Below are 121,913 nucleotides of genomic sequence, written 5' to 3'. Positions count from 1 at the left end.
CCATTCTATTGGCGAATGTGCAATCAGTGGAGAATAAACTGGACGACCTCGGTTCAAGACTATCCTATCAACGTGATTTGAAGAACTATAATATCCTATGTTTCTCCGAGACATGGCTGAACAAGGACATGGAAAACATAAACCGAGCTGGTTTTTCTATACAATCGGCAGGACAGAACGGAAGCGTTGGTTAAACTCAGGGGGGTGGTGTGTATCTCTGTTAACAGTTGCGCGATCTCGAATATTATGGAAGACTTGAGGTTCTGCTCGCCTGAGTTAGAATACCTTATGATCAGCTGTAGACCAGGAGTACTCAAATCCTACCCTACGAGGTCCGGAGCCTGCTGGTTTTCTGTTCTACCTGATAAATAATTGCACACACCTGGTGTCCCAGGTCTAAATCAGCCCCTGATTATAGGGGACCAATTTAAAAAATCAGTGGAACTGGCTTTGAGGTCTAGAGTTGAGTTTGAGGGCTGTAGACAATACTATTTACCAAGAGAGTTTATCTATATTTTTCGTAGCTTTCCATTTACCAACACAAAACGATGCTGGCACTAAGAACACACTCTGTACAGGGCCTTAAGCAAACAAGAAAATTCTCACCCGAAGGTGGTGCTCCTAGTGGCCGATGATTTTAATGCAGGATAACTGAAATCTGTGTTACCCAATTTCTATCAGCATGTCAACTGTGCAACTAGAGGCAATAAAACTCTAGATCACCTTTACTCAACACACAGAGACACATACAAAGCTCTCCCTCACCCTCCATTTGGCAAATCTGACCATAACTCTTATCCTCCTTACAAGCAAAAACTCAAACAGGAAGTAACAGTGCTGCGCTCAATACGGAACTGGTTCAATGAAGAGGATGCTAAACTACTGGATTGTTTTGCTTGCAAACTGGAATAAGTTCCGGGATTCACCCAATGACATTGAGGGGTTTACCACATCAGTCACCGGCTTCATTAATAAGTGCATCAACGACGATGTCGTCCCCACAGTGACCGTACATATCCCAACCAGAAGCCATGGATTACAGGCAACATCCGCAGGCTAGATCGGACGCTTTCAAGGAGCAGGACAATAATCCAGATGCTTATAAGAAATCACACTACGCCCTCCGACCAACCATCAAACAGGCAAATTATCCATACAGGACTAAATACCTTCTATGTTCGCTTCGAGGCAAGCAACACCATGCATGAGAGCACCAGCAGTTCCGGATGACTGTGTGATCACGCTCTCCGTAGCCGAAGTGACTAAGGCCTTTAAAACAGGTTAACATTCACAAGGCCACAGGGCCAGATGGATTACCAGGACGCTTACTCAGAGCATGCGCTGACCAGCTGGCAAGTGTCTTCACTAACATTTTCAGCCTCTCCCTGAACCAGTCTGTAATAGCTACATGTTTCAAGCAGACCACCATAGTCAATGTGCCCAAGAACGCCAAGGTAACCTGTCTAAATGACTATTGCCCCGTAGTAGAGTTATGCGCGGGACAGATTTCTTCATCCAGCTCCTGCCCGCAGGCGCAGATTTTCATACTGCACACCGCCCACACCAGTTGGCATTCTAGCCGACTTCCACCTGCTACCGCAAGAACTGGTCCCAAACCTAACCACCAACCGCAGTTCCCACAATGTTATTTTAGGTATATGTGACGCAGCTCACTTGCCAGCCATGGTCCCAGCAATTTTGCATCCTATTGGCAATATCAAATTTGCAAAAATAACTTAAGAAATAGGTTAAAATACCTATTATTCTCACAGTGGCCCATTATATTAGGCTATCAGTATTACTGGGCTATATCAGCCAATATGCTAGATGTAGTTTGAATAGAGCAGAGTCGGAGAGACTTGCCCTTTCTCTTGAGCTATTTTTATAGCCTACTATAAGGATTGGGAAGATTTTCAGACAGAAATATTGGTGATCGATATGTATTTCTAGGCAATATAATAAACTATAACTTAATCATATTTAGGAAGTAGATTTCCTTGGAAAGATACTGTATCTGCCCCGTGCTTCTCTGCCCATGTATAGGCTATAGCCTACTCTAATTACAAGCGCACCTGATCTCACACGTATGGCTACTGAACTTAAAGCAGCAAAAACAATGACAGTGACACTTGCTACATTTTGCATATAGGATATAGACTTCCTTGTAGGATGATTTGCAGGCAGACAAATAAATGGGTAATTAATACTTATTAAAAATAAAAAGGTGCAACGCTCACTCACCATAGTAGCCTAAACAATGTGCAGGTTGTGCCTTTTCCTTTTCAATTATAATAAAAATGTCATTGCACCTCAAATCATGTTGGTTGAGGGCCCTCCACTTCTTTCCATTAATCATATTTGTTTACAGACACTGTTGTAAACTACAGTCTAATCATATTTAGGTTAATTTCATATTTATGTTAACTGCCACGTAATTCTCCACCCATGTAGGCAGCCTACTGTATTTCAATGAGACCACACACACTAGTCGCACTTGAACTCGCACACCCAGCTAGGAGAGGTAGGCTACTGAAGTCGAAGCAGTGATTTCTGTGTGTTAATAATGCAAAAAGTTACTTTTACTATAATAGGTAGGCTTAGGTTAATGCATACAAAGCAGAAAGACAACCGTTTCCAAATAATCTGCAGGACAACAAAGTCGTCTGACCGCCTGCAGCAATAAAAAAATGCTGACCACGCCGCAAAGTTCTCTGTCAGGACCCGCAGGGGCAGCACTCTACCACGTAGAACTCACATTTGTAGCCATGAAAAGCTTTCAAAGGCTGGTCATGGCTCACATCAACACCATCATCCCACCCTGGACACACTCCAATTTGCTCATCGCCCCTACAGATCCACAGATGACGCTCTTTCTATTGCACTCCACACTGCCCTTTCCCACTTGGACAAAAGAAACACCTACTGTACATGAGAATGCTGTTCATTGACTACAGCTCAGCGTTAAACACCATAGCGCCCTCCAAGCCAAGCGCATCACTAAGTTAGACCCTGGGACTGAATACCTCCCCCTCTGCAACTGGATCTCCTGACGGGCCGCCCCCAGGTGGTGAGGGTAGGCAACAACACATCAGCCACATTGACCCTCAACACAGGGTGCATGCTTAATCCCCTCCTGTACTCCCTGTTCACCCATGACTGCGTGGCCGTGCACGACTCCAACACCATCATTAAGTTTGCCGACAACACGGAGGTAGGCCTGATAACCGATGACAATGAGACTGCCTATAGGGAGGAAGTCAGAGACCTGGCAGTGTGGTACCAGGACAACAACCTCTCCCTCAACATCAGAAAGACAAAGGTGCTGATCGTGGACTACAGGAAAAGGAGGGCCAAGCACACTTCCATTCACATCAACCGGGCTGTAGTGGAGCGGGTCGAGAGCTTCAAGTTCCTCGGTGTCCACATCACTAAGGACCTACCGTGGTCTAAACACACCAACACAGTCAGGAAGAGGGAATGATAGGATGTCACACCCCTCTTCAACGAGTCGGACGAGAAGGATTTACTCCAGACACCCGACAAGGTCCTCATCCCCGTCATTCGCAGGAGGAAAAGACAGAGTTATCGTGGACGACGGTCCGGGTGTCTTGTAAGGATCTGTCGCAGAGATGGTAAATTTACCTTTACCATTGGTCCTTTTAGCAAATGTACAATCAATTGAAAATAAAATAGACGAACTACGAGCACGTATATCCTACCAACGGGGCATTAAAAACTGTAATATCTTATGTTTCACCACTAAACACCTCCCTCTGCAACTGGATCCTGGACTTCCTGATGGGCCGCCCCCAGGTGGTAAGGGTAGGGAACAACACATCCGCCACGCTGATCCTCAACATTGGGGCCCCTCAGGGGTGCGTGCTTAGTCCCCTCCTGTACTCCCTGTTCACTCATGACTGCATGGCCAGGCACGACTCCAGCACCATCATCAAGTCAGCTGATGACACAATGGTGATAGGCCTGATCACCGACAACGATGAGACAGCCTATAGGGGGGAGGTCAGAGACCTGGCCATGTGGTGCCAGGACAACAACCTCTTCCTCCACATGATCAAAACAAAGGAGATGATTGTGGACTACAGGAAAAGGAGGCCCGAGCACACCCTCATTCTCATTGACGGGGCTGTAGTTGAACAGGTTGAGAACTTCAAGTTCCTTGGTGTCCACATCACCAACAAACTATCATGGTTCACACACACTAAGACAGTTGTGAAGAGGGCACGACAAAGCCTATACGCCCCCAGGAGACTGAAAAGATTTGGCATGGGTCCTCAGATCCTCAAAAGGTTCTACAGCTGCACCACTGAGAGCATCCTGACTGGTTGCATCACTGCCTGGTATAGCAACTGCTCTGCCTCCAACCACAAGGCACTACAGAGGGTAGTGCGTACGGCCCAGTACATCACTGGGGCCAAGCTTCCCTAAAGGCCCTAAAAATTGTTAAAGACTCCAGCCACCCTAGTCATAGACTGTTCTCTCTGCTACCGCACGGCAAGCGGTACCGGAGCGCCAAGTCTAGGTCCAAAAAGTGTCTGAACAGCTTCTACCCCCAAGCCATAAGACTCCTGAACAGCTAATCAAAGGTCACACAGACCCTCTTTTACACTGCTGCCACTCTCTTTTTATAATCTATGCATAGTCATTTTAACTCTACCTACATGTACATATTACCTCAATTACCTCGACTAACCGGTGCCCCGCACATTGACTCTGTACCGGTACCCCCTGTATACAGCCTCGCTTGTTATTTTACAGCTGCTGTTTAAGTATCTGTTACTTTTATTTTCTATTTTCTACTTACGAATTTTTTTAAACTTATTAACACTTTTTTTTTAAATTCTTAACTTAAAGCATTGTTGGTTAAGGGCTTGTAAGTAAGCATTTCACTGTCAGGTCAACCTGTTGTATTCGGGCGCATGTGACAAATACAATTTGATTTGATTTGCAGCTTCAAATAAAATAAAATGTTATTTATCACATGCGCCGAATACAACAGGTGTAGAACAGTGAAATGCTTACTTACAAGCCCTTAACCAACAATGCCGTTTTGCCTGCCAATGCATGTGTTGTCCCAATCAAGCACCCAAGCTAACTGGCTGAAGTTGACTAGCTTGCTAGCTACTTCCAGACACAAATGAGTGAACACCTCAATTACCCTTTTTCTCGCCCTAGCAGAGCTGGTTAGGCTGTATACATGTTTTATAGAGCATTCGTGACTAATTATTACTTTTTTTGCCTACATTTACTGACACCAGTCATATTCAGTGGATCTTGTGCGTTTGTAAATTCATCAGTTATTCTGCACTCTGGCACACTCAAACAAGAGTGCTCTGAAATCAAAGTAGATAGCTAGCCAGAGTGAATTTGAGAACACAAGAGATATGCTAACTGGATAACCGTCATTCAGCATAGCTAGCAAAGCGATTCACATTTCTTGCCACCAAACCTGATGACACGTGCATCTCTAGCTATGTAGCCACTGAAAGACGATACGAGGGGAAAAAGTCAGTCACTCACCCACTCATCCAATGACATGATGTCCTCCTAGCAGCTAGCTAGCTAACGTTAGGCTCTGGGTTTTTAGCTTGATCCATAAATAGGTACACTAGCATATTAGCAACGTTATGACTGACTTGTGATCATTGCCCTTGCTAGTTTGATTGTATTGACATTCCCAGCCTTAGTTACAATCGTCCATTTTTGTCGAACATATTGAGTCATTGAAACTGAAACAGTGCATCCCGAATGGAGACGGCAAACAATGTACCAGGCCAGCTGTGATTTACAACCTGATAGCAATATTTTTTGGACTACTAAGAAAAGTATTGGTGAATTATATTAATCATGCATTGAAATGCATCCATCTATTCAGTCGACAATGCCTTAGTGTATGTCATGGAATGTTGAGTCAAATATAAAGTTATAAAGTTTTATAAAGTTGGTTTTGCAGCATAAACTGTGAATTAGATTTTTTTATTGATATAATTATCTGTTTATTTCATATCTGCAAAGTATTTTAAACACTGTTAGTTCCACTTTAATTATATATTACAGCATACCAACTTATATTTGGTGTTTTTATATCGCTTGCATTTTAGGCCTTAACAAAGGCTTCTAAAATGACAGTGACTACATGGCAAAAGGATATGGCTAGCCACTCAAACACTAAAGGTTTGAGATTTCCTGCCACTTTGATGTGTCCCCTATAAATATAAATGTATTTGTTGGTGAAACACTCACATATCACTTACATCTGTACAGCACTCTCCCTTACCGCTGCAACACATATAGCCTCTTACAAGACACGCCTCAAAATATGCTAATGGATGAGAACCAATACCACACACACACTAATGTTCAAAAGGTTTTTAGCGCTCCAAAATGTATTCTGAATTACAGTAAATGACTGGCAGCAATTGGCCAGTAAGTCACTGTAGAGTATTAGGACAAGGCTTGTAGAATTTCTGAAATACACTATAATACCATATTCTGTGGGGGTACAGCATTCTCACTCAAGGGTGCAAAAAATATGAGAAGCCCCTGACTGCAGTGTGCAGTTCGGGGCCGGGCTCAATGTGGGCGGAGTCAAACGTCGGGCCGGGCTCAATGTGGGCGGAGTCAAATGCGTATAACCCGAACCCTTCCCGTCTCTGTCACGCACTGGCCATAGAGAGGCTTTTATTCTCTATTTTGGTTAGGCCAGGGTGTGACTAGGGTGGGCATTCTAGTTTCTTTATTTCTATGTTTTCTATTTCTTTGTGTTTGGCCGGGTCTGGTTGTCAATCAGAGGCAGCTGTCTATCGTTGTTTCTGATTGAGAACCATACTTAGGTATCCCTTTTTTCCACCTGTCTTTGTGGGAAGATTACTTTGTTTAGGGCACATAGCCTTTGAGCTTCACGGTTTGTTTTTGTAATGTTTATTGTTTTGTTCGGCATCATTTTGATTTATTAAAGAAAATGTACGCTCACAACACTGCACCTTGGTCCTCTTCTTTAAACGGCCATGACAGAACTTCCCACCACCAAAGGACCAAGCAGCGTGGTAAGAAGGAGGACTGGACATGGGAGGACATTTTAAATGGCAAGGGATCCTGGACGTGGGATGAGATCCTGGCCGGGAGGGATCGCCTGCCCTGGGAGCAGGTAGAAGTAGAGAGGAAGGCGAAGGCAGCAGCTAAAGCGGAGCGGCAACGTAATGAGGGAACACGGCTGGCAAGGAAGCCCGAGAGGCAGCCCCCCCAAAAAAATTGGCGGGGGCCCCCGGGGAGTGTGGCAGAGTCAGGTTGGAGACCTGAGCCAACTCCCCGTGCTTACCGTGGCGGGCGTCGTACTGGTCAGGCACCGTGTTATGCGGTGGAGCGCACAGTGTCTCCAGTACGCGTTCTTAGCCCGGTGCGCTACATCCCAGCTCCCCGCATCTGCCGGGCTAGGGTGAGCATCCATTCAGGACGGATTGTGCCAGCCCTGCTCTCCAGGCCTCCAGTCCGTCTCCTCGGGCCAGGATATCCTGCGCCGGCTCTGCGCACTGTGTCTCCAGTGCGTCTGCACAGCCCAGTGCGTCCTGTGCCTGCGCCCCGCACGTGCCGGGCCAAAGTCACCATCCAGCTAGGACGGGTTGTGCAGGTTCTTAGCTCAAGACCTCCAGTGCGCCTCCACGGCACAGTGTATCCGGTGCCTCGGCCAAGGACAAGGCCTCCTGTATGTCTCCCCAGCCTGGTGAGTCCTGTGCCTCGGCCAAGAACTAATCCTCCTGTATGTCTCCCCAGCCTGGTGAGTCCTGTGCCTGCTCCCAGAGCCAGGCCTCCTGTGTGTCTCTCCACTCCAGTGATGCTCCATGGCAAGAGCCCTCCAGTGATGATCCATGGCAAGAAGCCTCCAGTGATGATCCATGGCACGAAGCCTCCAGTGATGATCCATGGCAAGAAGCCTCCAGTGATGATCCATGGCACGAAGCCTCCAGTGATGATCCATGGCAAGAAGCCTCCAGTGATGATCCATGGCACGAAAGCCTCCAGTGATGATCCATGGCACGAAGCCTCCAATGATGATCCATGGCACGAAGCCTCCAGTGATGATCCATGGCACGAAGCCTCCAGTGATGATCCATGGCAAGAAGCCTCCAGTGATGATCCATGGCACGAAGCCTCCAGTGATGATCCATGGCAAGAAGCCTCCAATGATGATCCATGGCAAGAAGCCTCCAGTGATGATCCATGGCATGAAGCCTCCAGTGAGGAGTCATGGAACGAAGGCCTCCAGTCCGAAGCCTCCAGCGACAGCCTCCAGTCCGGAGCCTTCAGCGACGGCCTCCAGCCCGGAGCCTCCAGTGACGTTCTCCAGCCCGGAGCCTCCAGCGACGGCCTCCAGTCCGTAGCCTCCAGCGACGGCCTCCAGTCCGGAGCCTCCAGCGACGGCCTCCAGTCCGGAGCCTCCAGCGACGGGCTCCAGTCCGTAGCCTCCAGCGACATTCTCCAGTCCGGAGCCTCCAGCGACGGCCTCCAGTCCGGAGCCTCCACCGAGGGTGCCCAGTCCGGGGCCCGCAACGAGGGTGCCCAGTCCGGGGCCCGCAACGAGGGTGCCAAGTCCGGGGCCCGCAACGAGGGTCCCCAGTCCGGGGCCAGCTATGAGGGTCCCCAGTCCGGGGCCAGCTATGAGGGTCCCCAGTCCGAGGTCGGCGGCGAGGGTCCCTGCACCAGAGGCGCCACCAAAGTGGGGGGAGCCAGAGGCGGATCTACGTTCCACATCAGAGCCGCCGCCGTAAAGGAAGCCCACCCGGACCCTCCCCTTTAGAGTCAGGTTTTGCGGCCGGAGTCCGCACCTTTGGGGTGGGTACTGTCACACCCTGGCCATAGAGAGGCTTTTATTCTCTATTTTGGTTAGGCCAGGGTGTGACTAGGGTGGGCATTCTAGTTTCTTTATTTCTATGTTTTCTATTTCTTTGTGTTTGGCCGGGTGTGGTTCTCAATCAGAGGCAGCTTTCTATCGTTGTCTCTGATTGAGAACTATACTTAGGTAGCCCTTTTTTCCACCTGTCTTTGTGGGAAGATGACTTTGTTTAGGGCACATAGCCTGTGAGCTTCACGGTTTGTTTTTGTAATGTTTATTGTTTTGTTCGGTGTCATTTTGATTTATTAAAGAAAATGTACGCTCACCACGCTGCACCTTGGTCCTCTTCTTTAAACGGCCATGACAGTCTCCTTCAAGGTCACCCAAGTTGAGGTAAACGTCGAAGGTATCAATGTCAACAAAAGCGAATCTTAATCAAACCTAACCTACATGGATAAAAATATAAACCATGGAAGTAACTGAGACTGTCATTATGCGTAATATACTTTGTAATATTCATGTTATACCAGTGTAGTGGTATATTTTTATATGACCAAATACCGTACCGATGTTAGCATAGCGTTAATTAGCACCGATTTGCACGTGAGCTAGCTAATTGCTCACAATGAAGGAATCATATTTGGACAAATTTGCCTACTTGAGCAGTAAACCTAGGTTTACATGTACAGTTATGTTATTGATTTGATCGTTGATTTTCTGTTTCTTCAATGTATGCCTTGTTGTGTTTGGCTGGCTCTAAATGTTTATCGTTGATGCCATTCCCTTAGTTACACATAGCGAGTCAACACAGCCTACACATAGTATATACAATAATGAAATCACCTGGTCCCAACATACATGGCAAGTCAAGAAAAGTCATTGTAATTTGTCCACACTGCAAACTGAATTTAAATAAGAAAACTTAAAAACATATTTACGAAGAAAGCAAACACATTGCTTTGAAACAGTGTCCAATGAAATAATTTTGGCATGTATTGATGTGAGAAATGGTGTGTTTGCAGTAAAAAATAAATGTTCTGGTCCAGCAACATCCATACATGTTGTGATAAATATTCTTGGGCTAATTCAGTTCCAACCGTGTTCAAAACTGTTATGCATGCTGGAGTATAAAAAGCTGTTGAATTGTACTTTTTCTTTACTTTCACATACACTGTGTTCACAGAAACATTGCTCGGATCTTGTCCCCTGGACCTTGGAGGACTTTTGGTGTGGATGATGTTCAGGTTAGATATTCCTTTAAATTATTCCACTGAACTGTACCATTTGATTGTCATTCCTTTATTGAAAATTGTACCTTGTTGACACCACAGGGCCTACCAAAGCAAGGTTTCTCAGACAACTGTGGGGTGTTTGTTTTGATGGTAAGACGCCGGCTATTCAGTATATTATATTAGTCCTATTTTCTGTTATAACATATAAAAAGTTAATATTATTTCTGTGCTTGCAGCACGCAAAGCACACTATTGTTATTGCTCATTATTTTTCTTGTTTATTATTCTTGACACTTTTTGGGACCTATTTCCTACAGTTTTTTCACTACATACACAATTCATACATCAAACTCCTGCAGAGCTGGATGCTGATGTGACATGCTGTGACTTCTTGGGGGGATGTCTTCTACGTCCTGAAATATATTCCTGATATATTCACTGAGGTATGTATGAATTATGAAATTCTCATCACTAGTGGATATAATGGTTTTTGGGATACCCATCTGATTGTGTGATTTTCTTTTTCAAAGGAAAACATGCAGCAAATTAGGCGATGGTGGTGCCTAGTTCTCCTGCAGAACTTTCCCATGCCGCAAGTCTTGAACATTATAAAAACTTTTCATTTGCATCCTTAAAATCACTTGTTAAAATCACTGTTGAAATTACAGAAAGGTCTTACAGTGTTGCTGTAAAACAAATGTATGGTATTTTACTGTGCAATCTACGGTAATCTACTGTGTTCAGTTTATACAGTTGATTAATACAGTAAGCTACTGATAAAATTGCAAAAATGGCTAACAGTGTAGCTACGGGGAAGCAAGAGTCACCTGCACAATGTGTTTAGTCGGAGGCAGAGGTGGCACCTGTCTACTTGTCTGCCCACACTCATCGCTTGCTTCCCCGCAACTCACCAGCTGATGTAGGCTGTGTGTGCCGGGTGTGGCATGTCCTTCCCACTGCTGAACAAAGCTGCGCATCTGTACTGCTAATACTAATTGTGCTTATCACTGAAAGGCTCTTAATCTCTCCAAAAACTCTCTAGTCAGATTTTTGTCACAGAGGTAATTTCCTCTCATCTCGTTTTAGTCAACTGAAATGAAAACTATTTTTGTTTTGTTTTCTTTGGGCCTACATAGTCAGTTATAGTCTTCTCAATTGCCACAGAAAAATAGGTGTTTAACGAATATTTTTGCCACTATTGTCACGTTCCTGACCTTATTTCCTTTGTTTAGTCTTTGTTTAGTTGGTCAGGACGTGAGCTGGGTGGGTATATTCTATGTTATGTGTTTCATTGGTTTAGGGTTGTCTAATTGGTCTGATATGGTTCTCAATCAGAGGCAGGTGTTTTACGTTGTCTCTGATTGGGAACCATATTAAGGTAGGCTGTTCTCACTGTTTGTTTGTGGGTGATTGTTCCTGTTCGTGCGTTATTTGTGTTTTATATATTCTCAAGTTCAGGACTGTAGCGTCGTTGGGTTTCGTTTTGTTTATTGTTTTGTTCGTCTTAAAAGAAGTATTCAAATAAATATGGATACATACCACGCTGCGATTTGGTCCTCCTCTCCTTCAACCAACGACGAGAGTCGTTACAACTATTGTTGTTGACGAAATTAAACACTGCTTTGTAGAGCATGTCTTTGCGATGTGGGAGTTGGCCATATCCCCACATGTGAGATATCAAAACGAATAATTGAAAGAGAACTTAAGGTTACTTGCATAACCCCAGTTCTCTGATATTAGGGGTGAGATATCTCACCGTATTCCCCTGCTCACAAGAGCATGAGGAAGAGAAGCATGCTTGAGAGTAACCAGAAGGCGGGAAAATGCCTCCTTCTAAAGGATGTGTGGGACAACCTAATTCACCATTCTACCTGTCTGTCTCCAACAAATGCTTTTGAAAGGTTATTCCGAGAGTAGGTGATCCTAGCAAATCCCCACATGTGAGATATCGCACTCATAATTAAGTGATAATGCCAGAGAAGCCGGTCTTTGATGGATATACTGTAGTGGCACGTTTTGCCAGCCCTCGACTTCGTCTCGGGCCTAACAACACCCGTGCCGGTATACAGTATTTTCCAAACACTGACTTCGAGGGCATTATCACTTTTATACAACGGGTTACCAACATATTAAAATAATGATTTTCATTAAAATAAAATTGGGGATGAATTTATTCATACTATTTCATCCTTTCACAAGAAAAAGTCCCGACACAAATCTAGGGTTGCTACCCAAACCGGGTGGTCGTTCGTTTTCTATCCGTTTGCCAGAGACGCGAACCAGTAGACACCCATATGGTCACACCCATATTGATCAGGCCACACCCACCAAACGGGAGCAAACCGGAAACGTACCCGTGCACCGTTTTGGGGGAAATGTGTCGTTTAATACAAACGTAGCAAACGTTGGAGCGAACTGAACACACCCCTGCCTGCAGGTAGCTGTTCTGGCCCTGCCAATGTTTGGCTGCAGAGGGCGGGGTCACATATAGGTATTTCAGTCAACACAGACCAGAAATGTGTTAAAGAAAAGATAAACGTAGAACGTGAAGCAATTCTCAAATAGCTCCTTTCAACTAATCGAGAGAAACCCCAGAGTGCAAGACACAACAGAAAAGGATAACATCAAGAAGAAGAAAACAGAATGGGATTTATTAATTGGATGGTGCTTTTTGCCTTGATAGGCATAGGCTCTCAGGTAAGAAGGATGCTTTTTTTTTTTTTTACTGTGAAGCTATATACCTGTGCTATTTGTGTAGGACATAGCATATATTTCAAATACATTACTATTGCAATAACATCAGAAGAACATGAATAGTCTGTTGGAGGAAAAGGAATGAGCTATCTAGAGAGAACACTGCCTTATTGACTGGCATACCTGTCATCAGGTGTAAGATTAACCTTGAGTAGGGAACATTTTATAAAACTTCTCATGGTATGAACATTGTGTAATGTAATTTTTTTTACATTGCCTTAAATTATTATATATATTTTTTTCTGTTTTTACTTCCTTATCTGTTTTTACTTCCAGAGTTCAGCTTCATCAGGTAAAACATTTATATTTTTGTCACATTACATGTACATTCCTAAACAGTCTACATTTTTCAACTGCAGAAAATGATGGTCGGATGAAAGTGGATTAAAATAATCCTGATTATTACACTGGAATTATCATGTAATTGTAGTACATGTATGCAATAGTAGTGCTGTAATAGTTTCTAATTTGATCCAGACATTAACCCAGTATTTGACAGTGATTCTGTCTCTCACATCATATAGAAATCACAGTGTCGATATTCACCGTAACATCTAAGAGTATGACCGTGCAGTGGAGCAGATGCTCAGGAGCCAGTTCCTACAAGATCACAGCAACCTCCAAGAACTCCCTGGATGCCTCAGCCTTCGCCCAGTTCGGTGCCAACTCTGTGATGGGCTCCATCAACTCTCTAACCCCCAACAACATGTACATCATCAGGGCTGAGGCCATGGATAACAGCCTGAATGTTTTGAGCCAGGCTGAAGTAGAAGAGACCACCGGTAAATCAGTGTCTCCTATGTGACCCTAAGGAGATGATGGTGAAACAACAGGCTATACATTATGTTGTGATCTCGTAACATTCTGTTATTAATCTCCGCTCCAGGGCCAGTTCTGTTTTTCTCTCCCATCAGCGCTATAAGGGAATATAGAAAATCTGTCCTTAGAGCAATGTTAAGGGACAACCTCTCATAAGAAATCTGAAGTATATTATAACAGTTGGCTTATAGTGAAAATGAATACCAGTTATGATTATTGTGGTGTAACTGGTTACAATCCTTACATTTTCATGTGGGTATCTCCTTAAGTAAGTTTCAACAATTCCCTCTTCTTGTTTTTTTCTGTAGCTTCTGAGGTGCCCACCATCAACATGGCAACATCAAAACAGAGTGAGAGCATGACCGTGGAGTTCACTCAGGTGTCCGGTGCCACTTCCTACATCCTGCGTGCCGAGACCGCCGACATGTCCTTCTTCTGCGAAACCAAGGTGTCCTCTTCCCCTGGGACCGTGCTCAACCTTCAGGCCTACACCGACTACACTCTCAGTGTCATGTCCGTCAACAGCGGAGGCAGAAGCCAGCCTTCCCTCCCTGTGGTAGCAAAGACAGGTATTGTCCCTTGTACCTCACATTCACATTCACCGTCTGTTGGGGAAAGAAAAAAAACACAAGATTATGAAAGCCTAGTATAAAGAAATGAGTCATTGATAGGGAAAACAGTAACAACCTTTATCTCCAGTGCCCCCACCATAAGTCACTCGATCTCTTTGCTGAAGTAAATGAACCAAAGCCAGGAAGAGGATTGTAGCTACATACCTGACCTTAAAAACCTGATTTCAGATGAGGTATTGCAAATCCGGTACTTTCCTCTATTAGTGAGATGCTCTTGCTGCCCTGAGGAGGGACGTATCCGCTGTAATTATATCTGACCCCTCTCCATACACAAAGAATAAACCTAACTGGGTTGACAACTGAGAACACTGCGTTGGTTACCCTGGGAATAGGACCTGAGTTAGTCAGCCTATCGGATATCTTCATGTACCAAAACAAGCCACCAGCAGTTTCATCCTATTGTGTTGTGGTTTGACCTTCTTTAGAAGGCAGCGGAGAGGGAGAGAATTTTGATCGTCTCAAATCTCAGTCATATAGTACATTGTAAAGTGATCCCACAGAACAGAAAATACACTTTAGAGCTTTCTGAATGATATCACACAATTAAAAGGCAAACCATGAACACCACCAACACAGACAAACAAATACACTCTCTACATAACATGTCTCATTGCTGTCTCTCTCCTAAAGTGGTTGCTGCGCCCAAGCTCAACTCCACCTCTCCCAGCAATGACACCATTGTGGTGGGGTGGGAGCCTGTGGACCACGTTTTCCTATACACCATTAGCATCATCATGGAGGGCTCAGACAGCAGGGTGAAGCTCAACACCACTGACACCAGTGTGACCTTCTCTGGCCTGGAGGCTGGGACAACCTATTGCATCAAGGGCAACGCTTGGGACTCCGAGAAAAGACAGGGAGACGACTTCACCGTCTGCCAAATCACACGTAAGGAAGAGAGGGGGATTTTTGGTTAGCAAGTACACTCTTCAGTGTTAGACTGCACTGTTACATTTTCTTCAGAAAATTGACCTTATCTAGCTTTATTTAACTTTCAGTAAATGAGGCTTTTTCAAGACCTGATAGGGATAGGGTGGAGCAAATGGCAAGCAAGAGCACCAATTTGTGCAGTATATTTGTAAGCACGTTTAGGATTCATCTAGGTCTGTACCTAATTGTGTGTGTGCTCATGTTGTTTCTCTCTCCTCCCTCCAGGTCCATGCATCCCTGTGCTCACTGAGTTGGAGGTGAGGATGGTGGGCTCTGAGGCTGGTCTGTCTGTGTCCTGGGCTCCATCTCAGGGGGCAGGGGAGTACCTGGCCTTCAGCTCCGAGGGGCTGAACTGTACCTCTACCACCGGCGCCTGCACCCTGGCCCCCGTGGGGTGTGGCCAGAGACACACCGTCACCGTGACAGCCATCAACGAGGGAGGACCCAGCATCCCTTCTGCTCCTGAGGAGTTCATCACCTGTGAGTAGACATATCAATCAATCAGTCAATCAATCAATCAAACAAACAAATCGATTGTTTGTTTTACGGCAGGTTTGTGACATCTAGTAATAGAAGACACAAACCTGCTATGTAAAGCACAGCATATTGATACACTTCATCAACACGTGAGATGCATATGTAAGGTACTAACAACACAGGAATTCATTTCAAGTAACATGAATAACTTGACCTTTAGCCACTATTACAGACATGTACTAACCATATAATGAACATCTAATAACTGCACACCCTGCCGTGTGTTTCCCTTCAGTCCCCTGCCCACCAGAGCCTCTGCGTGTGGAGGAGACCAAGGCAGGTAATTGCTCTGTGTTGTGGGACGCCATTCCCTACACCGACACCTACGTGGCCTTCATCAAGAGGGATGATGGTCAGGAGGAGAGGTGCAACACCAGCTCCACCAGCTGTAACTATCACTGCCAGTGTGGATACACCTACCTGATGACTGTGTTCGCCTTCAGCCCGGCTGGATCCAGCCCACCGGGCCCCGTGCTCAACTACACCACCTGTACGTAGAAGCTTTACCTCTACAGTCTAGCGGTGTGCCGGTTCGAACCCGGTCATTCACATAACCACACACTCTGCCCAGAGACCCGGCACACATAATGTGCCTCTGAAATCACGCCATTAAAAAAAAACAACAGCTCACCCAAGTCTCATTCAGCTCATTGAATGGGGGATCTTAATAAATATGAATGCTGATCAATGTTCTTCAGATAGCCCACGTCAGTTCATATTGACAATGATATAAATACTGAAATAAATATATTCCATGTCTCTCTCTTTCTTTATCTCTTTCTTACTCTCTCCCCCTCTCTCTCTCTCTCTCTGTCCGTCCCCAGTACCCTGTTGTCCCGAGGATGTGTTCATCTCCCTGGCCTCCCCCGGCACCCTGGAGATCATGTGGTCAGCAGTGCGCGGGGCTGAGGTGTACGAGACGCGGGCGGTGGAAGGGTCAGAGGTCATCCTGTGTAACGACACGGCACCCGTGTGCGCTCTCTCCGACCTCACCTGTAACAGCCCCTACAGTGTGGTGGTGATCCCCTGTAATGAGATTAGAGGGTGCAACCACACCTGCAGATCACACACCAAGGAGACAGGTAACACAAACATATATTTTTTTAAATGCCACATAGACAAAGTGTCCGCTAACTAATCACATCATCAGTTTATTTGGATGAATGGGAAACATGATGTGTGTCATTACACCCACAGGTAAAAGATCACTATGACGCTAACCCTCCCCATGCCACTTCCTCTCTCCTTCACTTTCTCTTTCTCAGCTCCCTGTATGCCAGAGATCCTGAATGTGACCCAGATCAACACCACCAGTGTCAATGTCAGCTTTAGTGCTCCCAACAGAGCAGGTGCAACCTACAAAGTGAGCGTAGTGGCCCAGGACAACAGAAACACCTGCACTTCCAGAGGAACTTCCTGTGAGATACTTGACCTGCCCTGTGGCGAGGTCTATGAGGTCAGCGCCATAGCAACCACCACCGTGGGCGACAGTTTTCCCAGCTACAGTGTTCCACTGGAAACAGGTAGGGAACCATGGAAACCATATGAAGAAAGGGAAAGGTTTTGGTTAATTTGTTTGGACTACTGGTATCACTTGTTACTGGTGATGTTGTGGTGAACATTTTATAAAGTTGTTCATTCAGCTATCTGCAGATAGATTTAAAAAAATAAGTATACATTTCTCACAATTGTGCTTTCCATTCGTCCCCTAGCACCCTGTTGCCCGGCAACCCTTAACGTTGAACAGGTGACTCAGGCCATGACCAATGTCACCTGGTCGATGGCGAGAGGCACACACACCTACATGACCTCTCTGACCTCACCGAAAGGCAACGCCCGCTGCCACACCCTGGACACCCACTGCCTGATGGGATGCATCACCTGCGGAACAAACTACACCGTCAGCATGGAGGCCATCAGCCGCACTGGACACATGTCTGAGTGCACCTATCATGGCTTCTCATCCAGTGAGTGACAGATAGATTAATATATCCCAGCTTCTCATCCAATGAGTGAAAGACACAAGCACCTATCATAGCAACAATGGGACCACTGAGTCAGTGGAATGGAAAAATGGAAAACGTTCTAGGTGAATTACTGACTCTAGGTGAATTACTGACTCTAGGTGAATTACACTCTAGGTGAATTACTGACTCTAGGTGAATTACTGACTCTAGGTGAATTACTGACTCTAGATGAATTACACACAATTCATTTCTATAGCATTAAGTTACAGAAGAGTGTCAAAGTTTGATCATAGCCAAGTACATTTTAACATCCACATACCATTGCGCCCTGCACAGTTGCCACTCTAGTGCCTTACTGAACTATCTTTCCCTCCCAGGTGCTTGTTGTCCATCGGGCGTGAAGCTGTACAGGATGGCCAACAACACGCTGCGTGTATACTGGCGTTCCACTGGCGGTCTCCATAACTACACGGCCAAGATGGTTGGTAGCCAGTCCAACTACACCTGCACCCCTCCCCCCGGGGGCAACGCCTGTGAAGTGCCGGAGATCATGTGTGGGGACGTCTACAACGTAGTGGTGGCCCCTCTCACCCAGGACGGAGCCATGGTCCAGTTCTGCCCCCAGAGGATGTACTCAGGTAGGCTACTCAATACCACAATACCACTTGAAAGATCTACATAGATAATCTAAAAGGAAATTACATTTCAGTCAAGTTCATTTTTCTGTGTTTGTATAGCATGGTTTTACAAAGTCATTGGCATATACCAGATTATTATCCTCTCTAGGTTCCTTCCTAGGTTCTGGCCTTTCTAGGGAGTTTTTCCTAGCTACCATGCTTCTACACCTGCATTGCTTGCTGTTTGGGGTTTTAGGCTGGGTTTCTGTACAGCACTTTGTGACATCAGCTGATGTAAGAAGGGCTTTACAAATACATTTGATTGATTAACATATTCTTGTCTGATTTCAGTTTCCTGCTCGGGAAGCAATGTTGGAATGGGTATGTTTTTGAGTACTTTTTCATAAATGATCTGTAGCCTAGTATTGGTTTTTACAGACTCAAGCCTATGGTATTTTGTGGGATAAAATGGAGGGGAAATTATGCATCAGTGCAAAATGTATTCACTTCTCTAACATTTCTCAAATATATTCTTTCCCACAGTAATCTATCGAGGAAAGAGAAGTCTGGACTAGCAGATGGTATGTATCATGCAATTTCTCATCAGCTTGAATCAGAGCACCTCTAGTACACAATCCAAACATACACTCATAATACTATAACTACTGCATTTACCATTATCTCCCAAAGTAGCTCCCGTGTCATCCCAGCTGAACACACTCTAGGAATAAATAGCCTTTGAGTGGCGGATCGAATCACAGCAGAGCACAACAGGAAGCATTAAACTGAATTTATGGGTCAATAAAAAACGTCCCCACCATGTCAGAGTGAATAGGGTTTTCAGCCATAGACCTTTATATACAGTATTTATATGTTTTATTGTCACATACACATTTCACTGTACCTATCCAGTGTACCAGGTATGAAGGTAAAACCCAGATGAATTAACAACGGGTTAATAATCCAACAGGTGCAGGCAATAGACAGGTCAAGGCTGGCAGGGGTCAGTAAACCAGAGGTGGGGCAACGGTACCGGACGACAGGCAGGCAAAGGTCAATAATCCAGAGGTGGGGCAAAGGTACAGGTCGGCAGGCAGGCTCAGAGGCAGGCAGAGTGGTCAGGCAGGCGGGCTCAGAGTCAGGACAGGCAAGGGTCAAAACCAGGAGGGTGAGAAAAAGACAGACTGGGAAAAGCAGGAGCTGAGAACAAAAACACTGGTTGACTTGACAGACAGACAAACAGAGAACACAGGTATAAATACACAGGGGATAATGGGGAAGATGGGCGACACCTGGAGGGGGGTGCAGACAATCACAAAGACAGGTGCAACAGATCAGGGTGTGACAAGGTGTTATTTTACAGAGACCGCCATAGTACAGTTGAAGTAACATAATCGATACAGGGAAAATGAAACTTTCTATGAAATAGATAGTTGATATAAAACACTATTATGAGAATTACAAAAACTGACTCAGATAGCCACCTCCCTACTACAAGTCTCCACCTTACAACAGGAGCAGACTGGCCATCTGGCATTTCGTGCAAATGTTTTGCCCAATGGGCCTGTCTAACTTGTTTTTTTGGGGGGTTAAATTATAATTATCTGGCTAATAACACAGGCCTCAAGGGGAAAAAATGGTCCGGTGTGAGGGCCTCAAGATAAAAATGGGCTGGTATGTTAGAAATGCCATAGCCAATTTCTGGTCCTGCCTTACAATGACTAATGTGTGTAGGATGGGTGCCCAACAAATATACTCATATCTTTAGAGTGTAAATGTGAGTCCTATGGAGTGCATTGCTGTAATGGTTCTCTCGGGATTAAGAGCAGCAGTTTCCCTCTGCTGGTCATACACAGACATTGCAAGGAAGGCAACATTTTCACATTACATTTGAGTTCACAGTGAAATTTTCACTTGACTCTTTAAAAGTCAACTGCCCCTTAGAACAGCTCCGTGAAATCAGCAACATCATGCAAAAAGCTTCAAAATAAAATTCCTCCCTCTACTTGAACACAAGTTCACAAATCGTAGTATATTTTGCCTGTTTTAAAGGGCTAATCAGCAGCTGCTACATCCATTTTTGGACATATAAATGAATTGTATGTACCCATTGATACTTGAAGAATATAACTTATAAATGCCTCATAAGTTTAGTTCAAATGTCTTACCCCATCAGAACCCAAAATATAAGCTTTTTTTTACTCCAATGTTAGTAAACAAAGAAAATGTAAACAAATAAAATATAGCCTCAAAACATGGTTAAAACTATAACATTGATATCATTGATGGTCATTCCTTGCATCCATAGCTCTGTCTATGAATTTGAGTGACACAATTTCTCCAGCCCCATACCTCAGCTTTTTACTGAACCAGGGGCGGGGAAGCCGCTTTGCTGTTTCTACTGCTGATTGCTGCTTTAAGATGCGTCTGTTTCTCTAATCCTACCCTCTACCTTTCATGCTATTTCAGAGCTATTGAGGCTTATTGTTGAGTTCTAGTGGTTATTTGTAAATAGGCGCTCTGTCAAGGTGGGTAAATGAAATAAAATATGCAATCAGTACATGTTCAAAAACATAATTAACATTATGTAAATCAGGGGACAACAAAATGTGTATTAAAAAAGCAGTGCTAAATATGAATTAGTTGAAAAGGAATTAATGATTGGAAGTTCAATAATCTTCATGAAATAATATCTGAGTAATAGTTGAATTTTTATTCCGCTAGATGACACTGTCCCCCATGCTGCTCCCAGTCAGAGGTCTGAGGATTCAGAAACAAAATAGTTTATGCTCTTGAAACGCATCTGTGCATTGGTAGATCAGTTCTGTTACACTGCTATAAACTTATTATTACTGTTACAGAATGTTATAGACACTTTTAACATTATAAATTGTTATTACATTGTTAAAACGACAGACCTACACTGTGAAAGTCTTTAGATTCTTTCAAATTAATATTTGTTTGAAAAGTTTACATCAATTGGAAAGGCAGCACTTACACTACCGTTCAAAAGTTTGGGGTCACTTAGAAATGTCCTTGTTTTTGAAAGAAAAGCACATTTTTTTGTTCATTAAAATAACATCAAATTGATCAGAGATACAGTGTAAACATTGTTAATGTTGTAAATGACTATTGTAGCTGGAAACGGATGATTTTTAATGGAATATCTACATAGGTGTACAGAGGCCCATTATCAGCAACCATCACTGCTGTGTTCCAATGGCACGTTATGTTAGCTAATCCAAGTTTATCATTTTAAAAGGCTAATTGATCATCAGAAAACCCTTTTGCAATTATGTTAGCACAGCTGAAAACTGTAGTGCTGATTATAGAAGCAATAAAACTGGCCTTCTTTAGTTGAGTATCTGGAGCATCAGCATTTGTGGGTTCGATTACAGGCTCAAAATGGCCAGAACCAAAGCCCTTTCTTCTGAAACTCGTCAGTCTATTCTTGTTCTGAGAAATGAAGGCTATTCCATGCAAGAAATTGCCATGAAACTGAAGATCTCATATAACGCTGTGTACTACTCCCTTCATAGAACAGCGAAAAACTGCCTCTAACCAGAATAGAAAGAGGAGTGGGAGGCCCCAGTCGAAGGCCTTAAAGACAATTTCAGTATATTCAGAGACAATGATCAGCACTACAACGTTTTTATGGTTATTACTTGGCCTTGGTTATTACTTGACCTTACTGGTAATCTCTGAACATCTTGACTGACGATCTTGCCTTAATGGCCACGCGTACTCATGAAATCTTCACCCGGCAAAGCCAGAAGAGGACTTTGCCACCCCTCCAAGCCTGGTTCCTCTCTAGGTTTGTTCTTAGGTTCCTGCCTTCTGGGGAGATTTTCTTAGCCACTGTGCTTCTACATTGCTTGCTCTTTGGGGTTTTTGGCTGAGTATCTGTAAAGCACTGTAAAGATCTTTATAAAATACATTTGATTGATTGATCTACACGTTTGCTTCTGTACCATTTAAACTAAATAAGTTATAGCACTATACAGCTATTTGCTACTGTATTATTAATTATATACATTTGTTGCCACTAAAGGGGGCGATGTAGAATCCCCAGACACTCTGTTTACAGGATCTGGTGTCATACTATGAAGATTTATGTAATTCGATAGTTTTTTGGAGGAAAACCTATTGTCAACTGTTCCCAAAACATTTTCATTATAGCAAAATACAGCTATTTGCCACTGTATTGTTAATTCTATAGAAGTTGTCTCCTATAAAGGGGGGTGATTTGGAGTCCTCAGACACCCCGCTAATCAGATCTGGTGACAAACTATGAAGATTTGCAATCAGTGATTGATATGGAGGGGGACTGGAAGGCCTTCATGGCAAAATCACTGATATCAAATAATTTGACAAATGCTCCAACATCCTCTTCTATACACGTGAGAGCGAGAGAGAGCAAGAAAGAGAGAAAAGGTTGAAACAGCAGGTCCCAGACAAGGTATCCACTGGGCACAGACGTCAATTCAACGTCTATTCCACGTTGGTTCAACGTAATTTCATTGAAATGACATTGAAACAACGTTGATTCAGCTAGCGTGTGCCCAGTGGGTAGCATGCCCGGTGAAACAGGTCAGGGGTCCACAGCGGCAGGCAGAACAGCAGAACTGGATCCACAGATCACGTGAACATAATGTTGTTAGGTTCACAATGCCTCTTAGAACCAACTTCTCTTATTTTAAATGGTTATGAGTCAGAAACATGAATTCTGGTGTCAAAATGTACTACAAGGTGTTAATAGGATAATTTGGGTCATAAAGTCAGTCTTGTCCAAAACTGAGTTCTGTGAGTTCGTCACCACTTACTGGAGGGTTGGGTATGGATTATGATCATGTCCACTTGCCCAGTGTCCACTAACACAAGAGAAGCAGCTGTGCTGATTGCACTCCATCTAGCCTCTGCTGAGTCTCCAACAACCAGATGTTCCGGCTTTCAAAGGAAGTGGAAAGAGAGCCTGTGACTTGACTTCCGCTTTGGGTAGTGCTAAGCAATTAACCAAAATGTTGGTTATTTTAACTTTTTTAACCAATGTGCATAGGTGCTTGACTTGGACTGAAATAGTTGCCGGTACAATTGTTTGGTGCCAGTACCGTTTATATTAAAGTGCAGGAGCTCCTGCCCAAGTCAAGTACTGTGCTTAGGTAAAAAGACCAATAATGTCCATTTGGAACACAGACAAGTAGAGCAAAATCTGATTGGGTGCCCACGCCCCCTGATATTCACCTGCAATTCTACATCATGAGCATTGTAACTGTGGCAGCTACAACAGGGAGCTCCATAATCTTTCTGCCACCGCGGCAGAATGAAGTTTATGACTGGTTTAGTAAGGGACCGGGACCAAGGCGATTGGATGCGCTTTTGTAAAGAAACGCCCCTCATGATTAAAGGGGAGTGCAGCCACGGCACATTGGACAGGCACAGCATCATTTCTCAAAGTTTGTACAGACAGATTGAATATCATTATAGAAGAGGTGCATAAAATGCATCCTCCAATTGCAACATCTGCCTATACGCCCACAAATCTTGTTTCATTTTCCCCAAAATATTTGTAATACCTTCACACCAAGTTAGGCATACCTAATATCAAAATAGGCCATTATCACTGTAAATTGTGAATGATAATTCTTCACGTTTTACCGGTGAAATAGCCAAACTGCATGCCAATCATTTGATCTCAATCAGTTTAATGGGAATATGCATTTAGATCTTCTTGAATAACTGTTTCGTGAGCAAATTAAAGCGCGTGGAGTTAACAAACTATTACCATTTCTTGTAGGCCTATTTTGTTTCAATCAAAGCCTGCACGCGTTAAGTTTTGGCTGCGTGAGAAAAAAAATATAGAATATTCAGCTTCAGATAAGAAATGACTGAGGTGTTTTCGTAAACCACACCATTGCCTCGTTTTATATCACATTCCAATGATAAAACTGGGGGGGACAAATGCAATTTCAGAATGTGTGTGTGTGTGTGTGGGGGGGGGGGGCATGGCCCCGTCCCCAGTGAAAGTTGCGCCCCTGCTTATATGTTACTATATTCGGATCTGTTATGTAAAATACTAATGAATCATTATGTGATCTTGCGAGAATCTGATTCAGCTTTGATTTAACTTTACTAAATGAGCAGCGAGCACCATTGTGAGAAGTGATCATCTTTTTATTTGTAGTAATAATAATAAGTGATGAGTAAGACTAGTAGGCGTAGGCAACTTCTTGATGAGGGTTATTTTAAGCGATTTGAGCGCTCTTCGAATTGTGGTGCTGAAAGGCAGCAGTGGTCACGTATCGTTCTGGGTTCCACTGCGCAAGGGGTCCATTGAGTTTTAGGAACTTCATGGCAGACACGCGGTGAATTGGATCCTAGATCTCGTTGGTGTGATAATAAGGACAGTACTCGGACAGTAGGGCGAGTTCAAGTGCGTTGTAGAAGACTCTTTCGAGGACAGCCGTTTTAGAAACCGCTGGTGGAGTTTTCTGCTTGGGATTTGGTCCACTCAGTGGTCAAGGCCCCGATCGATGGGTCTTTGCACACACGCCTACAGTTCATCGTTCGTGCCACCGCCATAGAGAAAAAAATACAGGGAAGAAACCACCATTTACAACCTGGTCTCAGAGCATTTCATATTATTCTGTACATAAATTCGAGATGCTCATTAATTTTCAATAACGTACGATATGTTATGAATTCTAGCTAGGTGGCTAAAGTGAGCTAGCTGGCTAACATTAGCTAGGCTAGGGGTTAAGTATTATTATTTATTTTTTTCACCTTTATTTAACCAGGTAGGCCAGTTGAGAACAAGTTCTCATTTGCAACTGCGACCTGGCCAAGATAAAGCATAGCAGTTCGACATATACAACAACACAGAGATAAATAAATAAATTAAGTATGGGGATGAGGTAGTTGGATGGGCTATTTACAGACGGCTATGTACAGGTGCAGTGATCTGTGAGCTGCTCTGACAGCTGGTGCTTAAAGCTAGTGAGGGAGATATGAGTCTCCAGCTTCAGTGATTTTTGCAGTTCGTCCCAGTCATTGGCAGCAGAGAACTGGAATGAAAGGCGGCCAAAGGAAGAATTGGCTTTGGGGGTGACCAGTGAGATATACCTGCTGGAGCGCGTGCTACGAGTGGGTGCTGCTATGGTGACCAGTGAGCTGAGATAAGGTGGGGTTTTACCTAGCAGAGACTTGTAGATGACCTGGAGCCAGTGGGTTTGGCGACGAGTATGAAGCGAGGGCCAGCCAACGAGAGCATACAGGTCGCAGTGGTGGGTAGTATATGGGGCTTTGGTGACAAAACGGATGGCACTGTGATAGACTGCATCCAGTTTGCTGAGTAGAGTGTTGGAGGCTATTTTGTAAATGACATCGCCGAAGTCGAGGATCGGTAGGATGGTCAGTTTTACGAGGGTATGTTTGGCAGCATGAGTGAAGGATGCTTTGTTGCAAAATAGGTTACGGAAAGGGTTATCTAACATGCTAAGTAGTTGCAAAGTAGATAAAAAGTAATAAGTAGTTTAAAGGTGAATTAGCTAAAATACTAAAGTTGTCCATGATAAGATTCAATCTCATAAATTTATGGTTGCTAGACGTTCATTTTATACAACCACCTTCCACCCCGAGCAACCACCCTACTGTAACGGCGTTCCTCCTCCTCTTCATCCGAAGAGGAGGAGCAGGGATTGAACCAAACTGCAGCGTTGTGAAATGACATGATATTTATTCAAACAAGACGAAAAACGAACTATACTTGATAATAAACAAAATAACAAAACGAATGTAGACCAACCTGAACATACGAACTTACAAAAACACGAAGAACGCACAACAGGAAAAATGACTACATAAAACGATGAACGAACGAAACAGTCCCGTATGGTGCAACAAACACTGACACAGGAAACAACCACCCACCAACAAACAGTGTGAAAACACCTACCTTAATATGACTCTCAATCAGAGGAAATGAAAACCACCTGCCTCTAATTGAAAGCCATATTAGGTCACCCTTTAAACCAACATAGAAACAGAAAACATAGACTGCCCACCCAAACTCACGTCCTGACCAACTAACACATACAAAACTAACAGAAAACAGGTCAGGAACGTGACATAACCCCCCCCTCAAGGTGCGAACTCCGGGCGCACCAGCACAAAGTCTAGGGGAGGGTCTGGGTGGGCATCTGACCACGGTGGTGGCTCAGGCTCTGGGCGAGGTCCCCACCCCACCATAGTCAATCCCAGCTTACGTCTCCCCCTTAGAATGACCACCCTCATCTTACACCCACTTAATTTTAATGGTAACCTTAATATAAGGGGCAGCACCGGGACAAGGGGCAGCACCGGGATAAGGTAGCTCAGGACAGAGATATAGCACAGGACAGAGAGGTAGGTCAGGATAGAGAGGTAGCTCAGGATAGAGGGGCAACTCTGGACTGAAGGGCAGCTCCGGACAGAGAGACAGCTCTGGACTGAGGGGCAGTTCTGGATAAATGGCCGCTCTGGGCTGAGGGGCAGCTCATGACTGGCTGACGGCTCTGGACGCTCATGGCTGGCTGACGGCTCTGGACGCTCATGGCTGGCTGACGGCTCTGGACGCTCATGGCTGGCTGACGGCTCTGGACGCTCATGGCTGGCTGACGGCTCTGGACGCTCATGGCTGGCTGACGGCTCTGGACGCTCATGGCTGGCTGACGGCTCTGGACGCTCATGGCTGGCTGACGGCTCTGGACGCTCATGGCTCGCTGACGGCTCTGGCAGATCCTGTCTGGTTGGCGGCTCTGGCAGATCCTGTCTGGTTGGCGGCTCTGGCAGATCCTGTCTGGTTGGCGGCTCTGGCAGATCCTGTCTGGTTGGCGGCTCTGGCAGATCCTGTCTGGTTGGCGGCTCTGGCAGATCCTGACTGACGAATGGCTCTAGCGGCTCCTGACTGACTAACGGCTCTGACGGCTCGTGACAGACGGGCGGCTCTAATGGCTCGGGACAGACGGATGGCTCAGACGGCGCTGGGGAGACGGATGGCTCAGACGGCGCTGGGGAGACGGATGGCTCAGACGGCGCTGGGGAGACGGATGGCTCAGACGGCGCTGGGGAGACGGATGGCTCAGACGGCGCTGAGGAGACGGATGGCTCAGATGGCGCTGAGGAGACGGATGGCTCAGATGGCGCTGCGGAGACGGATGGCTCAGATGGCGCTGCGGAGACGGATGGCTCTGGCTGATCCTGTCTGGCGGAAGGCTTTGGCTGCTCCTGTCTGGCGGAAGGCTCTAGCGGCTCCTGTCTGGCGGAAGGCTCTAGCGGCTCCTGTCTGGCGGAAGGCTCTGTAGGCTCATGGCAGACGGGCGGCTTTGCAGGCTCATGGCAGACGGGCGGCTTTGAAGGCTCAATACAGACGGGCAGTTCATGCGGCGCTTGGCAGACGGACAGTTCAGGCGCCGTTGGGCAGACGGCAGACTCTGGCCGGCTGAGACGCACTGTAGGCCTGGTACGTGGTGCCGGAACTGGAGGCACCGGACTGGAGACACGCACTTCAAGCCTAGTGCGGGGAGCAGGGACAGGGCACACTGACCTCTCGAAGCGCACTATAGGCCTGGTGCGTGGTACCGGCACTGGTGGCACCGGGCTGAGTGCACGCACATCAGGACGAGTACGGGGAGAAGGAACAGTGTGTACAGGGCTCTGGAGACGCACAGGTGGCTTAGTGCGTGGTGCCGGAACTGGAGGCACTGGGCTGGAGACACGCACCATAGGAAGAGTGCGTGGAGGAGGAACAGGGCTCTGAAAACGCACTGGAAGCCTGGTGCGTGGTGTAGGCACTGGTGGTACTGGGCTGGGGCAGGGAGGTAGCGCCGGAAATACCGGACCGTGCAAGCGTACTGGCTCCCTTGAGCATTGAGCCTGCCCAACCTTACCTGGTTGAATGCTCCCCATCGCCCGACCAGTGCGGGGAGGTGGAATAACCCGCACCGGGCTATGTAGGCGAACCGGGGACACCATGCGTAAGGCTGGTGCCATGTAAGCCGGCCCAAGGAGACGTACTGGTGGCCAGATATGTAGAGCCGGCTTCATGGCACTTGGCTCAATGCTCAATCTAGCCCTACCAGTGCGGGGAGGTGGAATAACCCGCACCGGGCTATGCACACGTACAGGAGACACCGTGCGCTCTACTGCGTAACACGGTGTCTGCCCGTACTCCCGCTCTCCACGGTTAGCCTGGGAAGTGGGCGCAGGTCTCCTACCTGCCCTTGGCCCACTACCTCTTAGCCCCCCCCCCCCAATAAATTTTTGGGGTTTCTTCTCGGGCTTCCTTGCTAGCCGCGTACCTTCATATCTCCGGTCTTGAGCTTGATTCTCCGGCTTCCAGCCACGTCTCCTTGCTGCCTCCTCATACCACCGCTGTTGGGCTCTCGCTGCCTCCATCTCCTCACGAGCGCGGCGATATTCCCCAATGTGCGCCCAGTGTCCTTTTCCCTCCAATACTTCCTCCCAAGTCCATGAGTCCTGATTTCTTGGCCGCTGCTCAAACTTGTGCTGCTTGGTTCTGGATTGGTGGGTGGTTCTTTAACGGCGTTCCTCCTCCTCTTCATCCGAAGAGGAGGAGCAGGGATTGAACCAAACTGCAGCGTTGTGAAATGACATGATATTTATTCAAACAAGACGAAAAACGAACTATACTTGATAATAAACAAAATAACAAAACGAATGTAGACAAACCTGAACATACGAACTTACAAAAACACGAAGAACGCACAACAGGAAAAATGACTACATAAAACGATGAACGAACGAAACAGTCCCATATTGTGCAACAAACACTGACACAGGAAACAACCACCCACCAACAAACAGTGTGAAAACACCTACCTTAATATGACTCTCAATCAGAGGAAATGAAAACCACCTGCCTCTAATTGAAAGCCATATTAGGTCACCCTTTAAACCAACATAGAAACAGAAAACATAGACTGCCCACCCAAACTCACGTCCTGACCAACTAACACATACAAAACTAACAGAAAACAGGTCAGGAACGTGACACCTACTTTCGTTTTTGCCTTAAGTAACCATCTGTCTTATGTAACCATAGCAAACACAACATATCAAACTAATTTGAGTCTCCCGGATGTATGTTTACATCCAGTCTATGAGACCAGACTGCCATTTAGGCTAGCTACAGCCTACATAGGCTGCTATAGCCTACATATTTATTTAGTTTGGTGTTCTATTATTTTCATGGCATTTTAGTGGAAATTAGGCCTAAATATAATTTATTTAGAATTTATCAGAATGAATTTTCCATAAATTATTTTACCATGCAGCTCCGTGTATTCTCAAACTGAAAAAAGTGACGCCTCTTCCTCCCGCTATGGCAGCACTACATCCCTGCTTATGACAGTATGTGATAACAGGCTATAGCCTACTAGGCTTACTAGTGATTTAACCCACCACTTGCATTAGCCCAGATCCATAGGCTACATTATATTCACATCAATCCACCAGTTGCATTCATAACCGCGGGAAGTAGGGGTGCTGAGGGTAGGGGTGCTGACCCTCACCCCCCCGGCTAGGGGAGGAGCATTGACATTCAAGATAGCTTGGAGTGAAATTTCCTATCTTCAAAAGTCGGCAGCCCTATAATAGATAGTGTGAAAGTTATTTTTTTTTTAAACAGCACTAAAACACAGTCACCACTCGCCAGTGACTTAATAAGTTGATTGTGGCCTGGCTGCTCAATGTCCCTGCTCGCTACTACTTGCTAGCTTCATTGACAAACAGTTGGAACTTAGCTAGCTATTACGTGATTTTAGGCACTGATAAACAGTGTGTAGCTTGTGCTTTATTTATGATCGTTTTACTTGCCGATGATGAAGTTGTAGACATGTTATTGTTCTCAGAAATCAGTCCTGAGCACGCAGCCAGACTTTCCCGGCTAGATAGAATGCTAAGCAGTGCACTGACCAGTTTTTCATCCACATGTTTTAACTTCAGAAATACTGCACCAAAGACCTTCGCTCCATGTCAAATTGCACTACTAAGACCTCTAAAACGTCTAAATTAGTTACATATTTTTTGACTGATCTTAAATTAATTCGGACTATTTTAAGGAAATGGCTATGCTGTTGCTATCGTGACTCAGAAGGGACAAACAGAACCTGCCAGGGTACAATATCCAAACATAACACACCCACATCAAACCACACCACCAATCTCTCGTTTGGCTTCAGTCATGGCCGCCATCATTACTTAATGAGCAATCTTCAAAACCGGGCCAAATCAGGAAGCGCAGTCGCCCTTTTAACATGCATAATTCATTTGATTGTTTAAAATGTTATTCTTCTCTGCTTTCACAGTTCCCAGTCCCGTAGATATCAGGAGGAGCAGAGACAAGCTTCTCATCCTCATTCCCCCAACATGTCTTCCCAAGAGGAAGTGAACCTCTCTACAAAATATCCCAGCCTAAATTATAGCTTCGTTTAAGACCTGTTTTTTGGATGTGCAAAACATCTACAGTTACTGATCTGAACAAATATCCTGAATTTAACAACAAATTCATCCTGAATAAGTAGCTTTATTTTTATCTAACACTTTTTTTATTAAGTGTTTTCATCATTGTTTTTAATAAGAATGAGAAATTAAATGTTTTTATTTGGATATATGTCAGCAAAATGCAATAAAAAGTACCTACTATTACTGCTACTTAAAAGATAAGTAGTTACCAGACTAAATGTGGATTAAATTTATTAAAGTAGATGTGTATTCAGAATTAAGGAGGTGAAATGTTCCACATTTAAATCCATGTATTGATTGTACAAAGGTTTACAGAATTGTACATCATGCACAATAATTGAAATGTTTGTTATTAAAACTGAAACTCAAATGGCAACTATCGATCATTAATTGGAAATGTAAAAAACAAAGATGAACAACATTTAATAATTGAAGTAGAGTAGCCTTTCCTGCAGTCAAATGACCAAATCGTCCTCTAATGGCCTCATGGGTGGAATGTTATTAATATTTTTTATAAAGAAATTGAAGCCGAAAATCCAGTGTTTCTATGTCAAACAGTTTCGTTATATTTTTGTCTTCTGTGATGTACAGTGCATTCGGAAAGTATTCAGACCCCTTGACTTTTTCCACATTTTGTTACATTACAGTCTTTTTCTAAAGTGGATTAAATAAAATGTTCCTCATCAATCTACACACAATACTCCATAATGACAAAGCTAAAACAGGTTTTTAGGTAATGTTTGCAAATGTATTAAAAATAAAAAAGTATTTAGACCCTTTGCTACGAGACTCGAAATTGAGCTCAGGTACATCCTCCTTCCATTGATCAGCCTTGAGATGTTTCTACAACTTGGTTGGAGTCCATCTGTGGTAAATTAAATTGATTGGACATGATTTGGAAAGGCACACACCTGTCTATATAAGGTCACACAGTTGACAGTGCATGTCAGAGCAAAAACCAAGCCATGAGAAATTGTCCGTAGAGCTTTGAGACAGAATTGTGTAGAGGCACAGATCTGGGGAAGAGTACCAAAACATTTCTGCAGCATTGAATGTCCCCAAGAACACAGTGTTCCCATCATTCTTAAATGGAAGAAGTTTGGAACCACTCTTCCTAGAGCTGGCCGCCCAGCAAAACTGATCAATCGGGGGAGAAGGACCTTGATCAGGGAGGTGACCAAGAACCCAATGGTCACTGGTTTAGCTCCAGAGTTCCTCTGTGGAGATGGGAGAACCTTCCAGAAGGACAACCATCTCTGCAGCACTCCACCAATCAAGCCTTTATGGTAGAGTGGCCAGATGGAAGCTACTCCTCAGTAAAAGGCACATGACAGCCTGCTTGGAGTTTGCCAAAAGGCACCTAAAGGACTCTCCGACCATGAGATTTAACTCTTTGGCCTGAATGCCGAGCATCACATCTGGAGGAAACCTGGCACCATCCCTACGGTGAAGCATGGTGGTGGCAGCAGCATGCTGTGGGGATGTTTTTCAGCAGCAGGGTCTGGGAAGACTAATCAGGATTGAGGGAAATATGAACGGAGCAAAGTACAGAGATCCTTGATGAAAACCTGCTCCAGAGCGCTCAGGACCTCAGACTGGGGCTACGGTTCACCTTCCAACAGGACAACGACCCTAAGCACACAGCCAAGACAACGCAGGAGTGGCTTCGGGACAAGTCTCTGAATGTCCTTGAGTGGCCCAGCCATAGCTCGGACTTGAACCCGATCTAACATCGCTGGAGAGACCTGAAAATAGCTGTGCAGCGACGCTCCCCATCCAACCTGACAGAGCTTGAGAGGATCTACATAGAAGAATGGGAGAAACTCCCCAAATACAGGTGTGCCAAGCTTGTAGCATCATACCCATGAAGACTCTAGGCTGTAATCACCGCCAAAGGTGCTTCAACCAAGTACTGAGTAAAGGGTCTGAATACTTATGTAAATGTGATATTTCAGTTAAAATTGTTGTATACATTTTCAAAAATGTCTAAAAACAAGTTTTTGCTTTGTTATTATAGGGTAATGTGTGTAGATTGATGAGGGGAATTTAAAAAAAATCGATTTTAGAATAAGGCTGTAACGTAACAAAATGTGGAAAAAGTGAAGTGGTCTGAATACTTTCCGAATGTACTGTATATAAAATATAATATTGGGATGCAAACTCAAAATTGAATGCATTCCAACTCTTTTTATTATTTTTTTTATTATCCCATAACCATGTGAGGTGTATACTTTCGTTTCAAAGTAGATTTGTTTAAGACTACCAAGGAATACTCTGTGTGACCCTGATTTAGCCCACTGCAGTAAAAGATTACTCCCAAGTATTCTGCCTCCTGGGTGTATGTTATGGGTGTTGAATTGTGCAAATTAGACAAGAGGAGCAACCCAACAAACACACAACCACGACACAATGTTGCCATAACATTGCCTCCATGTTGTGTGGTGGTTGTACACTATTGCATGTTCCACCTGTCTGATTGTAAGCCCTCTCTGAGTTCTGTCATTTATTCCCAGGATGAACCATAAGAATAAAACTGTTTGGAGTATGTATTTTTGGGGTTGTATAAAACTGTTGCATATTCCTTTCAATAAAACACATTCCTTACATGAATTATTTGTTGTTTAGATATTTGTAATATAATTGGAGAGATTGATAAAAAGAGGTCAGGCTGTTATAGAAAATGACTTTCCAAACCCAACCCCATCATGCTTCACTTCCAGCACCACACTCCTTGATGGACTTGCAGACAATCCAATCACCACTCATTTCCCTTACACTCCCAATCAACCGTGGCTGGACTTCCTCTCACACTTCCTTCAATAAATGCACAGATTTCTGAAGGTCCTATGGGTACTCAACTTTGAAGCTCTCGAAACCACAACCTGGCTGCAACCAATTCCAATATGTTCTTGCTGTGTTGTTCTTCATACAGCGTGAAATCTATTTAATTACATAATCAAATTCATATTAGCATTTCATACAAACATTTATGCAATAACTCCTAAGAAAGCGTATTCTGAAGTGATGAAACCTTTTTAACAAATGAACAACGTAATGCATTCATCATCTCTAGGGCCAGTAACCGGAGGGTTGTCGGTTCAAATCCCAGGGCTGACGGGGAAATTTGGTGGGAGTGAGCTGGCAACCAGTGGGTTTCTGACATCGGAATCTCAGGTGCCACCTGCTGTCGTTAAGCCCTTGAGCAAGACACTTATAACCCTTAAACTGCTGCTCTGCCGCTGATTTTTTTACTGCCTCCAGGCCTGTTAAATTACAGTCCTGGAGGGCTGAAAACTCATCCGTTTTTTGTTTCTACCTCGTAGTTAATTACACTCACCTGGTGTCCCAGGTCTGAATTAGTCCCTTATTAGAAGGACAGGATGAAAACTCGAAGTGTGTCGGCCCTCCAGGACTGACATTGAACAGCCCTAGAGCTTCTTGTGTGTGCATGTGTGGTGCCTGGGGAATAGCATACATTTCCAATTCACATTGGACAATAAAGTTGTATTCTACATTGAAGTACGCTGGTCACAGAGGAATAGTCCTTTTGTCTTCCATTCCAGGAGGAACATGTGCTGCCTATTATCTTTTCAGGGAGTAAGTTTTGATTGGCATGGGTGGTTCCTGTTATGAACCTCATAACTAGCCTACATATATTGTTGCACTCGCTTTGTTTAGGGGTCCTAGGCCTAGTGACATGGTCTGTAACCTAAATGAATGTGTGCTTTTACAGTGAAGTGAAAAAGTATTTGCCCCATTTTTGATTTTCTCTATTTTTGCATATTTTTGATATTGAATGTTATCAGATCTTCAAGCAAAACCTAATATTAGATAAAGGGAACATGAGTTTTCAAATAACAAAAACAAAGTACACTTATTTTATTTAGTTAATTAACAATGTGATACCCCAATTATGTGGTATCCAATTGGTAGTAGTTACAGTCTTGTCTCATCGCTGCAACTCACGTACGGACTCGGGAGAGGTGAAGGTCGAGAGCCATGTGTCCTCAGAAACACAACCCAACCTAGCCGCACTGCTTCTTGACACAATGCTCATCCATCCCGGAAGCCAGCCGCACCAATGTGTCGGAGGAAACACCGTAAACCTGGTGACCTGGTCAGCGTGCACTGCGCTCGGCCCACCACGGGAGTCGCTAGTGCGCGATGAGACAAGGATATCCCTGCCGGCCAAAACCTCCCTACCCGGAAGACGCTGGGCCAACTGTGCGTCGCCCCATGGACCTCCCGGTCGCGGCTGGCTGCGACAGAGCCTGGGCTCGAACCCAGAATCTCTGGTGGCACAGCTAGCACTTCGATGCAGTGCCTTAGACCACTGCGCCACTCAGGAGGCCTCGCCCCCATTCTCGTCGACACAGCTGCAGTGGAGCAGGTTGAGAGCTTCAAGTTCCTTGGTGTCCACATCACCAACAAACTAACATGGTCCAAGCACACCAAGACAGTAGTGAAGAGGGCATGACAAAACCTATTCCCCCTCAAGAGACTGAAAAGATTTGGCATGGGTCCTCAGATCCTCAAAAGGTTCTTCAGCTGCACCATCGAGAGCATCCTGACTGGTTGCATCACTGCCTGGTATGGCAACTGCTCGGCCTCCGACCGCAAGGCACTACAGAGGGTAGTGCGTACTGCCCAGTACTTCACTGGGGCCAAGCTTCCCGCCATCCAGGACCTCTATACCAGGCGGTGTCAGAGGAAGGCCCTAAAAATTGTCAAAGACCCTAGCCACCCCAGTCATAGACTGTTCTCTCCGCTACCACACGGCAAGTGGTCCCGCAGGGCCAAGTCTAGGTCCAAAAGGGTTCTTAACAGCTTCTACCACCAAGCCATAAGACTCCTGAACATCTAATCAAATGGCTACCCAGACTATTTGCATTGCCCCCCCCCCCCCCCCCTTTTGCACTGCTGCAACTCTCTGTTATCTATTCATAGTCACAGCCACTTTAATAACTCTACCTACATGTACATATTACCTCAACTAACCAGTGCACCCGCATCATTGACTCTGTACCGGTACCCCCCTGTGCATAGTCTCGCTATTGCTATTTTACTGCCGCTCTTGAATTAATTGTTACTTTGATTTCTAATTCTCACTCATATTTTTTTTTTTAACTGCATTGTTGGTTAGGGGCTCGTAAGTAAGCATTTCACTGTAAAGTCTAAACCTGTTGTATTCAGTGCACGTGACTAATAAAATTTGATTTTGATTTGACATTCCTTACATTAAGCAAATAAGACGCCACAATTTTCTTGTTTTTAATTTACGGATAGCCAGGCCAGATCAGAGGCAGAATGGATGACCAGGGATTCTCTCTTGATAAGTGTGTGAATTTGACCATTTTCCTGTCCTGCTAAGCATTTGAAATGTAACAAGAATTTTTGGTGTCAGGGAAAATGTATGGAGTAAAAAGTACATTTATTTTCTTTATGAATGTAGTGGAGTAAAAGTTCTCAAATACAAATTACAGATACCCCCCAAAAAACTACTTAAGTAGTACTTTAAAGTATTTTTACTTAAAAAGTACTTTACACCACTGCGCCCAAGAGGCAGCCCTGTTCCAAAACGAATATAATCAACTTTCACCCGGTGCAAAACTGTCTGTGTTTTCTAGTTGAAGAGGAACAGGTTTGGCCAGAACGGTGTTCACCTAAAGCCTCTTCTCAAGGGCCTGCCCCTGCTGTTGTCCTTGAGAAACCCCTTAGAGTCTGAATTAGAAGAGGTTACAGAGACCGAGAGCACCAGTAGCAGCCAGACATCAGATGACGACACAGACACCTAACGTGGCTTGCACTCTTCTTGCTCATTCACAAGAGACTGGTCATACAGACACTGGTGTGACAGAGGGTTCAGAGGTGACGCCTTCCTGAGGGCTTTTCTTTCTTTCTGCTTTTTCTTTTCTTTCTTTCGATACGTTTTTGTCTTTTCCCAGGAGCTAAAATGTCAATTGAACACAAAACACATCAGAATTGTTATTTTGTTTTGGCAAATCAACAACGACGATTTAACTGGCAAATTACTTCATCAATCAATAGTTTATTTTGAAAAGTGGCTTTGACACCTGCTCTTGCTGAAACAATTTGTAGCATTTGTGTTGAGGAAACTATCATTGTGAGCGGTTGATATTGACTTTGCTTCCAGTCCCCTAAATAACCCTTCTATAAGGATTTAGGTTCGTTTTGGTCAATTTTTAAAGTTGACAAATGTTAATGTCTCAGTCTTATTTGAACAGTGTAAGGCATGCATTTGCTTATCATCATATTTCTTGTAAGCGGTAGAAAAACTGTAATTTGCAGTAATGGACCAACATTTTATTTTAATACCATACTGATTTGAATGTAGCCAGTTGGGGCATAAACAATAAAACACAATTTCAGAAGTAATGTCAGTTCCATGTTTAAGTCACACTTAATGTTGGTTATCTCATCGTAGCTGTTGTCTTTTTAATTTCCAGACATGCAAAATGAAAGTTCTTTGGTTGATAGACTGTAAACTTAGTCCCCCAAATCCCCGTACTGCTTGTATTAAGATACAACTTGTTTGCTTTCTTACATGAGGAACTGCTGTTGTAAAATGTATGTGTTTACAGTAGTAGATTTTGAAATTGAAACACTTTTCCTGGCTGGTAGAATGTTCAGACAGCTTTACCACAAATGTAAGGCTCTTTGTTTTATTTTCTAATTTGATACCGTTGTGTAAAACATTAATTGATTTTGTTTGCATATTGTTCTTGCAGCCTTTAAGGTGGATTGTAAAAAATATAAAGTGTGAGTTTTGAAAGATTTCAGATGATTTTGATAACATTATTTACAGATTTGGCGTCATGTACTGTACGAGAAAGAAACTACTGCATCTTGGAAAAATAAAATTGTAATAAACATTTTGCATCAGATTGCCAAAAAGTTGTCTGCTTCTCTGTATCAAATAATCAATCATACAGAAGTGATATGTTTAGTACTAGACTTATCCAGTGACACCTGTAAAAGCAATATGCGTAGTCAGAGACTATAGAGCTGATTTGAGAATTACGTGGTGTTGCCGTCCGTCCTCCACTCCCTCACAACACAGTCGTCGACATGGTGACAGGAACCAACAAACAGGGAAATCACCAGAAGCATATCCAGTCCTGTTACGCACATGAGAAAAGTAACCGCATACCTATCTATGTTTACTTGGTGAGGGGGAAGGGGTAAATAGTCTAATGATTATCTTTGAGCTCATTTAGGAGTACATGTAATGTTTCACTCTTGGGACATGTGGTGTTTGCCTTTTGTTGTTACCCTGCGAAATTGACTAAAACGGACGCAGTGATGGAGTCATTGGGAGAGTTCCGTTGTCGGGAGTGTAGTATGGCATTCCGCTCCCTTGGGCTTCTGGAGAAACATAAAGCATTATTCTGTATCGGGAGCAGCATTGGAGACCCTATGGTGCTGAGACAAGAGCAGCCTGAGCGAAAGGGACTCTATCCAAAGCCGGCACGCACCCCTGATCTTATAAGGGTAAGTGTGTTAGCTGTTATAGTGGCTCTTGCAGTGTGTCTGTCTAACATTGATTGTTCCTGGTAGCTGAGAGAGCAGCGGGGTACGCACCTACATAATATGCAGGCGAGGACCATTGACACAGAACGGAGAGCTGGGAAAGAAGATCAACTACGGGGCAGTGTGTCAGAGAGCCCAGCCTTGAGGAACCTTACTAATGAGGTGCCTACCAACGCTTAATCTGAACCATCTAGACATGCAATATAACCTATAGCCACCTTTGTAGTCCCTTTGATATTACATAATATTAATTAACAGACTCAGACAAATGTTATGCTTGAAATTATAGTTTCACAAGCTGAGGATGTCGATTGAGGGGAGTATGCCCAACCTGCCTACTGAGACCGAGGGTCTGGAGGACCAGGTCCAGGTGTTGGGGAGAAAGTGTGCCCACAGGGAGAGGCTGAGAGAGATGGCAGAGCAGCACGACAAGCAGCTGGCAGAGATACAGACCCACAACCACCTCCTGGAGCAACAGAGAGAGGGTATGGGGCCATAGAAAGAAGGGGCCACAAAAGGATATGGAGGAATGAATCTCTTATACAGTTTTTCATGTAGAAAAGGTTAAATTGGCTAATGTAATCAGTTACATGTAATCTGATTACAGATACAATAACAAAAAACTAGATTACTGCCTCCCGAGTGGCGTAGCCGGTCTAAGGCACTGCATTGCAGTGCTAAAGATGTAACCGATGTGAAATGGCTAGCTAGTTAGCGGTGGTGCGCGCTAATAGCGTTTCAATCGGTGACGTCACTCGCTTTGAGACCTTGAAGTAGCGGCTTTTGTGGAGCGATGGGTAACGATGCTTCGTGGGTGACTGTTGTTGATGTGTGCAGAGGGTCCCTGGTTCGCGCCCGGGTCGGGGCGAGGGGACGGACTAAAGTTAAACTGTTACAAAGGCGTCACTACAGACCTAGGTACGATCCAACTGGCTGTGATTGGGAGTCCCATAGGGCGGCGCACAATTGTCCGGGTTAAGGGAGGGTTTGGCCAGGGGGCTTTACTTGGCTCATCGCGCTCTAGCGACTCCTTGTACTGGGCCGGGCGCCTGCAGGCTGACCTCTGTCATCAGGTGAACGGTGTTCCACACATTGGTGCGGGCGGGTGTTAAGAAGCACGGTTTGGTCGGTCATGTTTCGGAGGACGCATGACACGACCTTCGCCTCTCGAGCCCGTTGGGGAGTTGCAGCGATGAGACAAGATTGAAATTGGGGAGGAAAAGGGGGGGGGATTTAAAAAAGAGATTACTTCTTGTATCATTTTTTTATTCAGAAAGGATATTTTCAAAAACAAAATACATTATGATACTTTTCTGTTTTCTCAATGACATTCAAGTGAAGTTTATTCCACCTGAGAAAGTCTGACCACGAGTCAGAGACCACTACACCAAATGTGCTTGATGGTAAATTTTTGTGTTTTTCTTAAGGGGAAAGTAATCCAAAAGTAACAGTATTCAGATTAAGTAACTGAGTTTGGGTAATCCCAAAATTAAGTTACAGATTACAATTTTGGACAGGTAACTAGTAACTGTAATAGATTACATTTAGTATGTGTATGTCAGACATTGCATGGCAGCTTGGGGCCCTGGCAGGGCAGGGCAGCACGGCCCACCTGGAGACTTTGCTGCTGGAGCTAAGGGATCGGGAGGAGAGAAACGAAGAGGCTCTACAGCAACTCAAAGACCACATCACTACCCTGCAGCCTGGGTGAGTCCACTAGATGGCAGCAAATGACCATCTCACACACTCACAGTACATACAGTCGTGGCCAAAAGTTTTGAGAATGACACAAATATTAATTTCCACAAAGTTTGCTGCTTCAGTGTCTTAAGATATTTTTGTCAGATGTTACTATGGAATACTGAAGTATAATTACAAGCATTTCATAAGTGTCAAAGGCTTTTATTGACAATTACATGAAGTTGATGCAAAGAGTCAATATTTGCAGTGTTGACCCTTCTTTTTCAAGACCTCTGCAATCCGCCCTGGCATGCTGTCAATTAACTTCTGGGCCACATCCTGACTGAAGGCAGCCTATTCTTGCATAATCAATGCTTGGAGTTTGTCAGAATGAGTGTTTTTGTTTGTCCACCCGCCTCTTGAGGAATGACCACAAGTTCTCAATGGGATCAAGGTCTGGGGAGTTTCCTGGCCATGGACCCAAAATATCAATGTTTTGTTCCCCGAGCCACTTAGTTATCACTTTTGCCTTATGGCAAGGTGCTCCATCATGCTGGAAAAAGCATTGTTCGTCACCAAACTGTTCCTGGATGGTTGGGAGAAGTTTCTCTCAGAGGATGTGTTGGTACGATTCTTTATTCATGGCTGTGTTCTTAGGCAAAATTGTGAGTGAGCCCACTCCCTTGGCTGAGAAGCAACCCCACACATGAATGGTCTCAGGATGCTTTACTGTTGGCATGACACAGGACTGATAGTAGCGCTCACCTTGTCTTCTCCGGACAAGCTTTTTTCCGGATGCCCCAAACAATCGGAAAGGGAATTCATCAGAGAAAATGACTTTACCCCAGTCCTCAGCAGTCCAATCCCTGTACCTTGTGCAGAATATCAGTCTGTCCCTGATGTTTTTCCTGGAGAGAAGTGGCTTCTTTGCTGCCTTTCTTGACACCAGGCCATCCTCCAAAAGTCTTTGCCTCACTGTGCGTGCAGATGCACTCACGCCTGCCTGCTGCCATTCCTGAGCAAGCTCTGTACTGGTGGTGCCCCGATCCCGCAGCTGAATCAACTTTAGGAGACGGTCCTGGCGCTTGCTGGACTTTCTTGGGCGCCCCGAAGCCTTCTTCACAACAATTGAACTGCTCTCCTTGAAGTTCTTGATTATCCGATAAATGGTTGATTTAGGTGCAATTTTACTAGCAGCAATATCCTTGCCTGTGAAGCCCTTTTTGTGCAAACCAAAGATGATGGCACGTGTTTCCTTGCAGGTAACCATGGTTGACAGAGGAAGAACAATGATTCCAAGCACCACCCTCCTTTTGAAACTTCCAGTCTGTTATTCGAACTCAATCAGCATGACAGAGTGATCTCCAGCCTTGTCCTCGTCAACACTCACAGCTGTGTTAATGAGAGAATCACTGACATGATGTCAGCTGGTCCTTTTGTGGCAGGGCTGAAATGCAGTGGAAATGTTTTTGGGGGATTCAGTTCATTTGCATGGCAAAGAGGGACTTAGCAATTCATCTGATCACTCTTCATAACATTCTGGAGTATATGCAAATTGCCATCATACAAACTGAGGCAGCAGACTGAAATGTATATTTGTGTCATTCTCAAAACTTTTGTCCACGACTGTACAGTTGAAGTCGGAAGTTTACATACACCTTAGCCAAATACATTTAAACTCAGTTTTTCACTTTTAATCCTAGTAAAAATGCCCTGTCTAAGGTCAGTTAGGATCACCACTTTATTTTAAGAATGTGAAATGTCAGAATAATAGCAGAGAGGATGAATTATTTCAGCTTTTATTTCTTTCATCACATTCCCAGTGGGTCAGAAGTTTACATACACTCAATTAGTATTTGGTAGCATTGCCTTTAAATTGTTTAACTTGGGTCAAATATTTCAGGTAGCCTTCCACAAGCTTCCCACAATAAGTTGGGTGAATTTTGGACCATTCCTCCTGACAGAGCTGGTGTAACTGAGTCAGGTTTGTAGGCCTCCTTACTCGCACACACTTTTTCAGTTCTGCCCACAAATTTTCTATAGGATTGAGGTCAGGGCTTTATGATGGCCACTCCAATACCTTGACTTTGTTGTCCTTAAGTCGTTTTGCCATAACTTTGGAAGTATCCTTGGGGTCAAAAAGTACGATCTTTGTCCCCATGTGCAGTTGCAAACCGTAGTCTGGCTTTTTTAATGGTGGCTTTTGGAGGGTTAGCTTCTTCCTTGCTGAGCAGCCTTTCAGGTTATGTCGATATAGAACTCGTTTTACTGTGGATATAGATAATTTTGTACCTGTTTCCTCCAGCATCTTCACATGGTCCTTTGCTGTTGTTTTGGGATTGATTTGCACTTTTCGCACCAAAGTACGTTCATCTCTAGGAGACAGAACGTGTCTCCTTTCTGAGTGGTAGGACGACTGCGTGGTCCCATGGTGTTTATATTTGCGTACTATTGTTTGTACAGATGAACGTGGTACCTTCAGGCGTTTGGAAATTGCTCCCAAGGATGAACCAATTTTTTTTCTGAGGTCTTGGTTGATTTCTTTTCATTTTCCCATGATGTCAAGCAAAGAGGCACTGAGTTTGAAGGTAGGCCTTGAAATAGATCCACAGTGACACCTCCAATTGACTCAAATGATGTCAATTAGCCTATCAGAAGATTCTAAAGCCATGACATAATTTTCTGGAATTTTCCAAGCAGTTTAAAGGCACAGTCAACTTACTGTAAGTAAACTTCTGACCCACTGGAATTGTGATACAGTGAATTATAAGTGAAATAATCTGTCTCTGTTAATAATTGTTGGAAAAAGTACTTGTGTCATGCACAAAGTAGATGTCCTAACCGACTTGCCAAAATGAGTTTGTTAACAAGAAATGTGTGGAGCGGTTGAAAAACAGGTATGTAAACTTCCGACTTCAACTGTAAGTGATGAGTTATAACAAGTTATAAATAGACATGGTTATAAACTAGAAGAAAAAAAGGAACATACAAACAAAGATGTTCTTCTGTGCTTTTCAAAGGGTCAAAGAGGTCACGTTTGACTCACCCAACCCTGACCACAGGAAGGGACATAATGTCAACTTTGACCTAATATCCTCTGTGGATGGACTCCTCTCCACCCAAATAAGGTAAGTAATATTTGTATGTCTTAGTGTAGCTACACCTCATAGAACAAAAAGTACACATTATTATTAGCACCATTGTTGGTGATATTAGAAGCTGTAATCATAGAGCAAGTAGCTGTCAGGTCATTATTCAAAAAGAAAATGTGTTCTCAATGACTTACCTGGTTAAATAGTTGCTGTAGTGTTAGTAGTAGCAATGTACGGTATTACTATCCTGCAGCATATCTGTATCTATGTCTGTGTTTGACTGTGTCTGTTGGTGTGACAGAGCTCTGAGGCTGGACTACATGCAGTCAGGTGGTTCTGATCCGGCTGTCCTGGCCCAGATGCATGACATGCAGGCAGAGGCCCACACTATGGAGCAACAGGCCCAATCTGGGGCTGACAACAATGGCAGGAGGAAGAGTGAGTGTCAATCCTGCATGGTCCTTCATTGGGGTATGGAGGATGTCACATTTGGTGCTTTGGTGCCACCTTGAGTGATTTGTTTCTACTGTGCATGTTTATGTCTGTGCCTGCACCTATTTGTCTTTCTGTTGTCTTTAAGAGACAAAGAACTGTATACCGTTTGTTTTTTAAAGAAGAAAGTACTGTATCCTCTTAACTTTGGTGCCTCTCTAACCACCCCTTCTCTCCCGCACTCTCTGCCCAGGGATGAAGCCTCCTCAGCGGGCTGGGAACTCAGAGGTCCTGGCTGTGGAGCAAGAGAACCAGAGACTGGAGGACGAGATCTTCAGAATCCAGTTGGCCAGAGACAAACACCGTCAGGAAGATGGTGGGTTGTCCTCTCCATCTCATCTCTGTGATTAACATGCACATAATTATAGACAAGCAACATTGCTGATAAACAATGGCAGTTAGGAGTAACCACATTTACAGTGACTACTATGGGATGTGTAGAATTAGAATCCATTCCAATGCTTCTAGAATCATTCTAATTCGATGGGATTCTATATTCCTCTGATCCAGTTGCAGTGGGGTCTGAGCTCCATCAGATCCAGAGAGAACACACCCACTACATGGCCAGCATTCAGGCTGAGCTCGAGAGCCTTCGCAGGGAAGTAGAGCGAGCCAGAGAGGGCCCTAGGGACAGGAGGCTGCCCCCACCACCTCCACCTCTGTTCCCTGCCCCACCAGCCATGCATCCCCTTGCCCAGATATATGCCCCTCCAGCCCTGGTAAAGCTATGATGTTAATATTGCTGTTTATATATCTGGTTTTCTCTGACGACATTAGGCCCATATTGTATATCCCCCATATGTTCTTGTTGCAGACCCAGCCCAGGCCCCATTCCTCGCTCAAGGAAAGGCATGTACTCGACTACCTTGGGCCTGCGCCCTATGACCCTGCGTGAGTCCATTATGACTAGCACATCTATGTTGGCTATTTCAGTTTTCTATATGATTAAAATTAAACATTACCTTCACATACATTATTAGAGACACATGTATGTAACTAACTCAGATGTGCAGGTATGAAGTACCTCTAAACTACTCTAAACCCTGTTGATTTGCAGGGCTGGTTTTGCTGTCTTTTATGACTTGATGCTTGGGGTAGATGCCACACTGAGGGTTCTGCGTCCGGTGGCTGGTCTCTACTCTGGAGGCCAGGAGGTGGGGCGGCCTACCTCATTGCCCCCTACACAGTGCCAGCCTGGAGGGGGTCAGCCCTACAGCCAAACTGTGCCCCCTGGGAACTATGCCCTCCTGGCAGTCAAACAGCCCATGCCCAGGTAAGCAATGCACCCGGAGAAGAAAAAGTACCTGTGAAACTCGTCCATAGCATGTTGGCTGGAGTCTATCGGTGACAGCCCACCTTCCCTGAGATCAAAAGGCAATTGTTGCTCACTGAGTGACAGACTTGTCTCGTGCTCTGTTAGCTAAGGTTTCCTTTGAGTTGTTTGTGGTATTGTTCAGAAGGTTGCATGTTCACTACAACTTAGGGTGGAATGAAAATGCACTTTTTTACATTTGTCTAAGACAAAACTCTGCCTCCCGAGTGGCGCAGAGGTCTAAGGCAGTGCATCGCAGTGCTAGAGGCGTCACTACAGACCCGGGTTTGATTCCGGGTCTGTAGCCAGCCGCGACCGGGAGACCCATGAGGCGGCCCACAATTGGCCCAGCGTCATCCGGGTTAGGGGAGGGTTTTGTCTGCCGGGATGGCCATGTCCCATCGCGCTCTAGTGACTCCTTGTGGCGGGCCGGGCACATGCATGCTGACTTTGGACACCAGCTGGACGGTGTTTCCTCTGACACATTGGTGCGGCTGGCTTCTGGGTTAAGCGAGCAGTGTGTCAAGAAGCAGTGCGGCTTGGCAGGGTCATGTTTCAGAGTACGCATGGCTCTCGACCTTCACCTTTCCGAGTCCGTACGGGAGTTGCAGCGATGGGAGAAGACTAACTACCAATTAGATATCACAAAATTGGGAAGAAAAAGGGGTAAAAAAATACAAATAAACATATATACACATACAGTGGCAAGAAAAAGTATGTGAACCCTCTGGATTTCTGCATAAATTGGTCCTAAAATCAGATCGATCTTCATCTAAGTCACAACAACGGACAAACACAGTCTGCTTAAACTAATAACACACAAATTATTGTATTTATCTTGTCTATATTGAATACATAATTTAAACACTGACAGTGTAGGTTGGAAAAAGCATGTGAACCCTTAGGCTAATGACTTCTCCAAAAGCTAATTGGAGTCAGGAGTCAGCTAACCTGGAGTACAACCATTGAGACGAGATTAGAGATGTTGGTTAGAGCTGCCCTGCCCTATAGAAAACACTCACAAAATTTGAGTTTGCTATTCACAAGAAGCATTGCCTGCCTTGAACTTTAGAGATCGAAGACTCAAGATTAAGAATTGTACAAAGCTGGAAAGGGTTACAAAAGTATCTCTAAAAGCCTTGATGTTCATCAGTGACCTCAAGAGAGCGGTTCCCACCAGACATCCCAAGAATATTGCTGAACTGAAACAGTTTTGTAAAGAGGAATGGTCCAAAATTCCTCCTCCTGACCTACAGAAAACGTTTGGTTGAGGTTATTGCTGCCAAAGGAGGGTAAACCAGTTACTGAATGAATGTTTCCACTGTGTGTTCAATAAAGACATGAAAACGTATAATTGTTTGTGTGTTATTAGTTTAAGCAGACTGTGTTTGTCTATTGTTGTGACTCAGATGAAGATCAGATCAAATTTGATGACCAATTTATGCAGAAGTCCAGGTAATTCCAAAGGGTTCACATACTTTTTCTTGCCACTATATGTACACACACTACCGTTCAAAAGTTTGGGGTCATTTAGAAATGTCCTTGTTTTTGAAAGATAAGCAAAAATGTTTGTCCATTAAAATAACATCAAATTGATCAGAAACAGTGTAGACATGGTTAATGTTGTAAATGACTATTGTAGCTGGAAACGGCTGATTTTTTATAGAATATCTACATATTCATATGTCTAGTTTGAGAAACAGATGCCTCAAGTCCTCAACTGGCAGCTTCATTAAATAGTATCTGCAAAACACCAGTCTCAACGTCAACAGTGAAGAGGCGACTCCGGGATGCTGTCCTTCTAGGCAGAGTTGCAAAGAAAAAGCCATATCTCAGACTGGCCAATAAAAATACAAGATTAAGATGGGCAAAAAAACACAGGACAGAGGAACTCTGCCTAGAAGGCCAGCATCCCGGAGTGGCCTCCTCACTGTTGACGTTGAGACTAGTGTTTTGCGGGTACTATTTAATGAAGCTGCCACTTGAGGACTTGTGAAGTGTCGTTTTCTCAAACTAGACACTCTAATGTACTTGTCCTCTTGCTCAGTTGTGCACCGGGGCCTCCCACTTCTCCTTCTATTCTGGTTAGAGCCAGTTTGCGCTGTTCTGTGAAGGGAGTAGTACACAGCATTGTACGAGATCTTCAGTTTCTTGGCAATTTCTCACATGGAATAGCCTTCATTTCTCAGAACAAGAATAGACTGATGAGTTTCAGAAGACAGGTCTATGTTTCTGGCCATTTTGAGCCTGTAATCGAACCCAGAAATGCTGATGCTCCAGATACTCAACTAGTCTAATGAAGGCCAGTTTTATTTCTTCTTTAAGCAGAAAAACAGTTTTCAGCTGTGCTAACATAATTGCAAAAGGTTTTTCTAATGATCAATTAGCCTTTTAAAATGATAAACTTGAATTAGCTAACACAACGTGCCATTGGAACACAGGAGTGATTGTTGCTGATAATGGGCCTCTGTAGATATTCCATAAAGAAATCATCCGTTTCCAGCTACAATAGTTATTTACAACATTAACAATGTCTCCACTGTATTTCTGATCAATTTGATGTTATTTTAAATGGAGAAAAAAAAAGTGCTTTTCTTTCAAAACAAGGAAATTTCTAAGTGACCCCAAACTTTTGAACGGTACTATATATATATATATATATAAATAATAATAATAATAAAAGACGAAACACTCTACCTTCAGGATGCAGCCGTCTCCCTCCCTGTCTCTGGTGGTTGAGCTTCAAGCTGCCGGAGGTCTGGACACCTACGGTCAGGAGGTCCAGAGGCTGGTGTCCCGGGGCTGGGCACGGCTGGAGCTCTTCGACCAGCACAACCAGCTCCAGAGCGGATACTGGAGAGTGCCAGTACGTGCCCTCCCCATCCGACCATCCCTCAGTCCAGTCCAGCTCAACTCAGTCCCCCAGGTGAGGGTAGACACCCGTCTGGCTGACTGCTAGTGGTTAGAATGAAGCTGGATTGAATATCCATTATACATAATGATGTCTTAAACATGACAATATCAGTTGAGGATGATATACATATACCATTTTTCCCAACAAATAAAATACTGTTATGTGTTAGGAAGTCATGAGGTGTGAAAGCCACGTGAGATGACATGACACATGATGAAACACACACTAAGGGGGTCAGACGTCTAAGTCGTGTGTCTGTGTTCTCTAGGTGGGCAACATGGAGCTGTGTTTACGGGTTGTCAATGCTCGGGACCGGGACGTGCAGTCCCTCGCTAAGATTGACCCAAGCAACACCAGCCACTATAAGTACCCCTCCATGGTACATTTCATTATGTTCTCCAAAAATCACCCTTCTCTGACCACATCATTGTACTGTTTCAACATGACTCTGTTTGCCAGTTGTGTGGTAACTTACAGCGTCTTCGGAAAGTATTCAGACCCCTTGACTTTTTCCACATTTTGTTAGGTTACAGCCATATTCTAAAATGTATTAAAATTATTTCCCCCCTCTCAATCTACACACAATACCCCATAATGACAAAGCAAAAACAGGTTTGTAAAAATAAAAAACGGAAATATCACATTTACATAAGTATTCAGACCCTTCACTCAGTACTTTGTTGAATCACCTTTGGCAGCGATTACAGCCTAGAGTCTTCGTGGGTATCACACTACAAGCTTGGCACACCTGTATTTGGGGAGTTTCTCCCAATCTTCTCTGCAGATCCTCTCAAGCTCTGTCAGATTAGATGGGGAGCATTGCAGCACAGCTATTTCCAGGTCTCTCCAGAGATGTTAGATCGGGTTCAAGTCCAGGCTTTGGCTGGGAGATCGGGTTCAAGTCCAGGCTTTGGCTGGGCCACTCAAGGACATTCAGAGACTTGTCCCGAAGCCACTCCTGCATTGTCTTGGCTGTGTGCTTAGGGTCGCTGTCCTGTTGGAAGGTGAACCGTCACCCCAGTCTGAGGTCCGGAGCAGTTTTTCATCTAGGATCTCTCTGTACTTTGCTCTGTTCATCTTTGCCTCAATCCTGACTAGTCTCCCAGTCCCTGCTGCCACCACGCTTCACCGTAGGGATGATGCCAGGTTTCCTCCAGAAGTGACACTCAGCATTTAGGCCAAAGAGTTCCATCTTGGTTTCATCACACCAGAGAATCTTGTTTCTCATGGTCTGAGAGTCCTTTAGGTGCCAAGCGGGCTGTCATGTGCCTTTTACCGAGGAGTGGCTTCCGTCTGGCCACTATACCATACAGGCCTGATTGGTGAAGTGCTGCAGAGATCTTTGTCCTTCTGGAAGGTTCTCCCATCTCCACAGTGGAACTCTAGAGTTCTGTCAGTGACCATCGGGTTCTTGGTCACCACCCCGACCAAGGCCCTTCTCCTCAGATTGCTCAGTTTGGCCAGGTGGATAGCTCTAGGAAGAGTCTTGGTGGTTCCAAACTTCTTCCATTTAAGAATGATGGCCACTGTGTTCTTGGAGACCTTCAATGCTGCAGAAATTTGTTGGTACCCTTCTCCAGATCGGTGCCTCGACACAATCCTGTCTCGGAGCTCTACAGACAATTCGTTCGACCTCATGGCTTGGTTTTTGCTCTGTCGTGCACTGTCAACTGTGTGACCTTATATAGACAGGTGTGTGCCTTTCCAAATCATGTCCAATCAATTGAATTTACCACAGGTGGACTCCAATCAAGATGTAGAAACATCTCAAGGATGATCAATGGAAACAGAATGCACCTGATCTCAATTTCGAGTCTCGTAGCAAAGGGTCTAAATACTTATGTGAATAAGGTTTTTATTTGCAAACATTTCTAAAAACACGTTTTTGCTTTGTCATTTTGGGGTAGATTGCTGAGGATTTTTTTTTGTTTAATACATTTTAGAATAAGGCTGTAACGTAACAAAATGTGGAACAAGTCAAGGGGTCTAAATACTTTCCGAAGGCACTGTATGCCTTAAAAAAATGCTGTAGATACTGACCTGGTGTGTTCAGTCCATCATAAAGCTTCAGAGTTTATTCTGTTGATAGTGGTTATTTTGTGTACTCTGTCATTACAGGTGTCCAATATCCCTGCAACTCTTCAAGGAAATAGGCCCCTTTCCATGTCAACATTACAGCCCTCCGCTGCCAATCACTTTCTCTCTCTCCTTCCCTACACTGATCACAAAGACCCTCCCCCCATGGAGGAACCCAATCAGAGGTGATTGATGATGATGCTGATGATTTTAGTGCATGGAAATCAATCAAATAATCACTGTGATTATTTAGGAGAGAGAGAGGTGTACATGTATGTTACTTCATTTGACCTTTTCCATTGATTGTTGTTAGTTGTCTGGATGTGTTGTTCATTTACAATGTGCAAATAAAGACACAAAAACCCATGACACATTTTTTCATTGTTTTCAATTATGGTATTATGACAAAGACCGTTAACATACACTACACAAAAGTATGCAGATTTGGCTATTTCAGCCACACCCGTTGCTGACAGGTGTATAAAATCGAGCACACAGCCATGCAATCTCCATAGAAACATTTGCTTTAGAATGGCCTTACTGAAGAGTTTCAACGTGGCACCGGCAAAGGATGCCACCTTTCCAAGTCAGTTTGTCAAAATTCTGCCCCGGTCAACTGTAAGTGCTGTTATTGTGAAGTGGAAACGTCTAGGCTGTGAAGTGGTAGACCACACAAGCTCACAGAACAAGACCGCCAAGTGCTGAAGCGCGGAAAAAATCGTCTGTCCTCAGTTTTAATACTCACTACTGAGTTCCAAACTGCCTCTGGGAGCAACGTCAGCACAAGAACTGTTCGTCGGGAGCTTCATTAAATGGATTTCCATGGCCGAGCAGCCACACACAAGCCTAAGATCAACATGCCCAAAGCCAAGCTTTGGCTGGAGTGGTGTAAAGCTCGCCGCCATTGGTCTCTGGAGTGATGAATCACCATCTGGCAGTCTGACGGACGAAAGTTTGGTGGAGGAGGAATAATGGTCTGGGGCTGTTTTTCATGGTTCAGGCAAGGCCCCTTAGTTCCAGTGAAGGGAACTTTTAATGCTGTAGCATACAATGACATTCCTGGTGGACATTCCTGCAGTCAGCATGCCAATCGCACGCTCCCTCAAAACTTGATACATCTGTGATATTGTGTTGTGACAAAACTGCACATTTTAGAGTGGCCTTTTATTGTCCTGTGCACCTGTGTTATGAACATTCTGTTTAATCAGCTTATTGATATGCCACACCTGTCAGGTGGATGGATTATCTTGGCAAAAGAGAAATGCTAACAGTGATCTAAACAAATTTCTGGTAGAATTTTTTTTTGTGCATATGGAACATTTCTGGGATCTTTTACTTCAGCTCATGAAACATGGGACCAACCCTTTACATATTGCGTTTATATATTTATTCAGTATAATTTAGCTGGAATCTAATATATTTCCACAATACACACCAACCAACCCTGCTCTGTTACTGCACGTGGGTTTCAGTGAGATTGATCCCCTGCTTTTTGGAGGACAAGGAGGTAGAGAAGGGTTGGGTATCCCCTCAGGGAGAAAGAAGCCTTTGACTGATGGGCTACAGCCAAAAGACTAGAAAGGTGAGCGAAGGTGTTTCTGTCTCTTCAGTCTACTAGTCAGACAGTATATCCATCTATCAGGCAGGCAGTTGTGACTTTCTCTTCCCTCCCTGTTGCCTCACAGATCTGTGGGCTCAGTATTCCACTGCTGCATTTTCACAGCACGCTCCTCCATCACTCATGGCGACTTCATTTTCAGCAATGTGCCAGTACCTACTTTGAATCGCGCTTGGTTGACTGTTTCATACAGAGCTCCTTTCTCCCCCCCCCCCCCCTCAGATTCATTTTGGTGGGCTCTCACCTGGCATGGGCATGGTTCTGAGCTTCTACCACTGGCCAGCAGGGAGCAGTGTTTCCTGGAGTGGGATGGTCAAACAAAGAGGCTCCTCCATGGGAGCAGGAGGTACTAGGTTCGGGTCAGGTTGGGGCACACCTAGTCAGTTGTACAACTGAATGCCTCTTGCATTTAACCCAGGGAACCTGGCCAAGAGGGGAGAGCTCCTAACAGTCTGGGGGGGGGGGGGGGGGGTCCAGTGTCCCCATGCCATGGCTCTCTCACTACTCTGGTAAACCTCTCTCACACATATTGCCCCAGTTAAATATTGTCTGTAAGATGGCCAACCATTCCATGCATAATATTCTAATATTTGGGTGTCTGCATCAGCTTGTTAGCCTGAGGACTGCCTGGGGAATCCCTTTGAGCCCTACAGTGATGCTGTGGCCAAACAGCACAGCTAGTAGAGATGAGGCACCCCCCTCATCCCCTCACCCCCCTAAGTGCTGCTTCCAGGTCAGCCTTCTCCACAGTTCCTTGTTTATTTCCATGGTTAATGTCACACTGAGAAGCGATCAATCTATAAATCATAACACAGAGTCTGGTAGACCATCGTTGGGGACTCTGTAGTAGTTGTTACTGTTTTGTGACAGGTGTCTGTGAATGGAGCCTTGAACCTACCATGATCAGGCTTCACCCTGGATCTCTGCTCCCTCAGCCCCCACTACCACAGGTCCCACTTGGTGGCCTGGGCCCCAGCCTGACTGCACCCCAATTGAGACTATTTGTTTGTGGTGGGTTATTCATTTCAGGTGAAGACAAACCTATATCCTCATGTAGAAACCTCTTAAGAATTCAGCCCTTAATATCCTGTGTTTAAGTCTCTACAGGTGCTTGTCCCACCAGCACCATACAGCCATCCAACAAATCCACGGTCTCCCCTTCCCCACAGGACCCCAGACTCCCAGAGCAAGGAAGGGCAGAGGGACTACATCTTCACCCTCTTGGGGAGCAGTGCTGGGCAGCAGCAGCACCAGTCCTTACTGAGGGGGCAGTGCCAGACTTCCTACTACCCCTCTACCAGGGCTGCCTCTTACAGGTCAGAGAAGAGGAACGTGCAAGATGGTGAAGATCAATCTACATATGAACATTTAAAGCTATAGCTGTGTACCTTGAATGCTGTTCTTATTGCATTAGAGAACCTACAACAAATCTGGTGTTTGTCAGAATGCATCAGCTATGGCAGTAAGTTGCAGAGCCACCACATTGTTTATTTACTTTAACCACATGATAGCAACCATATGCTTATCAGTGTTTTTCCTTGTTCCCATGACACCTCTATGGTAGGTGCAGCTCCTGACCTGTGAATCTGCATTTATGTGGGTGGCAGACCGGAACAAGGACCGGGAGATGGCACCGTTGTGAGGCGAAGATGCCAACTCCATACCCTTGACCAACACCTCTTCAAAAGTGATATGGTTAACCCCATAATATATACACATCATCTACAGTCAATGACAGGTTAATATTAGAGGTCGAACAATTATGATTTTTCAAAGGCGATACCGATTATTGGAGGACCAAAAAAAGCCAATACCGATTAGCATATAATAATGACAATTACAACACTGGTTGAACACTAACTTAATATAATAAATCAAAACCAATTTAGTCTCAAATAAATAATGAAACATGTTCAATTTGGTTTAAATAATGCAAAAAAAAAAAATGTGGGAGAAGTAAAAGCGCAATAGGTGCCATGTAAAAAAAAGCTAATGTTTAAGTTCCTTGCTCAGAACATGAGAACATATGAAAGCTGGTGGTTCCTTTTAACATGAGTCTTCAATATTCCCAGGTAAGAAGTTTTAGGTTGTAGTTATTATAGAACTATTTCTCTCTATACCATTTGTATTTCATATACCTTTGATTATTGGATGTTCTAATAGGTACTTTATTTAGTACTGCCAGCCTAATCTCGGGAGTTGATAGGCTAGAAGTCATAAACAGTGCAATGCTTGAAGCACAGCGAAGAACTGCTGGCAAATGCACGAAAGTGCAGTTTGAATGAATGCTTACGAACCTGCTGCTGTCTACCACCGCTCAGACTGCTCTATCAAATTAGACTTAATTATAATAACACAGAAATACGAGCCTTAGGTCATTAATATGGTCAAATCCAGAAACTATCATTTCGAAAACAAAACATTTATTATTTCAGTGAAATACAGAACTGTGCCGTATTTTATCTAACGGGTGGCATCCATAAGTCTAAATATTGCTGTTACATTGCACAACCTTCAATGGTATCTCATAATTATGTAAAATTCTGGCAAATTAATTACAGTCTTTGTTAGGAAGAAATGGTCTTCTCACAGTTCGCAACGAGCCAGGCGGCCCAAACTGCTGCATAGACCCTGACCCTGCTTGCACAGAACGCAAGAAAAGTGACACAATTTCCCTAGTTAAAAGAAATTCATGTTAGCAGGCAATATTAACTAAATATGCCTGTTTAAAAAATATATACTTGTGTATTGATTTTAAGAAAGGCATTGATGTTTATGTTTAGGTACATTGGTGCAACGACAGTGCTATTCTTTTGCAAATGTGCTTGTTAATCACCCGTTTGGCGAAGTAGGCTGTGATTCAATGACAAATTAACAGGCACCGCATCGATTATATGCAATGCAGGACAAGCTAGATAAACTAGTAATATCAACCATTATGTTAAGATTGATTGTTTTTTTATGATAAGTTTAATGCTAGCTAGCACCTTACCTTGGCTCCTTGCTGCACTCGCATAACTAGTAGTCAGACTGCCACGCAGTCTCCTCGTGGAGTGCAATGTAATCGGCCATAAATCGGTGTCCAAAAATGCCGATTACCAATTGTTATGAAAACTTGAAATCGGCCATTCCGATTAAAAATCGGTCAACCTCTAGTTAATATGAATCATTGGTTAACCTTTTCTTATCTACCTTACTGGAACGCAGACCAATTCTAGTTACCCATTGACTATCTGGACTGCTACAGCCCCAAGCTAGCTCGTGACAGCCCAGCTATTGGCTCGGCTAATACACACCACCACCTCAATGCAGTCTTTCAACCGGTCTCCTCACAGTACATACAGGAGTGTTTCATTTACAGCAAGTTCTGAATAAAAACTAAATGGATTGTTGAGCTAAAATAAATAAAATCACAGAAGCTCTGACAAAGGCCAATACGTAAGCTAAAGTGATACTGGCAAGAGCAGTGCACGAGTTTGTCTTGTGCTTTTTTAAATTAAGATCAGCAAGAACATTACTCTCTTCCCCCCAATAGGCAGTGCATCAGACCCTGGGAGAAACAGACTAAAACTGATGGGTACACCACAAATCAGTAGGCAATGTCACTTTAAAACTACCCAGACAAATTAGTAACCACTTTGTACTTAAACGGGTTCAAATTATACTGTAAGCGAAATAAAAGTGGTATGAATTACAAAGACAAGTGATTCACATTTGCAAATACTCTAATGAACTTTTATTACAACAAGTATACAAAAACTAGACAAACAAATGTGAAAAATTGTCATATTTACAGAAACAAAAGTGTAAATGGGCATAAGGGGCAGGCCTGCTCTGCTGGCTGGAAGATCAGGAAGAGGAAGCTTACATCACACCGAGGATTCCACAGAGGCGGACAGCTTGCCGGGCTATACAAATAAATAACGGGGGGAAAAGTCATCCAATCTGACAGCAGAAGTAGATCAGAATGTTAAATGCCTGGACTCTGCTTTAATCCACAGATACAAACCTGCCATTCTTATCAGGCGTCCATTAACACTGTAGAGATGAATCAGTTTGAGGACTTATGCCCCCTGTATGAGTCTTGGTCAAATATGTCATAGCACTCTAGTCTGTTCAAATTTTTTAAAAGGACACTATCCAAGGTGGGGGGGGGGGTCCCCTTTCACATGATGCCACCAATACCAACTTCCTCTGCTGCACCTAACCCTTCTGAGAATGAGTTATAAACCTATCAACTCGCCTCCTGTGCCCCTTTCTCCTGGACTCCATTGCTGCCAGAGCCGGAATCGCCGCTGCCATTAACTGTAGTTTCCTGCTTGGTCTTTTTAGCATCAGTGTCCTTTACGGGGCTCTCCTCAGTTTTCCTCTGTTCAGGAATAAAACCAAAGTCACTTCTCAACATGACCTCCCTCACCTCTACTGCAATCTACTCTAACATTACCACACAATCACAAAAGCCAAACGTCACCGCTACACAATCACAACTATACACACACAGCCATCAGAATTCAAGCCGATCAAAACACCTACTAAACATGCATAACGCTCAACCACAAAAGGGGAGATTGGAATGGAAGGCAAAGTAGTCAAACACCATTAAAAAGAGTCGTCACCCTCGCAACTAAGAACAAGCAAGAAATTCATGCAACATGAGCATACTAGGAATGGGGGCATGGACCAATTTGACAAAGGAGGGGTCTACTACAAGCAGAGCACAGTAATGTACAGCATGATGCATAGACCAGGGTATGAGCAGCCCCGCCACCTGTTGCCCCAGGCTGGGATTGGGTGTAGTAGCACGCAGCGGTGGTGAGGAGGGATCTCACCTTTTTCCTGACCAGGTGGGAAATGTCTGATGCAGATTTGGAGGAGGATGCGCCATCGGCTGCCGATCTGACAGGGATCTAAAACACAGGACAAGATAATTGGTCATTAGAGCCGCTGATTACTGAAGTTAATGACATCCAAGTCATTTGTTTGAATTAACACATGGTTTCATTCCAGGTGCAAGAAAAAAGTACAGCCTGTAGTTACCTGACTGGTTCCGAATGCTGATGAACAGGAAGATGAAGGTCCACCGCTTTCTGCAAACGCTGATGAGGAAGAGGATGGGAATGCTGACAAAGTAGAAGCTCCAGCCTGGAAGAGATCAGACATGATCAGTAGAAGACAGTACATCCACAGATCAATGGCATAAACAAGCTGACTAAATCCTCATGTCAACTTTCCTTCTCATTAGCAATTGAGAAGTGGACTGAACTTGTTCCTTGCTTGGTGATAAACATTTAGTAGACCTGCTATATTAAGTCATTCATTAGAACACGTATCAAAACACTTTACAACAGTAAATTAACCCTCCTGCTGTGTTCCGGTCAAATTGGACCGATTAACAAGTTCTCTGAAAAATGTAGTTCATTTAATCTGATTGTCATAAGGTTCAATGACTTTGTCCACACAGGGGCATCAACACACAAAATACATTTTGATGATTTATTACATTTTGGGTGTTTTATTTAACTTTTATACACCTGCGGTGTTCCCGGTCAAAAATGACCGGTCATTAGAAATTAATGGGTGAGACTACAATTAGAGTATAACATTGTGTTCAGGCACATTCCCATTCATCAGATGGACACACTTCCTATTCCAGACCCCTACATGCGTGTGTGTTTGAGCACACACACACACACAACGCACTCCCCTTCTTGGCTTCCATGGGAACCTATTGCCAATAGAATCTTTCCCACACGGGAACCACAACTGTTGGCAATCTCACAAACAATCGCAACATTATTGAAACAATATATAGAACTTTTCTCGCAGCTCTGGTATATAAAGCTTTTTTGAGGCCTTGCTCACAATTCATTCTGTGGCAGCACAATGACCAAACAATATATTGTATGTGAGGCTCTTGATCATGACACTGGTGAGGAGTCCTTGTCAAACTTTGACACAAAGTAGCCTGCGATAAATAGCAAAGGTTCATCTGAGTATTTGTTACAGTGAAAACAATCCATACACTATGCTTTCTTTAAACAAAAACGAGTTGTATGAGCTCAGGTCAATGAGGCCTAGAGGCCATAAATAGAAGTTCAAAACTCAATGTTCACAAGAACTTAAGTTGATAAAAAGACCTAACACAACATTAGGTGATAACATGTATTATTATGGATTTAGAATCAGCTATAATGGGGTGGTCATTTTGGACCGGGAACAAAGAATTAATTAACATGAAACGAACACAACAGGAGGGTTAAAAAGAGCATTTACTGGACAAGTTCCTGCCAGTTTCAGTCTGTTTGGTGACTAATGAACACAACCCTGAGACGAGCCAGTATCCCACAGGGACTCACCAGGGTCTGCTGTATGGCCACAGAGGCTGATCCTGCCATACTCTGGCTCTCCTTGGCATCCTCTACCTTCTCAGCGACGTCAGGCAGCAGCTGCTTCAGCTCCTCCAGCTCGGTCTTCTCTTTGGCTCCGTCTTCACCTTCCGCCTTGTCTATCACCTCCTGGAGCATGGCTAGAAACCAGAAACAAGGTCTGTAAGTGACAGGTCAGAGGTTGACAAGTCATACCTAGTGTAGTAGTGACTGCGCAGGTAGCTTCGAATCAAGTGCAAAACGTTTGTTCTTTCCCAAATTGTTGCTGATAAGCTACAAGAGATCTGAACAGCGGTAGTCTGTAAAAGATGCGTATGGCTCCTTTGTTGACCGACTCCGCTGAGAGAGTATGCCAAATTGGCTTCGATGAGGGCCGGTCAGTTCCTTAGAACTTAGGGAGAATCTCAATTGGATACTCGTCACGTCCTCTCTCCTCCTTAAAACCCATTGGAGAAGGTCAGAGGGGAGTCCCCTAGAACGCGCTCCCGCCATCCATCCTGTATGGCCAAATAGGTAATATGGCACTAGCAACGGCTAGGTTTGAGGTTAAAATACTAAAATGCATAGATATGTGGCACGTAACATATTTATCCACCTTACCCAGGCGGCTCTCGATGACTTTGACAGAGCTGCTGTAGTGCTGGATGGCCTGGCTGTATTGGCCTGTGATGCAGTAGGTCATGCCAAGTTGGTAGTGGGTCTCGGCCACCAGGCGGCTGTGGGGGGGCAAGTGCTTCAGCTGCAGGGACAGGCAGTCCTGGAAGTCCTCCACAGCTGCAGGGTAGTTACCTAGAAGAGGGAAGGCCACGTGAATATGAAACAAACATCTGGAGTATGTGGTGCAAGGGTCTAACACCTGAGGGAGGGGGAAGGGCAAGGTGATCAGAAATGGGATGGGGTATAAAATCAACATAACTACATGTGTGTTCAGTAAGGCAAGCCGTAGCAAAACATTTTGCATAGAGCAAAAAAAAAAAAAGTGCAAGAAACAGCACATGGCGATCCCAGATACCAGATCATACCAGATTCTGCTCCAACTTCTCCGAGCTTCAGATAGGCCTGAGCAGCCATCAACTGGTCCTCCTTGTTCTCCTTTCTGTTTGTATAAGGAGAGGGAAACAGGTGAAACGTAGTCCATTGGAATAATGTATACCCAAAACAAAATTTGTGATTGTAGCTTTCTACAGGGAGCGTTTACCTTTTGTAGATGACCTTGGCGACCTCCAGCATTTCCCAAGCCAGCTGCAGGTTACCCACTTCCTCCTCCTACACGAGATGGGAAGAAGCAAACAAAAGGTTAGAAGTGTGTGTAATATTTTCATACGAAATAAGTACATTGTGACAAAGGGACATTGTTTAAAGGACAACTTACTTTGTCTTCAGCAGTGCCTTCCCCTTCATCATCGTCGTCATCATCTAAGAGTGGAGGCCAAGAGAATACAGTAAGCCTAAGCTGCAGCAGTTCTACACTTCAGGAAAACCAATGACCAACTGTACAAAACCAGAGTATGATAGTTCACTAGGAAAGACAAGTGGAAGAGGAAGAGCTTGTGATTCCAGTAATAATGTGACAGCGGCCGTTCCCAACAGTGCAGCTTAAACTTCCATTAGCAAGAGAAGTGAGACTTCAGTTACAATCCCTTTACAGCCCCACTGCAGGTTCAACAACAATTTGTGTAACAGCCATTCTTATGGCCCTTTAGTCCCAATCCACTTGGTGCACCCGAACAGATTCCTACACAGGACATAAGTTTAACTTCACCCTCTTCCTCCATCTTCTCCTCCACAGTCTCCTCTTCATTCCCATTCTGCTCTTCAGAAGCCTTCATGACAATCTCCTTCACAGCTTCCTCTTGCCCAGCTTCCTTATCTTTTCTAGCTTCATCTTCAGGAGCAAAAAGAGTCTCCTCCACCCCATCCACAGGAGGCTTAGACTTCTCATCACGCCCGTTCTTGGCAGGAGACTTGGCAGCGCCCTCTTCCTTTGCTTCCATTTCCATGGTTTCTTTCTTCCCCTCTGCAACTGCCTCAGATTCACTTTTCCCTTCCTCCTTTGGCTCAGCTTTGCCGTCCTCCCCATTAGTTGTTTTGTTCTCTGCCATCGCATCATAAACCTGCTTTCGAAGCTCATCCCTTGTTTTGTCTACACCAGAGATACATGGGGCATGAAAACTTAAGTTATATTGTTCTCCCCCAAAAGAGTACATGTCAAAATAAATTCTCAATCTGTGACCATAGCATGAACTAGCCTTTTTCCTCACTGAACAGAGCTGACTGGGATGAATGTGTCATTCTCTCTTCCCCTGTCAGATAAGCCCATTGACAGGGGGCATGTCTTCAACATGATATCAAGAAATGACACCTACTACTAATGCCAATGAATAAAATAAACAATTGTTAGTTTTTGCTCCAGCACAAGTCAATTGTCCTAGCTAGCTAGGAGTTAAGTGTCAAGCAGCCATAAACAGTGATGGTCAGGTTAAGATGGGCTACTACTCACCTTCCAAGTTGTCAGCGCTCTCAAACTTTGAGTTGTCCGGCGTCTCTCCCTCTCCTTCCTCCTCAGACGACTCCTCAGGGACTCCCTCAAGAGCATTACCAAGGACAGTGTTCTCCACCCTGAAACACCACACTGCCATTAAATTCAAATATTCAAAACTCAGAGCTTGGTGCTGGCAAGGAGCAGGCTTGTAGGTTTGATTCCCACATGGTCTACAATTATTATTATTATTATTTTATTTAACTAGGCAAGTCAATTAATTAAAAACAAATTCTTATTTACAATGACGGCCTACACCGGCCAAACCCGGACATAGCCCATGTATACTGAATACACAAGTCACTTGTCTACACCTGCTTTGCTTGCTGTTTGGGGTTTTAGGCTGGGTTTCTGTACAGCACTTCGAGATATTAGCTGATGTACGAAGGGCTATATAAAATAAACTTGATTGATTGTCACTCATTCTCAACAGTTCTTCCAGTCCTTTTGGATAAAAGTCTGTTAAATGACCATACCATTATAAAAGCAATTATTCTAAAGTTTAACTGCAACCTGAACAGGTACAGAATGGGTCAAAAAAGACCCATACAGTAACAGTATCATACTTCCACTTACCTGGCAAGCTCCAGTAGAGACTTCCCACACAGGAAGAAGGCCTCTCCACACTCATCTGCAGTGTCCCCATACCGCGCAGCCCTGAAAGACAAGAGATGTCAGATTAGCAGTACTGGTGGAGGTCAGGTAAAGAATAAATGAAATGCTCCTTGTAACATCTGAAATCCACAATCAATACAATACATAACCCTCATAGCATGACAAATCCACAGTCAATCCGAGCATGGACGTCACCAGGACTTGGCTTTCGAGGGCATTAGCCCCGAATAATTTTGGGTCAGGCCCAAATCTTTAGCGCTGCTGCAATGGTGTAAATAAATTGTAGTCAACTGAATGTGCCACTTAGTTCATAGAGCTGTGGTTACGTGAAACTCCCGAAGTCATCCAACCATTATAATCAGGGGTGTAGTGCTGCCGGTGCACAGCGGAGCGATGCTTCGCCACGTCTCAGAATGGAGCCATGTCTCGCAAGATCACTTCATGATGAATTAGTATCCTACATAACAAACCGAATACAATAGCGTGATCGTGTCAGGCTACTGTTATACCAAAATCACCATGTAATTATTATGACAATATAGGATGATTGTGCTGAAATGTTGCATTTGTTCCCCATCATGATGTGGCTGTGATTAACTCCATCTGCTCTAAAAAGTGGATTAGTTCAGCTGGTTAGCCACCCTTATATCATTCAAGAAGATCGGAATGCATATTCCCATTGTTGGATTTGGGGTAAACTTTGAACATTGAGATATCAAAGACATGACAGATCAGACGCATAGTGTATAAGGAGCGAAAGAGACTGGGTTTTATGTCAGAAGGTAATGGGTCTCTGTAGAAAGACAGATGGCTTTGAAATGTGTTGGGTGGACAGGAGGAGGTCACAGGATTGCTATAGGGGAAGCGGATGGACATTTCAGTCAGTTAGCCTACTGATGCAAATACACATTTGTACACTTACCATAAGCTATTCAAGTCATTTGATATGTTTGCATTGTTCAAAAAGGCCTACATCGTTTCAATAACAATATAACTGAAACCACTATTGGCTTCATTGACTTACTGAATTAATTCTCATAATTGTAGGCTAGGCTACTTGCTGAAAGATTATTTTAACAGTAGGCCTACCTACACAATAACCTCATATGGGGTTAATGACCACAATCGATTGAATTAATAAGTGTTGATTAACTTATTTGGCCTTAATTCAAAACATGGAAGAAAACAGTGTTGCAGAAAGGGGTGCTGGAAGTGCTGGAGATAAATTGAAATACATTTGCAAAAATTATAAAATTAGGCTACTCCTGTCTATTAATAAATTAAATCATTGAAAATACTACACCAGCATAAGAGACACTGAGGATCAATAGCTTATTTTTTAAAAATTGCTGTAGATTGTGTTGTCACATTATGAGCACATAGGCCTAGTCTACAGTCAGGAATCCCGCAATTAGGCAGCCTGCGTGGGAAATATAAAACAGCTGATTGACAGCGGCAACTCAATGAACAGCAGGCAGTGGCTAGAAGCTGTTTGGCAATATTTCAAAATACAATTGTGGGAAAAATCTGTTTGAACAGGTGAGTGCCACTGGAAAGTTGGTGGACTATAATTTCCTCCTCATATTATAGGCCTAACATCAGTGTATCCACTATTTTCATTGGCCCATGCTATTGGCTACATTTAAGGCATGGGTCATTTATTGATCTCAGTATGCAAATGTCAGGAGGAGCTTGTCATTTTGATAATTTGCGTGGTATTTTACATTTACATTTAAGTCATTTAGCAGACGCTCTTATCCAGAGCGACTTACAAATTGGTGCATTCACCTTATGATATCCAGTGGAACAACCACTTTACAATAGTGCATCTAACTTACATTTACATTTAATTTATTGCTATTATTTAAATCAATACAGGAAGTACATGTGGTATAAAAACAAAATATATATATTGTAAAATGACAGATTGCAGGAAATTATTTTAGAAAAGGCAATTTTTTCCTCAGACCCACAAACCCCTGGTCTTCAGGACTGGCTTACGAATGTTATGAAACTTGAGTGACTGCCCTGGATCCAAGCCATTTGTTCTCAGTACTCACAGCATGCCACAAGCCTCCTGGAACACATGGACTGCAGAAACGACATCTCCCATCACCAGGTGCCTGTTCCCAGCGCCGATCAGCTTCTTTGCCTCCGCCATCACATCGACAGAGCTGTGGTACAGACAAGACAGCCACAATACATATGTTGTACTGCACACTAACAAACCTATTGCATGATAAAATCACTGTGGAGTTGAGACTAAAAACGGTACAAGAGGAACCCAGTCATAAAATCTGTATAAATTCAAACCAACAAAATCAAAAAGTGCAGTTCCTCACCTGTCTGACACCCCGCCCCCCGGTAATTTCAGTATGCCAGTGACTATTATTCTACCCTGTTTCGAACGGAAGTGTTGCTTCTAGGAGGTAGGAGCAATCCAGGTAACGTTAGTGTTCGGGGAAGAAAAAAGAAAAAAAACGTTTTGCAAGTTGACACAGGCATATCTTGACTTGAGACAACGTTGAATTGAACTGGTGAGCTGGATAGCTAGAAAAAAAAAAGGCGTTCGTTGTTCAGCTATAGAAAGCTTTGGGAAATGTTCCTCGTTAGCATCATAGCTATGTCACGCCAGCATGCACGTGCATTTCTTGAGTACCAGGCAGTAGGCGAATTGCTTCATGCTTTACTAGTTAGTTCACTGGCCAATTAGCTAACAATTTCGGGCTAACTAGTTAGCTCTAACTTGGCGAAGAAAATAAACATTAGCTAGCAAGTGCAACAGATCGTCACGTCCAATTCGAGGTAGCTAGCTAATAATAGTTAGCTAGAGGATAGTGTAACGCAGTTAACGACAATTAGCTAGCTAAGGTTAACCACCCACGAATAGCATCAATTGGGCTAACTAAGGGTATGTTCGTAAATTCAATCTGGAGTGCGCTGTGGGCGTTCGTAAATTCAGAGCATTGTCAGATTGTCCGTTCGTAAAATTCACAGCGTTTCGCTATTGGAGCGCACACTGGACGCTCTAGCCGAGGAGTAGGGGTTGATCCGAGCTTTTCTGACCTCAACGACAGTCAAGCTAACGTTGGCTCACTGACCGTCTTAACTCACCCTAGCAGAGCTGGTTCCATGTTATCCAGAGTGTTGGCGACTAACTGTGTTGCTGGCAGCAATTTAATTACGCTTTGACGACGTTTACTGACACCGGGTATATTCAACGGGTGTTGAGCGTTCGTAAATTCATCAGTTATTCGGCGCTCTGTCTGGCACTAACGAGACTGTTCCGAAATTGGAGTATAGCTAGAGCAAATTTACGAACGCACCTTAAGTAGATGGTTGGGTGTTGGAGCGGAACTTGTTAGCTTGCTATATATTGCATTATTGAATGGGAACATGAACAAGTTTCGGCTAACTAACTAGTACACAACGGCTTAAAGACACTGGTGATTAGCTAGATACTGTAGGTAGTTATCAAAACAAGTGAGCTAGCTTCTAGCTAACACACCAGAGGGATAGGCGAGACGTAGGCGAATGCACACAAACAAATGTCCTACAAAATGTCTCACCTTCCTGAGCTTGAAGCAACTGCTGTTTCCTCTGTCATGTTACGTGACTGACTCAGCATACAACGTAGTGTAAACTGTGTAGCTATCTAAATTAACAGATTCTCCAGGAAAATGTTAGGTTCTTTATTTCACTGACACTATTCTTTGTTGGCGCGTTTGCTGTCAACGTGCACACTTCCGCTGAACTTTCAACTTGATTAAACGCGGGAGAAAATATTAAAGGGAAAGTAACATGATACCATTTTTTATTTAACCAGGCAAGTCAGTTAAGAACACATTCTTATTTACAATGACTTTCCATGAACAGTGGGTTAACTGCCTTGTTCAGGGGCATAACGACAGATTTTTACCTTGTAAGCTCGGGCATTCGATCTAGCAACCTTTCGTTTTACTGGCCCAATGCTCTATCCACTAGGCTACCTGCGAATGTAACGTTCTTAAATTATCTGAAAGAATGCCGTTCAACTGGTGATTTAAAAAAAAATTGAAATCAATCCATTGCATTTAGAGGACTTTGTTTAAAAAGGGTGAATTTCTTCCCCTGTATGGGACTTTTACAGGGCTATGTGAAGGATATGTCATACATTGTAAGTTATTATAATCCATCCGCGGTATCATGTTGCACAGACGATGAGCAATAAGGATACGTAAGTATTCCTGAGGCCTCTAACCGTTTCCCCTGGAGAGTGGTGGTGTAGGTTATGGGGTCAGACTTTGTAACAGTATTGCTTCCGTCCCTCTCCTCGCTTGAACCAGGGACCCTCTAAACACATCGAAAAGTCACCCTAGAAGCATCGTTACCCATCGCTCCAGAAAAGACGCGGCCCTTGCAGAGTAGGGAAACACCTTTTTTTATTTTTTATTATTGCTATTATTTAAATCAATACAGGAAGTACATGTGGGAACACAAGTATATATGAATAATAGACAATGGACAATTGGGCTATGGGGTACAATATCACATTACACAAGGACCTTAAGGGACATACATACACTTACAATTCTAACAGCTTTTTTGTTAGTAGAGTATTTAATTGTCTTAAAATATATTTCAAATTTTTTTTGTAAGGTAAGAACATTTGTTTTTTGTTTGTAAATTTACATTTGTGAATATGAAATTTGGCCAAAAGAATAATGAAATTAATTACATCAAAATGTTTCATTGTATTTCTATCATAGGTCAAGATTCCAAACAGTACATCTCTCCACAATAGTGTAAGATCTTCATAAATGTGTTCAATTGTAAATCTACTGATGTCTTGCCACAGTTTTCTTACATGAATACAATGCCAAAAAAGATGCAACACTGTTTCTGGGTGGACATTACAAAAGGAGCAATTTGAGTTGATGTTTTCCTTAAACTTCTTCATATAGTGGTTGGCAGGATAATATTTATGAATACTTTTAAAGGAAACTTCCTTAATTTTGTTAACAAGTAGGTATGTGTGTGGCAACATCCAAACTTTTTCCCACCAGATATTATCAATAAATCCATTCCAATAAGGCATGATATAAGGTATAGATACAACATCCTGCTGAAACAAGGTTCGTATTGCTCTGTTGTTGAATGGACCAAAAAAGAAACAAATCTTTCCTACTGATGAGTCAACAGGGTCAATGGAAGGTAGGCTCTGAGGGTCGGGTCTTGACACGTTTCTGAATAATAAAGCAACACCTGAGGGAATGGCATCTAAAACAATTGCAAAATCTTTAGGTGTTACAGGGACCTTGTAAAGTGATAAGAATTCCGTATAACTGAGTAAAAGACCCTCTGCATTTACCAGTTGGCTCACCAATAGGATATTATTTCGGAACCAATATTCTAAAAACAAAGAAGAATTTTTATACAATATATCCCGATTATTTCATATATAATATCTGTGTGGAGAAAAATTATGCTTATAAATTAAGGACCATGACAAGAAAACCTGCCGATGAAAAGCAGAACGTTTCACTGGAACTTTGTCAATATTATAATTGCAAACCAACATGAAGTTAAGGCCACCAAAAGTAGAGAAGACATGATGAGGAATAGAATTCCACATAGAAGTGGGTCTTCTTAGGAATTGTTTTATCCAATTGATCTTAAAAGTAATTTTTAAGGTAGTAAAGTCCAGGAAATCCAGACCACCATTCTCATAAGTGTTCATTACAACAGTTTTCCTAATGTAATGGGTACGGTTTCTCCACAGAAAGTTGAAAAGCATCTGGTCTATCTCCTTGCTTATTTTACTGTCAAGATATAAAGGTAGATGTTAGTCTAGAGATACCTTCAGCCTTGGTTATTAGGACTCTTCCTTTTAAAGTCCCTCTGTAGCCATTGATTTAGCTTCTTCTGGGGTTTTTTAATAAGAGGGTTAAAATTGAGTAAGCCTCTAGACTTCTGATATTTTGTAATGGTTATGTTTAAATATGTAAGTTCTTCTTTTACTGGAATACCATAATATGAAGGTGTCACACAATCTTTGACAGCCTGAGTTCACATTTATTAATGTTAAGATATAGACCAGATGCTTTGGAAATGGATTCTATCACATTGATCAATATGGGAATTTGGTTAGCATCTTTCAGAAAAAGTATAGTATAGTCAGCCAGCTGGCTTATAATAATTTATTTACCAGCTATGGAAATACCTTGTACAGGACTATTTTTTAAAGAATTTGTAAGAAGTTGGGTGATTAATAAAAACAGGTACGGAGAGATAGGACAACCTTGCCTAATTCCTCTCTTTAACTCAAATCTAGGTGAGGTGCCATATTTCAATTTGATAGAGCTGTTACTATTTGCATAGAGTCTTAATAGCGTTACAGAAAAAATCCCTAAAGCCAAGTCTCTCAAGGGAGTGGAAGAGGAACTGATGCTCTACTGTGTCAAATGCTTTCTAAAAATCTAAAAATAATATGAAGCTATCCTCGGTTATTAGGTCTGAGTAGTCAAGTATGTCTAATACTAGTCTGACATTGTTAGAAATATGTATGTTCCTCATAAAGCCAGACTGTTTCATCAATGATTGCATCCAGGACTTCTTTAATTTTTTTTTGCAAGTAGTAAGGCTAATATCTTATAGTCATTATTAAGCAGACAAATTGTAAGGCAGTTATCGATGAGCAGCACTTCTTTTTTAGGCTTAGTTATCAGTGTTATTAACCCCTGACTCATTGTAGGAGGGAGAACATTGTTTTTAATACTCTCTAAAAAGACTTCAAATAGGAAGGGAGCTACTTGTTCAGAAAATAAAATGTCAAATTCTGATGTAATTCCATCAATACCTGGTGATTTATTGTTCTTTAGATGTTTGATAGACTCTATAATCTCTTCAACTTTGATGGGTTCATCACACTGTTTAGATTCTATATCACTGATAGGGTGAACATTATTCAGTGAATCAAAAAACATCTGTGGATTCCTGACAGTACGTAGAGCTATACAATTTTCTGTAAAAATTGCTAAAGTATTTAGCAATATATTTTTGGTCATCTGTAATAACACCATCAATGTTTAACTTCGTATGGCTGAAGGGGCAGTATTGAGTAGCTTGGATGAAAGGTGCCCAGAGTAAACGGCCTGCTCCTATGTCATAGTTGCTAATATATGCATATTATTAGTAGTATTGGATAGAAAACACTCTGAAGTTTCTAAAACTGTTTGAATTATGTCTGAGTATAACAGAATTCATATGGCAGGCAAAAACCTGAGAAGTTCCACTTCCTGTTTGGAATTTATCTGGGGGTGCCAGATTTTCAACCAAGCTCTCATTGAAAATACAGAGAGATATGGATGGGTTTTCACTTCCTATGGCTTCCACTAGATGTCAACAGTCAATAGAACTTCGTCTGATGACTAATGTGAAGGGGGCCGAAGGAGACAGGAATGAGTAATCACTTCCACGAGCTGATCACGCATTCACCATGCGCCTTCACATGACCAGAAGAGCTACCTTATTTTCTAAGGTATTTGGACACCTCAAATTTAAAGAGCTCCCAGTTCTTGCAATAAGATTTTTCTTCACAAGCCCTTTCCCAAAAGTGTGAAAGCAGATCTTTAACCTCAAACTTAACTATATCATTATTTAATAGTATGGAAACGCGTACTTCCAAGGGCTCAGAGCGAGTGACGTCACCGATTGAAACGCTATTGGCGCGCACAGCCAAGTACCCCTGACTGCAATGTGCAATTCACGCTGCGGTCGGGCATCTCCGCACTACTAGCTAGACATTTCACACCGGTTACACTCACCCCCTTCTTTCCGCAGCAACCAGTGATCCGGGTCAACAGCATCAACTTTTTTTTATACGACTACGCGTGAGAACCATTTTTTTAAACTACAAATCGCTTTCTACCGTGATAATTGTTTTCTATGTGTGAGAACTTCTGATCTAGGCGTTGTCTTTTTCTTGTCGTCAAATTCCTGCCAAAAGTTAGGTGACCTAAGCGCTTCCAAATATGGAGTTGCAGGTTTGCCATATGTCATGTTTGCACAGCTCTCGCCTATGTGCATATCTTTATGGCATTCATTTTACTTAAGGCCCTCGATATACAAATCAAAAGGTGTTTGTGGATAGTGAATTGCGTGTGGATAGCGATTTAACATTTGGCATGATATTGATCCAATATTGGCGCCCCCTGACAACGTAATTTTACACGGCTGACTACGGATCATTAGATTGTAGGTTCGACTCCTGGCTCTCATACATTTTTCACTTCAACTGGTCTTTAGTTAGATAGGAATAATCAAAATGTACTTTTGAACGTGCAACATTTATATAAAAAGCTCCCCACCTAGCACGATTAATAAAATAAACCAAAACAACTCAATCAGAATCATTCTTTCCGTCCGGGTTTGTGATGTGCAACAGGAAGTTCCCAACAGGATGTCTGTCTAGCTGGGATATCTTCTGTCTGGGTCAAGAGCATAAAACTGCTGCAGCTGTATACTAGTCTCTACATATACATTGTTATTTACATATGTTGAGTTGGTGGGATGTAGGTACTGGGCTTGGTGAAAGATGGGATAAATACATTACAAAACACAACTGTAAAATGGTTTATAACACTGCATTTCCATAATTTCCACTATTGTTTAGACTAGTTTTCCCTCCAAGTAAAGATACATTTTAATTACCAATCAGTCGAAGCAAATAATTCAAGGGCAGTAACAAAACATTTTTATTACGAAGAACACAGATGCTATGTCCTAATACACTCTAAAGCACTCTTTCCCCGCCACCATGACAACTGATCTGACAGGAGTTGGACTTTCTTTCTACCAACCTTCTTTCCCCTAAAAAAAATACTTCTCAAATCAGTTGTCACGCAGGAGGATTATGACGAAAGGAAGCCATTTAATTGAATTGGGACACAGCCTAGGATGGGGTTGAGGAAGGAGAGGGGGTTCCCAAGGCACAAGTGGGCAGCAGTTAGGGATTTACTCAGTATGGGTCAATGAAAGGGTAGTGTGGATGTCCTGCATCCCTGGGGACGGGCTTCCCATCAACCTGCAACAACAATTGGAAGAAGGTCACGAGCTAGCCAGGAGTCGGAAATAGAATCTTCTGATCCGTAGTCAGACGCGTAATCCATTGCCCCAATAGCCCACTGCTATGGTAGAATATCAACAGAGACACTACATTTTGGTTGCTTAATTCAACCAACTGATTACATACAGCATATATAGTATTAGCTCTCTATGAAACATTTAACCATTATGAGCTGGCTATCACATAACCCATAGAACTTCAATAACATTCTCTGGCCTCACATCCATTGTACACATATACCAGTAGAGGGAGCTCTAATGTCACTCACTGTGATGGTTGGTACAATGTAGCGCCAGCCTTTGTTCAATGCTGTTATACACTTCATCTCTTCTGCTTCAAGGGTAAAGTCAAACACCTGAGGATACACATGCATTTTAGATTACGAGTCCACTCAGTAGTCAATAATTACATGATGGGACATATGAAAACAGTTTTGATGGGTAGAAATAGTAGTAATAGAGCTTTGGTTTCTTGCAGTAGTAGACTGAATTGTGCAGCAATTTACAATTATCAAATCAAAGTTTGTCACGTGCGCCAAATACAACAGGTGTAGACCTTACAGTGAAATGCTTACTTACAGGCTCTAACCAATGGTGTGGGGGAAAAAGGTGTGTGTAGGTAAGTAAAGAAATAAAACAGTAAAAATACTTAAATTATAGATCGTCGAACAGAATAACCCACCTGGATATTCTCTTTGATCCGAGCCTCTGTCACACTTTTAGGGATCGTCACCACTCCTCGCTGCGTCTGCCATCTAGAAAAGAGACAAGATGTACATGGTTTGGTTTGAGAGACCAAATAGGTTACATGAAAAAGCAAGATCTGATCACTAGACTGAGTGTTTTCTAAATGTATTTTATGAATTATTGTGCTAAAATCAGGAGGTCTTGATATATCGTACTGATACATTTATCTTGCCTACCTAAAGAGAAATTGGGATATTATTGAAAAAAGTTACGATTTAAACAGGAGTCGAATCTATAATCTTCTGATCCGTAATCAGACACGTTGTTATCCATTGTGCCACTTGCCCGCAGATTGGGTCAAGGCAAGGTGTGTGTTTTTGTTTGTGTATTTATGTTACACCTGTTTCACTGTACAGACGCAAGAGGATGGGTTCATCACCTCTAAGTTGTGGAAAACATGGCATCACTATCCTGCTGATAGGCTCATGGCCTAATATCAGTTTATATTCCATACATAATCAATGTATTACTGGTGTCTTTATTTCTGGCATTTGTTATGACATGGGGATGCTGGGTTATTGAGTAGAGTACTAGGCTAGAACATTACTCACCTAATGATAATTTGTGCTGGGGACTTCTTGTACTTCTTGGCCAGGGTGCCGATGGCTGGTTCATCCAGGAGGACGGGCTCGTCAGGATGCTTCCATGCCCGATCCGGTGACCCCAGTGGGCTGTACGCTGTCATCACCAGGCCCCTGTTCCGGCAGTGTTGCAGCAACTCCACCTGAGCCAGATACGGATGGCTTTCCACCTGAATAACAGAAACAGAAACCACAACTGTCAGCGGGCTAGCAATGGATGACTACGGATCAGAATATTCTAGGTTTGACTCCTGTCTAGCTCTTAAACTTTTTCAATATTTTACCAACTGATCTTTAGGTAAGGAGGAATAATGTACACACAGCACATGCCACCATATCAAGACCTCCCTACCTAGCAAAACTCACACCAAACAAAAACAAACTAATATGTTCTGATATTTAACTGTCAACAAACACTTGCTGTATTTCTGACAGGGACACGAAGAGAGTAGGGGGAGGGTTGTATGCAAGGATATTGGAGGAGCGATGGACTGTGAGAAGACTGCTTGTGGTAGTGACAAACATACAAACACCACCCCCTTTCAGCGGGCTAGTGGCGCAATGGATAACGCGCCTGACTACGGATCAGAACATTCTAGGTTTGACTCCTTGCTCCCGAGTGACACAGCAGTCTAAGGCACTGCATCGCAGTGCTAGAGATGTCACTACAGACCCTGGTTAGATCCCGGGCTGTATCACAACTGGCCGTGATCGGGAGTCCCATAGGGCGGCACACAATTGGCCCAGCGTCGTCCGGGTGGGTTAGGGGAGGGTTTAGCCAGGTTAGGCCGTCATTGTAAATAAGAATTAGTTCTTAACTGAACTGAGTTGCCTAGTTAAATAAACATAAAAATAGTTTCTCAACTGATCTTCAGGTAGGTAGCTAGCAGGGTTTCCGTTAGCTAATAACAGCCGGCTTTTAGCCGTTTAATGCTTTTTAGCCTGTTCATTGATTGGAACACCAGTTGATGGAAATACATTTGACCGGTCATGCTTATCGGTCTATGGGTTAATTTGCACAATTTAGTGGAATGTTTATTCGTTATGTATCTTATTTATCTCATGCACAGCATACAGATACGGAGCCTTCAAGCAGAAAATCTGTCCGACATTGTTTTAAGCGCAACAATTCTAATTGCAATTGTGTGTTAAAAATAGTTAATATTTGTATTTCTCAACCGGTAATTGAGGCATTCTTCCCATTCGCCACTCAAATGCATAGTCAACGGAAGGCAGGCTTCATCAGCGCATCACACCTCTTTGGATGAGCTGGTGGCAGTATGCATTTTTAAAACATAGCTTACTAAATTGTTTGAAACCTGAACGTTTTACAAAATATTATGAGGCATGTTTTACCTTGCTTCAAAGTAGCCTAGGCAAAATCTTAACATATTCGTGGAGGCAATTATTTTATATAGACTTCCATATGCCATTGAAACCAGTAGCCTATTTCTCTCATGTTCTTTTGTTTTTAATTTCTCTTTCATTGTCCGGTAGCCAGACAGTTTGGAAAGTAAATGGCTATTGCTGTAAAGAGGAGACAATGAAAAGACATGTCTTTTAGTAATAAAAATTCTCAACTTAATTGAGCGAACAACAGTAGGCCTATAGCCCATCTTATTGGCACCAACTGAGAGCATTGGCTATATCCCCGGTGAGTGTGCACTGCGCATACTCACTCTTTATCATTGTTGGGTCAGTGCCACTTAAATTTTTGGACAATAATTTCCTCCTCCAGTTTAGATGGACGAAAAATTGCTTCCCCAAACTTGAAAGTTGTGCGCCGCCTATGCATACAGTAGGCTAGTGATTTTTCTGTTTGTTACTCATCTTGTTGGCTGAGGAAAAGTAAATATGGACAGTTATACTATCTTCAAAATGTGCAGTAAGGACACACCTCATTGCATCCTCGACTCGCATGTTCTGTTAAGATAAATTACCATATTATAAAACGTGATTTCTATCATTCTGAGCACCGTGGGTGGAAACTCTAATCAGGTTACGCACCCAATGTATATGGGTCTGGTACATTTCTCAACTGTCCGGTAAATTAAAATGCATTTTCATAACGGAAATCCTGGTAGCTAGGTATAATGTACGCACAGTCAACACATCTTCTTCTTACCTGAAGCACAGTGGGTTTGATGTTGGCTACAGACAGCACGTCGTCTATCTGTCTGCTGTTGAAGTTGGACAGGCCGATAGCCCTGATCATGCCCTTCCCCACCAGCTTCTCCATGGCAGCCCAAGTCAGCTTGTAGTCGATGTCGTCATACAGCAGGGTGCCGTCCTCTGACTTAGGGAAAGGAGCGTCACCTTGTCTGTGGGAAAGGTAAGGGGAAGTACGGGCACAATGTTACCACTGGACATTATAGGATGCCCATACAGTTTGTGTAGTTACACAACCCCTGTAATGTGAATTGATCATTGTAAAAAATTATAGCAAGTTTAATACCCAGATTGAAATTAATTTAAAAAGGAAATTATGCTAGTGTCTGGCAATCCTATAAATGTTTTGCTGTATCATGTTGAGTGAGGCTAGTGCCTCTCCAGAACCCATGATGGAGGCTACTCACTGGAAAGCGTAGGGCCAGTGGATGAGGTAGAGATCCAGGTACTCCAGCCTCAGCTCCTTCAGTGTCTTAAGCAGAGCGGGCTCAACATCCTCTGGGTGATGCTGTGTGTTCCACAGCTTAGAGGTGATAAACACATCCTCTCGCCTCAGGGCCTGTATACAGAGACAGGTGTAAACAGAAACACACACACCCTTTTACTTGACCCCATCATCGGGCTAGTGGCACAATGGATAACTTGTGTGACAAGTCCCAAAAAATAAATATACATATAGTTGAAGTCAGAAATGTACATACACTTAGGTTGGAGTCATTAAAACATTTTTCAACCACTCCACACATTTCTTGTTAACAAACTATAGTTTTGGCAAGTCAGTTAGGACATCTACTTTGAGCATGACAAGTACTTTTTCCAACAATTGTTTACAGACAGATTATTACACTTAATTCATTGTATCACAATTCCAGTGGGTCAGAAGTTTACATACACTAAGTTGACTGTGCTTTTAAACAGCTTGGAAAATTCCAGAAAATGATGTCATGGCTTTAGAAAATTTTGATATGCTAATTGACAATTTGAGTTCATTGGATGTGTACCTGTGGATGTATTTCAAGGCCTACCTTCAAACTCAGTGCCTCTTTGCTTGACATCATGGGAAAATCAAAAGAAATCAGCCAATACCTCAGAAAAAGAATTGTAGACCTCCACAAGTCTGGTTCATCCTTGGAAGCAATTTCCAAATGCCTGAAGGTACCATGTTCATCTGTACAAACAATAGTACGCAAGTATAAACACCATGGGACCACGCAGCCATCATACCGCTCAGGAAGGAGAGGTGTTCTGTCTCCTAGAGATGAACGTATTTTGGTGCGAAAAGTGCAAATCAATCCCAGAACAACAGCAAAGGACCTTGTGAAGATGCTGGAGGAAACAGGTACAAAAGTATCTCTATCCACAGTAAAACGAGTCCTATATCGACATAACCTGAAAGGCCGCTCAGCAAGGAAGAAGCCACTTCTCCAAAACCACCATAAAAAAGCCAGACTACGGTTTGCAACTGCACATGGGGACAAAGATCATACTTTTTGGAGAAATGTCCTCAAGTCTGATGAAACAACATTAGAACTGTTTGGCCATAATGATCATCGTTATGTTTGGAGGAAAAAGGGGGAGGCTTGCAAGCCGAAGAACACCATCCCAACCATGAAGCACGGGGGTGGCAGCATCATGTTGTGGGGGTGCTTTGCTGCAGGAGGGACTGGTGCACTTCACAAAATACATGGCATCATGAGGTTGGAGAATTGTGTGGATATATTGATGCAACATCTCAAGATATCAGTCAGGAAGTTAAAGCTTGGTCGCAAATGGGTCTTCCAAAATGGACAATGACCCAAATCATACTTCCAAAGTTGTGGCAAAATGGCTTAAGGACAACAAAGTCAAGGTATTGGAGTGGCCGTCACAAAGCCTTGACCTCAATCCTATAGAAAATTTGTGGGCAGAACAAAAGCACGTGCGAGCAAGTGTAACCGATGTGAAATGGCTAGCTAGTTAGCGGGGTGCGCGCTAATAGCGTTTCATTCGGTGACGTCACTCACTCCGAGACCTTGAAGGTGTTGTTCCCTTTGCTCTGCAAGGGCCGCGGCTTTTGTGGAGTGTAACGATGCTTCGAGGATGGCTGTTGTCGATGTGTGCAGAGGGTCCCTGGTTCGAGCCCAGGTAGGGGCGAGGGAAGGAAGCTATACTGTTACAGAAGGAGGCCTACAAACCTGACTCAGTTACACCAGCTCTGTCAGGAGGAATAGGCCAAAATTCCCCAAACTTAGTGGGAATCTTGTGGAAGGCTACCCGAAACGTTTGACCCAAGTTAAACAATTTAAAGGCAATGCTAGCAAATACTAATTGAGTGTATGTAAACTTCTGCCCCACTGGAATGTGATGAAAGAAATAAAAGCTGAAATAAATCACTCTACTATTATTCTGACATTTCACATTCTTAAAATAAAGTGGTGATCCTAACTGATCTAAGACAGGGAATTTTTACTAGGATTAAATGTCAGGAATTGTGAAAAACTGAGTTTAAATGTATTTGGCTAAGGTGTATGTAAACTTTGACTTCAACTGTACATACAAACATGTATATTTTAGTTATGTATGTAACATGTAAAAAAGTGTTGGTCCCATGTTTCATGAGCTGAAATAAGATCAGACATTTTCCATACGCACAAAAAAAATCTGTGGCATATCAAGAAACTGATAAAACAGCATGATCATTACACAAGTGCACCTTGTGCTGGGGACAATAAAAGGCCACTAAAATGTGCTGTTGTCACACAACAGTGCCACAGATGTCTCAAGTTAAGAGAGCGTGCAATTGTCATGCTGACGGCAGGAATATCCACCAGAGCACTTGCCAGAGAATTTAAATGTTAATTTCTCTACCACAAGCCGCCTTCAATGCCGTTTTAGAGAATTTGGCAGTACGTCCAAACGGCCTCAACTGCAGACCACGTGTCAGCATGCCAGCCCAAGACCTCCACATCTGGCTTCTTCACCTGTGGGATTGTCTAAGATCAACCACCTGGACAACTGATGAAACTGTGGGTTTGCACAAATGAAGAATTTCTGCACAAACTGTCAGAAACCATTTCAGGGAAGCTCATCTGCGTGCTCGTCGTCCTCCCCAGGGTCTTGAACTGACTGCAGTTGGTTTCGTAATCAACTTCCGTGGGCAAATGCTCACCTTCAATGGCCTCTGGCACGCATCTTCACGGATGAATCCCAGTTTCAACTGAACCGGGCAGACGGCGTGTAGGGAGTCCTGTGAGTAAGGGGTTTGCTGATGTCAACGATTTTTACACGCTTCAGAACTCGGCGTTCCAGTTCTGTGAGCTTGTGTGGCCTACCACTTTGTGGCTGAGCCGTTGTTGCTCCAAGACGTTTCCACTTCACAATAACAGCACTTACAGTTGCCCGGGGCAGCTCTAGCAGGGCACTACTTTGATGAACTGACTTGTTGGAAAGGTGGCATCCTATGACAGTGCCACGTTAAAAGTCACAACTCTATTTTATACACCTGTCAGCAACTGCAATAGCCGAATCAACACATTTTGAAGGGGTGTCCACATACTTCGGTACACACGTCTGTGTGTGTGTGTGTGGAAGCAGCAGCGCGCTGACTATATATATATATACACACACACACACACACACATATATATATATATATACATATACATACATACATACACAGTGGGGCAAAAAAGTATTTAGTCAGCCACCAATTGTGCAAGTTCTCCCACTTAGAAAGATGAGAGAGGCCTGTAATTTTCATCATAGGTACACTTCAACTATGACAGACAAAATGAGAAGAAAAAAAATCCAGAAAATCACATTGTAGGATTTTTAATGAATTTATTTGCAAATTATGGTGGAAAATAAGTATTTGGTCACCTACAAATAAGCAGGATTTCTGGCTCTCACAGACCTGTAACAACTTCTTTAAGAGGCTCCTCTGTCCTCCACTCGTTACCTGTATTAATGGCACCTGTTTGAACTTGTTATCAGTATAAAAGACACCTGTCCACAACCTAAAACAGTCACACTCCAAACTCCACTATGGCCAAGACCAAAGAGCTGTCAAAGGACACCAGAAACAAAATTGTAGACCTGCACCAGGCTGGGAAGACTGAATCTGCAATAGGTAAGCAGCTTGGTTTGAAGAAATCAACTGTCGGAGCAATTATTAGGAAATGGAAGTTATACAAGACCACTGATAATCTCCCTCGATCTGGGGCTCCACGCAAGATCTCACCCCGTGGGGTCAAAATGATCACAAGAACGGTGAGCAAAAATCCCAGAACCACACGGGGGGACCTAGTGAATGACCTGCAGAGAGCTGGGACCAAAGTAAGAAAGCCTACCATCAGTAACACACTACGCCGCCAGGGACTCAAATCCTGCAGTGCCAGACGTGTCCCCCTGCTTAAGCCAGTACATGTCGAGGCCCGTCTGAAGTTTGCTAGAGAGCATTTGGATGATCCAGAAGAAGATTGGGAGAATGTCATATGGTCAGATGAAACCAAAATATAACTTTTTGGTAAAAACTCAACTCGTCGTGTTTGGAGGACAAAGAATGCTGAGTTGCATCCAAAGAACACCATACCTACTGAAGCATGGGGGTGGAAACATCATGCTTTGGGGCTGTTTTTCTGCAAAGGGACCAGGACGACTGATCCGTGTAAAGGAAAGAATGGGGCCATGTATCGTGAGATTTTGAGTGAAAACCTCCATCAGCAAGGGCATTGAAGATGAAACGTGGCTGGGTCTTTCAGCATGACAATGATCCCAAACACACCGCCCGGGCAACAAAGGAGTGGCTTCGTAAGAAGCATTTCAAGGTCCTGGAGTGGCCTAGCCAGTCTCCAGATCTCAACCCCATAGAAAATCTTTGGAGGGAGTTGAAAGTTCGTGTTGCCCAGCAACAGCCCCAAAACATCACTGCTCTAGAGGAGATCTGCATGGAGGAATGGGCCAAAATACCAGCAACAGTGTGTGAAAACCTTGTGAAGACTTACAGAAAACATTTGACCTCTGTCATTGCCAACAAAGGGTATATAACAAAGTATTGAGATAAACTTTTGTTATTGACCAAATACTTATTTTCCACCATAATTTGCAAATAAATTCATTAAAAATCCTACAATGTGATTTTCTGGATTTTTTTTTCTCATTTTGTCTGACATAGTTGAAGTGTACCTATGATGAAAATTACAGGCCTCTCATCTTTTTAAGTGGGAGAACTTGCACAATTGGTGGCTGACTAAATACTTTTTTGCCCCACTGTATGTATGTATGTATGTATGTATATATATATGACTACAGCTCAGCGTTCAACACCATAGTGCCCTCAAAGCTCATCAATAAGCTAAGGAGTCTGGGACTAAACACCTCCCTCTGCAACTGGATCCTGGACTTCCTGACGGGCCGCCACCAGGTGGTAAGGTTAGGTAACAACACATCCACCACGCTGATCCTCAACACGGGTTCCTCAGGGGTACGTGCTCAGTCCCCTCCTGTACTCCCTGTTCATGCATGACTGCACGGCCAGGCACGACTCCAACACATCATTAAATTTGCCGATGACACAACAGTGGTAGGCCTGATCACTGACAACGATGAGACAGCCTATAGGGAGGAGGTCAGAGAACTGGCCGTGTGGTGCCAGGACAACAACCTCTCCCTCAACGTGATCAAGACAAAGGAGATAATTGTGGACGACAGGAAAAAGAGGACCGAGCACGCCCCCATTCTCATCGACAGGGCTGCAGTGGAGCAGGTTGAGAGCTTCAAGTTCCTTGGTGTCCACATTACCAACATGGGCCAAGCATACCAAGACAGCTGTGAAGAGGGCACGACAAAACCTATTCCCCCTCAGGAGACTGAAAAGATTTGGCATGGGTGCTCAGATCCTCAAAAGGTTCTACAGCTGCACCGTCAAGAGCACCCTGGCGGGTTGCATCACTGCCTGGTATGGCAACTGCTCGGCCTCCGACCGCAAGGCACTACAGAGGGTAATGTGAACGACCCAGTACATCACTGGGGCCAAGCTTCCTGCTATCCAGTACCTCTATACCAGGCGGTGTCAGAGGAAGGCCCTAAAAATTGACTCCAGACACCCTAGTCATAGACTGTTCTCTGCTACCACACAGCAAGCGGTACCGGAGTGCCAAGTCTAGGTCCAAGAGGCTTCTAAACAGCTTCTACCCCCAAGCCATAAGACTCCTGAACATCTAGTCAAATGGCTACCCAGACTATTTGCAGTGCCCCCCCTCACACCACTGCTACTCTCTGTTGTCATCTATGCAGTCACTTTAACAACATGTACATACTAACTCAAATAACCAGTGCCCCCGCACATTGACTCTATCGGTACACCCCTGTATATAATCTCGCTATTGTTATTTCACTGCTGCTCTTTAATTACTTGTAACTTTTCTCTTATTCTTATCTGTACTTTTTGAAACTGCATTGTTGGTTAGGGGCTCATAAGTAAGCATTTCACTGTAAGGTCTACACCTGTTGTATTCGGCACATGTGACTAATACAATTTGATATGTACAGTGCCTTCAGAAAGTATTTAGACCCCTTGACATTTCCAAATTTTGTTACATTACAGCCTTATTCTGAAATGGATTAAATAAATAAAAATCTCAGCAATATACACACAATACCCCATAATGACAAAGCAAAAACAAATTTGTGCAAATGTATAAAAAATAATAATATACCTTATTTACATAAGTATTCAGATCCTTTGCTTATGAGACTCAATTGAGCTAAGGTGCATCCTGGGAGAAAAAAACGAATCCATTTTAGAATAAGACTAACATAACAAAATGTGGAAAAAATCAAGGGGTCTGAATACTGTTCATTCTAAATAGTATAATCTAATCTGTTCAAAATAGTGGCTCTGGGCCAAGGTGTTAAGTGTTTGCTTGAGCCTTCAACGACCATTGAATAAGAAGACAACTCAAGCCGCATGTAACGCCCTGGATCAGAGCTACCATGTTCCTTGGTGTTGGCTTACTTTGTCAGGGCCAAGCGTCTCCTGCAGAGCCTCGCCAATCTCCACCTCGTTGCCATAGATGGCAGCACAGTCGATGTGACGGTAGCCAGCATGCAAAGCCCACACCACTGCCTGTTTCACCTGGAATACAGCACAACCCAAGAAGACAACCATTGTTACAAAGACCCCAGCTGCAAGCCCATATTGATAGTACACTCCATTTTGATACAAACCTAAATTAGTCGGGATAAATATTTGATCCAAAAGATGAATGGTTAATCAATCACGTGTGAGGCACCTACCTTGCCAGGTTCGCTCTTCCAAGTTCCTAGCCCGAGGAGAGGCATTTTCCGCCCGGTGTTGAGAACTGCAAAGTCATTTTTACCTGCCACTGCCATGTGTACCTGAAAGACAGGGCAGAAGACAGATGCCACAGCCGTTGGGATATTCACATTGAGCATCTCAATAGTGTTAAGTAGCTATTATTGTGTCCTCTCCATGATCATTTAGAAAACCTAACCAGTACCTTCACCTGCTGGTGGTAAAGAAAAGAAGACAATGAAAGGAACCAAATATCCTGCCCAGCACACCCCCTGGCCTGATCCTCCTGCCTCTGGTTCATATAACTTCTGACTGTCAGCTAATTTTGATTAACCAGAAATAAAGGCCTGCGTAATTGGCCAGCTGCTTAATTACAGTTCTATGGTACCAGTTATGTTTACATAGATCTGTCCACGAGCTGCTGTTTCCACAGATGCACAAGATTTAAGTCCACACCTGGACCGTCTCAGTCACTGGTCTAGAACTACTTCCTTCCCTATGCAGTTGAGTTTAGTCTGCTAGAATCACTGGCTACAATAGGCTAGCCTATTGCACCTTTTCTTAGCTAATACTCCATACTCGAAATAAGACCCGTTTCTAATAGATGGAACTAAAGTCACAGTGAAATTAGTCCAATAATCGCTCCACTTACCCAGCAGAAATGGTGACTTAAAAATCAAGGTGCGCAATCAGAAGCCAGCTGCAGTCAAACAAAGCCTGTTTGCAATCAACTTGCAATAAACGGGGTAGGGTGGACAACTGTTGCGGTCTGTCAGATTTACAATGCCAGTTATTAGGCAATCCTCCAACAAACGGACACGCAATGGCACTGCATCGTGCAATTATCATGAATACTGGAATAAGCAACCCAAATGTCAGTACATGATGATGTTTTCGATGTCATTTAAGTTCACTGACATTCCCTTCGCCTACATTACGTTTAACGTAATGTATCTCTTTAATCAGCTCACCTATTTCACATTACACGATTGTGAACAGAATCTATTCCAAGGATATTTTATTTGCTGATTTTTTGCGCAGTTCCACCTACAGTAATTTAAATCAAAACAACACACTGCCCTAACAAATCGACAAGCAGCTGTATTCAAACAGTTCCCACTTACTGTTACAGGTATCAATCTGCAAAACAACCTATATATTCTTCAACGGCCCGGTCACAAATATAAAATGATTAGCTGTTTAAAATATCCGAATTCATTTTGCTAAGATTTCCGTTTCCGGCGTTTGATCGCATTTTTCTACTGACGCTGAGTTATAATGCTGCGTTCAAAACAACTGGGAATTCGCAAAAAGCGAGCACTGACTGGGAAAATGTATTTGAACGGTCAACCAACTCGAGAACTCGGGCCTCTTTCTAGAGCTCCGATTTTCCAACCTGAAAATCACTGATTTGAACTCGGGAAAAACGAGGTCAAATCATGACGTCAGTGACCTTCAGGTCGGAAAGTTGGAGGTCTAGAAAGAGGCCAGAGTTCCCGACTTGGAATTCCGAGTTGTATGACCATTAAAACGATTTTACCAGTTTGAGTTAGTTTTTTTCACTTATTTCGAGTTCCCAGTTGATTTGAATGTGGCATAAAGAACGATCTTAGACGGTCCACAGATAGGGCTCATTTGTCTCCGCTGTGCAAGGAACAGGAAGTGGTCATGGGTAGACGGGATCCAACTTTTGTCTTGGCTAGAAGGGATCCACTATTTGTCAAATTAACGTCAGATTTGACTTTTCGTATTACGCTTCGAACACACCGGTTGTGTTATTGCGTTTCGATACACCAGAAGTCCATTCATTTCCAATGGAACGCTGCGTTTGCCTTGCAGCATTGCGTTGCAGAGGCAGTTGTAATGCGTTCTGTGTGGTGCATACGTTCGATTTATCGAGGTATGCATCAAATTGTATGCGTAGATTTACTTGACAGAAAGTAGCAAAATGTGAATGTTAAATTTTTGTTGCACACATATCCAGTAAAACAAATGTGGGATTACATAATAAAAACAGTTTGACTGGAGAATTTCTTTACATTTTTTATTAATTTATTTGCCAAGTATATTATTTATTCGATGACATCCACAAATTAATTGTGAGAGCCTATAATATAATTTCCCTCAAATGCAGTTTTGGAGCAAAATGCAATAATAAATAGTCAAGATAGCAGCGTAGGCTCTTTCAACAATGAGACCAACTTTGAGAAAGGTGGTCTTGGTCGCGCTGTTGGACCGGGACCAGCCCCGCCGTAAGCGCAGGTCTGTGTGGTTCCAGAGATGGTTCAAGTCCCGAAAGCAGGCAGGAAAGTTCCGCCGTCTCATTCAAGAGCTTCGAATGTTTGGAGAGGAATTCCGAAGCTACTTTCGTCTGGACCGAAGCCAGTTCGATCACCTGCTCCAGATGGTTGGAGCCATGATCGCCCGGATGGATGCCAACTACCGGGAGTCCATCAGCCCAGTTGAACGCCTGGCGATTTGTCTCCGGTAAACTACATTCGAGTACATTTTTAAAGCCTTTGATACCATAATTGATTGATACATTGTTTTTATGTGCAACCTAGCTAGCTAAAGGGCTCTCTAGTTAATAGTCCCTATTTGATATCAGATGTACTTTTACAGAATGTTCATTAGGACTCAAACTTTTCCCAAAGTTGGTTTATAATCCTTTTTTAATTATGCAATGTTACCAAATGAAAATAAAGTTGAGGTGCCTTCTGCCCTGATGAAGGTAGACTAGTCTTCTCCAGGACCCATTGTTGTTCAAGACAGTTACAGTCATTCATTACATTCTTATTGGATTCACATACACTTAGAGAAAAAGGTTCCAAAAGTGTCCTTCTGCTTTCCCCATAGGATAACCTTTTTTGGTTCCAGGTATAACCCTTTGGTGAAAATGTTATACATGGAACCCAATAGGGTTCTACATGGAACCAAAAGGGGTACTACCTGGAACCAAAAAAGGATCTCCTATGGGGACAGCCGGAGAACCCTTTTAAGTAGATAGTACCATTCTTTCTAAGAGTAGAGTTGGCCTGGGCTACAGTTTATTGATATAGTCATAGACTGAATTGTAGTGTTTCAAGGCATTGTTAATGATGGTTGATGAGTATTACAATATAATTAGTAGAGCATAATAAACTGTAATGAGGTAGATATATGAGTAGATATAATATGTGGGTGGAATTCAAATTACACGCAATATTGATAATTATTTTGAATTATATTTTAGATTCTTGGCGACAGGGGACTCCTACAGGACCATTGGATTCAGCTTCCGAGTTGGACGGTCCACGGTGGCAGGCATTTTCCCCTCTGTAGCACAAGCCATTTGGGACTGTGGTTGGTGAATACATGCCTGTCCCCAAGGAGGAAGACTGGAGGGCCATCGCTGCCGGGTTCCTGGAGAGGTGGAATTTCCCCAACTGTCTTGGCTCCATTGATGGGAAACATGTAGTAATCCAGGCTCCACCGTGCTCAGGTTCGCAATTCTACAACTACAAGGGTACATATTCAGTTGTACTCTTGGCTGTAGTAGATGCCATCTACTGTTTCCGTGTTGTCGATGTTGGTGCTTACGGCAAGGGAAGTGATGGCGGGACCCTCCGGGACTCTGCCTTCGGCCAGGCACTTCAGGACGGCACCCTGGAGATTCCACCACCTGCATCACTCCCTGGAGCTGAAGACCTGGGACCTGTTCCCCACATCTTCGTCGGCGACGAGGCCTTCACTTTAAGACCCAACCTCATGAGGCCCTACGCTGGACGCCAGCTGCCATTGCCAAAGCCTGTAAGGATCTTTAACAAACAATTGTCCAGGGCAAGGTTAGTTGTTGAATGCGCCTTTGGGATTCTGGCAGCCCGGTGGAGAATGTATTGGAGAGTGCTTGGTCTCAGCCCCTCAAATGTCGATGCCTGCGTGAAGGCCACATGTGTTCTCTATAACTACCTGCGGAGGTCATTCCAGGAGCCACTCCGGATGGAGATGGGCACGCCAAATGGTCACCTACCTGATGTCACCAGGGCAGGTGCCAACAACGCCCCCAGACAGGCACTCCAGGTGAGGGAGAAGCTGACCACCTACTTCTCATCGCCAGCAGGTGAAGTCCTATGGCAGTATGCCGTGAAGGGAAACTGCTCTTTTAAGAGCCCCCTAACACAAAGGTTATTTTAAGAACCATCAACCGTTGTCCATAAAATTGCATGTTACATTGGTGTCGGAATGCAATCATGGTTACATTGTGACACCGTGGAGCTGGCGCGAGATATTTGTCGGAAAACATACCTCAATGCAGGGATGGGATATGCCACTATACTCCAAATGTGATGGTGTCTTAATGTAACCATGATTGCGTTCCGACCCCAGTGCAGCTCAGTGTAAACAAGCATAACGGTAGAGTTGGTATCTTCTGGCAAGGCCAGTGGTTTCTATCTGTGGTGAAGTTTTCCATAAATCAATGCTTATGACAAATCCAGCTCTAGAGCCAGCCATAGATCAAGCTGGCTAATCTTTGGAATATGGTGTAGTAAAAGAAAACAAGCAACAACAGATAACTAGCTAGATAAGGTTAGCCAGATAACTAGCTAGATAAGGTTAGCAAGATACCTAACTAGATAAGGTTAATGCTAGCTCGCTACAGTGATAGCTGTCAGTGCCCTACTTGATGTTTATCAACTCAATGTGGAGATTCCCACACCCAATTAGTGAATATGTATAAGTAGCAGTGGAGGCTGCTGAGGGGAGGATGGCTCATAATAAAGGCTGGAACAGAGCAAATGGAATGGCATCAAACCATGTGCTTGATGTATTTGATACCATTCCACTAATTCCGCTCCAGTCAATACCACGAGCCTGCCTATACCAATTAAGATCCACAAACCTGTGAAGTAACCTTCATCATTCTTCCGAAGTCATAAAAAGTCAGTCATAAACCATAACCTTAAATTAAGACCAAAAAGCGAATTTTTGTTTGGATACATTTTGACGATATAGCCCATTTTTACTTCATGCTTCTGGTAACCTCATTCTTCGGAGGTGGAACCTAAACGTGCATTTCCTCTCTAGTACAGGAAACTACATCGAAATAGTGGCGGCAACTTACTCTGGTCATGGCTAGAAGGGATCCCGATTTTGCCTAATTAAAGATGCACTATGCAGAAATCGCTAATTTCCTGGTTGCTAAAATTCTAATAGTTCGCTTAATTTCAATTTATGTGACATAACAAGCATCGAGACTGTAGAGAATCATTGTACCATCTAAACCACTGTGAAATATACTTTCAATAAACCCCAAATATTGTATTTTCAGCTGTTTGAAGCTGGTGTCCAAAACTGAAAGTAAAAGATGCAAAAACGAAACGTAAGACTGGGAAGCAAAGAAATAGTGCACATAGAACATATCTACTGCTTCTTAGACTTGCTTTCAATGAGAATTACAGATTTATAACTCACATGTCTATGTGAATTTAGTCGGGTTGCTCAAAAAGTTACATATTGCAGATTTGAAGTCAAAAGTTGAAATGTTTTGCATTTTAGCAAACCTAACCATTTTCACAAGCCTAATTATTCTAACCTGCTACATGAATTATTTTAACCTGCTCCGTAAATTCTCCTAACACTTCGAACACACCGACTGCGTCATTGCATCACTGCTGCATAACATTTTGCACCTTCTTCACCACACTGTCTGTGTGGGTGGACCATTTCAGTTTGTCCGTGATGTGTACGCCGAGGAACTTAAATGTGGATGGGGGGTGCTCCCTCTGCTGTTTGCTGAAGTCCACGATCATCTCCTTTGTTTTGTTGACGTTGAGTGAGAGGTTGTTTTCCTGACACCACACTCCGAGTGCCCTCACCTCCTCCCTATAGACTGTCTCGACGTTGTTGGGGATCAAGCCTACTACTGTTGTGTTGTCTGCAAACTTGATAATTGAGTTGGAGGCGTGCATGGCCACGCAGTCATGGGTGAACAGGGAGTACAGGAGGGGGCTGAGCATGCACGCTTGTAGGGCCCCAGTGTTGAGCATCAGTTAAGTGGATATGTTGTTTCCTACCTTCACCACCTGTGGGCGGCCCGTCAGGAAGTCCAGGACCCAGTTGCACAGGGCGGGGTTCAGACCCAAGGCCTCGAGTTTAATGATGAGCTTGGAGGGTACATAGGTATTCCTCTTGTCCAGATGGGATGGGGCAGTGTGCAGTTAAATGGCGATTGCATCATCTGTGGATCTATTGGGGCGGTAAGCAAATTGAAGTGGGTCTAGGATGTCAGGTAAGGTAGAGGTGATATGATCCTTGACTAGTTTCTCAAAGCACTTCATGATGACAGAAGTGAGTGCAACGGGGCGATAGTCATTTAGTTCAGCTACTTTTGCTTTTTTGGGGTACATGAACAATGGTGGCCATCTTGAAGCATGTGGGGGCAGCAGACTGGAATAGGGAGAGATTGAATATGTCCGTAAACATACCAGCCAGCAGGTCTGTGCATATTCTGAGGACGCGGTTAGGGGTGCCGTCTGGGCTGGCAGCCTTGCGAGGGTTAACGCTTAAATGTCTTACTCACATCGGCCACAGAGAAAGAGAGCCCACAGTCCTTGGTAGCGGGCTGCGTCGGTGGCACTGTGTTATCCTCAAAGCGGACGAAGAAGGCGTTTAGCTTGTCCGGCAGCAAGACTTCAGTGTCCGCGAAGTGACTGGTTTTCCTTTGGTAGTCCACGATTGTCTGTAGACCCTGCCACATACATCTCGTGTCTGAGCCGTTGAATTTCGACTCCACTTTGTCTCTATAATGACATTTTGCCGGTTTGATTGCCTTACGGAGGGAATAACTACACTGTTTGTTTTCGGCCATATTCCCAGTCACCTTGCCATGGTTAAATGCGGTGGTTCGTCCTTTCAGTTTTGCGCAAATGCTGCCATCTATCCACGGTTTCTGTTTAGGGTAGGTTTTAATAGTCACAGTGCGTACAACATCTCCTATACACTTCCTGATAAACTCAGCCACCGTATCAATGTATTCGTCAATGTTATTCTGCATTGTTCAGGACCCCGGAGATATGTGCTGCTCTCAGCGATGCCAAGCGGGTCTGAGCCCACGGCAAGAGGTCTCGAGCCATCGGAGCAGGACATGCTGTCCTGCCAGGTAGGACTGGAACTGTTGAAGTGATAGGCGACCCACCCTGAGTTCCAGCACATTGTTGTGTTGATCACTCCATGGGGGGCTCCAGCGGTCGCTGCCCGCCATGCCTCTGAACATTGCACCTCAACCCGTCAGAGGGCTCACCCCCTTTAACAGGGAGTGGGATATCCACACCGATAGGGTCCTCAAACATGCACTCACCACCAACAGTTGACGGTTTCTGTTGTTTTGGGTGCCGATCGTGGGAGTTGAACCATCGCTGGAGTGGCCTGCGGGAGAATGCCCTGGGGCTGAGTAGCTGTTGGCACTCTAACACCGACATGGCTCATCCGAGCCAGAAACGGTTGAGGTAGGATAGGATTTTGTTACCTACCTTAGGGAGACGTGCCCTCATGAGAGTTGAGTCTATGGACATCCCAAGTTAGCTCACCTTCTGTGAGAGGGTCTCCTTGTTTAGGGTGAGGCCCAGAACTCGAATGTGGTTCAAGTGGGTCCTTGTGACCTTTGTGGCCTGTTCCCTGGATGGGGCAGACTGCTCTTAAACTGCTCTTAAATGCAAGTAAAACTAAATGCATGCTCTTCAACTGATCGCTGCCTGCACCTGCCTGCCCGTCCAGCATCACTACTCTGGACAGTTCTGACTTAGAATATGTGGACAACTATAAATACCTAGGTGTCTGGCTAGACTGTAAACTCTCCTTCCAGACTCACATTAAGCATCTCCAATCCAAAATTAAATCTAGAATCGGCTTCCTATTTCGCAACAAAGCATCCTTCACTCATGTTGCCAAACATACCCTCATAAAACTGACCATCCTACCGATCCACGACTTTGGAGATGTCATTTACAAAATAGCCTCCAACACTCTACTCAACAAATTGAAGCAGTCTATCACAGTGCCATCCGTTTTGTCACCAGTTAGCCCCCTAGTTCACCTACCCACCACTGCGACCTGTACGCTCTCGCTCTCGTCTCATTTGTTCCAAAGTATTCACACACATAATAGAGAGAACCATGTGATCGTATACAAATGTAAGCCAGGTTTGAAATTATTATGTTTTAGTCAGACATTATTGTGAGGACAGACGAGAAGCAAGTACAGGGAGTGAACATTTAATGAATAACGGACATGAAAAGAAACAAGGACAGCATCTGGACAGGGTGAACAAATCAACATTAACGCTTACATGGGGATCAAACTGAGGAATAGACAGATATAGAAGAGGCAATCAACAAAGTGACGGAGTCCAGGTGAGTCCAATGAAGCGCTGATCCACGTAATGATAGTGACAGGTGTGCGTAATGATGGGTCGTCTGGGACAGTACCCCCCCCCCCCCCCCCTCTAGGGGCATCACTTGGGCGAGCCTGATGGGCCGGCTGAGGCGTGGGAGCTCGACGAGCCGGCTGAGGCATGGGATGGGAGCATGATGAGCCAACCGAGGCAAAAAAAACAATTGAGCCAGCTAAGGCCTGGAAGCCTGACGAGCCAGCTGAGGCACCCCCGGTTCCTTCGGCAGCGGCACCTGTACCCGACGTCACCAACCGCCCAAAAAAAGAAAACTCCCTGATGCTTCCAATATTGGTGTCTGCATTCTGTGAGGACAGACGCTGGCATACAAGAAGCAAGTACAGGGAGTGAACATTTTAATGAATAACGGACATTAAACGAAACACGGACTGCGTCTGGACAGGGGGAACAAAACAATATTAATGCTGACACGGGGATCAAACTGAGGATAAGACAGATTTAGAGGAGGCAATCAACAAAGTGAAGGAGTCCAGGTGAGTCCAATGGAGAGCTGGTGCGCGTAATTATGGTAACAGGTGTGCGTAATGATGGCCCACCTGGTGCCCTCGAGCACCAGAGAGGGTGTGCTAGTTGTGGCGGTGCCCATGGGGCTGGAGATTGGAGGTGTCCGGTGAGAGAAAGGCAGACCGAGGTTGCCGGATTAGAGTAGTATAGAAAGTGTTGTATGCTGAAGCAGTGAAGAGAGTGGCAGAGGAAGGTGGGTACAGGGTGAGGGATCCTGAGAGGATTCCTGTGAGTAGGCAGAGACCAAGAAAGAGTGATGGGATGAATATGTGCTTCTGTAAGGTGGGCTTTTTAGCATTTATAGCCATGGTTGTCAATTGATCTGCAGAAATGGATCGAAAGTAACAGAAAATAGAGCTTGTAGTGGCAGAGAAGTACTTGGGATTGCAAGGATTTACAGCAGAACAGCTGCAGGAGGTGTTGAATGATAGTGTTATGTCCTCTCAGACCGTTGGTTAAATGGCGAAATGTGGTGTTAGTTTTTTTAGAGAGGGCTAATAGTTCTTAATTTTGAATTATTGTTTCAAATAATTTAATGTAGGTAGGCTGTGAATGGCCTCACACACCAGTATAGTAGGTGGCGATGTATGCACCTAAACTGATCTCAATACATTTTTATGTTCCCAAAACTAGAATATGTTACAAAGACAGTGCACTTAAATTAAATAAAGTCTTTATATAAAGACTTGATGCTTTGCCAAAGTTTCCTAGAAGGAGTGCAAGGTCGAATTGAATTTCTGCACACCCGCACTTCACAGATGAGGCGGTCCCTAACGGAAATATGCAAATAAAACATATGCACAAAACATACATTTAATTATTCAAATAATTGTAGCTGAGGCCGATTTGTTTTCCATCACTCACAGCTGAAGATATTAACATTTTATATTCATACAATGTCTGCCATGTTTTTGAATGACGTGTTGATGTCGCCGCTGCTCCCTGTGTGCTTGTGCGCATGTGATGTTGGGTCCATATAAACCAGATGTAACCCGGATTTAGACAGTCCGTGAATCGGCATATGTGAATGTTAGTAGATTACCTCGAAAACAATGGTCTGACATCTTGGACGCAGTCTCCAGTTTATATTATACCTCAGTGATGTTGACTGCATATTTCTTTACCTACCTATTGTTCACCTAATACCTTTTTTGCACTATTGGTTAGAGCCTGTAAGTAAGCATTTCACTGTAAGGTCTACACCTGTTGTATTCGGCGCACGTGACAAATAAACTTTGATTTGATTTGTATGACCAATGATCCAGGGTTCCGGTCTAGAAGCATGGTTTCGACTGCTCCTACAGTTTTGCTTCGGTACTCCAGTTTAACTGACACCTGGCCCAGAAAGACAATTTCCATACATGGCCACATAGAGAAGACAGATTTGAAACTTCATAATAAGACACTTTAGTCATTACCTTTATGCACAAAACATCCATCGAATTATTAAAATAATTGTCTCTAAGGCCAATTTGTTTTTCATCACTGACAGCTGAAGATATTACCATTTTAAATTCATCCGCCATGTTTTTGGATGACGTGATGAAGTCCTTAATGATTTTCTTAAATTGTATGTGGAGGCGTCACCAGCTGGAGCGCCATTATGTATTATAATTTATTTAATTGTCTAATCAATTCAATCAATACATTTTTATTAAAAAAACACCACTAATTTACAAAAAAAGTTAGATTTGTTCCGTATTTCAGTCAGGCTCGTGTCTGTTTTGCAGAGAGGATGAGGGGTGAAGCGAGAGGTTTCACTCGCCAAAATCTGTTCAAAATAAGCCCAATGCGTTTCTTTTAGCTGATTTTGGACCTAAAGTTTTCGCCTGCCTTCCCGCTTGTGGGATAACGACTCCCATTGTTAGAGCGGAGACATGAGCATTTCGTCATTTTATACAGATCTCCGTTTACGGTCACGATGCTCTTTTGAAAAGATATACATCATACGGATGTGGTACTGGTGATGTTAAACACTTACCCAATCGTTGTTGAGATCTGATATTCTGCCAAGCGATACAACCAAAACCAATCAACCAATCACATTTGTAAAATCTTTTCTGTCTAAATTCCAGCTAAACTTGGAGAGGACAGTTAAAAAAGCATGCTTCTGAGGAAGAGCTACAAAAGTAAATAAATAGCTGTATTAGACTGAAAAAATATATAATGTGATTAAACTGAAAAGATATGGTGGATTTCGTCAAACTTGTGAGGCTCTCCATGCTCATTCGTTGCTAATTTAACATATTTTCTGCTACTTCACTCAATCTGGTTTTCAAAGACTCCCTTCCTAACTGTTTTACATTCCCTGAGACCAACCAGAACTGTTTCCTTGGACAAGTATTACTCCTATATTTCCTGCATGACCGCATTTTTCGCGAGGCAAAGGAGTAGCCTGTAGGCGCGCTTCCATTAGCTTGTTCAGTGCAGTTTGTCTGTGTCTGGGATGGGGGGTGCTTCCCCCAAAAAAATATTAATGTAGGCTACACTGTCCAGTGAATGTCCCGCAAAATCATCCCGTTGTCCCGCATTTGGGTATTTTAAATGTTGTCACCCTCGATCAAAGGTCATGAAGTTTCGACTTTAGTCGACTGGAAATTTCTGCTGTTGCTCCTCACCAACTGCAACTTGAAGTCGGGGGCCAAAGCATTGTGGGAGACAACCTTATTCTGTTTTCTTGGAAGCAAAGGGCACTAACTACATGCTCATAAATGGTTGATGTGGCCACCTATCATTGGTTATTATCAATGCATGTTAACTGTTTTGGGTGGATGACTATTTAGAGCTTAAATACATATTTATCCTTACATCCTTATCTAATTACATAGGCCTACATGTGATCCACATTTCTAACATAAATAAATGAAATATCCTACTTTTGACAATATACTGTATCTAATGTATTTATCTAGATGTTACTGTAATGTTGTATCCCATGCTATAGTCTACAATTTGTCTTGTCTGTAATATTGCTGTCACAAAACAAATTCAAATTTGTTGGTTGTCTGTTACGTGTGAATAAAACTGAGTACTTATTGTAGGCACATGGATTATTGTTGGGTATTTCTATGCTAGCTAACTATAATCTATACACATTTGGGCTAGCTAACATTTGCTACCCAGCAAGCTAACCAGTACATTTAACAGAAAGGGTCTTGCTATATGGTAACATTTAGCTAACCAGAATTACCATAGCTGTATTATTTTCATGTGGTAGTTTTGGTTAGTTAGCTAGCTGCCACAGCATCAATGACTGTAGATAGCTAGCTAGCTATAGCCTATAGTTTTATTCTAGGGAAGCAATAGCTATTTCTGCTAAGTTTATTAGCTAGCCAACTTATACATGTGTTGTGTCATCCAATAATTTATTATCAACTCAAAACTTTAGCTAGCTAGTATTGGCTGGTTGAACTGCAGCCACAACATCAGATTGATTGGGAATTCACTGACTGGCTATAGCTAGCTAACTAGCCAGATCTCATTATCTGCATATGAGTGATCGTTGTTGACATACATGTATTTTCCCCAGATGTACAAGTGTCTTCTCACATCATGTCAGTATAATTTGTTTCATTTTTGATCCAGAAAAGGGCTCACAAAAGCTATGTCTGTAGCTTGTGTTGCTTGCAGTAAGGGCATTGTTCTTTCTTTTTGCCTAATAATGATGTCATCCTTGCATTTTATGCCCAGAAAATGACATCTTCACCAAAAACTAGAAATGAAAGCCAAAATGTTATGATACACAAAAATGCTGTTGAGGACTTTTTAATGAAGCCTACATGAGCATTGTTATTAAGTGTTAAGGTATTTATTATTAAGTGTTAAGGTATTTATGGAGACCTTTGCCTGTCACCTTTAAGATCCTGGAGTGCATCTTTAACGATAATTGAATTGCAATAACACATAACCTGATGTGAAGGTTCTGCATTTCAAGTAGTTTACAAAAGACCGGATTGATATCCAGGCATACTCATAGCATCAAAGCAAACGCACAACTGAAAAGAGGGGAGGAGCTCAATTGGAGCAAAACCACCTCGGTGCTTCTGTATGCGTTTATAGCAAGCATGGCAGGCGACAGCGAGACAAGGGTGGACAGTCAAGCCGAAAACGAGAATGCTATTCGGCAACCTTTCCTCATCGGGGTAGCCGGAGGGACTGCCAGCGGCAAGGTTGGCATTGTGATTTTTTATTAATTAGAAATGTCATGTTTTTATTTGAAACACTGAATTGTCAACGTGGTTGAAAGATGAGAACTCCCTGACCGCGTGGCTCCTGTCATGACAGACCAATGAATTAATTTGTTCCATTAAAGCTAGTTTGTTCTTTAATAATTTCTGGAAAAACATTGACATTTTTAAAGCGTGTATAGGAATAGGCCCTGTTTGGCAATAATTTAACCCACTTATGTGGCTGTAGAGAACTGACCTTAATCCAACTTGCATTCATGTCTTTGTCTATAACATCTATAGCCCTATCAATTCGTGTACAAATAATTAAATATTAACACAAACCTATATGAAACAAGGATTTTGAGAGGAATCTACTCCTGTGGTTTATTCAATTCAGAAAGGGCATTTATGACAATCGACAGAACCGAAAAGCAATACTTTGCTTAGCCAACTAAACTCAACGATTTACGATGGAGTTGAGCGGCGACTAGTGTGGGCGGACTGGAGCTAAAACAGCATATACAATTTTAGTTTATCAAAAACGACTGATTTCAGAACGGGTGCTGAAATCATTTGTTTTCTTATTCATTAAAAAAAAGTGGCGTTGAGCTCCAGTCCGCCCACTGTTAATATTCACTTTCTAATGCGTCGACAGGACCAGCTGATTACATCTGGCGAGCAGTGAAAACTGCCTATGCGCCATAATTCGCGGCACAGTAAAATAAATAAAAATTCTAAACCCAGAGGCGCAACATCGCGAGACTTCCGGGAACGCTTGCCAAACAGACTAGGTCAGGGTTTGGGGTTTGAAAAATCAATGAGAGAAGTAAAATAAAATCTTCCTTAGTAGTTCATTTTCTAGAAACCAAAAGGCACGAGGTAGATTCGAGGTAATGTCTTTAGTATTTGAACATGTTATTACTCCAAAGTGACAAACTGAAATGTTTCATTTTTGTCAAACCGCTTTAGTCCGGAGTGTCTGAGTTGATGGCTTGCACATGCGCGATACGACCGTTAGACCAGATGACGTGTTACTACGCATGAGTTTAGCTATCCAGCGTCGCCATGACATCGCCTATAAGTGTGATCTGGAATTTCGATTGGAAAAGCAGTTTTAGCCCATCTTCTCACTGTAGCCTACTGTCTTGCGTAATATGTGTCACATCTTACCTCATAACGTGTAAGGAGGTGAGCCTCAGTCTACGTCAATGTGTTGCGGCTTTTTCCATGTAGGCTACTGTTCATCATGGTACAGTAAATAATAAGTGTTCTTTACAGAATCAAGAATTCAACCACGCCAAAGTCATATTGTGAATAATACAGACGTCACTTTATAATCTAGCACACTTATATTTACAATTGTCTGTCTGGTTAGGTAAACAGGTAGTCTAAACATATGGCCTTTCAAATGCACCTCCCCCCACCCCTCTGAAGAAAGTGACTGTTATCTCTTGTTTTTCTGTTTTTGTTTTTCACTGTCTACCTGAGACAGTCCTAAACAGTCCCCTGAAATGGCTGATGGCCTTGCAGCTATGTCCTCTGCTGTATTGTGTAGTCTGCTGTCTCTCAAAGATTTGAATGAGTATCCTTCTATCTTTTTCGAAGGTTGCATATGTTATTTTTTTTTATCGTGTTTTGAATAGTATTTAATAAGACAAGGGAGGATTTATTATGGTCAAACCCATTTCTTGTCACGAGTCATATTGTGGAACTGTATACACTATAGGCCTACTGAGCCGGGGAGAGCTTCACTCTGCTAGCCTGGTTATGCATCCACCATATTTCCTGAAATATCCAAGCCAGCACAATAGCCTACGGTTCGGGTTAGCACAGTAGGCCTTAGGGCTGAGAATTGCCTGGGACCTCATCGCGATACTTAGGTGCCGATACATTATGTATTGCAATACCATATATAGCAATTAGATTCTGTAATTTTATTGCGATTCGATGTTCCAAACATATTGCTCACCATATGTCTACTGCAGAGTGACGAGAGAAATAAAAGTTCTGAAAACAAATGGGCTCCCTATTTAAAAATTAGATGGAGTACAATCTATGAAGGAGAAATACTGGAGTACAGTAAACCAACGCAAAAAATAATATTGCAATATGGTCAAAATGATACTTTATGTCATCAAAAATAATAATCCCCCATCACTAGTAGGCCTACTGTCAGTCAGGCACAATTTTACTGTTCCTTCCCAGCGATGTTTATTTGACCTTCAGCTGTGTTTTGTCATAACAGCCAGTGAGCTGACCATGTAAGAAAAAGAAAAAAATATGTTTTTCCTTTTACAGTACAGATTGCTATACCCACTGTAACTGATCATGACATAGCTTGTCAATTGTCTTTATGTACCTCTGATGTAGGATTGCAGGGTAAACTGCAGTTTAGCTTTTTTTGGAGACAATAGAATTTTGAACTGGGGCAGGGGAATGTTTAGTCAGCGTGGGCAATAGAAGAGGCAGACTTTGAAGGTATGTCTGACTGACCCATCCCTGGGTAAGAGACCTGGCCTGGTCTTTTGTGACCAAGAGCAGTTTCGGCAATCACTGTTTTATTAAGGGCTTGAAAGAAATGTGAAATGACAAAGGGGTCTGGTATTGGGAGAGTTGGAGCTCTCAGAAGCCTCACAAGCACTAACCTGACAATCATCTCCCTAACATTTGTTTGCTTTGTAATTTTTTGTAGATTCATTTCGTAGGTTTGTGAAGAAAATAAATGCAGATAAGAAATTGAGTAATTCACATCCTCTATGAAAGGCTGTTCTAGAGCATGAATTGTGGTCCACTTGACGTTCCTTTGCGTGTAATATTTCATGGTATCATACCCCACAACAAACGAAAGAGAGAAACGACCAGTAGAGCCACCTGTTTATCCAACAGTGTTTTTTTCTTCTTACAAACTTTTCTGGGAAGTCTGGAGAGACAATGCAGTTTCACTTTAGGTTGTGTGTATGAAGTCTGTAGGGCCCAGGCCCAACTTGCGGATTATTAGTTAAATGGATTGAGAGTGTGACCCGGACTGGTGACTAAGTACAGTGAGTCCCATCAAATAACATATTGTGGCTGCATGAATCTTGTAATGCCCCTTATTTGACATCCTTGAACTATTCCCTCTTAATGTAGACTCATTTATAAACGACTCATTTATAAATGTGGATTGACTCCAGACAAATATATTCTGCTTCATCATCTTGTATTATCTTTGCCCTGTCTGAGCTCTTTTCATGGAGACACTAATGTATTTTTCACTGATTGCTAGCATGCATTTTCCTCTTCTGCTGCAATACATTTTCCCTTCTCTAACAACAAGTTCAACTTGACCCTAATGTCTGTTGCCAGTCATCTCTTATTCTGTTCTCTATTAGGCCTGGAGCAAGCAGTTAGATTATCATGGCTGGTGACACGTGTAGGTGCAGTGGTCTAAGAATAGCACCTCGATATTGACTGACCGACATCCTGTCTACTGTGGTGTGCCACAGACTTGGTCTGTAGCAGCTTTACTGTTCTCAATGACACAAGTCTGGTTTGGACTTCATGTGTTAAATAATGTTACAAGACTTCATGTGTTGAATTTTTTTTTTGAAAGTGATTTCAGCCAAGTAATTTCTTCCAAGGTTCCATCCAACAGTGTTGTGATAATGTGAGATCCTCATTACTGATCTTATTATCCTATTTGCTGTTGGCCCACTCTCCTCTTCCTTGAATTGGCTAATGAACCACAGAGACATGTCCTTTGGGCTGTACTGCGAGATCAGTAGGGATGGGGTAGTGCCCTTTTGGAGTTATTAATATTAGTATATTTTCCCATGTAAAAGAATGCTGTCACTTCCTCCTTGTTCGTTTAGGAAGTGCAGAGGTTAGCCACGCGTGATGTAGTCAACTAGAAGCCAGCAAGGTGACCACACCCAGGGGCCCTAAGTCATAGAGAGGCCCTATGAGTGAATGAGGATTCTAGTTGTAAAATAGGTCAGAGAGTATTGCAAACATCTAAGAACATTTTAAATGAGAGCTATTGCACATTGCTGCAGATTTGGCTTCTTCTGTACTGTCTGTCTGTAAGTCTATGTAATAGTCTGGTACCAATATATTCAATATCTCCATGGCTCAGTGAACACAACTCCACTCTTACATCTTTATGGGTCACAATTTACTTCAGATAGTGTTATCTATCTGACAGACTTAACTGTCACTCTCGCTCCTCCCTCTGCCCATGGCCAGTCGTCTGTCTGCGGTAAGATCATGGAGCTGCTTGGCCAGAACAAGATTGACCATCACCAGCGCCAGGTGGCCATTCTCAGCCAAGACAGCTTCTACAGGGTCCTCACACCGGACCAGAAGGCCAAGGCACTGAAGGGACAGTTCAACTTCGACCACCCAGGTATTTATCTAATCTATTTATTTATCTGGATACGGTGTAAATCGCTAAATCGTAGTCGTATGGTATATGTTAACAACTGGCAACTGTAGCTTTATCCCTTGCTTGCTTTCCAGTGTAAAAAAAAATGTACGAATAGTTTCTCACATCCCTTTGCTCTCTCATTGAAGATAAATAGTTGCGTTGAGTTTATACTCAAAGGATACTTCTGTTGGGCTTTTCCCCCTAGTTCTTAGAAATAGAATTACCATAATTCCTGGAGAGAACTAAAGGTTTCTACATGTCCTGCCTTGGGGCCAATGACTGCTGTATTGAAAATCTGTCTCATTCAGAGTACATACTTAGCAGCGGTGCCCCTGGTAGAATGTGTAGCAGAGTCTGTCTCAGACAGTGTGGTAGATAATGTTTGGGCCCTGGTCAAAAGTAGTTCACTAAATAGGTTGCATATCAGCACAGATGCTATCCCCATAGCAACATGTCACCTTGTGGGATTAGATCTAGATCCTATGGCCTGGCACAGTGGCACCAGCAGAAACATAGACATTGTTCTGAGTGCCTTTGCTCTCTCTCTCTTCTCAGATGCATTTGACAATGAGCTCATCGTCAAAACGTTGTGGGACATTTTGGAGGGCCAAACAGTGCAGATCCCAGTGTATGACTTTGTCACCCATTCCAGGTCAGTGGTTAGGACACTCACTCCACTCACTCACTCATCTCATCTCATACACATTGTCCTCTCTCTGGTGTGTGTGTCAGGAAGGAAGAGGCGGTGACGGTGTACCCAGCAGATGTGGTGCTGTTCGAGGGCATCCTGATGTTCTACTCCCAGGAGATCCGGGACCTGTTCCAGATGAAGCTGTTTGTGGACACAGACGCAGACACACGGCTCTCACGCAGGGGTGAAACCTTAGACATATATATTCACTATTTCATTGGGTGAAACGCATCAAACTTGTGAGTTGTACAAAAACACCAGGGGGCTTCCAATACAGGGCCTGGAGGGCATGAACGGGAACCGGGTGTAGAAGTCTACTAGTTTTGTAAGAATCTTTTCTGTGAAATCATACTGAAAGCTCCACTCCTGTTCTGTGTTCCCTCCCCAGTGCTCCGAGACATCAGCGAGCGAGGAAGGGACCTGGAGCAGGTGCTAACGCAATACATAACCTTTGTTAAGCCAGCCTTTGAAGAGTTCTGTCTGCCAGTGAGTACCTAGCTATGATACTGCCACAACACGTATTCTAAGAGCCTTGGATCAATCAAATTATATCAATAGCTAGGTTTCCATCCACTTGTCGACAGATTTTCATGCGAATATTCTCAAATCTGCATTTTCCTGCAAGATATGTTTCCATTAAATTTACTTGTTGTGGATAAAGGCTGTGCGTGATGTAGTGCACATAAAAATTACTTTTGCGGTTAAATTCCCATGTACCAAATAAAAAATACAAGTTAAATGGGTTTCCATCGCATTTTCAACTCTACTGATGGTTTTGTCGCTACAAAACTTGTTATTTAGCGAATATACCCACTCTTGTCTTGGCACGTGCGCTTTAGCCAACAGCTCTCAGATACAGTGCAGGTATAGCCTACATGATGAGATTATTATGGATAAAAAAAGTAAGATTATTTTTATTTGTCAAACGGCAGCCAAGACTCGATCATGTCAGCAGAATAAGACGCTCGATATTTATTGGAAAGAAGCATCAAGCTGCATTTTCACCACCCTGTGACGTTCATCGTAGCTTATTTAATCTGTAGCCTAATAAACTGCAAGCTTTCCTGAGTCATAGTGGGAGGACCACACAACATATCATTGCGTGACTCCAAGTTTATCATATAAAATATGATGGTTATTATATCAATATTTGCTCAGTTTCCATCACCGTTTCTCACAATACATTTTACAGACATGAAAAGATCCCACCTTTTCAAGCGTATTTTATTTTGTTGACAGTTGGAAAGTTTACAGACATTTGTTGTTTCCATCTGGCCTGTAGTGACAATTTTTTTTTCTGACATGTACTATACTCGCATTAAAAGGTTGGCTAGAAACCTGGTTATTGTCAGTCGTCTCTGACCTCCTCTTGAATGGTATTGAACACCCTGGCCCTGATTCTTAAAAGAAATATATATATATATATATATATATATATATATATATATATTTCACCTTTATTTAACCAGTTAGGCCGGTTGAGAACAAGTTCTCATTTACAACTGCTACCTGGCCAAGATGAAGCAAAGCAGTGTGACAAAAACAACACAGTTACACATGGGATAACAAACGTACAGTCAACAACACGATAGAAAAATCTGTATACAGTGTGTGCAAATGAGGTAAGGCAATAAATAGGCCATAGTGGCGAAGTAGTTACAATTTAGCAATTAACACTGGAGTGATATGTGCAGATGAGGATGTGCAAGTAGAAATACTGGTGTGCAGAAAAACAAATATGGGGTAGGTGGTTGGTTGGATGGGCTATTTACAGATGGGCTGTGTACAGTTTCAGCGATCAGTAAGCTGCTCTGACAACTGATGCTTAAAGTTAGTGAGGGAGATAAGTCTCCAACTTCAGTGATTTTTTTTAATTTTTTTTATTATTAAAAAATATATATATAAAAAAAAATATATATATATATATATAATAAATATTTGTTATTATTTTTATTATTATATATTCTTTTGCAATTCGTTCCAGGCATTGGCAGCAAAGAACTGGAAGGAAAGGTGGCCAATGGAGGTGTTGGCTTTGTGGATGACCAGTGAAATATACTTGCTGGAGTGCGTGCTACGGGTGGGTGTTGCTATGGAGACCAGTGAGCTGAGATAAGGCGGCGCTTTACCTAGCAAAGACTTACAGATGACCTGGAGCCAGTGGGTTTGGTGACGAATATGTAGCGAGGACCAGCCAACGAGAGGATACAGGTCGCAGTGGTGTGTAGTATATGGGGCTTTGGTGACAAAACGGATGGCACTGTGATAGACTGCATCCAATTTGCAGAGTAGAGTGTTGGAGGCTATTTTGTAAATGACACAGCCGAAGTCGAGGATCGGTAGGATAGTCAGTTTTACGAGGGTATGTTTGGCAGCATGAGTGAAGGAAGCTTTGTTGTGAAATAGGAAGCCGATTCTAGATTTAATTTTGGATTGGAGATGCTTAATGTGAGTCTGGAAGGAGAGTTTACGGTCTAACCAGACACCTAGGTATTTGTAGTTGTCCACATATTCTAAGTCAGAACCGTCCAGAGTAGTGATGCTAGTTGTGCGGGCAGCGATCGGTTGAAGAGCATGCATTTAGTTTTACTAGCATTTAAAACAGTTGGAGGCCACGGAAGGAGTGTTGTATGGCATTGAGGCTCGTTTGGAGGTTTGTTAACAGTGTCCAAAGAAAGGTCAGAAGTATATAGAATGGTGTCGTCTGCGTAGAGGTGGATCAGAGAATCACCCGCAGCAACAGCGACATCACTGATATATACAGAGAAAAGAGTCGGCCCGAGAATTGAACCCTGTGGCACCCCATAGAGACTGCCAGAGGTCCGGACAATAGGCCCTCCGATTTGACACACTGAACTCTATCAGAGAAGTAGTTGGTGAACCAGGCGATGCAGTCATTTGAGAAACCAAGTCTGTCGATAAGAATACGGTGATTGACAGAGTCGAAAGCCTTGGCCATGTCGACGAATACAGCTGCACAGTACTGTCTTTTATCGATGGCGGTTATGATGTCGTTTAGGACCTTGAGCGTGGCTGAGGTGCACCCGTGACCAGCTCGGAAACCGGATTGCATAGCGGAAATGGTACGGTGGGATTCGAAATGGTCAGTGATCTGTTTATTGACTTGGCTTTCAAAGACTTTAGAAAGGCAGGGCAGGATGGATATAGATCTGTAACAGTTTGGGTCTAAAGTGTATCACCCTTTGAAGAGGGGGATGACCGCGGCCCCTTTCCAATCTTTAGGAATCTCAGAAGATACGAAAGCGGTTGAACAGACCAGTAATAGGGGTTGCAACAATGGCGGCAGATAATTTTAGGAAGAGAGGGTCCAGATTGGTTAGCCCAGCTGATTTGTAGGAATCCAGATTTTGCCGCTCTATCAGAACATCAGTTGTCTGGATTTGGGTGAAGGAGAATTGGGGGAGGCTTGGGCCAGTTGCTGCGGGGGGTGCAGAGCTGTTGGCCGGGGTTGGGGTAGCCAGGTGGAAAGCATGGCCAGCCGTAGAGAAATGCTTATTGAAATTCTCAATTGTTGTGGATTTATTGGTAGTGACAGTGTTTCCTAGCCTCGGTGCAGCTGGGAGGTGCTGCTCTTATTCTCCATGCTTTAGTGTCCCAAAACTTTTTGGAATTAGTACTGCAGGATGCAAATTTCTGTTAGGAAAGCAAAGGCTAGCTTTTTCAAACTAACTGAATATTGGTTCCTGACTTCCCTGAAAAGTTGCATATCGCGGGGACTATTCGATGCTAGTGCAGTACGCCACAGGATGTTTTTGTGCTGGTCAAGGGCAGTCAAGTCTGGAGTGAACCAAGGGCTTTATCTGTTCTTAGTTCTGCATTTTTTGAAAGGGGCATGCTTATTTAAGATGGTGAGGAAAGCCCTTTTAAAGAACAACCAGGCATCCTCTATTGACGGGATGAGGTCAGTTAGAAAGGCCTGCTCGCAGAAGTGTTTTAGGGATCGTTTGACAGTGATGAGGGGTGGTCGTTTGACCGCAGACCCATAACGGACGCAGGCAATGAGGCAGTGATCACTGAGATCCTGGTTGAAGACAGCAGAGGTGTGTTTAGAGGGCAGGTTGGTCAGGATGATACCTACGAGGGTGCCCATGTTTACGAATTTGGGGTTGTACCTGGTAGGTTCCTTGATCATTTGTGTGAGATTGAGGGCATCTAGCTTAGATTGTAGGACGGCCGGGGTGTTAAGCATATCCCAGTTTAGGTCGCCTACCAGTACGAACTCTGACGATAGATAGGGGGCAATCAATTCACTTATGGTGTCCAGGGCACAGCTGGGGGCTGAGGGGGGTCTATAACAAGCAGCAACAGTGAGGGACTTATTTCTGGAGAGAGAGATTTTTTAAAGTAGAAGCTCGAACTGTTTGAGCATAGACCTGGATAGTATGACAGAACTCTGCAGACTATCTCTGCAGTAGATTGCAACTCTGCCCCCTTTAGCAGTTCTATCTTGACGGAAAATGTTGTAATTGGGGATGAAAATTTCTGACTTTTCGGTGGCCTTCCTAAGCCAGGATTCAGTCACGGCTAGGACATCAGGGTTGGCGGAGTGTGCTAAAGTAGTGAATAAAGCAAACTTAGGGAGCAGGCTTCTGATGTTAACATGCATGAACCCAAGGCATTTACGGTTACAGAAGTCAACAAGTGAGAGCGCCTGGGAACACACAGGGCCTGGGTTAACCTCTACATCACCAGATGAGGAGGATGAGGGTACTGCTAAAGGCTATAAGAACTGGTCGTCTAGTGCATTGGGAACAGCGAAATAAAGTAGCTGATTTCTGGGCATAGTAGGATAGATTCAGGGCATAATGTACAGACAAGGGTATGGTAAGGTGTGAGTACAGTGGAGGTAAACCCAGGCATTGAGTGACAATGAGAGCGGTTGCATCCCTGGAGGCGCCAGTTAAGCTAGGTGTGGTCTCTGCGTGTGTGTGTGGGGTGGGGCAACGGAACTATCTGAGGCATGTTGAGCGGGACTAGGGGCTCCGCAGTAAAATAAAACAGTGAGAGCTACCCTAAACAACAGTATACAAGGCATATTGACATTCGAAAGAGTCATAAAGCAATCGCAGGTGTTGAGTGGGAGAGCTCAGACAATGGGTAATACAACAACAACTGGTAAATGGCGATGACTGGGCAGAGGGTCAGTTAGCTACACACGGGGCCTGAGTTCGAGGCTGGGGCCAACAGATAAACAAAATGAAGTACCGTGTTAATGAACAGTCCAGCAGGCATCAGCTATGTAGCCGAGTGATCATAGGGTCCAATGAGCAGCAATAGATGAAACGGGGAGCCGTTCGGTAGTCGTTACTACACTAGGCGAGCGGGAGACGCGGCGTTCAGGAAGCTAGCGGACCGGGGCTAGCAGAAAGGTCTTCACCGACATCCACGACGCAGAGGCCGGTTGAGAGCACATCAGCCGAAATACGTCAGCAGACCAGTCGTGATGGAACGGCAGGGCTCCGTGTCGACAAAGGGTCCAGGCCAATTGGCAAGAGTTATTGTAGTTGGTGTACTTCGTTTGCTAGCTGGGAGATGGGCCTAGCTCGAGGCTAACTGGTGCTTGCTTCTGGACAAGGGCATTAGCCACAATAACCACTCGGTAGGGTGATCCGGTGTAATGGTCCAGAGCTTGCGGCAGGAATCCGGTGATGTAGTAGAAAAAAGCAGTCCAATATTCTCAGGGCTGATATCGCGCTGTGCAGACTGGCAGGTGTTGCGGTGTGCAGACTGGCAGGGCTAAAGCGGCTGGTGTCTGCACTAAAGGCTAACAATGACTAAATAGCTAGTAGCTAATTAGCTGACTAGCCTCTGATGGAGGTTCCAGTTATAAGGTCTCAAAAATAGCAGATCCTTACCACATTGGGTGAGGCAGGAAGGTATATTTAATTCGAAAATGGAAAAAGAGATTGAATGTGTACAAAAAAAATGAAAAAATAGGAATATTTACACGGGACAAAAACAAACACGTCTTACTGCTACGCCATCTTGGTTAAGATGTGATTCAGATCGTATTGCTAAACATGTTTATTTCTTCACCCCCTGTAGACCAAGAAGTGTGCTGACGTGATCATTCCCAGAGGAGCAGATAATCTTGGTGAGTTTCTGGCCGTTTGTTTCTCAAGATTGCTGCCTTATGTAAGCAAGCAGGTTGTTATGTGACTAACTTCACTGACTCATTCTTGGACACATCTCCCCATAGAGAGTCTGTCATTGACATTGTTAATCAGTCCAGTCTCTTACCCTGCGATGGTAAACTTACTAAAGGCGGATGTGAATGTGATGGCTGTTTTGTTTATTCTACTGTCTTGAGATAGCTGTTGTGATTGGTGAGACCTATACATGGGAAGCAGACTAGATTAGCTGTTTTGTCCTGGGAATGTTTCAGACTCTCTGTTTTGGAATGGCAAGGTCAATTGTAGATTTTTCAAAACAACATGTGGTGTTATTAAACTCTGGAACTTGTTCTGCTTAAATTTTATCTGAATAAAAGAGGAATGGAACACCGTTACAGATTATCCTTCAATGTCCTCTGAATGTGCCCCCTCTCTCTCCTTAACAGTTGCCATAAACCTTATAGTTCAGCACATCCAGGACATTCTGAACGGTGGTCTGACCAAACGCCTGAACGGCAGCCTTAACGGTTACGGAACTCCCCGGAAACGGCAGGTGTCAGAGTCCAGCAGTCGGCCCCACTAACCGCACCGGCCCTCTCTGAACACCAGGGAGCTAGGGATCGATGGAGGAGGGCTCCTCTGTACATACCTACCACCTGTCTGCTACACTGTATTAAAAAAAAAAAAACTTTCTCTAGCAAGAATATGCAAGGCCTTCATTTGATTATTTTTTTTTGACTGGATGATGAAATGTTTTGTAAGGGAGGAAGGAACTGTTTCAGTTCAAAGGTGAAGCAGTTATTTTATTTATGTATTTTTATTTGATATTCTGGCCCCTTTTTGAGCTTGCAGATGTTAATAAATGAGGATGAAGTTGGGTTGAGCTTGAGCCCTTGCTCTGCGTTCAGTGGTCAGTGCATTTTGATTGGTCATGTTGTCTGTCTTTCTGTACTGTTGGTTTGGAATGGAAGGAAGGACGTGTGACAGATTTTATTTGTTACTGAGGGAACTCCGAGACAAACACACACTACATGATCTTGGAAACTATCCAAGAACCGAGATGCAAAACTGGATGCAATTCGCCTCTGTAGATTCCAAATGAGCAATTATTTGATTAACTGACGTACATGTACCTTAGAGCACTAATCATGTTTGACATGGTATAGGATACCACTTCTCACATTCCTTTACTCTGCTACCACCCTTTATCCTTTGCCTCAGTGTTACAAGCCTACTCTTGAGCTAGTGAAAGGGAAAATTCTCAGGCCCTACACAGATTATCTGCCTTTGCTCACCGATTCAATGGGTCAAAGCAACTTAATGTTTTCTCCATCTGGGAAAAAAAACGGAACTACTTGACTTCACAAATCAAAGCAGTGTTCTTAGTTTGTACATAGTGTAGTATTATTTACCCTCTTGATGTTGCTCTTTTTCAATCATTTTTCAGTGTTCACGGTATTTGCTTGTTACTATGCATCTTGGAACAAACATCCTAAATTTGAGAACGTAACAGATTGATTTGTCTTTTTCAATCTTTACCTCGACCGGTTTTGTGTATGGTGGCTGACAACCCCACCAAATAAATAAACTGCCTGAAACCCTTACATGGTAGTTTGTAATGCCCACATGTCAATTGAATTCTTTCGGGGTTCCAACTTGTAACTTTTTAGTTTTTTGAAGCTCATGCTCTTGAAGGATGAGATCACTAGAACTGCCTCTGTGAACATCAGTGAAGTACATATTCTTTACATAATGTTCTTTCATTGCAAGGGTTAATTTGATAGTGGTGTTTTAAGCCTACAAATTTTGTAGGTTGTCTTGAACTGCAGGATCATTTGAGGTAAATTTGCACGAAAAAAGATGGAGATTGTCCACGTTAGTAACAATTGACTCAACAAGCATTAATATATTTAATTAACAGTGTATTTCATCAATGTACAACTGTGCTTTGTTTTTTTTTCCTATTATTTTGTACAATTTTGCATCACAAACATTTTCCTTTAGGTGGAGGCTCTCGAGTCATTAATATACTTTAATTCCACGTCAAATTGCCCACCATATATTGTTTAATTTATCAGTGATGTATTCAAATCAATCAAAAATACTGCAATATTCCCAGACTGATATAAAAAGTGAGATTATGGTCTTGTTAACATTCACTCACTGAATTGTGCTAGTAGTGTTATACTAAAGATTGTACTGTATTGAAAGTGGTAGTCTACGATTACAATAGATTGTTTTGCTTTCAGAAATATAGATATTTTTTTAAAAAGTCCTGACTGCTGTGATGTTTCCTACCTCAAAATATTTGATACCTGTATGCAAAGTGTATACTGTGTTTTTTTTTCTCACATTTCCAGGGCCAATGATGGGCATGTCACAATGTTGTTGTCCATCAGTGCATCATCAATACTTTTATTATTAGCTTCAAATTGATTGATCATTGAAATGAGAAATGGTTTCTAAAGTACTGTGTTTACTCCATGATTTAGCTATCTAATTTGTGAGATGTAGAACTAGAGAAAGTGAACTTATTGATTCACATTCACACAGCACAGGAACTTGAGATTTTGCCTTTGAAGAAAAAGAGAAGACTATGAATATAACCTTAAACACTAGTAATACGATGCCTCACTTAAGTGTGGAGGAAATGGCCTAACTTTAATTTGATGTACATTACCTTTAATTTCAAAGGCCTTCAAAAAGTCAGTCAAGTAGTATCTATCATAGGCAGCCATCTTGCAGACGTTCAGTAACAAATTAATTCCCTTGCTCAAATATATTATGGTCCGAAAGGCTGTGGATGTAGATTGTCTGTATTTATGTCAATCATTCAAATGTTGGTTTGTGTATTATTGCATACATTTAGCTTCAATGCTGGTGATGAAATCTGCTGTAAATGTCTGCTCATTTAACTCAATGACATGATACCATATGTGCTACTTGCTTGCAAGAGCTAGTTAGCTATTGTACTGTATTTGTTCCATGATCAGGGTGTAACAGTGAATCAATGAGACAGTAATGTCACCTGCCCCAGTGTGAACACTAACTGTATGTATGTTAGAATCAAACACATTGAAAATATTAATGTGCTATACAGCAGTGGTGGAAAAAGTACCCCATCCCTTCTGCCTCTGATCTGGTGCACACTACTGACACTCAGACATAATTTACAAAAGATGCATTTGTGTTTAGTGAGTCCCCCAGATCAGAGGCAGATCTTGATAATTGTGTGAATTGGACCATTTTTCTGTCCTGCTGAGCATTTAAAATGTAATGAGTACTTCTGGGTGTTAGGTATGGTATGGAGTAAAAGGTACATTATTTTCTTTAGGAATGTAGTGAAGTAAAAGTTGTCAAAAATATAAATAGTAAAGTACAGATACCTCAAAAAACGACTTAAGTAATACTTTAAAGTAGTTTTACTTAAGTACTTTACACCACTGCTATACAGTATGTGAAGAATGAGGCCTTTGACACATAGCTCAGGCATTGTTGTACATGGCTCTAGCATGGAAGAGACCTGTGAGAGGAATAAATAGTATGACTATAACCAAAACTGTTACCAGACCAACAAGTAAAACAGAAAAACAGGTTACCTATCAAGTTGGGATGACCATGACTTAACTGGTTTACCTGAAAGTTGGAATTATTCAACAGTAAAAAGTAGAGATAGATTTTCTGATTGACACACCTGGATATGACTACATGAATACAAGAGCATTCATAACTGTATTATAATGTATTATAAAACAGGTTGTGTATCAAGAAACTGCAATCAAATAATGAAATAAAGTTTTTGTACTATGTATGCTATGTTTATGTGCTTTCTTTACAAGATTCAGAGATGGAGAAAACAATAGAATTGGGTTGCCAGTAATATGGAATATGCAGAATAGAATAATATAAAAGATCAGTGAAACCCAATCTTTGGGACCCAATCATGAAATGACATGGTGTTTTAGTCATAGAAAGATCGATCTATTACTTTGGTTTAAGTGACATCCGCTGGTTAAAATCAGATCGTTTTGAGGAGATGGAGAAACTCCAAGTTGCCACGCGTCGTCAATGGGCTGCGCGCTGCATTCTGAGAGATTACGGGACAAGGAGTGGACTCCTTCAAGCAGTAAATGGGAGTCAATTAGGCGCTTGCGCAAAAACATAACATTAGCATGAATTACGTCAACAAGAAATACAATATTACGAATATTTTCCAAGATGTGAGATAATGAACTTGTTTTCTGTAAAATAATATAGCTTTAACATCGTGACATTGCGTACTTTCGAGGAAAATAGGCAGGTTTTCGACTCATACCCTGACTTTTAGAAGGAATTGCGTGACGATTCTCTTAGCAACCGCATGACACAGCATAACCACGTGAACGCGATTGGTTAACAGTCGGCTGGGTGGGGCGTAATACGTCTCAATTCATCGGCTGGTGGGATTCATATTTCCTCCTTTCAAAGTATCTCTGTTAAAATCCACATGCTGCGTTCAAAACAACTGGGAACTTGGAAATCTCTGACTTCCGACCTCAGTTCGTTCAAAACAACTGGGAACTTGGAATAAAACTAGCTCCGAGTCAGAAAATTTGTTTTAAACTCGGAATTCCAACTCGGGCATCTTTCTAGAGCTCGGACTTTCCGACCAGAAGATCACTGACGTCATGATTTGACCTCATATTTTTCCAAGTTCCCAGTTGTTTTGAACACGGCAACACTACAGCACACACGGCTGATCCTGACATCATTGCAGAAATATTGGAGGTGGTAGGTGTGGTGAAGTTCTCAGAGCTGGAGGCTTGCACCGAGGGTCAGGATAAAGATGAGTCTGTGGCAGTAGGAGTGACGTTTTTGGAAAAAGTGTACCCTTGCCTTTTGAATGATACATTCAGGTAAGTTACAGGTAAGTTGACTGAGAACACGTTCTCATTTACAGCAATGACCTGGGGAATAGTTACAGGGATGAATGAGCCAATTGTAAACTGGGGATGATTAGGTGACCATGATGGTATGAGGGACAGCATGGGAATTTAGCCAGGACACCAGGGTTAACACCCCTACAATAAGTGCCATGGGATCTTTAATCACCTCAGAGAGTCAGGACACCGTTTAACATCCCATCAGAAAGACAGCACCCTACACAGGGCAGTGTCCCCAATCACTGCCCTGGGGAATTGGGATATGTTTTAGACCAGAGGAAAGAGTGCCTCCTACTGGCCCTCCAACACCACTTCCAGCAGCATCTGGTCTTCCATCCAGGGACTGACCAGGACCAACCCTGCTTAGCTTCAGAAGCAAGCCAGCAGTGGGATGCAAGGTGGTATGCTGCTGGAATACCACCCTGTGGTTTCAGGGTGGGTGAAAACAGAGTTGAGTGCTGTGGAATCGGTGAAGGTAACCAGAAGTGGTGTTGTAATAATTGTTTGTGTTTTTGCTGGTCAGACGGAGCAGGCGCTCTGTGTTCAACGAATGGGGGCAAGAGATGTGAATTCTTTTGCTCTCAAGAAAAGTGCGCCATTGAAAGGAGTGATTACTGGGGTAGCGGTAAATGTGAAAGCTGACCAACTAAAGGGGAAGATTCCCAGTGTTTGTGATGCTCGTTGTTTGGTGCGACGCAGACAGTGTGGCATGAGTGGAGAAACAGAAGTCATTATCTAACACTCCAGTGTTAATGCTAAATTGTAATTATTTCGCCACTATGGCCTATTTATTGCATTACCTCCCTAATCTTACTACATTTACACATACTGTATATAGATTATTTTTATATTGTGTTATTGACTGTACATTTGTTTATCCCATGTGTAACTGTGTTGTTGTTTCTGTCAAACTGCTTTGCTTTATCTTGGCCAGGTCGCAGTTGTAAATGAGAACTTGTTCTCAACTGGCCTACCTGGTTAAATTAAGGTGAAATAAAAAAAATATTCTTTTGAGTTTTGATGTTGAATCTTTGCCCGACAAAGTGATGATAGGATATATAAGTTATCCTGTACGAGCTTTTGTGCCTAATACATTAGGTTGTTACAGTTGTCAAGCTTATGGGCATGTGGCAGCAGTGTGTAGGAGGGAGGTTCCTAGGTGTGAGAAGTGTGCAGAAGGTTATGAGACAAAGGAATGTATAGCATTGGGGAAATAAGTGGTATGTGTTAATTGTAGGGGTGCCCATGGGGCTGGGATTCAGAAATGTCCCGTGCGAGAGAGGCAGGCTGAGGTTTCCAGGGTTAGAGTAGTGCAGGAGTTGTCATATGCTGAGGTGGTGAAGAAAGTAGAGGAGGATGGGTTAAGGGGGAGTGATCCTGAGAAGGGTGGTGTGAGTAGTAGATCTGTACCTGTACAAAGGGATAAACCAACAAGTTATATATGTTTCAGTAAGATTGGATTTTTGGCATTTATAGCAATGGTTACCGGCTCCGACGCTCGTCGGATGTGGCAGGGCTTGCAAACTATTACAGACTACAAAGGGAAGCACAGCCGCGAGCTGCCCAGTGACATGAGCCTACCAGACGAGCTAAATCACTTCTATGCTTGCTTCGAGGCAAGCAACACTGAGGCATGAATGAGAGCATCAGCTGTTCCAGATGACTGTGTGATCACGCTCTCCGTAGCCAACGTGAGTAAGACCTTTAAACAGGTCAACATACACAAGGCTGCGGGGCCAGACGGATTACCAGGATGTGTGCTCCGGGCATGTGCTGACCAACTGGCAGGTGTCTTCACTGACATTTTCAACATGTCCCTGATTGAGTCTGTAATACCAACATGTTTCAAGCAGACCACCAAAGTCCCTGTGCCCAAGAACACAAAGGCAACCTGCCTAATTGACTACAGACCCGTAGCACTCACGTCCGTAGCCATGAAGAGCTTTGAAAGGCTGGTAATGGCTCACATCAACACCATCATCCCAGAAACCCTAGACCAACTACAATTTGCATACTGCCCAAACAGATCCACAGATGATGCAATCTCTATTGCACTCCACACTGCCCTTTCCCACCTGGACAAAAGGAACACCTATGTGAGAATGCTATTCATTGACTACAGCTCAGCGTTCAACACCATAGTACCCTCAAAGCTCATCACTAAGCTAAGGAACCTGGGAATGAACACCTCCCTCTGCAACTGAATCCTGGAATTCCTGACGGAACACATCTGCCATGCTGATCCTCAACACTGGAGCTCCCCAGGGGTGCGTGCTCAGTCCCCTCCTGTACTCCCTGTTCACCCACGACTGCATGGCCAGGCACGACTCCAACACCATCATTAAGTTTGCAGACGACACAACAGTGGTAGGCCTGATCACCGACAATGACGAGACAGCCTATAGGGAGGAGGTCAGAGACCTGGCCAGGTGGTGCCAGAATAACAACCTATCCCTCAACGTAACCAAGACTAAGGAGATGATTGTGGACTACAGAAAAAGGATCACCGAGCACGCCCCCATTCTCATCAACGGAGCTGTAGTGGAGCAGGTTGAGAGCTTCAAGTTCCTTGGTGTCCACATCAACAACAAACTAGAATGGTCCAAGCACACCAAGACAGTCGTGAAGAGGGCCCGACAAAGCCTATTCCCTCTCAGGAAACTAAAAAGATTTGGCATGGGTCCTGAGATGCTCAAAAGGTTCTACAGCTGCAACATCGAGAGCATCCTGACCGGATGCATCACTGCCTGGTACGGCAATTGCTCGGTCTCCGACCCCAAGGCACTTCAGATGGTAGTACATCACTGGGGCAAAGCTGCCTGCCATCCACGACCTCTACACCAGGCGGTGTCAGAGGAAGGCCCTAAAAATTGTTAAAGACCCCAGCCACCCCAGTCATAGACTGTTCTCTCTACTATCGCATGGAAAACGGTACCGGAGTGCCAAGTCTAGGACAAAAAGGCTTCTCAACAGTTTTTACCCCCAAGCCATAAGACTCCTGAACAGGTAACCAAATGGTTACCCGGACTATTTGCATTGTGAGCCCCCCACCCCTCTTTTTACGCTGCTGCTACTCTTTGTTTATCAAATATGCATAGTCACTTTAACTATACATTCATGTACATACTACCTCAATTGGCCCTACCAACCAGTGCTCCCGCACATTGGCTAACTGGGCTATCTGCATTGTGTCCCACCACCCGCCAGCCCCTCTTTTTACGCTACTGCTACTCTCTGTTCATGATATATGCATAGTCACTTTAACCATACCTACATGTACATACTACCTCAATAAACCTGACTAACCGTGTCTGTATATAGCCTTGCTACTGTTATTTTCAAATGTCTTTTTACTGTTGTTTTATTTCTTTACTTACCTACACACACACACACACACACCTTTTTTGTCTCACTATTGGTTAGTAAGTAAGCATTTCACTGTAAGGTCTACATCTGTTGTATTCGGTGCAGGTGACTAATAAACTTTGATTTGATTTATCAACTGTACTGCAGGGTTGTACCGTAAGTCACAGACAATAGAGGTTGTGGTGGCAGCTGCAGAGAGGTATTTGGGTGTGCAAGACTTGACATCAGAAGAGTTACAGGGTGTGTTAAGTGGTGGTCCCATCCTTTCAGGCTGTAGGCCTTAGATGGTAGGGTATTTGTTGTATTCATTCGTTTTTTTGTTCATTTTTTTTCAAACAAAGTATAAGGGAGTTATACTCCAGTCTAGTAGGTGGTGGTAATGCAACATTTATTGGATGCCAACCTCTGTTAAACCTCATGGAAGAAGATGACATCATTGCAATGCGACAACTCGTATGAGATCACAGAGAAGCGCCACAGCACGCATGCGTGTTCAGATTTTCTAAAATACCACTAAGAAAGCAGTGTGCTTTCGTTGATTCTCAAGGACCGCGCAAACTCTGAATTTGCTGTTTATAATGTCAACGAGTGACTTTTATTTGAGATATTATGTCGGGCACAAGGGGAAGTTTGGACACGAGTTCTTGGAATTTGAGTTTAGACCAGACGGTAAGTTAAGCGGCAATTTGACTAATTAGCAACATTAGCCAGCTAACGTTAGCTAAGCATGCAAACGACTGCTTGCTAGCGGCATTTCCTGCGTTTCCTAATTTCTTTTAGCACAATTAGCTAGTTTTTGTAGTCGTGTGTTAAGTTATAACATTATCTCAGAAATACTTCAATTGCATAGTTAACCATAACCTCACTCATTTATTGTATCCAGCTAGCTATGTAGCTAGTTAGCAAACTAATGTATCCAAAATGCTTGATTAGTTTACAGTCGGTTTAAAAACGTCTGTGAACTAACGTTAACTAGTTATAAACAAATAACTACTCCTCAACAATAGCAGTGTATCAGCATTCACAACAAACGTGACGATAAGGCAATAAATGTAACTATCTTTTCAGGTAAGCTGAGATACGCGAACAACAGCAACTACAAGAATGATGTCATGATCAGGAAAGAGGTAACTTATAAAACTTACACTGAACAAAGAATTAAACGCAACATGAAACAATTTAAAATATTTTACTGAGTTAAGAGTTCAGAGTTCATTCACATTGCTGGGAATACAGATTTGTATCGTTCACAGAAACCTTAAAAAGGTAGAGGCATGGTTCAGAACTATGTCAGTAGCTGATGTAACCGCCATTTGCAGCGCGATACATCTCCTTCGCATAGAGTTGATCAGGCTGTTGATTGTGGCCTGTGGAATGTTGTCCCACTCTTCAATCGCTGTGCGAAGTTGCTGGATATTGGTGGGGACTGGAACATGCTGTCGTAAATGTTGATCCAGAGCATCCCAAACATGCTCAATATGTGACATGTCTGGCGAGTATGCAGGCCATGGAAGAACTGGGACATGTTCATCTTCCAGGAATTGTGTACAGATCCTTGCGACATGGGGCCGTTCGTTATCATGGTGAAACATGAGGTGATTGTGTCAGATGAATGGCACGACAATGGGCCTCAAGATCTCATCACGGTATCTCTGTGCATTGAAATTGCCATTGATAAAATGCAATTGTGTTCATTGTCTGTAGTTTATGCCTGCCCATACCATAACCCTATCGCCACCATAGGGCACTCTGTTCATAAAGTTGACATCAGCAAAACGCTTGCCGACACAACGCCATATATGCTGTCTGCCATCTGCCCGGTACAGTTGAAACCGGGATTCATCCGTGAAGCGCAACACTTCTCCAGCATGACAGTTGCCATCGAAGGTGAGCATTTGCCCACTGAAGTTGGTTATGACACCGAACTGCAGTCAGCTCAAGGCCCTGGTGAAGACAACAAGTACGCACATGAGCTTCTCTGAGACGGTTTCAGACAGTTTGTGCAGAAATTCTTCGGTTGTGCAAACCCAGTTTCATCAGCTGTCAGTGGCTGGTCTCAGACAATCCTGCAGGTGTAGAAGTTGGATTTCGAGGTCCTGGGCTTGTGTGGTTACACGTGGTCCGCGCTTGTCAGGCTGGTTGGACCTACAGACATCTTTCTAAAATGACAAAGGAGGTGGTTTATGGTTGAGAAATGCACATTAAATTCTCTGCAACAGTTCTGGTGGACATTCCTGCCGTCCATTTGCATGCTCCCTCAACTTGAGACACCTGTGGCATTGTGTTGTGACAACTGCACATTTTAGTGGTATTTTATTATTCCCCGCACAAGGTGCATTTGTGTAATGATCATGCTTTTTGATATGCCACACCTGTCAGGTGGATGGATTATCTTGGCAAATGAGAAATGCTCACTAAGAGATGCAAACAAATTTGTGCACAGCATTTGAGAAATAAGCTTTTTGTGCCTTTGGAAAGTTTCTTGAATCTTTTATTTCAAATAATGAAACATGGGACCAACACTATACATGTAGCTTTTTTTCTTTAGTGTTTAAAGGATTTCTTGGTGACATTGATCAGTGTATGGCCCATCAATCCAATTTCTATGTGGGATGCTGCTTAAAACTATTGAATATGCCATCAAAACCTTATTGTGATTGTTCTCCACTACAGGCGTACGTACACAAAAGTGTGATGGAGGAACTGAAGAGGATCATAGATGACAGTGAGATCACCAAGGAAGATGATGCACTGTGGCCACCCCCAGACAGAGTGGGCAGACAGGTCTGTCCATTCACTCACACATACCTAAATAAATACTGATGCTTGTACAAGCATGGAGTATGTTGAGGAAAGCAGAGCGTCTCCTACTTATTGTGCTCTTGGCAATGTCTAGCCAAGCCTGTTTACTTAGTGATTTTAGCCCTCCTGGGGTTGTGACCTCAGTCCCATCCTCATCAAACTTAAACAAATCTGTCCAACAAAATACATTTAACCGGTGTTCAATTCTGACCCTTTCAGCACAAGATGGGACCTGGGCATAACCCCAGAAAGTTACAATGATTTAGTAAAAGTTATTTTATTCGTGGCTTGAATTACTAATCGTGTCTGGGGAGAGTTAACTTTTCCGAACCCTTAGGAGCTGGAGATCGTCATTGGGGATGAGCACATTTCCTTCACAACTTCCAAGATTGGTTCCTTGATTGATGTCAACCAGTCAAAGTAAGTAATAATACTACCTCAAATGATCTGGGAACTCTTGGAAGGATATATTCCTCCAATTTCCAAATTGACCCCTAGCCTCTATTTAGTAGTCACTGGTTGAGAACTGAGGATTTCATAGATGTAAGCAGAATAGTGTAAATTATACCTAGCTTACACCTATGTAATGCTCTCAGTTCTGCATAGCGGGGTTGATGTGGAATTGGGGGCCAGCTTCTTAAAAAAAAGTAATGTGTTTTCCAGGGACCCAGAAGGCCTCCGCGTGTTCTACTACCTGGTCCAGGATCTGAAATGTCTTGTCTTCAGTCTCATCGGGCTACACTTCAAGATCAAGCCCATCTAAGAGGAGTGGATGGTTTTTTCTCTGTTGGAAAATGTTTTATGTTTGCGCCGATTACAACATTTGTACATTTGCTTTTGATCGATTTGTCCTTTTTTTAATTTTAAATAAATGATTGGAAAAATGCCATGTTTTAATAGCCTTGGTTATCTATACATTTTTTAAGTTACTTACTGGAAGCCATAGCTGTGGTTTGGTCGATCTTGGTAGTATGAAAAACAGGTTGGAGAATTGCACACTACACTCTGTTGCTCTTGCCATACAGAGGTCAGTTTATTTCAGTATTTAGCTGAGCACACATGAACAGGAAGTTGTTAAAGGTGGGCTGAACTTCCTGATTTAGCCTCTGTTTCAATTCTCATTAGGAAATGGGACTGAGAATGAGATTTTGCGTTCTTTGGTCTGGGTGTTTCTTGAATGTGTGTGTGTGTTCAAATATGGGACGCGTTTGTATTTTCACTGCCGAAACAGTACACAGTCAGTCACCCTTCTAGATAACTTGAAACTGTCTGACCAGGTCTTGTCTGGTAGTAGCCTAGACCAGGGTTTCCCAAACTCGGTCCTGGGTGTACGTTCTGGTTTTTGTCATAGCACTACGCGAGTTTGGGAAATCCTGGCCTAGATTTGCTAGCCATCTTCTTTCGCCAATTAGACTTTGAATAGCCTATCTGTGGAGCTAGTTAAGGACCGTCAATAAATAATGCAATGTAAATGAGACTTCATGTTGTACACCTTTGTCTCATTAAATGCGTTTATTTGTATATGACTTTCTACCATTTATAGTTGGTTTGAGGTTAAGTCATTGACATTTGGAGCTATTGACATAAAAAAAGTTATTTACTGATCTCTATTTAGCTCCATAGGGATATCGAATGTCAAATCTAATTGACCATGGGTATTACGATCGGGTCACGTGCAGCTGCGCACTGAATTGATGATTACTTGGGTGCTGCCAGCTGTGGGCAGGGTTGAAATAAACCCAACCAAAGGAAAACTGTTACGGTACCCTTCATTTCATGACAAACCATATTTTCCTAATTGTCTTGCAGATTTCCGTTTTGGACGAGACTGATTTTCTGACAAATTATTCTATTTACACGTTGTAGTACATTTTGACACTGGAATAAATGTTTGACTCATCGATGCCACAGGCCGTTTTAAAAATGAGAAGTTGCTTATTACGTAGAAAATGCGGTCACCCCGCTTCTGTTTTGGTACAAAGCTGAGAGATGAGCCAGGAGAAATTAATAGACAGAGCCATGGATGCAAGGATGACCATCCATGGTATCAAAATGACCATGTTTTTAGGCTATACGTTATGTTTCAATTTACATGTTTAACAAACATTGCAGTAAAACAAGCTTGTATTTTAGATTATGGTGGGGTACGTATGACCGTTGAACTAAGCTCATGAGGCATTTATAAGTTATATTCAAGAATCAATGGGTATATTCATTCACAAGTCCAAAAATGTATGTAGAAATTAAGAATTCCAGCTTTAATTAGTCTAGTCAAAATGTACAATGAGAAAATATGAATATACATCTGTTATTTTGTAAAAAAAAATGTTTACACTACCCCAGTAAAGTTGTATGTAATACATTACCAGTGAACATTCCATAAGGCATCTGCCTCTTAATAGCAAAGGTCTAAGGTATTGCTTTAAAATGTTTTTCACATCACAAATCAAAGTAGAGATTATAAATTGTCATACAAATCATGTGACAAAGCTTGCTACACAGCAAAAAGGGTTTCAAGAACAAAGTGCTACTCTGAATATCATACATTATCGATATATTACTAGATTTATTTTCCATATCAAACTAAAGGTCTTTACATGAGGTCATTCATTTAAACGTATTGGCCTCCAATATAAAAGTTAGTATTGATAAGGCTCTTGATAGATACATTGCAATGCCAGTTAGAAAGGGAAGACACATTGGTTTGAACACACTTGGAGATTTCATTGTTCTTCTTTCAGAATGTATTTGATGGGTATTTTCTTGGGCATCTATTATGAATTTGATAATGGACAGAACATTCATAGTTATCTACCTGACAGTATAGGAATATGCCCTCTACTGACCTATGCAGAGCTTGTGTTCGGTATCCCCTCTTATTAATTCATACCATCACTTCCAACCCACACTCTACGCTTGAGGGAAAGTACCTTTAAAACCTGACATTCACCCCAATGTACTATACAACTGCAGTCAATCATCCCGTGGCGAATCCCAACTTCCACTACAGTCTAATTTTCACTTGATGTGAATGGGTGATTAGGTGAAAATTCTACTGAAGTGGAAGTTAGACTTTGCATTTGTAGTGGAGGTAAAAGTCAGATGGACTTTTCTTTAGCTGAGAGGCTTTCCTTCAATAACAGAGAAAATGTCCTCTAAAGACTTATGAACACACTGCAGGAACTCGTGAACATTACGCTCTGGGTAACTAGACACATTACAGCAGATCCACTCATCATGGCCATGTGGCAGATGGCCACATCTCATCATGGCAGATCCACTCATCATGGCCACTCATCATAGCCCACCCCAAAGCCGTTAGGCACCACGGGCCTATGTAGGCTGGGTCCTGGTACAAGCTGTGTAGGGCCTGGCCCTTGGAGTTGGCTAAGTATTTCATGGCAAACAGATGCCGGTCGAAGCCTTGGGCTGGTGGCGAAAATGCAGAGAAACAGGGACAATATGTGGAAATGACATTGGTCAAATTAGAGTCAAATTGGTAACATTTGAGACCATAAGCTAATTTACATGAAGCCCTCTGGTTTATTTTCTTACCTTGACCAATTCTGTTTCACTTCACATGTTTTTCTTTTTTTGTTACCTCTGTTTTTTTTAATGTGTGAATAAATAGTCAACAGTATATTAATGGTGTAATGAATTTACCCCATAGTCAATCAAAAATCTGAAGAAAAATGTAGTGCACTCACCCATGGCTGCCTCTTTGGTGAGCTGCCAGTGATATTTGGAGCATTCGCTGAGCATGCCTATCAGTTGGTCAATGCTGTGTTTTCCTGGTAGTTGCACAAAGGCCTGAGCACAGCGCTGTGTGTGTATGGTAGCAGGCCGGATGGTCTCTGTACAACCGTGTCTAAACGTTGCAGTGCTACAGGACTCGTAGGTGGCCACTGTCTGTCCATACTGCCTAAGGAAGCCCATCTGGAACGCCAGCTGAGCAATGGCGTCCGGACTCAGCTTCTTCTTCAGCTGTTCCTTCCCGCCCTTCAATTGATAGATATGTATAATTGTTTTATTAATCCCCAAGGGGGAATTGATTTGTCAGCAGCAGCAATAAATTAAAAACATACAAAGGACAGGGGACAGCAACAATACACATCAAAGTGCAAAACAGTTGCATTAAGTTTTAACAATGGTCAGGTTAAGTGCTACAACAAACAACCGATCCATCTACTGCACCTTCATGAACTGCATGGCGTCAATGGTGAGTTTAGAAACAGCAGCATGGAAGTTCCCTCTCCTGCCCCATCGCCTCGTGCTAAGGGACGACAGCGGGGAGGGGCACAGCGTGAGGTAAAGCAGCCTGTTTTTCCCCACACGGGTCTTCCCCGTTTTTTTGCAGAGGTACTGGGTAATTTATCCCTCACCGGGTTCCTATTCCTCCAAGCAGGTCACGACATAAGCTCTCCCAGGGCACCAGAACGGCTAGGTGGAACGGCTAATTGGGTTCTACTCCACTTATTTTGTGGTCCTAAAAAGAGATGGAAGGTTTTGACCGATTCTGGACCTCCGCAACCTCAATGGGTACTTGAAGGTACTGAGGTTCCACATGCTATCCTCAGCCGCGTGTTGCAGTCCGTGTCCAGGGACCAGGGGCTTGTGACGCTGGACCTGAGGGACGCGTACTTCCATGTTCCTGTTCACCCAGCTCATTGTCAGTACCTCCGATTCACATTCGAAGGGACAGCTTACGAATTCATGGTTCTTCCCCTCGGCCTCTTCTTGGCACCCTGCACTTTCACAAAGTGCATGGATGCTGTCCTGGCACCTCTCACATCCCGAGGATTGTTGATCATAAATTACGTGGACGATTGGCTGATTTGTGCTCCGACCAGGACCCAGGTCCTGTCAGACAGAGATATGCTCCTGACCTACATCGGCGGGCTGGGCATTACTATAAACGACAAGAAGAGTCATCTGAAGCCCTCCCAGAGGGTGGCCTTCATTGGCATGGAACTGGACTCAGTCCTCATGAGAGCACGCCTGCCCACCAGAAGGGTTCAGGCTATCTTATCTTGCCTGTTGGGCTTGCTGACGGCGGCCTCATTGCTGATTCCCCTCGGCCTGCTCCATCTCTGGCCTCTTCAATGGTGGTTCAACTCCCACCGGCTGCACCTGAAGCGCCACCGTCACCGACAGCTGCGGGTGACCGCACAGGGCCTCAGGGCATTGTTGAGATGGTGCTGTCGCTCCTTTTTCTCGGGTGGGATGGAGATGCTGAGGATGTGCCGCCGGGAGCTGGTCAGCACAGACACCTCCCAGATCGGCTGTGGGGGTGTGACCAAGGGCAAGTCGGCCAGTGGCTGTTGGCTACCCCCTTGGAGGGGCAGGTACATCAATACACTAGAGCTCTGAGCTGTACTGCTGGCCCTGCAGCCTTTCCTTCCACATCTGAAAGGAAGACATGTCCTGGTGAGAACAGACAACACCACA

At 43.4% G+C, this 121,913-nt stretch overlaps 5 protein-coding genes and 1 non-coding gene across 9 annotated transcripts; 3 read left to right on the top strand and 3 right to left on the bottom strand.

Annotated features, from left to right (window-relative positions):
* Nucleotides 1–13,396: 13,396 nt before the first annotated feature.
* LOC120052111 (fibronectin type III domain-containing protein 7-like) lies at nt 13,397–18,911 on the top strand. The gene is made up of 11 exons (XM_038998961.1): nt 13,397–13,616; nt 13,962–14,222; nt 14,916–15,173; nt 15,441–15,695; nt 15,988–16,242; nt 16,577–16,834; nt 17,018–17,275; nt 17,465–17,719; nt 18,097–18,357; nt 18,688–18,717; nt 18,880–18,911. The coding sequence occupies exons 1-11, from the start codon at nt 13,397–13,399 to the stop codon at nt 18,909–18,911; spliced, it is 2,343 nt and encodes a 780-aa protein (XP_038854889.1).
* Nucleotides 18,912–55,303: 36,392 nt separating this feature from the next.
* Nucleotides 55,304–64,874, bottom strand: LOC120052647 (histone-binding protein N1/N2-like). Its single transcript, XM_038999689.1, has 13 exons — nt 64,700–64,874; nt 63,191–63,304; nt 61,092–61,172; nt 60,477–60,595; nt 59,349–59,392; nt 59,175–59,242; nt 58,999–59,072; nt 58,577–58,765; nt 57,947–58,116; nt 56,628–56,732; nt 56,420–56,497; nt 55,834–55,959; nt 55,304–55,498 (listed from the first exon to the last, which is right to left on the bottom strand). The coding sequence occupies exons 1-13, from the start codon at nt 64,756–64,758 to the stop codon at nt 55,460–55,462; spliced, it is 1,266 nt and encodes a 421-aa protein (XP_038855617.1). The 5' UTR covers nt 64,759–64,874; the 3' UTR covers nt 55,304–55,459.
* On the bottom strand, nt 58,219–58,354 carry LOC120053120. The gene has a single exon (XR_005477480.1). It is a non-coding gene; the product is annotated as a small nucleolar RNA SNORA16B/SNORA16A family (small nucleolar RNA).
* A 4,967-nt stretch (nt 64,875–69,841) lies between the features above and the next one.
* LOC120052646 (aldo-keto reductase family 1 member A1-B) lies at nt 69,842–82,288 on the bottom strand. 2 transcript variants are annotated; one of them, XM_038999687.1, is made up of 9 exons: nt 82,151–82,288; nt 81,008–81,109; nt 80,727–80,846; nt 74,140–74,291; nt 73,689–73,884; nt 71,534–71,733; nt 70,918–70,990; nt 70,505–70,591; nt 69,842–70,194 (listed from the first exon to the last, which is right to left on the bottom strand). In XM_038999687.1, the coding sequence occupies exons 2-9, from the start codon at nt 81,101–81,103 to the stop codon at nt 70,129–70,131; spliced, it is 990 nt and encodes a 329-aa protein (XP_038855615.1). In that variant the 5' UTR covers nt 81,104–81,109; nt 82,151–82,288; the 3' UTR covers nt 69,842–70,128. The 2 variants fall into 2 exon arrangements, with proteins under 2 accessions (XP_038855615.1, XP_038855616.1); XM_038999688.1 differs by lacking the exon at nt 82,151–82,288 and adding an exon at nt 81,679–82,117.
* Nucleotides 82,289–94,037: 11,749 nt separating this feature from the next.
* LOC120052645 (uridine-cytidine kinase 2-A) lies at nt 94,038–109,184 on the top strand. Of its 3 annotated transcripts, none has more exons than XM_038999684.1 (7): nt 94,038–94,145; nt 98,370–98,529; nt 99,106–99,202; nt 99,283–99,425; nt 99,630–99,727; nt 105,308–105,356; nt 105,822–109,184. In XM_038999684.1, exons 1-7 carry the CDS (start codon nt 94,041–94,043, stop codon nt 105,956–105,958), a joined length of 789 nt encoding a protein of 262 aa, XP_038855612.1. In that variant the 5' UTR covers nt 94,038–94,040; the 3' UTR covers nt 105,959–109,184. The 3 variants fall into 3 exon arrangements, with proteins under 3 accessions (XP_038855612.1, XP_038855613.1, XP_038855611.1); XM_038999685.1 differs by lacking the exon at nt 94,038–94,145 and adding an exon at nt 94,844–95,035; XM_038999683.1 differs by lacking the exon at nt 94,038–94,145 and adding an exon at nt 95,064–95,333.
* Nucleotides 109,185–114,141: 4,957 nt separating this feature from the next.
* On the top strand, nt 114,142–117,942 carry LOC120051898 (protein mago nashi homolog). The gene is made up of 5 exons (XM_038998785.1): nt 114,142–114,332; nt 114,732–114,790; nt 116,337–116,447; nt 116,803–116,885; nt 117,129–117,942. Exons 1-5 carry the CDS (start codon nt 114,242–114,244, stop codon nt 117,226–117,228), a joined length of 444 nt encoding a protein of 147 aa, XP_038854713.1. The 5' UTR covers nt 114,142–114,241; the 3' UTR covers nt 117,229–117,942.
* The last annotated feature ends 3,971 nt before the right edge of the window (nt 117,943–121,913 follow it).

Source organism: Salvelinus namaycush, chromosome 8, assembly GCF_016432855.1.
Source record: "Salvelinus namaycush isolate Seneca chromosome 8, SaNama_1.0, whole genome shotgun sequence".
In the NCBI taxonomy this organism is placed as follows: domain Eukaryota; kingdom Metazoa; phylum Chordata; class Actinopteri; order Salmoniformes; family Salmonidae; genus Salvelinus; species Salvelinus namaycush.
The sequence above is the reverse complement of the archived record's forward strand: the minus strand, read 5'-3'. Positions and strand labels throughout refer to the sequence as shown.

Coding starts and splice junctions, on each gene's coding strand:
- LOC120051898 (XM_038998785.1), top strand. CDS start 114,242: ATGTCAACGAGTGACTTTTATTTGAGATATTATGTCGGGCACAAGGGG. Junction 114,333..114,731: donor ATTTGAGTTTAGACCAGACG/GTAAGTTAAGCG, acceptor CTATCTTTTCAG/GTAAGCTGAGATACGCGAAC. Junction 116,886..117,128: donor ATTGATGTCAACCAGTCAAA/GTAAGTAATAAT, acceptor TGTGTTTTCCAG/GGACCCAGAAGGCCTCCGCG.
- LOC120052111 (XM_038998961.1), top strand. CDS start 13,397: ATGACCGTGCAGTGGAGCAGATGCTCAGGAGCCAGTTCCTACAAGATC. Junction 17,276..17,464: donor CAGTGTTCCACTGGAAACAG/GTAGGGAACCAT, acceptor TTCGTCCCCTAG/CACCCTGTTGCCCGGCAACC. Junction 18,718..18,879: donor GGGAAGCAATGTTGGAATGG/GTATGTTTTTGA, acceptor TCTTTCCCACAG/TAATCTATCGAGGAAAGAGA.
- LOC120052646 (XM_038999687.1), bottom strand. CDS start 81,103: ATGGCAGTGGCAGGTAAAAATGACTTTGCAGTTCTCAACACCGGGCGG. Junction 80,847..81,007: donor GGAAGAGCGAACCTGGCAAG/GTAGGTGCCTCA, acceptor GCTGTATTCCAG/GTGAAACAGGCAGTGGTGTG. Junction 74,292..80,726: donor AGACGCTTGGCCCTGACAAA/GTAAGCCAACAC, acceptor CTCTGTATACAG/GCCCTGAGGCGAGAGGATGT.
- LOC120052645 (XM_038999683.1), top strand. CDS start 95,211: ATGACATCGCCTATAAGTGTGATCTGGAATTTCGATTGGAAAAGCAGT. Junction 99,426..99,629: donor CACACGGCTCTCACGCAGGG/GTGAAACCTTAG, acceptor TTCCCTCCCCAG/TGCTCCGAGACATCAGCGAG. Junction 105,357..105,821: donor CAGAGGAGCAGATAATCTTG/GTGAGTTTCTGG, acceptor TCTCCTTAACAG/TTGCCATAAACCTTATAGTT.
- LOC120052647 (XM_038999689.1), bottom strand. CDS start 64,758: ATGCTGAGTCAGTCACGTAACATGACAGAGGAAACAGCAGTTGCTTCA. Junction 63,305..64,699: donor GTTGCTTCAAGCTCAGGAAG/GTGAGACATTTT, acceptor TCTGTACCACAG/CTCTGTCGATGTGATGGCGG. Junction 58,117..58,576: donor AGTCATCGAGAGCCGCCTGG/GTAAGGTGGATA, acceptor TCTGGTTTCTAG/CCATGCTCCAGGAGGTGATA.